Raw genomic sequence first — 144,179 nt, 5'->3', positions numbered from 1 at the left:
TAACTTTGTATTAGATGGTCTTGCTGAAACAAAACAAAACACACAACAAAAGAACAAGAAGAACTACTGCTGCTAGCTATGACCTTTCAGCCTTAGGCTTGCCTGAACCCCTTCAGCCTGGTGTGAAGATGCTGGAATCTATTTATTCTTGCCAGGTCTTAATTTGCTCTTACTTGTCTCTCCAAATGTGAGCAGAAAGCTGTCTACTGGAAACTTTGAGGATTCCAAATGTATTAAGGTAAGAAGAGTAAGAGAGGTCTCCTGAATCAATCAGATGATGGGAGGAAACTGTGGGAAGACACAGGGTGATTATGAACAATTAAGTGACTGAACTTTTATCTTTCCTGGGAGAAGGATTTGTTAATGTGAGCAAATACAATCACTGAGGTCCAAAGCATACAATTCCAGGTTTGACAGCTACCCTGGGCTCACAGTGCAGCCAGGCACAGAGAGCCCTCTCTATGAACTCAAGTAAGGAGTGAGGCAATATTGGAACTAACAACACCAGAAACAGACAGAACAAAAGCCAGTATACCAACAGGATCAATCCTTCTCCAAGATGAAATGGTACAGTAGTAATGAGCTCTAAATTATTCTATTTCTTCAACTCTGTAAGAAAATTCCCCTGAAATAGATGACAGTGCTGCAACTGAAAATTGATGTGTTGACAGAAGGGTGCATCATGAAAAAGACAGGGTCAAGGGAAGACCATTTGAGTAAGCCTTTTTTTACATACACTTCTATTTCTCCACATCTCACACTGTTGCCTTACACTGTCTATTTTTTTCCCAGCAGCACAAAATTGCCATTGGCATTATGAACCTATTCTCAGACTAAGTATTAACTGATGTGCTAATAATTAATTCTGTGAAGCATTTCAGTTAAAATTAGCTGTAATCTGTGCTGTGAGCTGCCACAAAAGTATGCAAATTCTACTGTTATTTTATTATTTTCTACTACTTTGTTTCCTTATGCTTTGGGAAACTTCAAACATCAAGCTGTATCTTAACTAGGTACTTACTGGGAAAGTAATCCGGGGCTTTCACTTAATGGTGAGACTTAATCACTAATGACTCTGTACTGACACTTCTCTTTATATTTGCAAGTATTTAATTGCTTCTGAAAGAATTAATTCCTCTAACAGGTCAATAAATGATGCACAATGAAGTAATCTCTCAATTTTAATTCTAGTAATCAAAGAGAAGCAGTCTTGGACAAGATTTTTATCCCACATCTAACTTATCTTTTTATATGCAAAATACAAGCCAGCATTCAAGATACTGTTCTGTACCATTAGTATGATTTTCCATTCCAGAATGGTAGGTAATTTTCTTGACAGATTGTCTATCTGGAAGAATTTGAATCAGGAAAGTCATTGCCCAGGTATTAAGGCCTAATATTCAAACTGCTATCTAAATCCTAAATACAATTACTTATTTTCATTGAAACAAACTAATCTGTTTTTTAACCTATAAAAAGAACATATAAACTTGTTCTATAAAAAGAACAAGTTCAGGCTAAGAAAAGATGTTTTTGTCAAAAATATCATAATATTGTACTTTGTTAGGAAAATTATATTAATTTATCTGATGATATCAAAATTTTTAGTGAAATCACATAGGAAAAAGCACAGAAATATAAACAATTTGTGATAATCCCAGGAATCTTCAATCCTAATTAGTTTATAAGTGCAATGCTTTTAATCTCCAATTGAGCAACTGTTTAAAGAGGTTGAAAGCTTTCTCAGAATTATAGCATTAATATTCTTTCATCCCAATTAGTTCTCATGGTTCATTTTTATTAGACTAGACTAAGGCACTGGGTTTTTTAAAGCGCATTCTTTTCTTAACAAAGAGTCTCAGTGGTACAAGTAACAAAATTCTTAAGTTAAAAAAAATTACCAGAAGTATATAGAAGTAAAAAGTATAAAAGAAGGAAAAAACAGTTGAATTACCATGAACTCCTTTGTCTTTTTTTTTAATTCAATTAATGTAACCAGACACCATCATCATTTTACAGTTGGTTTTTTTTTTCCTATTAAGGGCAATGTCTTTGCTCCTAAGAGCAATTCAAATTATATGTGTTCATCTGAGAAGAAATATGTGTTAATATGGTTGGTGAATGTGTCAAAACCTCACTCTCCGAAGAGCAAATAAATCTAGTATCTCTTACGACTGCCATTTAAAATTAAACTAGCACATGTAACACACCTATTGAAATCTATTCTTGAATAGAGCTATTCTTTCCATCCTTGTTAAAATGCAAAAGCTGTTTGGACATAGTGCTGGGAAATCTGCTACAGGTGAGACTGCTTGAGCAAGGTGGGATTAGGACCAAATGACACCCAGACATCCCTTCCAACATCAGCCATTCTGTGATTCTATGAAATTAGGCTCAAATGCATTTATTTGTTTACTCAATAGCTCATCTAGTATCACAAATCAATAATATGGTCCATTTTCTGTGGAAGTGATATTTTATGTTTCATTTTAATTTTTGAAGAGGGAACATTTCCAACATTTATTTCAGACTGAAATTGGTGAGGACAGATTAAATAAACTATTACTGTGATCACCCGATTCTCCTCATTGATTATAAAGAGTTCTGATAGGTGTCTTAGTCTTCAAGGTATTTTCTAGATTACTAAAGCTAGATAATAGGAATCATAACCTGATTTAATGTTGTTTGGGGCAGAAAGTTTCCCATGTTAAACAATTGAGTAGTAGATACCCTTTATCAAAGAATGTCTCATTTCTCCTGCCACAATGTGAGTACTAAGAGATGTTCATATACTGTAAACTTCTCCAGCTGAGTGAAATACATATGAGTCTTGTATTTCTACAGATAAATCTTGCAGTCAAATTCCAAAAATGTCTGCCTACTTTCTGATACCTGGTTTCATCAATGCTAAAGATATGACTCTGAATTTGCCACAGAATGAACTGGGATAATGACATAACAAGGTCTGGAATTCCCAAGAAACACATGCTTTGGAACTGATGGGCTGTCTCACATGAACTCGTAGGAGAAGGGATTTCCTGAAATGTTTTGGATGTCTTGGGCACTTGGACCTCTGAGCTCAGTACATGTGTGAGATTGTAGTCTACATCATGGAACTGCCTGTTTGACAAGGGCTTTCTTCTGCATGGGGGTGATAGGGAATGTGTGCTAATGTATTTACAAACAATTCTATGGGTGAAGGCACAGGTTCTAACATCTTGGAAATGGGTCTCACTGTCTCTACTAACTTTGAGCAGCAGGTTGGTGACAAAGCCTGGACAGATTAGCCCCTGAAACTGACAAGGTTCTGCACAAGCTTGAGTTTCTGAATGTCGGGGTAAAATGACAGGTTCAAGGGGGGAATAAGAGGGGAATATGTGGTAGGTGGTTCAGGAAGGCTGTACCTTCCTAGTGCCTCAGCAATGGGGAAAGGAAACGTGTGGCTGGGAGTTTGGGATAAAAGGAGGCTGCACCCTCTAAAATGTTGAGAGAGAAAACCCCATGGGCATGTGCCCCAGTGGACTCTCTCCCTTTATTCGAATAAAGTTGTGGGACTCCTGTGTCTTCTTTATGGACATTGGCTTTCCATAGTGTGATTATTGGTACAGAGGTATATGGCTTTCCCTTTGTAAAGTCAGATTTTCTGCAGCCTCTCAGCTCCAGGTGATTTTACCAGTATCCCAACAGCTCTTTAGTTTACACAACTAAATCTCATCTAAAACATTTGACCAAACTTCTCATCTATATTCCTTTAGGCAAAGGATGATCTATTTCCATTAAGTATCAAAAGTATCTCAGCAGGATAGTGGGAATTTCAACCTTCATGTTCCTAAGATTTTTTAAAACAAGACAACAAAATTTTAATAAATTATTGGGGTTTGACAAAACTTTCCTGGCTATGAATTTGCATGGATGATTGTAGTTTGTTTTAATTTTTAATAAAAGGACTGAAATAAAGAAACATAAAATCTCTCAGAATTCCAGATATTAATTCAGAATATCACTTATGTCACATTCCATGCAAAAGAGTGTGTCAGAAAATGTCAGAAACATGCCATATGTTTTCTGTTCCAATTAACAGAAAATACCTCACAATCCTGCAGTCACCAAAGTGAGATTTATTGCAATTGAAAGGCAGACATAATTATTCATACCAGTTAATACTGTTGTGCTAGTGTTCTAGGGTAGAACATGGCACCATGCTTCTAAATATGAAAGTATGTGAAAACATTTTTAAGACCAGAGATGTAAATTGATGCTTTTGTAGACCATTAATTCAATATGGCACTTGGGGACATGGTTCAATGGTGAACGTGGTGGTGCCAGGCTTATGGTTCGACTCAATGAGCTTATATAGGTTTTCTTCAACTTATGTTATTCTATAATTTTGTTACTATTTTTAAATGTGGCTAAGAGAATATATGTCCTTAAATAATTCAGGCACAAATTGTCCTGGTCTCAGACAGGGCAGGTTAATTTTTGCAGTACCTGGGAGAGGGCACAGCCAGGAGATGGAGGTTATTTTATACCACCTCACATCATGGCCAGGAGTTGGGGGAAGAGAGTCTCCTTCCAGTCAAGAAAATATACAGGAGGGAGTTGTTGGTGTTGTTTATTGTAGGAGGATTATTTCATGAATCCTTCCTTTCTGCACCTTCTCTCATTACTGTTGCTGTTACTCTTTGTTTTCTTATCTCCTTGTGGTTTTCAGCAAATTGTCCTTATCTCAACCTGTGATCTTTGTCCTTTGTGCCTCCAGTTCTCCTCTCCAGCCCAAGGAAGGGTGGAGGAACAACAGGGGACCGCGAGGTGCATGTGTTTAAACGGGAGCGTTAAACTGGACAATATCATTCCTAAACCACTACACAACCCCTACTGAATTTTATCGGGGCTTGGGCTGGCACTACAGTGTGCCTGTAAGTTGCAAACTTACTATATCTGACACTAAAAACCCTTGTGGTTTTAAAAGAGTTTTAATAAAATAGAAACATATTGTCAAGCACACAGGAACATGCTGAGAATCAAACATTATGAAAGCTTTCATCCTGCAAATGTTCTTAAACGTCAGTTTCACTTTCAGTTTTCAGACATAGGGACTCAGTGCCTGTTTCTTCTCTACAATTAATGTTTCTATAAGACAGGAATCTTACACTTTCTGAGACTTTCTGAATCCTATACTTTCATCCCCTGTGAGTACAACACTAAGGGAAGAAAAAAAGAACAGAAGAGGGTAATATTTACCAACACCTGAGTTTTCTTCAAGTTAGTAGGCGTATCGTGCTTGTTCAAACACTTATATGGTATCGGTACTATCTTAACATGAACATGCTTCAAGAGAAATCTTGCCTGTTTTCCATCTTCAAAAGTCTCACTCACTGAAATGTAAGCCAAGGTTGGCTCAAAATCTGGTGATTCTTTGCTTCCAGAATGTTTGTATGGTGCAAATTCTATATTCTGTGTTTCTATACTTGGGAAAGCATATTCTGTGAATTATTAGCAGTTCCAAAGGTAAAAGAACAATTTGTGGTTCAAATAAATTTGCAGTAGAAGGACCTGTAGTTTCACATAATTTTGTTATTTAAAAGACCCATGAAACATTTCTCCTCAAAGTCAACCTTGCATACTGAAAGTATTTAAATATCAAATTTATCTTCCTCGATGTGCCACTTTTCCCCAGTAAAATTACATAGTTAAAACTTTGACCTCCTTAGACTTTTTGACAATTGCTAGATGTAATTTCAAATAATTAACAAAATCACTTTGTTAGTTTAAGCTTAACACAAAAATTCAATACCACTCTTCCCAAATATTCTGTGAAGTAAAAATTAAGGAAAAGAAAAGCTATGGAGTGGGAGAGACAGTAAGGAAAATGTGAGGGACTTGTGATTTTGCTGGTGTCTGGAGTTATATTTTGGTATAAGAAGTGAAGAAAATGTTCTGGGAGACAGATGGATATAATAGGCATAAAGTTTTTACCTTTCTGTGAGTCTTTCAGCTCTGAGGTGAGGCAATATTCTCTTTCACTCTGAAGTGTTTTGTAGTAAAAAACTAAAAAACTTGGAAATTTATCCTCGGGATCTGTAGACAAGAACAAGCATGATGGCAGCCTGAGTATTTAAACAGCTAAACCTTTAAATGTCATTTTAGGCACCTTCTGAGCACTGGCTTTTTGTTGTCTTTCCTTAGAAATACCACAGAGAAGCCACAGTCCTGTTTTGCTGGCAGTGCATGAAAACCTGCCAAAGTGACAGGCCCCACAACAGAAATCTACTGTCCACAAAGTGCTGCCTGCGCTTTTCAAATCTGCAGTCACCCATGCTCAAGGACCAGATCCTTATCTGATCAAATAAACTTAATGCTTCCACAGTAAATGCATTATTTCATTTATATCAGAAGGAAGGACTTCTGTGGATAAAGAAAACTAGAAAATAGTGTGAGAAAAATACAGAATTTGAGAAATTGCAAATGTGGTTACAGATTTCCTTGCAGTGGAACTTAGGGATTTGCAAGGCATGCTTGAATATAACATTTTGAGAAAATGAGAGAGGAAATCAGTTAGAGACACAAAACATAACTTCGCATTATTCTTTGTCAGAAAAACGCAGACCTGATCTCTTTCTGAAGATCTTACATTGAGAAGCTGCACTGTTAGCAAAAGCCTCTCTCTCAGCAGCAGTAGTTTTAAGTAGCAATTCAGACAATAGATTTTCTTTTCATTCCTTGTACATTACCTTAAGTAGAGATTTATCTAAAAGCCATTTTTGGACACTGTCCCAGAGCACAGACTTCCTTTTACTTTATTGGTACTACTAAAAAAGTAGTACCAATAGCTTCACTACACACCTCATATATTAAATACATTCAGCATTCCCCAAATTTTAATGGTGATAAGTGAAACTAATGATCACAAATGGATTTGCTTGACTTGATTGCAAAAGTTAATTTTAGAGGTTGAAAACATTAATGTCTTATTTCAATGAGCTTTTAAAAGCATGGAACATAATGACTTTCCTGTGCATTGCTTTTAGGATGTTGCTGAATATTAAAAATTTTTTTTTTATAATAATATGTCTCTGCTATCAAGAAAAGTGACTCAGACTGGAAATGTTTCTACTTAACATAATAGATTTTCTGTAATAGTACTTTCTTCAAAAATCATCACCAAAGAAGTGGTGTTTCTCACACTAGACTACTTCTAGTACATAACTGAACCAAACTTGCAGGAAATAAAGCATAATTTTCTTGTGCATAATTTTCAAAAAACAGGATTAACTGGTGCAGATTAAATTATTTCTTTTAGAGATCCACTGTGCAGGGGGAAAAAATTACTTTTTAAATTACTCCTGTTTCCTCAAGCTGTTTCCTGCTGAGCTACCAGACCAACAGTCACATCTCACATCAGGGAACACCCAGTTTGGCAGTAGCTGCTACATCTGCTTTTACAGACAAGAATGCAGCAATATTTGATATTAAAATTAAACTGCTGCAGTTGGGCCACAAAGAAAGATGCTTGTTTACTAATGCAATTCATATAGAAGTCTGTATTCACTCTCTCATTTTCATAAGGTCTATGAACCAATAATATTAGTTAAATCAGGATAGTTAGGTAAATTAGTTAAATAAGCAGTGGAATAAATATTTAAGGAGAAATCAAAGAACTGTTTTGAGCTTTGATGAGACCTTTATCATCCTATTGAGTTCTATTACTTGAAGCTGCTGCTGGCCAGCTGTGACACCAGATTCTCATGCAAATTTCAAATGTAATCTCAGGCAAATTTGTTTGCATGCACCAACCACAGTTCCAAACTATTTGATCAAGCAACAAATAGACATTTTCCGCTGATAGTTCAGATCAGCTTTAGTATTCCATGCCTACAGAAAAATTATTTCTCAAGAATTGTCTGTGCTCAGAAACCAAAACAGAATTTAATTTATTGCCCATTAAAGTATTTCAAATAGTAGAAAAAATACAAATATTACAACATACTGCTTCTCCCCACTTGCCTACATTCAATTTCACACCTTCACTCTGCATATGAGCTCTGGAAAATTTAAAACAACTCAGTTCAAAGAAAGAATTCTTCTTCTATAATGCTTATAACTTACCTTGTTTCTTGCATACCTTCTAGAAACTTAGTCTCTATCACATGACCTTGGTAGAATCACAAATTCTTAGGATAAGCTTATGTGGAAGGGACCAACAAGGAACATCAAGTCCAGTACCTGCCCTTGCACGGAAGAGCCTGAAGAATCACACCATGTGCCTGAAAGCATTGTTGCAACACTTCTTGAACCTCATTTCTCTCTGTGATAAGTTATGCTATAAAATAATCAGTACTCTCATCTAAGGAATACATCTACTTTTTTCCCCCATTCCAGGGTGATTTTTCCCAGATTTGATCAGATTTGATCAAACTTTAAAGAGCTTCTTAAATTAATGTGATCTTTGAAATTCAAGTGCATAACTGCAACTGCAGTAAATGGACACCATTTGTAGCACTGTAAATAAAGTTTCCAAGAAAGCAGAACTATTGAGCCACAGACAGATAGTATCTGAAATTCTCTATTCATTTTGCAGGTTACCAGCAATTTTATAGGGTTTTTTCCCTGGCTATAATAACAGCTATATGTTAATAAAATGGTAGATTTGTCATTTGCCTTGACATTGACATTACTTAGCAGATTTTGGACTTTTTAACTCTCTAGCACTTAGCATCTGTGCTACCTTGGAGCCTCAGGTTTCACAGCACAAAAAGTAAGGAACTTTTCCTCATTAATTCAGGAAAAAACTTTGGAGTACAATCGATAAAAGGTAAGTTAAAAAAAATAAACTATGATGGAACCCCATGTGGTACCCAAACTCTTCTGTAAGACAATTCAGCAGCTTTAGAAAGCTTTGGGGACTGGCAATACTAGATGCAAGCTTTCACAGTACAGCTGTTTTGTCTCTTTTAAAATGTTGTGTGTTTATTTTTCATTTGTGGAAGAAATTATTATTTAATCGGATTTAAGACATATTACATAGAAAAGAGCACTTCTGAAACTTGAATAAGACTTCAAGACTCTTAAATAATAACTCTCTGAAATAATGATGCTGACAGAGCAGAAATTGAGAAGGTTGAAGGCTTGAAAAGAGGACTAAGAGATTTATATCTGGAACAGCTATACTTTGAGAAGGTTCAGCAGGTAATGTCAGACAGAAAAGAATTTTTTTTTCCCAAAGAAGACAATAAAACCCCTAGAATTCCAAAGAAATTGTTTGTTGTTACAAAATAGGACAAATTATGCATCATATATTTTCTCTGACTATTTTTGTATAATAAAACATGCTATGTTTTAATATACAAAAACATTTTTTGTATATGTAGTTTCAATATATCAGTAATGTTTAATCAGTTTGGTGACTTATATAATTCATAACTTTTTTGACCAAAATAGTGCTGAAAATGTATATAAGAATAGAGTCAAAGTACTAGTTAAATGTTACATCAAATTTACTGAAGAGTCGGCTAGATTGTTCAACAAGCACCTGCCAACATAAGCTGGCACAGATACTACAAAAAGCATTCCTTGCCACCACTAAAAACATGCTCCTATTCTCATTCCTCCCATCCTTATACCAGCACAAATGATTGGGTGTGCTTATACAGTGTGCAGCAAGGGAGCTGCACAGATAAAAATGGAAAGAAGGAGAAGAGGCAAAGAAATCATTTTCTGTCAGATCAGATCCTGCATCCAATTCACTACTTTGACACATGAACAAATTTTGGACACATCTGAGCCTTGAGAGCAGGGACCATACAGGTAAGGAGTGAGAAGGATTTCTCTGGTGGAAGTGGTGACCTGTAATTGCTGAAATGGCTGCTGAGAAATTTCCTTGTGAGAAGTGGCAGAATCAGATTGTGGTATAAGCTTACTGTGCTGGTTCAAATATTTTTTAAAATGACAGTTTGAGATTTTATTAGCAGCATTTATTTGTTGCAGGATTATATTGGCAAGTAAATCTGACAAATATGCAGTAAAGATCAGAATGAATAACCTACAATAATCCTACTTTTCTCTTACAGTTAGATTTATTTTCTGCTGTGTTACAGGTTTCCTTGTACTTTAGCCTGGGTTCCATGACTTTCATCTATTCAATGATACTCCCATCTTAGGATCTACACCTGGTAATACAGAGAAAGGAGTAAGTGAGGTGTTGTCTTAGGCCATTTACACTGAGATGTGGGTTAGTCTAGACTCATTATAGTTCATTCTGCTATATGAGGAATGCTCTTTGCTGTGGGACTTACCAGAGCTGAAGTACTTCTTTAAGTCTATTTTTTACTGCTGGTAGAATGGCTGAGACTTTTTAGGAGAATTTAAAAGAGGATTTAAAATAAAAACTTGGCTTCAGTTTCCTATTCTTAAGAAGTCACAGAGGACATACTATTCTGTTTTTCATAGAGGCTGTGTTTTAAGAGACATAAAGCCTTTTTTCAGATACTTGAAAATACAAAATGCTTCCATACTGTTGGAGCCTCCTTTCAATATCTTTCAGGCTTAGGCTAAAAATAGAATTACCTTCTTTCTGAAGCACAAGACCTCCTCATATAAAATACTGTCCATGCATATATTTAGAGGTAAAGATGCATCGTAGCCCTTTAAGAAGGGTGGTGAACTTCTCCCTGTACAGCTTGTTCTCCCATAATGTATGAAGCTGGGAAAGAGAATGATATCTGCTCCTTTTGGCAGTAAAGCACCATGTTTTAATATCGTCATATTTCAAGACTATCATGCCTACAACTGAATATCCATAGTATATAAGTCTGCAAGTGAGTGGGTGAGGAGTGATTTTGTGTCCTGTGCTGTAATGTTGACACAAGGACAGCTACAGCCTGGCCCCCCAGGAGTTCTGGAGATTAACTGTGCACTGGTCTTAGAGACAGTTGTGTCAGCTGCAGTATAAATTTTACTAGTTTGAAGCTTGAATATATAGAGAATAAAAGTACTGGGGAATAGATATGTTAAAGCAGAGCAGGAGTAGTTTTCAAGGTATGAAACAGAAAATTTGGTACTTGCAATTAAAAAAAAATGCAAACAAAAGACAGAGTATCTAGGGTTTGGAAATGCAATTTCCAATCTATCATAGGAATTTCATTTCATATTGTGGAAAATTAAAGCCCTAATAATTTTTATTAATCATATCTTAATAGAAAGAAATAATGATAGCTTCATGAAATTTCACTGTGTTTGTGTATATTTTTTCTGGTTCATGTATATTTTAGTTCTTCCAGGGCTGATAAATGCTTGTATTTTTTATGAGCAAAGGGTAGCTGCTGGAATGGGTACTGACACTGATACCAGAACAACTAACCTGTTCATCCACATGTCTGCTTTCCAGTGAGGGAAGGAACCATTCACCTCATTTCTCTGACTACTGTCATTTGGCCATTTCTCACACCAAATCAGCCTCTAGTTGAAAGGCACTTCCATCAGCATTTATCCCTACCCCCCTTCTCATTTTACCATGTTTCTCCAGGCTAGGTGCAGCCCTGAACGCCTTGCAGACTGGGGAGTCTGCAACATCTGGGGCCAACCTGATCCTCTTGGTAAAAGGGTTTCTTTATTTCTAGATGGAGTTTTTCCTGTTCCAGCCTGTTCCTGTTGCCTCTCTTCTCACTGTTGTGCACCACCAAGAAGAGTCTGACTGCTTCTTCTCTCTACCATCCCATAAGGTATCTGTAGGCAGCAGTAGGGTCTCCCCAGAGGCTTTCTCTTCTCCAGGCTGGATAAACCCAGATATTTCTGTTGCCCCCAGTAGAGTCCATTCCTCAGCCACACAGCCACCCTGCAGGAGCCAGCCCTGGGAGCACCAGCCTGACAGCTGTGCTCGTCCTGCCTCTGGTGATCAGATAAAGAAGATGGTTGAATGCACAGAGAGGAGAGGAAATCGGATTTATGGCCCTTTGCTAGATCAGCCTCCTCTCACAAAAAAAAAAAAAAACAAACCCAAAACCCAAAAAAACCAAAAAAAAGCTCCACAAAAACAAAAACAAACAAACTAAAACAAACTGAGAGCCTTGAAATTTTATATCAAGGCTTGCATTTATTTTTGGTGAGAATAATGAAAACTTGTTCCCCTGGAAGTTAGACAACAGTAAGTGAAATTACAGTATTAAATGAACTGACTAAACTTTTTGAGTTTAAAAAAAAGGTGGGGTCAAAATGGAAGAATTGTGCATATTTGCAGAATTCTAGCTGTTTGTCAGATGCTTTTGCTAAACACCAGTAATTTTGGGCTGATCTTACAGTGATAGATGAGCTGTAACTAGAGAAAATAAAGCTTGACTTTTTTATTCAGTAAAAATATAAGTTATAGGAAAAAGATTTCAAAATATGAGCCATATATTACACTAGGTGAAGGGCATTTCTGTGTATATGAGGAAGGTAGATTAGTTATAAAACTATTTTTAAAATTGTGCTGACTCAATTTAAATTTATAATGTCTCTTGGAATTAAACTATAAATATTTATGAATTATGTTATTAATTTCTGTAACAAGTCAGATTTTATTTCATATATTTCTGAAGTAAAACTATTTCCTCGGATAATAGAATCCAAATCATTAAATAAAAATTTTCATTTATAATAAATACCTAACATGAGAGTTTGCAAATAGTTGTTTCCTTTGGTTTTTATCCTTTCTTAATATCTATCATAATAAGCTGTGAGCAGAAAAAGGTAATTTGTAGTATGACAAAGCTGTTCAAGTGGTGAATTGAGCCCTTATATTATATGGAATATTAGAATAATTTTTTATCTGAACAAATCAAGTTTAATCCCCCCAAGAGGGCTGACTTTCTAGACATTAAATAAAACCAAAGGAAATATCTTTAGAGCTTGAATGTCTTTTAATCTATTGTACTGAAACTAATGGCAAATAATTTCTTAAAATGTCCTTTTTATGAACTATTTTTGTCTGTGTAATAGGCTAAATGCTATGGAAGAAATCTGCAGAGAACTATTACCAAGCACCAGAAATTTACAACTGATTCATTACTAAATTACAGCTTAATAGAAGTTAGCTAATACTACATGAATCCTTGTTCAGAGAAGATATGGAATTACATATAACTGAAAGCTGTTCATAACCATGATAAAGAGAGTTGATATAATATTAGAGGACAAAATGCAATTGGTTTCAGAGTCTTTCTAGTTCACTTACCTGTGATGCATACATTATATATTAGTGACAAAGTTAAAAATATAAAGCAGCAGTTTTAGACAGCAGCCAATTTTCCAAAATTTCTGTTTGAGGCCTCTTCTCTTCTGCATACAAAGTAGACTCAGAAAATAGGCTTAAAAACCAAAATCTATGGACAACATTTTGAGGGTGTGAGGGTGTTAAAAAAAAGCTAAATATACAAATGTAGCTTTTCTCCAGGAAAAAAGAAAAAAAAAGAGGAAAATTACAAAAATACATAACGAAAAAAATCTTCTGGTGTTGGAAAAACAAAACATGTTGATTTTTTTTTTCTGTTTTACCTGAAGGTTTTTTTTTGGTTATTCGGTTGGTTTTGTTTTTTTTTTTTTTTTTGGTGGTTTGCTTTTTTTTTTTTTTTTTTTCATGAATCCATGTTCCTAGGAAAAAAAGCTTTTCTCCTATATGAAGTAATTTTAATAGAAATATTTCTATTAAAATATTTCTATTAAAGTAGAAGTAGCAAAAGCTTCCATTTATACATTTATAGACAAATATTGGTAGATCATGAGAAAACATTCCTTACCTTTTTTTTTTTTTTTTTTTTTTTTTACAAAACCACCCAATATGTGTGGATCATCCCGTGGTGGTTCAGAAGGTGGCACTGTTCTCCCTGTTGAGTTTAAATGTTTCAATGCTTGTGTGGCATTTTGGAACCGGGAACAGCTGTCATTTAATGAAGTTGTATGAATTCCTTCCCCATCCATCAGCGCATATGTCAAGCAAATGGAAAAATAAAATGTATTTTAACACTTTTCTTATTATTCACTGATATGAGTCAAATAATATCCTTTTACAATTCCAGTTATGTCTCTTACCTGCCTCTCTGTGTTTATAGTATGTAAATAATTCCTGTTCACACAATGGAATTACAGACTGCAGAATTTAATTATGAATATTTTTCCTAATTGTTTTTCTCATTGTCAGACATTTGTTATGTGGTCTATTATGTTCATTCTGCCCACAAGTATATGCCAAATATAGTAAAAACAGTAGGCCCTGATTACCTCTCAACTTACCCATGTAAATTATTTTGTTTTCTCTAATAAAGAAAAGAATATTTACAGTTTTCAGAAAGGAAAAATAATCCACTTTCTAGCTGCATTACATTAACTGAAAAACTGTAAAATAACAGATGTCAGTGCAGATTGGATTTATTTTTCCAATATGCTTTCAAATGAATGAATATGAAACTGTTTAATACTTGTTGTATCTCCAAAAGTTGGTTATATTTACATGATTTTAATGTCTGTTTTTTTAATGTTAGAACTGCAGTTACATATGTGGGAGGTAACTGGCACTTTCCCAAAAAAGGCTAGCTCTATGAGCTTGTCATTTAGGATGACAGACGTCTTTTCTTTCCTATTTATTTGTTTTCATAAATCAGATCTTTTGTTGTTGTTGTTGTTGGAGTTTTTTTCACAGTTAGATACTGAATGTGTGTTTCTACTCACAGGAGATCTCAATAATCAGATTGAGTCTAAGAATGCTTTATGGGCAATCAGCTCTAACAATGCTCTATGGGCAATGAAAAAGGCCATCCTTTTCCAGGAAGAAAGACATTGTAGTCTCCCACAGTGGTGTTTCTTGTATTGTTGTTGAAGCTGTACAGAGCTGTTTTCTTCTTGATGCAGATAAAGGAATAAATTCATTCAAGGTTCATTACTTGTCAGCATCTTGATAATGTGATAAAACGGGATACAATAATTAACCAATCTTCAGAGCTTATGGTCAGGAAAGCAAACACTATAATGTTATTGTCCTGTTACTTTAATCTACACCCTTGGATGCTGTGGAGTCACATGTACTTCCATTAATGACAAAGACTTTTTTTCACTTCTATATTATAGTATCAATAGAGCTATGGAAGAATGAGCTGAGCTTTCCTTCTACATCATCCACACTGTCAGCTTAGCTCTGTCTGCAGACTCTTCATTAGAAAGGGGAGTGGAAAGAACGAACAGATTGCTTTTTCCAGATTCCAGATGGAGTTTGTAAATCTGACAGGTGAAGAAGAAAAATGAGTTGGAAAGAAAAATTTTCATGCTTGTGAAATTACAAAAATCTGTCTAGAAATTATTGAGAAAATGAATATTGGACAAATTGGGGTTGTAAATTATACCCTCCCTGAGTATAACAGTATCTGAGGGGTTAATCATTCAAAAAATGCTTGAAACTGACACCAAGATAATCTGCAATTGCAAATATGTCAGATGAATACCAGCTGAGATCCTTGTCTATGAACAGATTACTTAGCATTAAGACTTGTGCTATTAGGTGTTTCTCAATATTTTACACAACTTAATATGCTGAATTTCTTTGTGACCTTGTAAGCATGAGGCTGTAATTTTCCAGATATGTGTATTGAACTACACTGCACAGGTGTCTCACCAGGTAGCTCTCTAGCTTCAGGTCACTACTTATTTGCTTCCTTGCTTCATAGCTGACTGTGCTGCTTATTTGAAATGAACCAGACTTAAATAAATACAGCAGTTAGTTTATATGGAATCATACTTGCCATACTTCCATACATCCATTTATATGGAATCATTTTGCACATTTGCAAATATTTCAGGCAATGGAAAAGAACTCAGCTTGAAAGCTTAAAAGCTAAGGCTTATACTACAAGCCTCTAAATGTCTATGTTTCCCCAAAAGGTAAGGAAAGAGCAGGGGGAAAACCAATTAGCATGTGATAATGAAATATATAAGAGTGAAATACAAATTTTCTTTATCAGTGTGAATAGGTATGTGTATATATCTGACTGGTCTCTGCAAATCCAAGCTAAGCATCTATGCAACACTACTGGCAGCAGCAGGTTGAGATGAGATATAAACTATTAAATATAAATATAAACAAAAACATATTATACATACTTCCAAATTACAGTGTCTCATGATAGAGCCTTTAGCTGGCTTGTAAGCCTCTCTAGAGCACAGAGAGTTGAAACAAATGCTAGGTAAAATAAAATAGCTATATGTCACTGTGTTGAGCACTCCAGTACTTTACAGCATCTAAAGACTAACACTACAAGTAACTCACAGAAAGTCTTTCGTATCAATTATGATCCAAACATGGATCATTAAATATGTTCAGAATATGATGATAAGAATTAAGCAACTTAATTGGGCGCAATAATATATGCTTTTATAGAATTACTTCAAGATATTAAGAAAGCTTACTTTCTGTTAGCCTCTCACTTTTGTATTACAACATTAATTTGAATTTTAAAAAATATTAAAAAAATAAATCTAATTTTCTTTTTATTTTTTCATTATTTTTCCAGGTTTTGTACACCATTATTCTTGAAATAATTTATTAGTTTTGCATTTTCTTATTGTGAGTGTTCTTATTTTATGTTTCTCTTGACTTTTCATGCAAGAACTGAAAACTGCAATAAAAGGAATATCCCATAGGGTACAAATGTTTATCTAATCCTTGCAGCGGCTGGGTGTGTGCAGAAAAGTTCAAGAACCAGGGTATTTATATGATCTTTTCTCTTTTCAATTCTGGAATATCAATAAAACTGGAGGTTTAAAAGAAAAATTTTATGTTTATCAGCTATAAGTAGAACCATCTTCCAAAAGTTATTTTTCCCTATTGTCTTTTAGTACAAGAAAAAAAAAAAATTGTGTTTATTTTTCACTTACAGTGCTTTACCCTCCAGCCTTTATAGTAGAGACTGAATCAAGAGAACTGTACTTTCTCCTGAAAGAGCAGCCCCAGAAGCTGTGAATCCATCAAGCGATGTCAAAGCACCTAGAAAAAACTGATATGTAAAAAGCTATTTCTATTGTCGGAAATGGGTTATTGTCAGGGCTTCAAAATCTGGATATAAATTTCTTCTGACCACAGAAGGCCTGCATATGGGTCAGAGTAGAGCAAGTGCTCTCAAGGAATATGAGATTCATGATTTTGCTCTCAGTGGAGTGTAAACTGCTAAAGGCTGCATGCCTGCAGTCTGCATTCAGAAAGAACTCTGGCTCCTTTGTATTCACTGAGGGATATCAGACTTCTAGATGTCCTCTGGGGAAAAAAAAAAAGAAATATATATATATGCTGGGGAAATAAAGGTCTTGTCTCTGCCTCAGGAAAGTGTTACACTGATGCTTTTATAAACTGTGGAAGTATATTTGTGACCGGCTATGCTGTCATGTACACCACAAATTCTTCAGGCTTTTGTTAGAAGATGTTATTTTTGTTTAGTTTGATTTAGAAAGAAAACCTACCTTTTAGGCCAGTATTTCAGACCTCTACTGTCTGCAAAGTATGCAGAAAAAAAGGATTATTTAGTCATTGAGTCAAAGAATTCTAATTTCTCTTCCCATCTTTTATCTTTATGCCGTAATCTAAGCTCTTTAGGAAACAGACATATTATCTATTCTCACAAAGGCTCTGGGTAGAGATTTGTTAGCAACATACTTCTGAATTTTTCAGATCAATATATGACTGAAATGCAAAGTGCCCCTACTGATTATAGAAAATGCAGCTTATATTGCCAGAATACAGCTTTTTTCATTGACTTAAGATAGAATCAAATTCTGCTGCATTTGTATCCAGTGTGTATTAGAGTTAGGTAGTAAGAACTACCAGAGTCTCATTTATTTTGTTTCCGACCAAAAAAACATGCATTCTAAAAATATACTTAAAATATTACTTGGGCAGCCTCTGACAGTACTTGGCTTCGAATTAGTCACCAAGTATTGAGACATAATTATAGCACTTAGAGTGAGTGTGAGGAATTGTGGTTCTAGTTGCTGAAGCAAAGATAATTGCTGTGAACAGACTCCCCACCCATGCCATTCTATAAACTCTCATATAGTGTTTGGGAGAGTGGTGAAGAGATTGCTGAATGTCCACGAGTTCATAGCCTGGAGCATTCAGAGGAAATTTGTTTCAGCGAAATCAGTGGTAATTTTTTTCTTCCATAGCTATGTCTATCTTCTATAACTATCCAAGGCTCAAATGTGTTTATCAGTCCATCTCCCCAGTGTTAGTAGCATCCATCTAATAACAATACCTGCTTTCTGAAGAAGTATCCCCAAAGGCTCATGACCTCCTTATCCCCCTCTCTTTGCATTTCAGTCCCAGATGTCCTTACAAGCACCAGAAAAGCCACACAGGAGCTGAATGAAAAACAGTCCTCTCCTTGCTGAAGCAAACCCCCTGTTTCTGGTATCTAGCAACTCACTGGCATGCACAGGCCTTTTTTTTCCCCTCAGGATATGAATGCCTCTGTCTCATTTACATGTAATAAGTCTTTAGGTGGTCCCCACAGATGCCTTGATTACTACCACACCTTTTTTCTCCAACTTTCACCAAAACTGGAACTGTACACAATAGCAATCTGCTCTATGTAGACTGTAGCTAAAAATCCATCCAAGGACTCTAAGATTTGATGAAGATATTGCCTAGGCTGGTGCCAGAACATGTTCTAGAGAACTTGCTGTTGTTTCTCTGTCCCCTTGTCAATCCCACAAGCCTTTTCACATTAATCTCAAGATCTCTCTTCTCTTTTTCCCACTTTCAGACTGGCCAAAACACAACTCTGAATTTGGCAGCAATTCCCTAAGGAAAGAATTCATCCAGATTTTTCTCCAAATGCAGCAGAGTGTGTGGGGATATTCTGAAAGAATATGGAAAGGGATTTCACATGGAAGGAACTATGAAAAAATGCATAACAACTGAAAAAAATCCCAAGTAGTAAGTCATACATATGATAACTAAGCTGGCCTAAGGAGCTGAAACACTCAAAGCCCCTCTGTTTCAGGTACAGACACTTGGACACTGATGTCAGATGTCCTTTCCACAATGGCAAGAGAGCAAGGAGTTTGTGAAGAGCTCACTATCCGTTCTCACCAGGACAAACACAACAAATTAGTAGATTTTCTGAGACCAAGAATAGAAAATGAAGGCCCTTCCTTTCCTCTTTTCCTATACTTACATTTCTCAGCCTTTCCTACCTACCTAATGGAATATTTAGCATAACCGTGCTTGTTCTTCAGAAACCTGAATCTACAATGTGGACTTCTGCTACCTGGAAGACCAGCATCTAAACTTCCTTCTGGAAATAAAAATAAACCCCCATAGTCCCCTATTATAATCAAAGAAAACATAAGAAACATTTTCAACGTATGACCACATTCTGAAATTACTTCTGTGTCAGACACAATAGCCTATGAAGATGTTTTAAAAGTACACTTCTGATTCAAAGTGCTCTTCATTATGTGAGTATGTAATTTTAACTTTTTGTTTTGTGATTTTAGTATCATGTAAAAGATTCTATTATTAGACTTGTTTCACCCCGAAAACCAAGTCTGTGTCCCATCCTCCATTTGATCAGGAGAGTGTACGTTCTTTATTATAGGCACAGTGTGTTTTTAAGGCATTTGCATCTTATTCACAGATTTCCACATTTTGGAAAAAAAACCCAAAAAAACTTAGTGCTCTTGTATGCCCATTAAACAAAGCATATTTTAAATATCTGAGAAAGAGTTTTCATATATGATGTAATATCAGGAAGTGGTTTTTTCAGCCCAGTCAGCATATTTAGGTTCTAATGGAATTAATTATACCCCACATGAGAAGCAAGTGTGGGCAATGTGGTATCTTAAGAAGCAGAAGCATAAGTTTAAATATTATTTTTATATGTTTTTAAATTAAAGATCACATTACATGATAATAGTGATTGTCTATATACATTTTTTATCCTAGACAAGTTGTTGTAACACAAAGTGTCAATTCCCAGCTGTTAAAAACATGAATTCTTTGTTTGCATTTTAATTTGTTTCCCCTTGAAATGACATTGCTAAAAATATGTTTTTGGGAGTAGTTTTCAGTGTTTTTCAATATTATGTGCTTCTTCTGTGGGATTTTTACCTAAAAATGACTACCTACCTTGATATCTGCACACTCTTCACTCTATTTTAAATATTTTGTGCGCACTACAAAGTAGCAGTGTATTTTTAAGGAAATATGCTTATGGTCCTTTGCTGCTATATTGTTTCTAAAGATCTGTAAATGAAAACTACATAAAACTCAAGTTTGGATTTCTTTTCTTATTTCTTCTAGCAATTATCCAAAAGTACTGACATCAGTATCTGTACTACTACCTGTAAAGTACTTCAACAATTTTGACTTTAGGGAACAAGCTCATTCTAACATAAAGGTCAATTCAAAACAGACTCTTTGTTCATCTTGCTTTGAATTTTCAACAATTAGTTGATCAGTTGTGATTATTGAAAAATCTAATTACAGTCTCAGAGCTGTAGAACATCTTGGATTTTTTAAACCAATCCTTATGTATTGAAAATCTCTTTACTTGTCATGAAATATAAATAAATATTAAATAAAAATTTTATTTTATTATAGAGTCATAGAAAAAATTACTGAGTCACCTTAACTAACATCTTGAAAATAGAAAGTGCAATAAATATTGACTGATTTTAATGTCGCATTGCTTTGGACTGTCAGGATGACTAGCTCTTTAAAAGAATTCCTTCATGAGAGCTTGGTGCATCTATAAAAAACACCAGAACATCTGGGTTAGACCAGTTATAGTCTGACTAAATTGTTGGGTTTTGAGTAAGTGATTCTTCTTCTTCTGGGTGCTGATTGGTGAAGAATTGAGAATTAAAAAGAACAGACATGACAGGCAGCATCATGTTCGTAACCCAGATACAACTGGGGTGAGAAAGCACAAAGATGATCCCTTCTGTACCTGTCACTCACAAAGATGATGGGCGAGAGCTTTTGAACTGGTGAATGCCACCTCTTGAAGTACCTTGTCAGATGATACTCAACAGAAGGCTTTCTGATTGCCAGAAATGTCACCTGTCTACTTCCTCAGCTGAACGGGGAACTCAGCACAGATTTATGTGCATGGGCATCGACTCTCTCATCTGGAAGCTGCCCCTTCACTGATGGCCACACTACAATGCTCTGTCAGTATTGTCCCCAGGCTCCAGACACTATTTGGTGCTGGTGTCTGGGTGTTTCTGAGAGACATCTGGCAGTCAGATGCATCAGCTGCACTGCCAGCTCTGTTCCCTGCCTACCACTCTGCAGTTTTTGGAGAGCTGGGAGCTGTTCCGTGGCTGCACAGCTCCATTCCCAAAGCCCAGCTGCTCTCAGGTTGCAGACCAGAAAGGTTTCTAAAGGGTACGCTGGAAATCACTGGGCTGAAAGGTAATGCTGTCCTGATAGTGATGTTTCTTTATCAGGGGCTATTTTTGCAGGGCAGAGCTAAGAAACAGGAGAGCCTAGGAACCAGCTGCCAAAAGCCTCCTCAGTGTGCCATGCAGATAAGCAGAGGAAAAACACCAGGCAATCTGGAATGGCTCCCACATGCCCACAGAGCATGCAGATGTAAATGCCATAGTATGAGCTTTTCTGCACTCCTACCTACTCCTATTCAAATCTGCACTACTAAGTGACCTGAGGGCATAGGGATCCCTTTTAAATCAACATGAACGTATGGCCCTAGGTACTCACAGAATCCTTTCTCTCCTAAAAGTTTTTCCCTAGATTAATTTAGGTTTTTTGTTATGTTAAACACTCCTTCTAGCTAAAGTCCCCTGACTCAGAGTTCTCAGTATTAACACCTGAGAACAAAATCACAGATCAGTATTTTGAAATCAAATGTGTCTTGAAAACTGTCAAGAGACCCATGATGTTTTCAATTTATTTAGTTTAAACTGCATTAACCGCTAAAAGGACACAGTGCAGTTCTTTGTATATCATTCTATGTATTACTGCAGTGTACTTGGTAATCTTGGGGAGAAGGCTTTGCCATTTTAAGTACTTCTATCTGCACTGTTGCACAGAAGAATATTAAACATATGCAAACAAAAGATTGCAGCTGAAAAGAAAAAATGTCTTGTGAATTTGGTTTACTGACTGTAAGCAGTAGAAGAATGTTGGGGGTTTTAAAATCATATGTATATGTGTGTGTGTGTGTGTGTGTGTGTGTGTGTGTGTGTGTGTGTGCGTGTGTGTGTATGAAAAACAACAGTTGGAAAAAAAGTGTTTTTCCAGTCATAGAAACATGTTTTACTTGTACACAAGTATTTGCTTTCATGAGAGCAAAATGGAGAAAAAAAAGTTTGAGAAGATTACAAGATTACAAGATGAAACAAGAAGTAACTCCATTGAAATTAGGGAGCTACAAAAACAGAGCAAAGTCAAAGTGCACATTTCAGAGTAGGGCCAGCACATCCCTATTATCAACACTGATATGCAATGGAAAAACACAAGTTAGCTGCAGTAACATTCTCATTCATAGAACACTAAAAACCAGCATTTGGACATTAAGAAGAGTGTATAATTTCACAGTTTTCTCTTCCTCAACTGTCCTTTTTATTTTAGGTATTTTTAGCCTGACTACTTTCTTCACTTCCCTTTAAAAGGAATCAAGCCTCAGGAGGCAGAAGTTGCACAACATGGATATTTCATTTATTTTTCTTTCACCTTAAAAAACCCAAAACTTGACGTTTAGATATAGAAGCAAAAAAATACAACAGATATCCACGCATTTTTCACTTTTTTTTCACTTAGATAGGATGGGTGCAATGAAAGCTCATTTTAGAGCTGCTTATTTAGACACTAAAGTGCCCATGAAAGAAAGAATTCATCCCAACTGTTTGCCAAAGATATGCAAGTTAAAAATAGTATGGCATTGAAGCAAAATACGTGATGACACTGCCAGATGACAAGAAAATGGCTTAACAATGGAAAAGAAATTAATTCTATATACAGTAAGTTTTTCTCAAATGCTCTTATTCTCTACACAGATTTTCTCTTCTCAGTCATCCTGTATTATAGTATGACTCAAAAGCAGAATAGGTAACAAAATGAAGTATTAACTACAAGTTAGAAATATGCTACTAGATCTTGGTGTTTGGGGAGGTGGGAAGGATTATTTTGTAGGAAACAAATTCTAGATTTTATCCATTAAATGTCTTCATCATCATTTCTGTTAAGTAACAACAGAATTAAAAAATTATCAAACAAAAGGCAATTCTAATATTTTGTATATAATTAATTTAAATGCCTCACAGGAAATATTTCTGGTAACAGTACTCAATGTGCTTTGAGAACTGAATTTATTCAAGAGTTTGTTTGGTTTTCATATTAAGTTCTCTCTTTCTTTTATAGACAGAGGATGTTTTACTATTCTTTTTCTTCTCTTAGTTTGCAGAAAATAAAAGTTAGAGAAGAGATATAATTTAGATTCAAATTTTTTAAAAAATTAGGTCATTATTAGAAATGTTAAACATAAAGCCTAATCAAGACAAAGTTTAAAGTGCAAAGAGGTTCTTCCTAACTCATGCTAAGAAATGTTTACATCAATAATTAAATGAAAGGAAATTAGTCTATTGTTACTCTTATACAGAGAATGAAAGCTTTTCAGAACAAACCATACTTCAAAATTACCTGAATATCTAGAAGAGCAAATTTCAAGCACTTGGAAAGTTTATGATCCTTCTTGGGAAGTTAACATTACTGGCCATAAATGGGTGCGCAATTAAACTAATTTTTTAATACTAAGGAAAAGTATTCTTTTTTAAATCTTCAAGACTATAAATTTTTTAAGTACCTATCCATTACATGCGCTCAAATCCCTCAAATGCAGTATTGCCAATACAGTAAACTCTCCCCAAATTGATTGTCTCTGTATATTGGCTACAGATATTGAATCAATATTTTTAGTATTTAAAGAAACCTGATCGTGTTATCATCAGGTTGTATTATTTGGTAAGTGATTTAGGGTCAAAACCACAGTATTGATCAGGCTCCATCTCCAAAAGAAATAAACAGACTAAACATCTACTGCTTTACCTTTCTGTGCACGTATATGTGTGTGTCTGCACACATGCCTGGCTGTTTATTTTGACAAGCATGGTTTTATCTGTGCCATTAATGGTGCCATTAATCAGCTAATTATGAGTACAAAACTATCCATTGGGCATTTAATTAATTGTCAGAGTACACAAAGCCATTTGACCAAACTGATTTTTTCAATGGTTAAAGAAGCTGAGTATTATGTTACGTATGGGCTGAAAATTGATTATCTTAAACACAAAGTGAAACTCAAAAGTTATTAAGTATTCATGCTTGCTGCTTTCCTTTTTTTCTATGCAGTGAAGCCTGTTTAAAGTTGGAGATGGAGTTGACTGAACTCCAAGGCTCTTCGCTCTGAAGCAAGGATTGTGATCGCTATTGCTCCCCCAGGGTTGGTGGGACACAGAGAGGAAGCACTGCCTTTGCACTGCTGAGGCCTTCCTGCGAGTGGCTTTTTCACCTCTGTTGCAGAAAGTCTCAGGGCATTTGTACTTAATCTTCAAGAACTGGGGTTATTTCAGAAAGGTGACAATCTTAAACAGTATTCCCACAGAAATACATGCATACGTAGGATATAGATACATACTTAAAAATTTTTAAAAAATTATTTAATAACTTATTGGTTTCCTTCTTAAGACCTCTGATGTGACTCTTTCTGCCTCTGAAGACAAGACTTAATTTACTGTCAGTAATTGGGCAATGTATCTTACAGATTTCAGATTGTAAGTGGGTTTCTACACAACAATCCTTACTATTTCAAAAAACATTCTCCGACATTCTCCTACTTTCATAAATCCCTATCCAAGCAACCTGTCCACACAAATTATTTCTGACCTCATTTCAGTATAACCTCTGGAACTGGCAAACAGTGAACATCTTTTAGTGTTAAATGCCTTAACAGACCCTATAGCTGGTTTTACCACAAGCAGACCCAAATCTACCCCTGAATTTAACACTATTTCATATATTAAGTCTGTGACAATTTTGAAACTATTTTCAATTTAATATGTCCTCACAAAGGCAGACATAAAGATAAAACCCCAGGAAATCTATTTCAATGTTACAAATCTATGCTAGAAAAAAATTGTCATCACAATTCAAAGAGCAATGACTCATAATTATTTCTGGAACAATTTTTTGTATCTGCTTTCTTGTGTTTTATTCAGACTGGTTGCAGGAAGTAAACTCATTAGAACAACAAATCTGAGGTCCAGAGAATAAAGCCTGGCAAGATCTCGAAGCTTCTCAAAGATTTATGTTCTTCCACTTTTTGACCGATGCTGAATCCACTGCTCTGCAGATATTGATTTTCTGATTTTTTATGGTTTAATTTGGTGATTCTTAAAAAAAAAAAAAAACATAAGGAGAGACATTGGTGAGTGAAAATTTTTGCAGTTCAGTGTGTAGTTCAAAAGCATGCCTTTTCATTGTGTTTTGCTTATGATGAGTATTTATAAGCAGAGGTTTCACTTTTATTTTTACAAGTAAGTGAGTCCTTGAAATTTTTCTTATGCCTTACTCCTTCTTTGAAGATTCAGAAATACACAGTTTGGAAGTCCTTGAAGGATTTTATGTGGAATGTTACAAGAAATATAAGAAACTTTCTCAGTCTCTGAGAAAGACATCTGACTACCATGATGACAGAGCACAGCTTTTCAGAATGTATCGCAGTCCAGGTCCATCTCCTCGTGTCCCCCCCAGTGCTGTGTCTGGATTAAACCTTCTCAGACAGGTTTTAAATGCCTATGCTGGCCTCAGACATATCCTACTCCCAGTTCCTCAAGTGGACACTGGAATCTAACTCAGTCATGGAATGACAGGAAAATATTATTAGGTTGAGACCTTCAGAGGTAATTTTGCCCAAACTCAAAGCAGGGCTCACTTGAAAGACAGATTTGCCCACTCTAGTGATGGCAATTCCACTGCTCCTCTGAGCAACATCTCCCTTGGTTCTGAGAGTGTATCATCCCTCTCATGCCCAAAAATTTAGTTGCGATGTGTCTATGTACAATACTGTAGATGAGGCAAAATTATCATAGTTATATCAGTAAATCTCATTAAGAAAACAAGCCCCCCTTAACCACAAAGTTACCGAACAAAATGTACTGTTTCAAACCTAGCAGCTGCTTTGAAATCATGGCCACATTTTTAAAAGACACTTCTAACTCTACACTTCTTATTCTTGTATATTGTTTTATGCATTTAAAATGGTTCTTCATGTCTAAGATGAAGTTTTTTTGCATATCTGGCCTTTACTTGAAAATGGTAAAATATCCTTTATAGACTATTATGCATGCAATTTGTCAAAAATTGGAGTAACTCTGTTTATTGGTGTAGAATGGTGAATTTAACCTGTCATTACCTGTGGATTTTCACTAAAAACACTCTTTTCACCTTCAAAATATCTACAGCTGCTCTGGAGCATATGTTATCCACACCTCTCATCCATGGCTCCACTTATATCAGAAAGTCTGTTAATCTCACAACTAGAAAGTACAGGGTACACTTCTAATTCTGAGTTGTAATCACACATGAGATATGAGATGCTTGTTTTTTAGGTACAATGCATTATTAAATATGGATTCCTTTGTATTGACAATTTTATGTAAATATTTGTGTTTATAGCTTTGACTGTCTCATAGAATTACACTTAAAATGGAATGTAAGACTCTGCCTAAATTTTTTCCTTTAATTGGAATTCAGAGTGTTTGTGTATATATATATGTATGTGTGTATGTATGTATGTATGTATGTATTAGCTGTGAATCCAGGCAGTTGCACACACAAGCAAAAGCATTCAGATAGCTTTCAAAGTTAACTGAAATTCAAGGTGGTTTGACCTTAATTTTGTCACTTGCATATGCAAAAATAAAAGTCAGATTGAGGAGGCTTTGAAAACTTTGCATCTTCATAAACAGTTGGGAAACCAACAATATGATATTGATAAAAAGACTACAGTTTCCAGAAATCTATTTTCAATGCCTTCTCTACCTTCTCTAGCATATAGTGGCACATATCTTCAGTTACCTACCTATATGGTCTTTAAAACTATCTCTCATTATCATCAAGCTATTTCAAATATACTATTTAAAAAAACAATACCCATCTGAAGAAAATATGTTCCATGTCCATTTTATATTTCAAATATAAACCATATAATGGTTTACACATTAAACAAAATTAGGATTCATAATCACTGAAATAACACAGAGTAATGGTTTTCTAGAAGAACAAAACTTTCCCAAAGCAATCAGATTTTTCTCTTTTTTTTATTCACAGCTGCGAGTTGAATAGCAAAATAAACTTGTTTCTTTCATTTGTATGATCTAGTCTGGGACATAATTTAGGAAAGAATACTATGGAGCTGATAAAACATTACACAAGTGCTTTGTACAGGCATCACAGTAAATTATGCAGTGCTATTTGCTTTTTCTCCCCTTTACCATGAAGGGCATTTTTGCAAATAATTGCTGTAAACTTTCTATGAACTCTTGACTCCAAAGAAAATAGTAAAATGTAAAAATTTTTAAATTAACTGTCATGAAAGCATATTTCTAACCTTTCCAAAGTCCTTGGATGTCATACTCAGACCCATGATATTTAACACCACTGTCCACATGGCTATGATACTAACCATTAAGTGATGATAAATAGTAAGGCATGCTGTGCAAATGATAGATAATTTTATGTTGCATTCCCCATACCCTATTACAAATCACAGTAGAATTTCTGTGGTTAGGTCATATACTGTGCTAGGCCAGGCAGCACATGATGTCACTCCCCTGATAATCATAAACATTATGCACAGATTTTATCTGCTGGTCAAAAGAAACCTGTAATTAGTGACTAAGCCAACCAGATCTAATAAAATGACAGGGTCTTTCCAGTCCTATAAGCATGGAAAAATCAACTCCCTTAAAAGCTCCCACTGCTGCCTAACACACCGTACATCTTTTCAGAAAAGTGCACATTCCAAAAAAAAAAATTAGGAAAATATCACAAACATTTCCAAGATGCCTGAGGCTTACTTGTGCCCCTTCACCCTGCTCTGCCTTGCTGTGCCTGTGAGTTTTCTGAGCTATCACTGGTCAATGAAGGCAATTACTCATCTCATTTTCACACAGTTATTTTTAAACTGGTCCAAGCATGTTCTGACAACACGATCTAGTACCTTCATTGCAGGAACTAGGACAATTTTAATGTATCCCAGTAATTAGGGATTTGGATATTCCACATATAGATACACAGATATCTATCTATGTCTCTGCATATCTTGATGTTATCTTAATTAATTTGAATTCAGGGTTATTTATTTTAGACAGTGCTCCTACTTAATTAAACATTTTCATTTTCAATTGGCAGGCTTAGAGAAGATCTGAGTTTGTAGTTAGAGATAGGGCTTTTAGTGTAAACAGGAAATTAATAAACATCAGAAGATACCAGTGAATAAAGAGTGAACAGAAAAATGGTGAAACTTTTGTTTCTTGCCTCATTTTGTCTGCCTTAAAGAAAGATAAAACCATCTTTTGAATGTAGAACAGTATTCTCCACATGCTACTGATTTATTGACATATTGGAGTACTAAAACTTCCTGCTCTTGTTTTATGGTGGCATAAGATGTAAGGCCCACAGTGAGCCTTCTTTGCTTTACATGTCCCATAGATCCTGCTGTGGAATATCCCATATCCTGACGTGGTATTTTGCTCAGCCTGTCTTGCTCCCTATGCTCAATCCTTGTGACTGTTCTTTCAGCTGCATAGAAGGAATACTTTCAGGAAGGTGCTTGAGGGGAGATACATTTTTATTATATGGGAAAGGAACAGTCCTGAAGATAAGAGAGACGGAATGCCTCCTTTGCTACCTGCCAATGCATTCTGCTGCTGAAAGAAGTGCAGAGTTCCTGAATGCTCCCTCCATGCATAAGAAAGGGCTAGAAGCAATTTGTCAAATGACCCTACTATCACCAAAAAGTCTGTGTCTATTAATATAAACATCAATTTTGCAGTGCATAGATATATCATGCTTTTTTTGCAAACAGTAGTAAATCATATTAATTCTCTGGATCAGGTTGTATTAAATTTCTTTTTGTTAAGCAATACTTGCTAATACTGAGGACTTCTACAAGAAAATATGACTCAGCAAGGATCATGGGAAGTATCCTTTTATGTTAAAATTTTATTTGTATCTTTCACAAAAATACAGAAGCAAATCTGTCCACTTGCTTTTGTACATATGGACGCATTCTTTCATCATTGGAAGAAACATTACAACTTATTCATTCTGAAACAAAAACAAAGAAGTGGAGGTCCTTCAGAAGACACACTGGGGATGTGCTGTAGTTCTGCAGTATGAATGCATTCATCACAGATGAGTCGCTTCTGCTTTTATCTATGCTGCACAAGGTTTTACCCCTCCTGCCATCAGCTCTTCTAAGGGCCCACCTCTTGCTCTTTGAGACTGGTGCTTTCCCAGTAGGCAACAGGAACACTGGCTGCCCTAGAGATGGCCCCTGCCACCACCCAGTCCCTGACTCTCTTTACTTTTAGCCACAGACTTGGTGGATTTGCCATGAGGGGTTTTATGATCTGAGGACTAGAACAATTAGCTAGGGGGGCAGTGTATGCACATGACTCAGAACCCAGTGCTGGCTCCTACAGCACTGGAGCCTGAGAAATCCTAAAGTCCAGGACACAGCTCCCCTCCCTATATAGTTCATCAGTAAATTGTATCACACACTTCCTTATGATCCATTTTCTCTGTCTTGCAACTGTAAAGCACTTAAATTGCTCAATGACTTTAGCTATGCACTAAGCATGAGGTCCAGCACTTTTCATTAGCAGCCTTGCACATTCAGTTTATGCCACATATCTTTAAATAATATGTTTAAAAATTATTTCCTATATAAGACTTCATGTGTTCTTTACTGTTAGTGCTGTGAGGAATTGTAGATATCTTGCTTGTTAGTCCTTTACCAAGCTGCTTATCAGTGACATTCTGGTAGTTCAACTGCATAACTAGCAGTCAGACTTCTGCTCTCCAGGCCTGCAAAACACTTCTTTACTCTTAATTCTGAGGTCATGTTTCTCAGAAACAGTTTATTATCTAAATGCAATTTTTAAGTATCTTGTACACAAACCATTTCAACAGCCTCATGTGTTCCTGGAGCAAAGGCTAAGGTTTGCTTTTGAATACGCAGATGAATCTTACACACAGATAACCACCCATATCTCTATTTCATCTCTATTCCAATGGAACTGATGAAAAGGGAACCTTTCTGAATCTGGACCTCTCTCCTGATCCCACAGGAGACATACAGGCAAGCTCCGACTTTGTTTCTTAGATCTCACTCCTGCAAACACTATGCTTCTTGGAGATGTGCTTTTGTAAAATCATTTAAAATTATTTAAAAAACTATCACTTCCTCGGTTTAAGCTCTGCCTCCTGGCCAGAGTGCTGCAAGGAATGTTTACGTTAGAGGTGAGGTTTGTTTGTTCTGAGATAACAGACTATGAATTGGGGTAGGAGAGGCACAAACATGCCCTGTTCTACTACGAAGATGGTAAGCTCTGCGAAGAAGTCTGGAATGCTGCAGTGGGCATTAACCTTTCAAATTCATTCATCTAACTGGACCCCTTGGGCACTCAAATAATTTTACGTGGTTGACTGACACATTTTTTTGTGTTGTTTACAACTATTTCCATGTGGAAACCCACTTGCTTTCCTAGACCTGTTTGGCATGAAGGTTGAAATCTGCTGGACAGTTTTTGTATGCTAAATCTGTCTAACTAATAAATTTATCCAGCCGTAGGAGGAGAACAATGGCTGAGGCCAAGCATGCCACTCAGCCTGACAAGCCTGAGGACACCGAAGAAAACATTTTACAAGCGTACATATCACCGGAAATGACAGGCTACATGCTTAAATATAACCTCAAGAGCATCAATACAATACAATACAATTTAGCATTTCTAGCAGCACCAATCCAGTAGCCCAAATTAAATGCTATCAGTTCAAAATACAATGGAAGCAAAAATTAAGACAAATTTGAAAAGTCTGAGTAGCTGCAAGAATAAAAGCTGGACTTCAATTTCTACTCACCTAAAACACATTGCCTGCAAGAACCTGCAAGAGGGAAAAAAAACCAAAAACAACAGAAAACAAAAGAAGAGGAAAAAATGAAAAACAAACCCACAAGAAACCAACTAAACAAAAAAATTCCCAAAAAACCCGAAGCTTGCCAAAATACACTAAAAATAGAAGAAAAAAGGAGTGAAAGGCTGAAGGGCTGAAAAGTGCCATTATTACTGTTCACGAAGGCATATTCAGCTTTTCTCTTGGTTTCTGTAATCAGGCAATTAAATACCCATCGTAACTTCAGCATTACTAGTCTGTACGGCTGCAGAAAAATTAAAAAAATAACATTTTAAATTACTCAGTATTTAGAAAGTAGATAAAAATGGATCACTTATCTGGATGTTCCCAAGTTTATCTTTCTAAAAAAAGTCATAATGAACTCTTTGAAGGTTTCAATGCCCAGATTCACCAGAAAAAAAAGAATAAATAAACTTGTTTCCAACTTTGTTTTTCATAACTGGCCTGTTCTCTCTGTTTTCTGTTCATAGCTGTTCATCTGGCCTGAAATTCACGGATGCTGGAGACACTGAACTCTACTGGCAATCACACAGAGAAAAAGGGATCTATATTTTGAAAAATCGGTTTTAATACAAAGGGGCAGCTGAAGGCCACTGGGGGTTGAACTTCTACTATATAAGATAGGAAGACATTTGTAGGAGGCTGTTGCCTACAACAAAAGTAGATTGACCTATTTCCATGATATCCATGCAAAATTTATTGGAATTAATATGAGTCACTGAATGGATTTCACAGCATTTCTAAGAGAGATCTAAAGGAACAGCAATACAACTGAGTGTAATGGTCTGAAAAACCGAGGCTGTAGGGAACTGCCACTATGTAGCATCAACAACCAATAGATTAAATGACAGGATCAAAATACACACCCCCTGAGGAAACAGTCAACTTACATTTCCATTCACTAACGGAAGTTGTACCAACTACAATTCACATTGACAATCATACAACTCAGCGTTAAACATTGTAAAATAAAGTACAAAAATATTTTGCTATGTTGTGAATGTTTATTTTCTAACTAACCAGCTTATTATTTCCAAGCATTACATTCCCAGCATTGCCACAGTGGACACACAGCAATGTGTGTGGCCCAGGATGGACACGTCACTGACACCCAATGTAGAAAATACAATAGCAGAATTTGTTTCCAGCCCTATCCTCTGAGTGTGGAAGAACAGCTCTCTGTTATTTGTGTGACGCTTTAGCAGGAGACAATGCCTTTCCGAACGTCGCTGGGGGCCTGAGCAGCGATCGCACACCTGACCGATCCCAGGATCTCCGCGGGCCGCTGGGAAGAGCCGAACCCGAATCCCGCCCCGCGGGCTTTCTGTGCCAAGGTGAGAACGTGTTTCTGTTCCCAGCACGTTTAGGGCTGCAAAACTCGTCAGAGAGCTGAAAGGGCGCTTTATACGTTAATGTTGGAGGTTTGCCCGTCTAAACTCTCAATCCCGGCGCCGGGCGCCTCCCCCTGCCCCAGCGGCTCGGGCGGGACTCCGGCCGCGGCGGAACCCGGCCCGCGGGAGGCTTCCCGGCCGCGGCGGGCGCACGCCTCTCCTGCGGAGCGCTCTCGCGGAGCGGCGCTGCCGCCAGCCCGGCTCCACGGCGGCCCCGCGGGCGCGGAAGCGGCGCGCAGCTCCCGAGCAGCACCGTTTGGGGTTCCCTCCCATCAGCAACCCCTAACTCCGCTCCAACGCGCTAATTTCCTCCTGCCTCCCAAGCCGGCTTCCTGCCCGCGCTGCCACCGTTTTCCCCCGGCATCCCGCCCGCCCCGCCGCGCCGCCGGTTCGCGGGCGGCCCGGGACGGTGGCGGCGGGGGCGGTGGGCGGCCCGCGGGCGGCCCCGATTGGCGCAGCCGGCGCACGTGGGGCCGCCCTCACGCCTCGGCGCTGGCAGCGCGGCCGCCGCCGCGGGGCACGGCAGGGCAGGGCGGGGGAGCGCACCGGGCTCCGCTCCGCGCGGGTCTCCGCGCACCGCACGCGGCGCCTGCGGCGGGGAGGGGAGGGGAGAGGAGAGAGAGGAGTCAAGCCGAGCCCGCGGAAAGGTGGGTGTGGGGGCGGCAGACGCTGCGCTGCGGGTCGCGGGGGCCGTGGGGTGGGCGGGGGCGATGTGCCCATCGGCTCCCTCGGTGGCGCGCCGCGCTCGCCCCGTTGGGGCTGCCGGCTGCGCGGCGCCCGCGGGCGGAGCTCTCGAAGGGAGCGGGCCAGCGAGTTAGCGATCAACTCCGCAGCGGCGTTCCCTGCCCCGGCACGGCGCCGGGACCCCCTGGGCGCGCCGAGGGTGCCGGGCCGAGGCAGCCGGGTGGGCGCCCCGGGGAGAGGCGGCCGTTCCCGCGGGCGGGGGCGGCCGGAGCCGCGGGGCTCCGCCGAGCGCCGTCTGCGGCGCGGCTGGGGCGAGGCGGGCGGTGCGTCCGGCAGCGCAGCCCTTCAGCCCTCGCCGTCGGAGGCTGTGGGAGCGGCGGGGCCCGGCCCTGCAGCCCCGGCACGGGAGGCTTTGCTCTGACACCGGCCCCGAAGTCTGCGCTGTCTGGAGCCGCTGGTGCAGCCCGGCGGTGGTCGGTCCCTGTCGATCGTCCTCGGGAGGTTCTGCGGGTGGCGTGGAGCAGCACAGAACCGGCCAGTAAATATTAAGCTGATGTACTGCTCCCTCCCCTTCCAACATGATGTTTCAAGAGTAACCTTGACAGTCCAGTGAAACGACGACCACCACCTTCCCTGCTTTCTGTTTGAGCCAGCTAATGGAAAAGTAAAATCTACAATAGCTGTTGTCATTATCCACTTGTGATGGGTAATCCACAGCTGATGAAATCTGAAGTTCAAGAAAATATTTACCATTATTTAGAGAAATGTGTTATTCTTTTTTCATCATATTTTTGCCCCCTGTCAAACAGAGGAGCTTATGTTTAAGGAATTACATCACTTTGCAAATCCCTCTATCTTCTCTAAATATAAGCTGTCTTTTAGGATGTCTTCAAATTGGCTGTTTTCCTTTTGTGAGTCAGAGCTAGTGTTAATGCTTTTCATTGCTTGAACGGGCTCCACATACCCATGACACCTCTCTTAAGAGTTTTAAGAGTTGTTGCTCATGTGATGGGGATCATCTGGCAACTCTGCTTAACGTTACCGAGGCAGACAAGACCTTCTCCAGCCTAAAATACTGGAAGATGACGATAAGGTATCTAGATTTTCTTTTGATTATGACATCTAATCAGTGCTGCAGTGACTAACTGTAGGGGAGGTCTGTAACGTGTCATCTCTTGTAAGGGAGGAGTAAGCAGAGGGTAGGGAAGTTGTATCTTGCTGGTGATGCATTGCATTAGCAACTCAGGCATTTCTTTCTCACATCTGTAGTTTCCAAGCACACTTTACCCCTGATTTTTTTCTGTAATTCTAGTAAGTTATTTTAATGAGGCCCTAAGATCTCAAAACATAATGAACACAGAATACTTGTGGTAGTTTGAGTGCGACTAATCATAATGGGAAGTTGGGCTTTTTTTTTTTTTCCCCATGCTCTGTGAATAGGAATTTACAGCTTCTTGCCCCTAGGAAGAATGTTCCCCGTGGGGCTGATGTTAGTCCGCTTGGTAAATACTTGAAAAAGTCACTTTCAGTGAAATGTTTAAGGCCTTTCTGCTTGAGGAAATGCAGTTACATTGTAATCATGCCACCCTAATTTCCCATCTATTACTCTTGATTTTCCTCAGGACTATGCCTTAAAAGTTGCATGGCACCTTTAAAAATGCACTAAGGTAAAACAGTGAAAATAAAAAGTACTCTAACATTTTGAGTGTAGAGTGAAAGCACCATTTTGGAAGTTAGCCCAATCACCATTTTGTGATAGCTTCCTCAGGTGGAGGAATTTCCAGGTGGAAAAAAAAGTAAGAGTGAGAGTAAGAGTGTTTGCTGTGGTGACTGAGATTTCTGTTAACTTGCACATGTTGATTTCTCATCTCCGTTTCATTTATTCTCAAGTTTCTGAGTGTCTCCTAGACGTGGTCTGGATAGGAACATGTAAAGTCAGGGAAGTGTGATGATAACATGGTGTTATGAGCTATAGAAGGGTCAAAGATAAGTACTTTGTTGTTTTGTTTTTATTTTCTTTGAGATTTGTGTTCAGATCACCTCAGTCCTGTGTGGATGTGGGATATTTAGACAGTGAAGATAATATAAGCTGTTTATAAAGTTCTCAGTATGAAGAGGTTTTTTTTTTCCTCCTAGTTGAATATTTTTTTCTTTGTACTATTTAAGGCTACTTTTACTAGAAATTGACTTCTTAAGTAAGATGAAGTCATGAATAGTTACTTCTTGTGTTTGTAGTGTTGTTATTAGATTAAAGCATATATTTTATAAAACTTAAACATACCTTTTTTAAAAAAATGCAGCTTATAAGACTATATGGGACATCTTTTGGTTTTTTTAATGAATAAAATTCCATGAAATGCTGACTCTGCAAAATAGTAGCTGTTAGTTTCCTTTGGGGAGAAGCATGCTGTCTAAGTAATAGTGCATTTGTTCTTTCTTTCTTCTTTCCTTGTAACTTAATGTCTACTTCCAGTGTCCAGCTCGTAAGCTAACATTGCCAAGGTTGTACAAAAGTGTTTTAATCACAGGTGTTCGGATAATATGGTGGTAAGACAAACTTGTCTCCTGTTTTTAACCAAGCAGGAATGCCATAGCTAACATGTGTGCAGAGAAAAATCAAGTTCTTCAAGGGAACATTTAATTTTCCTAGTCCTGGGTTGATGATCTGGTGATGTTGGGGATTTGAAAAATGGATGAATTAAAAAGCCTTGACATTAATTTATATTGTATCCAGACATGCCAGTGAATTCATTAATACACTTTTGCGTATGACTGCAGCAGTTAGTGCTGGTTTAACTGTATAGAAGCATGTTTAAATTTTGGCTTTTGGTTTGCCTGTTTCTTGTTCTGAGTCAGGAAATGCAAACTAGGATCTATCTAGTATTTTATCAGTGCTAATAAACATTGTGTGATTGTTTACAATTTCTTGTTGTGTAGCATTCCTTGGTTATACAGATCTTTAATCTTATCCCAAATAAATATCTTAAGCTTGGAGAAAAGGAGAGGAAGATAGTTCTTGTTTTGAATTATTATTACTATGTTAACAAGAGAAGGGACTATTGGTTTCCCTGCCTAAATGATGTCATAGAACATTTAGGCTGCGGTATGCAGGGAGAAACTGATTTTGGGGAAGTGGGAGGAAGGACATTGACTCTTACTACTTTTTTTCCCTCCTCTGGGTAATCTGCTATCACAGAAAGGAATGATGATTTTTCAAAAAGCAAATGCATTTCTGAAGCTATATATAGCAGAAATAAACTCATGAAATATATTCACTGGGTAACTGAGGGCCAAAAAGATATCAGCCATTTAAGAAAATCATTGCATTCAAACTCTTTCAAAATTGCCAGTATCCTCTTCCATCTTGAAAAACCTTTTCCCAGTAGTCCATTTTCTTTTCCAGCATACATGTGTTGGAGGTCCAGTTGACTTCTGGCATGTGTTATTCATTGTGGTGTTCTAGAGCTCATAGTTGAAGCTGCCTTTTTTTTCTGTCTTAGGCTTAGGCAGACATCCTCTTCGCCTGAGGTTTTTGACAGACAGTGCTGTGGGGCTTCTTTGTCATAAGTATAAAAGATTCCTTTGTAAATGGGATTGCAGGACTGTGAGTTAGCTTGATATATTGCATATTCCTACTTTCCCTTTAATAATTTTTCTTTGCAGATAGTTTTGGGAAAGGATTTCTGCTGTGCTGAAGTGCTGCAGGTCTGGGAGCAGTTTGGAGTTTAATGTTCCTGTGTTCTTCACAAGACAGCACTTGTACTGGATTGCTGATGCTTGGAAGACCCAGGTTTCTATATGTGTGTGTTGTCAGTTTCAGACTTTTATATGTAGATAACAGTGGTAATCTGCTGTCAACAGCCCCAAGGGAAAAAAACCCAGACACTTCTGTTCTGTAGCATTTTGATTTCCGTAGTAAAACAGGAGCATTGTGGGAGTTCAAGGTTGCTCAGTGGTCCAGAATTCTTACCAGTGCCCATGAATACAAGTTACTGAAGGTTTTACGGTCATGAACTGTGGGTTAAAGTCCAGCACTAAAAGATGAACTTGGGGTTTTTTTGTCCTTTAAACTTGGTTCTTGTCTTGCTGTCGACGTGAAAATGGTGCCAGCTCCAGGAATCTTTTGTTTGTTTGTTTGTTTTTTACTTTTGCCTTTACCGTCTTGTGTGGTTTTCAACTTTAGACACTTTCACTTCATTATCTCTTCCTAGAGATTGCACATGTGTTTTATATATGTGAAGTTTCTAAGTAGTGTCAACACACTGTGTAATTACAGAGAGATCCATTAATAACAGGGCAAACCCCAAGATTACGTGTATCTGTATGAAACATTTAGGAAAACAGGTTTCTGGGGTAGGTTGAGTTTTTCTTGTCTGTGCATAAAACAGTACAATTAAACGTATAACAGTAATAAATAATAAACTTGTTTTGGAGTAGATTTCAATATAAGAAATTAACATACTCCTACTTGAGTTAAACTAAGCCATGGTTAAATTATTAAGATTCTGCTGCTGTGGAAACAATTCCTTTTTCTTGATGCATCACCGTAAGATGAAACTGGAAATGTAACTTCTGTAAAATTTGGTGCTTGCCTGCAATTCATCTGCAAAAAAATAAATACTTATAATTTCTTCTTGCTAACTGTGCTGGCCAACAAGTTTTTTATTTTGGGTTTGGGTCTCCTTTTCACAAGCCCTTCTGTGCTATGTTTGCAGACTATTTTAGAAAACACTCTTTGTCTCTTGCAAATACTTGCTTGGAGAGCCAAAACAGTAATTCCTTAACTTTACTTGCAGGTTTTTTCAGGGTTGTTGAGGTGCAAAATTGAGATGTAATCTAATGTTTTTCCTACCTTTCCACTTGCTAGTGTATTTAGGAGGAGGGGAAGAGCAAACAACTGCCATATGCAGTATACACTTGGAAAACTCCCTCTTGGTAATTAATAGAAATTCTAGGATGTTCATGAGCTTCCTCTTGAATTGTTTGCCTTTAATGGGCCATTATCTGAGCATATAAACTTTCTGTATTCATTTAAAGGGACGCAGTGCTCAGTTCAACATTGTTAATCATATATAGAAAGAAAGAAGGAAAGAACATGATCAGTTATTGACAGATTTGAATTACACAGAGTGAGTTCCTGTTAGTTCATTTATTTCCTTGAGCTTGTATGGCAGGTTCCTGAAAGTGTAATAGAGTGTCCAAGTGCTTTGATATACTCAGAAGTTAGTGACTAACCTGTTAGCACCTCTGTGACTTTATAATAAATATGGCAAATAGCTTTTTGAAGTGGAAATTTGTTCAGTGTAGGTTAACAATCAACTCTACCCTCTTAACAGCAAACACTTCTAAGTCTGTAGGATGCTGTGCTGGGGCCTTAGGCTTTCAGGCAGCGTGGAGAAAGGAGTGATGGATGCTCAGAGATGTGCTCTGCTCATGTGTAACAATACAAGGGGGCTTCTTTCTGGCTTCCTGCTGGCTGTCAGTTCATTGCTGGTAGGCGTCCACTGCAGGTGGGCTCTGCACCTGGGCCTTTGCCACATTTTTCATTGCATGAAAGTTACAAGATTCAGAGAGACAAAAAAGTGTCTGGTGTCATTCCACAGGAAGGGGCCAACAAAAAATTTATATTCAGGTACCTTTAGTGTCTTAAGGACAGATTTAAAGGTAGGTGTTTAAACTCCAAAATTACAACTTAGTTTTGTCATTTTAAAATCTAGATCTATGCTGAATGGGTTGCCTTAAAGAAGCAGTCTGACTTTGAAAAACAAAAACACCTAGAAGATCACAAAACTGTAGAACAGCTGAATTTGGATGGGCCCTCTGGAAGTTCCTTTTTACAGTTTTATTATACCATTCTCTTTAGGAGAAGAGCTGTGTTAAGCTTAACTTTTTTTGCACAGTGCTCTCAGGTCTATGGTGTGATTCTTGGGCTTGTCTGTGCAAGGCCAGGAGTTTGTCTTCATGATCTTTGAGGGTCCGTTCCAGCTCAGGATGCTCTGTGATTTGTTTTGGAAGATATAGAAAGGAAGTTGCAGCTTGTAAGTATAGAGGTTCACTAGTATGAGGGGATATCAAACAAAGAAGACTTTGTTTTGTAAGCAGACAACTGAGTGAAGTCAGAGGCATGTTCCCAGATGGAATGGAGTTCTTGGTTACTGGAACTGAAATTTTCCTAACTTACATTTTTTTGAGCCTTAAATGGGAACTGTTTAAGAATCATCTTACATTGTGCCCAAGCTATTAATTTTTGTCTCGATCAGTACAGAATTTCAGTTTCCGTATAAACACACTTTCAATGTGTTCTTTGAAAAAGCATTATTCTTGACTGATTTTAGTTAAACTCACAGCTTAATAAAATTAATGTGTCAATTGTTTATTTAAAACATTGGTTTTATTGTAGCCTGTGTGCATTTGCAGCTGATCAGAAGTGACTGTCAGAGGAGCAAAGAATGATTCAACAGCATCTGAGGTTCTGGATGCTTCCCACATCATTGGTAATGTATGATCTGTATTTGAAAAATGTAACCAAGACTGAATATTTACATGTTTTAATGTTTTTTTTTTTTTCCTGGGCAATTGACTGGTTTGACTATAACATCAGACTGCATTTGCTCTAAGTTAGGGTACTTGGATCACTTTCAGTTTACCAGGGCCTGAAATATACAGAAATTCACAATGGAAGTGCTTGTTGTGAAGATTCTGATTTAATTAACTGTGGAAGCTAAAGGCTGTAGCTGACTTCACTGGGACTTGAACAGAGCAGGTAGGCAAGCTTTGTCCCATAGAGTTCCTTTAATGTTTCTGTTTCCTATTATATTGTAAGGCTTCAGATGTTCCTTCAGTATGTAACTATAGGGCTAGGTAATGTGTTTCTGAGATGCTGAGATGCAGTTACAGTGTATAATCTGTTGTTTAAATATCCAAATACTAGATAAAGGATTTGCCATAGGTGATCAGTTGTACCTTGCAGAGTAGTTAATTAACCTGCACTTAGACACAGATTGCATTTGTGATTGAGTCTGGGCTTAAAACGAGAGTCTTTTATGTCAGTTATGCATTGACTTGTGAGTTAATGCTGTCTACTTAGGCACCTGATTGTCTTCTGACCTGAGGTGTCCACATTTCCTGTCAAGTCAGTGGAAGGAGTTGAAAGCCTTGGGGGCATGAATCACAGCATTGGAGTGTTTCACAAAATAGTAATGACATTACTTCAGTAAGCAGTATTAAAAAGCGTGAACAGAAATAGCTTTTATGTGCGTTGGGAGTAAGGCAATACAATTTTGTCACTGCTGTGTTAGCTGAAGATAGCTGTGTCTGTTGGGTTACACCTCATTTACACATCTTGACACGCCACTGTACCTGCTTGCCCCAGTTTGCCAAGGTCATACTGAATTGTGGATGGTTCTTGTCCCCAGCCCAGGAAATCAGGTGCATGGGGGTGTCTCTTGAGAAAGCTTTGGGAAGGTAAGCTAATTGGTTATCTGTGAAATTTTTCAGGCGGAGGCTAGGACTTCGAACCTCTAACTTACTTTAATGATTTGATGGGATCTGAAATAAAGCATTTAGTATCTTAAAAGTAAATTCCTTGTGTCCAATATCATATTGTAACTTGGAGCCCTTATCTGACCAAAGGCTAATATGACAGCCTTTAAAGGATTAAGAAACCAGTGTGCCTATACCTTGATAAAGGAATTTAGTAGATAGGAGCCATGTATAGGGCACCTTCAGATCCTTGTAAGAATTACATTTAAGACTAGATTCAGGTTCTGTTTGGTTGCTAGACAATGTTTCATTTTATGGGACAAGAAGTATGCAATTAAAAAATATTAGACTTCAGTAACTTCTAATTTTTTTGGGGGGTAAACATTATGCATTTTAACCTCCTAAAAAGAAAACTTCGAAGATAAGCTCTGTAAGCTGAGAAATATACTGGATTTAGCTATGTCATGTAAAACAACAGTGCATTAAACTGCTCATCTTTTTAGTTCGGTGGTGGTTATTGTGAAAGATACAGCAGTGTTTTGTAGTGGGAGTATAAGGGCTTAGGATGGTTCCAGATGCCTGTGGGTCCAGTTCTACTCCTATTACTTCTGTATAAATCTTCTCATTTACGCTTGTAAATATGACTGCTTATTTATGAAAGTGGGCAAATCTGGGCTGAGGCAAGGCTTGATCCTGTTGTCCTTGGAGTGCAATAACAGTGCTTCTGCATTCCTCTTATGGGGGTGATAAGACCATGTTTGCAATGCTGCTTTCTGTTCCTCTCCAGTAGTTTATTAGGGAGCTGATTTAGTTTTCTGGATGCTTGGGTAAAGAAACTTGTTTATTTCATGTTTGTCCCTATGGAAACTTGTGAAGCAGTATATAGTCAAGATGCTGACATAGCTTGTGATTAGTTGCTTGTTTCAAACAGTAATAGCTGATGTCTTCAAATCTTAATTTGAGAATACTGCAAAAATTGGCAGTTGTGTTTTTGTTTTTTTCTATTCCGTTTGGTTACAGTGGAAAGTGCAGGAATGGATTGTCTTTGACAGTAACCCAGGTACCACTTTGGGTGCTGAGTGAGGCTTCCTTACAGCTCTCTCTGAGCAGTGATTTAGCTGAAGAGTGCATTTGTACAGCCCTGTAACACTGACCTGGTGGTCCCCTAAGTGTCGCAGATGCCATACATTATACATACAACATACATACAACTCTCAACATTATACATACAAGATACATACAACTCTCCCATACATTCATGAGCTGGGTGTGGTGACCCCTCATTTTCTGCAGAAGGAAATGATCTTAAAGGAGTTGTTCAAGGTGATATCTGTGGTAAAACTGTGATAATAATACATCTTTCTAGTTCTGTTTTTTATAGATTACCAGCATATCAGACTTTAAGCAATTCAGTAAGAAACTTGTAATCAACTCAGTGTGCATTTGATGGCCTCTTAAAAATTTGTGAATTCATCCCGTGGAGAATCTTGCCCAATGTATAACACAAACATCTTCCCTTTCCAGGTTATAACAAACCTGTTACTTAGGTTTCTAGAGTAAAATAGGCAGTGATGTATATGGACTGTTTTTCTGTCTCTTTCATTGTGCATCTGTTGTGTCTTCCTCTGTGTCTGACGTAGTTTGTGCATGTACCCCACACATAGTCTGTGCATGTCTCTGCACAGAAGGAAATGAGTTTTCACAGGTGGAGCAATGAAAGCCACCCTTGTGAAGGTGTAGTGTCTGGATGTTTCGTAGGGAGCTGGTTTGGTGGCTATGAGCATTTTCTCACTTCCTGCTGGTGACAAAGCAGTAAATCCCAGGTTGTTTTTCTTTATGTTCCCCCCACTGTGTGGATTTATTTCATGTTCTTACTGCACAGGCTTATCTGAACTTCAGGATGTTCCCAGTTTTGGCATGAGTGCTCATACTTATTTTTGCTTTTTCATTTAAATAAACATTTCTTCTCCCTTCCTTTTCAAAAGGGTGGCGTGAGGTGGGGTTGACAATTGATGTCTGTTGTGACTAAAAGGGAACCTTGCTTTTCTGATAGAGGGGTAAATACATAATTTAGTTTGCAGTAAGAGGAAAATGCTTTTTATTTCACTCAGTGAGCTATGCTGAGGAGGGGACAGTAGGGATCAGAAAAGTGAAATCCAGTTTGTGATAGAATGTATTGTAGTATGTTATGCTGAATAAAATTTCCTGAAAATAGAAAAGAGATATTAGAGGTCTTCCAGGAAATGCAGCAATTCCCCTAAAAACATGTCTGAGATGGGAGGAATTGAGAGTTCAGTACCACTGAAACACAGAGAGGTGCAATGAGTTGTCTTCTGAGGTGTGGGAGCTATGGGAGGTATTTATCTGATTAATGAACCAGTAGCACTGGTTCATCTGTCTTCCATGGACAAGGATTATTCCTGTAGCATGGTCTCAGCTGTGTCTAATCTCCTTCTAATGTCACTCTTTGTTTTCTGCCTTTATAATTTTGTCTGTTTCTTCCTAATTTCTCATTATTTTTTGTCTTAGCAACCTTTGTACATGATTTTAATCATGAGGCTGTTGTCTTTCAAACCTTATTTAGCAGTCCCCAGGGATCCTTAAGGGCCTTAATAGGTGTGTATTTTCCTGTCATGTGTCAGTTTAAACATTAACTTTGGCATCTTTGGTCAAAGAATGTTGACTAGAGATTGATTTCCTCTATTTATAGGTGAGTTCTCAACTTTATTCATGATTTATAGGTGAGTTGTCACCTTTCTTCATGTTCTTATTTCCTCGTTTAAATAATTATACTTCTCTAGTTTATCTTAGAAACAAATTAACTTTGGGAAGAGTAAGATATGACCCAGATGACTGGAAAAGGGGAAGGATTGTGCCCATCTTGAAAAAGGATAGAAAGGAGGATCCTGGAAGTTACTAACTTGCCAACCTCACCTCCGTGCCTGAGAAGGTCATGGAACAGATGCTCCTAGAAGCCATGCTAGGGCACATTGAGAACAGGAAGGTGACTTGTGACAGCCAGCATGACCGCAGCCAGGGCAGGTCCTGTCTGATCAAGTGGCCTTCTGTGTTGGAGTGACTCCGTCAGTGGTCAAGGGAAGCTACAGATGTCATTTATCTGGACCTTTGACATGGTCCTCCCCAACATCCTTCTCTTTAAATTGGAGAGAGAAGGATTTTCTGGGTGGACTGTTAAATGGATAAGGAATTGGTTGGATGGTCACATCCAGAGGGTAGCAGTCAAGGGCTCAGGGATGAGGGACCTCAGTGACAAGTAAACTGTATTATTTAGTATCTTCTTCATTGATACAGACAGAGGGATTGAGTGCACCCTCAGCAAGTTTGCAGATGACACCAAGCTGAGTGGTGTGGATGGCAAACCTGAAGAGGTGGATACCCTTCAGGGGGATGAACAAGGTTGAGAAGTGGGATTCTCCTGAGTTTTAACAAGACCAGGTGCTGGTGCTACACTTGGGTTGGGGCAAGCCCCAATATCAGCACAGGCTGGGGATGAACAGACCCAGAGCAGCCCTGCCCAGGACTTGGGGGTGCTGCTGGCTGAGAGGCTGGACATGAGCCAACCATGTGTGCTGGAACCGGATAATCTTTAAGGTCCCTTCCAAGCCAAGACATTCCGTAGTTCTGCAGTTTTGTTTTGTGACTTACTTTGTAGTTTCCATTTCCCTCTGCTTTCAATTCTACTCCCCTTTCACAATGTTTCTTCTGAGTTGAATACTTTAAATGAAACAGCAAAGTGATTGATGATAAGGCATGAAAGGTAAGTGTTCTATGAATGCCACTGTGGTATGTTCTGGATCTTTCCAGATATGTTTATTACACTCTGTGACAGGATGTGAAATATTCCACACACATTGAATAAATAATAGCTGTTAGGAATAAATGCTTTTAAATTAGCAGAGCTGGATAACTAGTTTCTGAACATCTTAAAATGAAAAGCCTGAAGAAGTATAGATAGAATAAAGAAGTACCTGGAATTATGTTAGATCTCTAATTAAATGGTTGCTTCTTATTCTGTTGTGGAACAAAAGAAGCCAATGCTTTGCCAGTGCTGAAGGGTCACTGAAAAGAAAAAGACAAATATGAAGTTGTGGGTGGTTGTTTGCCTCAGTATGGTGCTGGCAAGTCTAATATACTTTATTATGTGCAGAGTATTCTGTATTTAATTAAGCTTAAAATGTGAGTAATGTACATTCATAGGCAGGATAAATGCATCTGTTATCTTTTAGTCTTTCATTGAATGGGACAATTGATTTCAGTGTAGGATTATCTGTATTACAAGTTACAGGACACTGAAGGCCTGCTTCCACTTCTGGTTGGCATTTTTCATTGTTCTAAAATGTCTGAGCACTTTAGGTATGGGCAGTATATATATAATACTTTGAATTTTCTACTGTACTTCTTTCAAATTATTGGTTAAAGGTTATCTTTAGTATACATAATTTGTAAATTAATTGCATATTCATGTGTACCTGAGATCTTTGCTTTTTAAGAGATGAATTTGTATCTCTGCATAACGACAATATTTTGGTTTTTTTTGTTTCGGTCTTTGGCCCAAATGGACATCTGAGGGAAAAAGAATTTTGGAACGTTTATTAGCAGTAGATCCTTGCTTGATTCCAAATGGAAATCTCTCAGTTCTCTTGGGGGTCCTATGAAATTGTTCTTTTCTACAGTAATAAAACAGTCTCTCAAGTATAAATGATGCTAGAATTGTCAAGCTGAGCGAGCAACTAAAACCAATGAGTTGCAAAGAATTCCAAGTATGCATCTGGTTATTAGGGCTATACCCATAGTTTTGTGATATCTTTATTTGGGAAAACATCTCTTGCTTTCTTTACTTGCTGTGCAGATGGCTGTACAAAAGATCGCTCTTTGAAGAAAGACTGAAACATCAGTAGGCATAGTAGATAAAAGCACAGAATGCACTTAATACTCTCTTTCTTAATTTCAAAATCTTTCTCATGAGGATTTAGAAGCAGCTCGTATAATGATGTAGCTTTTGAGAAATTAGTATCCTTGTAAAAGCTAGATGAAAGCCTTTTAAGCAGTTGTAAGAAGAATATTTGTACCATGTGCTATGTGCTTACATTCATGGCTCCTTTATTATAGATCTTTTTACAGAGTTGCCTGTCCTTGCAAACCTTTCTGTATGAAATTTTCTTGGAGAGACAGAAAGTTCTAAAATACTGATAGATCTTGCAGTCAAGTAACACTTGTGTACTTTGCAAATGAAATGGTTCTTTCTTTTTTCAGCAAATGGAGTAATGTGAATATTTTTTTGAAGAAAGAAACAAAACCCTAAGCTTCCCCTTCCCTCTTTTTCTCTCTGACCAAAGTATTTTGGGATATGAACTTTTAAAATGTAGTTGACTCTTCTTTTCATTTTTGAAAACTTTCTAACATGTAGACAGGAATAGTAAAAATTTGTAATTACTGCAATCCTGATAATATCCCACTTTTTAAAAAGTGATTAGTTCTATTGGACTCTAGAAAGTATATTAACTTGTGGAAGACTAAGTTTAGCTACCTTAGTGATAAATGACCAGAAGAAAGCCCATGTAAATTCCATTTAGGGTGCACTAAGACCCTAATAAGGATATTGCTTAGTGGGTCTCTTTTTTTTGAAACTTCCTATCTATATAGAGTGTGTTTCACTGGTGGCCTTGCTGTACTTGTCAGGCTGAATAAGGGCTGTTAGTTCATATTCTGACTCAGCATTACCCCTGAAATGTATACTGTACATCTGCATTGCATGTAAACTCACTATTAAAAAACCCCAATCAACTTTTTTAGTATTTCTTGTATCTACCAAGGCTTGGATTCAGACCTTTGAGTTTCTGGGTGGGTTGTTTTGCTTGAAGACTGGAACTTTCATAGGCAACCCTGAGAAACTGTTGTGATGGTAACATGATAGCTGATACTTACTGGGTAAGGATGAAAATGTTATTTGCAAAGTGAATGTGTGCAAAATCAAACGGGTCTGCCTTATCTCTGTGGGGTATGGAAAATCTTTGGTTCATTTGGATTTTTTTGCTTTTGTCTTTTTTTTATACTGTGTTTAATGTATTCTATTAGTGATAACATCTATGATAAAATGCATGCCTGAATCCTTGCATGATAGGAAAGCTACTGAAAGAGCTCTTGAATATTAGTAATTATCTGTGAGGCTTTACCTACTTGTCCTGAAGATCTCTCTCAGGGATTTCTCCAGTGGTTGAACATACTGAACACAGAACATCATTAAAGATACTTGTGTGCCTCACAGGATTCTGGGTTTCTGTTGAATGGGTGACACTTACTGATTTTCTTCTTCATCTTGGAGGAAGACATTTCTCCTTTCTGTTAAGTCTGTCCTGTCACTGTTGCACATTTGTCTTTATATAAAAATTAGTAGGGATTCCCTTCCTTTTCTTGTTTTCTTCTTTCTTAAGTTTCTTTCTCATTGTTCTGGTGTTACATATTTGGGTTGCCTTTCTTTTATCTTCTGTTCCATTCCTTTGCCAAATTTCACACAGGTATGGGTGGTTAAAAAGATTCTAGTTGCATCAGGTTGCCTATTCAGGTTACAGCATGATTAGTGTGAAAGCTTAATATTGAAAGGAGAAGATTTCAAAGGAAAGTGTTAAGCTACCAGCAAAAATCAAAAACAAAAACCTTGATATTTAACAAGGTGTAGAATGCCGTGCATACTTCAGTGAAGAGTACTGATCACAGAAGTGTATTAATAACAATAATCTGGATAAGATTTTAACAGTTGTAGGACAAGATCCTAGTTGATGCAGATTTGCTTAAAAATATTTTCCTTCTGACTTCAGTGTGCATTCTCACATTTCTCTAACCTTGCCATTGTGTTGTTGTGTTGTAACAGGGCTTGCACCCCCTGAGTTAAGATATTTTTGATTCCTTCCAGGAATGAAAAGAGGAGGGAATTGTGTTTCTGGTGAAGCCAGAGCTGTGTAGAAGGAAGTACTAGATCTGAATCGTTCTTATTACAGTTGTGAAAAGGCATCAGAGCGGTAAATAGTTCTGTTGTATAGCAGGAAAGACAAAAGACAGTAAACATTTGCATTTGATCTTGAATCCGATTTACATAGTTTATTTAACAAGGCTATCTGCTTTGATTGTAGAAGAGCAGGAACTTTTGGTGATAGGTGAGAAGCAATTTGAGTTTCCATTTATGCCTTTCCTCTGGTGTTTGCAACTTGGGCTTACTGGGTGTTAGATACCTTGAAGCAGTTAATAGATCTGCAAAAACTAGAAGGAATACTGCGCACATTTGAACACTCAGCAAACATATGTACGTTATTTTAGGAAACCTGACAGGTCTTAGAGTAAACTTAAAAGTCACCAAATGTACTGGTACATTGAAAACACATCTCCTCAGTGTGATTACAGCTGTACTGCCCTCCTGACTACTGGGAGATAAGATCCTGGGAAGGGTGAGTTCTCCTAACAGAAGGCAGAGAAAACCTGGTGATGTTTGAAGAACCTAGTTCTTTCTGTGTGTGAAGCGCAGTTAGCATCGTCTTCGCAGCACAAGGGAAGAGAGAATGAGGTAATCTTCTTGTGAGAGCTTCAGAGGCCACGCTGACTGGGTTTGAAAGCACTGTAGGAAAACATTCCGTAGTTTTTGGTCCCAGCAATAGTATAGCGTGGGAATAGGGCTGAAGACTGGTTAATATCTTTGGGGTGTAGATAAATTGCAAATGAAAAAAGATTACACGGGCTTGAAGGGAAGATGAAATTAATCTTTCATTGTCAATTACAGCAGAGATAGCCAGAATAACATGTTAATTTCAAGTAGACTGTTCGGTGTAGATTTAAAAGCCCTGAAATATGACTCACATTTGTTCATGAAACTTGGGTAACTTGAAGCAAGTTGGGAATGTTGTTCTCCCTTTCACCTACACCCCTGTATTCATATTTTGAAATTATATTGGGATTGTACCACCAGTTTCTGTCATGTGTGGTTGCAGTGTTGTAGGTTTCTGCCTCTTCTTAAATAAAGGTAAGAAAAATTACATAATTGCTATTGTCATTGAAAGCATGTTGTTGAGTAATAATAATGAGGGCATTTTATTAAAGCTATAAAACTGTCCTAGATCTCTTTCTCATCAAAACATTGTTCTTCAAACTGAAATACTCCAAAGTGTAGTTTCCCAGTATATGTGAACTTGAGGACACAGGCTCAAAGATCAGACACAAAGTAGTGTAAGCACTTACTGAAACCAAGTTTATGTAAAAAGTGGTAGTAGGTAATTTCTTTTTAGTTCTTCTTTGGGAAACACACTCAAAAAGCTAATAAAAGCAGACTTGTGTGGATCAGAACTGGTAATATTCCACAGGTATGGCATTCGGATCCAACACTTTGCTCCTAATTCCTTTTCTTCTGTATCACCTGCATAGTACTGCCCACTCCTTCCCCTCCAAAAAATTACATACTGGAGATCCATAAATTGGGAAAATATTTCATCTCTTGTAACCAGCTAAGTTCATTATCACTTCTGCGTATTCAGGTTGTGGTATGAAATTTGCATGAAATAATCATGTGCCTGGATTATCATAATAATTTTAAAGGATATTGGGGCTGATTTAGCATAGAGACAAACCTTTTTTTCTTAAACTGCATAATGAGAGGCAACATTGCAGTAAGAGACAGACTGTTCCTTCCAGACACTAGAATTATGACTATATTGATAAAGTTAGTTGGGATGATTTTTTTTTTCCTTTCTAAGGTGGAGGTGGCAATTCCTCTTTTATCATTTATGAAATATGATTTCTGAGATCTTCTGTTAATTTGTGCAACAGTGAAGCTGCCAGAAAATGATTTTCTAAAAATGCAATCTCTTAAGTCAACCAAATGCTTCATTGCAAGCAGTTTCTTTTAATCCATAAGTCAGTAAGTATCAATCCTGTTTGGTGGTTTGAGTTTTAAAAGAAGAACACTGATGTCACACTGAAGCTTGCATAATGCTAGTGGTGGCTGCCTAATACATAGTATTTCTATGAGCTGTTCTAAATTCTAGACTTCACTAGTAGTGCAGATACTATGTATCATTTTAGGGAAATAGAATGGATGCTCTTCTGGATACTCTTTTCTGCATTATTTTCCATGTTCAAGATTCAGAATGACTGAAGAAGATCCTTTTGCCTACCATTTTCCACCAGTGGGCACAGCAATGTTCGTAGATATTTCCAATTTAGCAAAACAAGTTTATGAAGGTAATCAAAGAAAGGTCATTTTGAAATAGAGCAGGAAGAGAAAGGAAACCTTCCCCTGTAGATACTGTCCCTGTACTCAGGTGAGAATGGCTTGGAAATCTGACCTTTGCATATGGGTTTGCTTCTTTTTTTTCCTGTTGGTTATTAAAAGAGTGGGTATACTGGAGATAAACCCATGTTAACCCCTCTGTTATAGTGTGGGGAGTGCTGTTTCTGAACTAAAATGGGAAGAGAGAACCTTGTGTGGGACAGCAGGATACAAGATATGAATGTGAAGTTTTCAAATCTAGTGTTTTATTTCAGTATACTTTCAGTTTGCCTCTGTTTATGGACTTGGCACAGTATTACTACTCATTACTTTAGGATTGACCATTCAATTTTTTTTTTTTTATTTTGCATTTTGGAGCATTTTGTAATATTAGACTACTTAAAATGTTACAGTTTGTCAGTGAAGTTGATAATATCTTTTGCTGCTCTGGCTTGAAGGAAGAGTTGTGCTCTCTGCTGATTGATAACCTCTTTGTTTTGTATTGTGCTAGAAGGTGGTAACTGGCACCTTGCTTTTTCGTACTATTTGAGGATGCATTGTAGTTAATATCATTTGCTGTTCTTCAAGGTAACTAATTCATATGAGCAGTAATTCAAAGAAAACCGAAAGGAAGTTGCATGGAATTTCTCTTTTGACAGTGCTTGGTAAGCATGTTTCATCATTCCAGAAATTCTGTTCAGTCAAAGCCTAATTTTGGAAAAGAAGAAAAACTGTCTGTTTCTGTCTGGAACTTGCTTGATACAAAGCAAGCAATTAAGCTTTCTGCCTAGCCTAAAGACTTGTAATTTGTATTAAAAAAAAAATTATTAACTGTAAGGGAAAACTCAATAGGAGTTGGAATCTTAGGTTTTTCATTTGATTTCAGCTGTCACTAAAGACTTGACTGGTTTCATTTCTTCACCTAACCTCTTTTTATGAATATGCTCTATGTTTCTAGTTTCCTTCTCCTTTGGGAATGCTTGATGGCTGTCATTGTGAATTTTTATTGGAGTGAAAATGACAACTTCAGTATAAGTGACAGTTTTCAAATCCCACTTTTAAATAGATATGAATTTTCCAAATTCTTTGTAGATTATATCAAACCCCTTGCAGTGCCTTTAATGAATCTGTGGGATCTCTTCAGCAGGTGGGAAGGAGTCAGTCTTAAAACACTTGTCAGGTTCACCATTTATCCTTTGCCCATTGCACTATCTGTGGTTTTCTGCAAAAGTGCTGAGCCATCCCAGCATGGATACACGTGACTTATGAGTCTATTGCATACCCTTGTCTTATGCATAAGCCCTGCAGTTAGCTCATGCTTATGTGTCACAAGCACAGGCATGAACCTGGTGTGTAACAAGGAATGCTCAGGTAAGAGAGGAATGCTTGGCAGAGCACAGTAATTAAGCATGGCGCAAACAGGACATGTCCGTCTGTCAAATATGAGCTGTATATTCTGCAACAAAAATGTCCAAGTAAGTGCTCATCCTTTGCACGGACAGATATTTAACATTTTTGATACGTTAGTTGCTAAATGGCAGGATTATAGTGTGCTAAGTAGAAAGCTCTTACTTTTTTCAGTTTTAAATTTGAATTTTGAAGATATAAATCTGTATTTCTTCTAATGTTGTTCAAACTAATTTTATCCATCAAGACAGGGACAATAGTTTCTGATTTTGAAATGTCAGATTACTAATTTCATTACTACTTTTTAATGCATTTATGCACCCTGGCAGTGTTTGTGAGTTTGAAGTATTATGCAGGTGAAGCTGAGGATAAGTTGTATAAATGACATTAGTAGTAGGTTAGACTAGAAGATATTAAAACAAGCCAAGGCCAAGCAATTACTTGTTCCATTTATTTATTTATTTATATATTGTATGCTTAAAGGGGGTTTCCTTTGGTTTAGACTAATGTAGCAATGACATTTCCTGATTTCATGTCCTGGGGCAAAAAAATACCATTACAGTACTATATACCTACTACTACCTGCAGCTAATTCTCTGTTCTTTCTGTTTCTAAGGCCTACTTTCCCAGCTTTCTGAAAATCTTCTTAGCTTTTCTGTTTCCCACTGGAGGTTACCTTGCGTTGGTGTTAACTGCTTAGAGAAATATCAGTTGTAAATAATGTATGTTTGAGTTACCTCCAGTAGGGAATGGATCTTTTGAAATGCTTTCAAAATCTATTTTTTAAGTTTCAGTAGAGTTAAACTTCTTTCTGAACAAAAACTTCCTAATTCTCCTGTCACCAGAAATAAGTTGATCCATTGTTTTTGGTGTTCTGCTATGAGTAAGTCTTAACTGAAATTTTTCTTGTCATTAGTACCTGTTTATTTTGGTTTTATTGATATTTTCTGCTTTGAATTTCAAAATGTTGCATCCTTATGCAACAGAGAATGCTGTAAAGAATCTGTTTTATCTATAAGTGGGTATAAGAGTGCTTGTTTACAATGGGCAGTTGTGCTTGTCATTTTATATATTCACTGACCAAACAGGGAGCAAACCTGTGGAAAATCCTGTGGAAAATAAGCCTTTGAAATTCAGCAAGGTTTATTTTGAAATAGTACCTCAAAATTTCTCATAGCTGTTCAGGGAGAAGTTGCAGTCTTATTTTTTATATACCTAGCATTTTGAAAGATAGAATTAATTTATTGAGGCTTATAGCCTAGTGTCTTACTAGTGTCTTACATGTTCTAGTATCTGTGAAACTGCTTTTCTTTTTTTTGAACCACTGCACAAATTGCTCAAAAATCTGATTTTGAGTGTTAATTCCACTGTTAGGTGTACACAATAGCAATGCTAACTATTTGAACTTTTTTTCTTTCTGTTCATATGTTTTTATAGGTTCAAGGATTTGTTTTCTGTTTTAATTTCAAGTTTAAGACTTTCTTAAATTCAGATGACTGCCTTCTGGTGGCCCTTATGGAACAAGAACCATTCTTAACTGTGAGCGAGACCGTTTTGTGCATAATTCTCCTTTTTGACCTGCTCTGTTTATCATATTACTAGATTGGGATTATGCTCCCAGGATGTTGATAAATGTTGATGAGTTGTAGTCTGAGCACTATTATGCATGAACTGTTGTATTTGAATAACCAGGAATTTTTATTGACACATAAAGGATGTGTTTGTCTCTCTAATTATCATACTGTTGTTGAAGTCGTTATCTTTTTATCTTGACTTAGAGTGGAAGAACTAGCAAGGCTTGGCAGCTCCTTTGCCTCCTATCAAGTTTGGGTTTCTTGCCAGTGTCACTGAAGCAATTTTTAATGTGCTCTTATTAGACTAGAATTGCTGGTATCATTTTTCTTTTCTACTAAGTCTCATCTCAGAGCTTGTCAGCAGGATTATGTATGTCCTTGTGATGCTGTGTTTCGAAGAACATCATTAGTTACTTTGGCCTTGTGCATTGAGGCTTGCCTGCAGGAGGTGTGGTGACTGAGGGAGATGCTACAGCCTTTTTAGGTCATTGTCAAATCAGGCAGAAGTTTGCAGCCCTCCCTCAGAAGATCTCCATCTGCGGTTTTGAAGTCCTTGCTGCCCTTGCTAACCACATATGAGCAGAAAGTTTTTGCTTCAGTGTTACAGCTTTTCAGAGGCACATTGTCTTCTTTCCCGCTGCTGAGCTGGGCAGTATCTTGCGTAATTACTTTTTATTTGAAGAAGAAATAGCTCCAGCTGGCTACTGCTGCTGCGTTACTGTGTGCAGGCAATGATTAGGTGTTCTGCCTTTCCTTCCTTCTCTACTCTCACCGCTTTGCCTGTCCTTTGCTGGTACCCTGTGAAGTATCCTCTCTCATGGTCTGCTATCCCTTACTTAAAACCTTCTAAAAACGAGTAAAAATGAGTTTTGTTTGCTTGATTTCTTTGTTTTCCCTTCCCTGTCCTTATGAACTTGGAATAACTGCAAAAGGCTTGAGTAAGCACAGGCTTTGGATCCTGTTAGTGCGTTTACTCAAGCTGTTGCTGGTGTTCCTTGTGCAAACAGCTGCTGGTGGTTTTAAGTTGATCTTTTGTTTCTCACGTTGGTTAAACCTGCCCAGGTGCCCTGTGAGCTGGAGGTTCCCTGTGGTTGTGGCATCAGGAGTGGTGAGGGCTTCCTGGGGTCCAGGCTGTTGGGTGGCCTCAGCCTGTTGGGGGGCATGGGACACCTCCCTGGGATGAAATCAAGCCCAGGCTGGGTATCAGCCCACCAGCAGCTGAGGGGACTGGATCAGGCCTGCTGAGCAGAACTGTGGTCTCACAGGGCTGTAGGGATGGCCTGAGGCTAGGCTGGGATGTGGTCCCGCAGGTGGGACTGGCTTGGTAGGGCTCGTGGCCACCTGGGGGGAGCTGGAGAGGAGCCCTTTAGAAAAGAGTAATGCAGGAATATGATGGTCATGCTTTATCTTTTGCATACAAAGTAAAGTCTGATTGTTTTTTATTATGAGCAGAACGTACTGAAGGAATTAATTCATAAACAAAACATCTGTCTCTCCAGCAGTTTTTTTTGCTGGGATTGGAATGAGTCATGGGTTTGGGAACTGTGCTGGTCTCAGCGCAATGAGATCACCAGAAGACTTAAGGATTTGCACTGCACTTCCAGGAAGAGAAAAGTGAAGTTAGTAAAACTTACCCTCCTTTTACACTTGCACACGGCCACCTACTTTTATGCCATTATGATATTGGGAACTGTCTTCCAGGAGAGCAGTTTCCTTTTTTTTCTCCAATAAAAGCATTGCAGAGACTTGGACAAGACTTTCTATACTAGTAAAAGTTAACAATCTGAATGTGATGAGAGAGAGTTAAAAATGTCAGGAGTGGTAAGGGGTAGTATGTTGTTGCCAATTCAGTTTTGGTCTAAACTTATATATGGATAAATACCATTATTGAGGGGAAAAACAGTGAGATGACTGACTAAAAGTAGTCCAGAAATGTTTCAAAGAAAATAAGATTTTAACTGTAAATTACTTGAAAAGCAGTATTATGGCACTAGGAGATGGAAAATGGTGATTGAAAATGAAGCTGTGTTCTTCTGCACTTGCCTTTTCTGAGGTTTTATTTTTGAAATGTTAGTGTATCTAGCTTAGCTTGTTTACTTAAAAGAAGAAATTGAAGTGACTCAGTGCTTTGACTGCTGCTCAGTCAAATTGAGTTGACTCACTTAATTCCTTCTAACTTTTATAGAAGTTGTAGCAGGTTTTTTAATACTGTCTAGCAAGGCAGTTATATCTGTATTCTCTAGATCTGGTGCTGTAGTTCTTAAGGTGAGAACAATCAGTAATTTTGTTGGCAGAAATGCATGCAGTCATGTTAGCACAATCACTTTTGCACTTGATCTTTCCTTCCTGACACTTCATACAGTTTTATAAATTTGATTTGTTATAGAAACTGATCCAGTCTCAGGCCCTTAAAAGAATCTAATATTTGTACCTTAGCTGCTGGATCCAGCGTTTGAGATATTTTGTTACCGTGGTGGTCAGTGGCGCTGTCTCCAAGTCTCTTGCATATATTCTCACTCTGTGGTTCTCTGTCTGACAATCTCATTAAGCAGTGGGCTCCTGTGCTCCATTTATTAGGCCCTTATATAGTTTTATTTCCTCTTTAGAGTGGATTTTCTATGGGAGTTTTAATTTTCAAAGTTTATTTTATACATGTTAATATGTCTTAGATGCATGGAAGTTGAAGAGGAAGACTTATCCTAAGACTTTTGGAGCATGAACCATTACTTTTGTCTTTGGCAAGGCTATTAGGGCACAAGAGTGAACTGCTTCCCATGTCTTTCTGTCATTCCCTTATCTAGCCAGCCCCTGGCATAGCTGTAGTCCAGTGTGGTAAAGCCCAGTCCTGGACTTCACCGCACATAGTACTCCATAGTACGGCCTCTGAGAACCATCTTCAGTGCTTCTGAGTAGGAGAGGCTTTGTGGTATTCACATGCCCTCTGAACAGAGAGAAGCTGTGAGACAAGCAGAGAAGAAGGGAAAGCACAATTCTTATCTTGCTTGCTGTGCCTGTGTTGTGCCAAAGTAGAATGCAATATGGAGATTGTTTACCCAAAGTGAGGATGCTTTGCTTCCTTGGCCTATCAGGGCCAAGAGTGTGAGTGTGTCGGGACTGTCTGCTGACAGTCACGAGACAGTCAGAAGATGAGTGCAGTTCTGTGCAGTTGTGAGCAAGAGTGAGTGCATGGCAGATTCAGTTTAGCTGAAATGTACATAGTATAGTATAGTAAAGTAATTATTTAGCCTTCTGATAAGACGGAGTCCTCCTCATCATTCTCTCCCCTCGTCGGGGCCATCACAGCATTGCTACAAGGCTTGGCTTCCACTAGCACAGGAGTTTATGCAGTAAAAGAAACATCTTCCTCAGTGCATGAGAGGAAACTTGTGGAGGCTGAATAAAATGACAAGATATGTACTCCCAGTAAAATGTACTTCTTTTCTGATGTCATTGTAGCATTTTGAGAAGTGGGGCTTTGTCCCTTCCCTTTTTATCATAACCTATGTTATTTCTGTTATTTCTTAAGTTCTTTATAATAACTTATTTATGTTATTAGTTTGTTTTTTCTGGTAGAGTTTGGGCTCTCTCTGCTAGGACATGGTTATGTTATCTGAGTAAAAGAAGTTTTACGCTTTTGTCTGGAATGCAGAGACATCTTTGTTAATCTCTTGTGGTAAAGTAGTTTGTTACTGTGTCACTTGCCAAATGCTTTTAAATCAAGGGCCTCTTGTGCTTGGAGTTATACTTGATATTTACTGGTATTTCAGATATTCTCTGTGTCCCATCCCTTCTTCACTGGAAGCTGGGATTGCTCTGAAGTTTTTTGGCTGTATCCGTACTGTTTTTACAAACATATATTTGTTTCACCTACATCTTATCTTCCTTGTACCTGTGCTTGTGGTGCCTGTCTGGATAGCTAGTGCTTTAAGGCAGATGTAGTCAGCTTTTTGTTTATTATGTACTTAATGTTGGCAAAGTGCTGTTTTCACTGTGGATCAACAAGCCACAGAAATGAGCCTTAATGTCAGTTTCTCAAAGTACATTGTTTGTCTTAATAAGTTCCTTTATACCTTAAACATGCAAGCATATTTTAGGTGTTGGAAGTTGTAAATGTGTATTGTGAATTTAAAGCCACCCGTGTAAGTTCTTAAGCTTCTTTGCCTGTTGTGTTGGCCATTATGAAATAAATATGTTTGAAGTAAATTGTTTGAGTTATTAAGTCTAATGAATGGCCAAGTATCAGGTTATAAAGTCATGTTTATTTACCTACTGACTGTGTGAAATGAAAAGTAAAGGGTAAAGTGAAGCTTGATTAAATAATTCATGTTATTAGATTAACCATTCTCTTTTAATGTAGCTGATTTCAAGATCGGTGATTTTGAGGAGTAACAAGTCTAGAGACAATGCTACTGATACCTTTTTTGAATTTTATGTGTTTTGTTGTTACTATGTCTGCAAAATATATGAAAGGAAAAACGTATAGCAAAAACACCTCTTGATTTACATAAGATGTAATTTTAAAATTTTCTGGGTGCTGTATGTAAATTATTTAAGTTAATTATTGAATTATGGAGTTGCTTTTAACTACTTATGTTGATTGCTGGATTATAAGTCAAAGTAGTTTAATAGCTTTTAATAAAATCTGGTGTCAGGATTAGTAGAGGTTGTGCATCCTATTGAGTAAAGAAAGAAAGCTATAGAAACTGTGCAGAGGAATCTATAAGTTCATTGTAACAGGACATATCATTTTCTCTGAAATGGGTTCAGGATTCAAAAATAATGAATTTTAAGAATGTAATTTTAGGGCTTGGTTCTAAAGGAATGTGCAGAGATGAGGGTAAGTTTTGAAGAATGAATTAACCCAGTGAACTGTAGATTACTGCCAAGAGTAGTGCATATTCCTCCCACAGTCTCACTGTTTTGATACTAATGTGCAGCTGCAAATTTTAGTATAGGTTGAGTGTTCTAATGAATCAGGACAATACTGGGAGATGAAGGATGTTGACCCCCTGATTTGGTAACATCCCACAGTTTATCTGGCATAAGCTGCTACTGAAAAGCTTCTTTTGGTTGAGGACAGGACTAGTTTTATTTCTGTGAAACAGTATTCCTATCTGTAACTGGAAATTTCTGTCCTTGAGCAATTGTATGAGTTGCTATTATTGTGTAGTGGTGGTTAGGTTTTGCACAGGAGGAGGATTTTCATAAGGCTGTTTATAGTAGAAAAAGAATGATTTGAGATTAACACATCTGTATCTGCATGAATTTGTTTTCTAGGCTGCCTACCACAGCCAGGGCTGTGTGGCTGTCAGTTGTTTTCCCTTACCTTGTATTCAGATGTCTTTGTTAAAGATGGAATATATTTCTTCCTGTTGTTGGTGCAGAATGTATTTGTGGAATAAAAATCATAATTCTGTATGGAATATGTGCTTATTCTTTTGGTTGGATGCCATTTTATCTAGGGGTGTGGTCATGTAAAATATGATGTGGAGTGTCTGAAGTCGATCTTGGCACAGAATTGTTGCAGAGGATTTGTGGACCTTGTCGGTTACTATACATACAAATCTGATAGGGGAAAATTGAAAATGCCACTCAATTTTAAAATGTTGATTTATCAATCAAGTGTGCATTTGGTGCTAAAATTACCTTTTTATAAGCCTGTAGATAAAATTACCTTTTTATAAGCCTGAAGATATATTGAGAGATCATATTATTTCAGGGTCCATAGCTGTGCCTGCTCTTTAGAGACAGCATAAATTATTCATTGCAAAGTTTCAGCAGTTGACATTTAAGTTGGAAGGGTGTCTGATACATTGATTGAGCTGGTGTCTTCTAGGATTTGTCTGAAGGAAGACATACATTGTATATTTTGTCATGTTTTTTGTTTGTTGTTTGGTTTGTTTTCTTTTTAAACAGCCCTCTTACTTTGACATGTGAAATTGGTCCATGCCTGGTGCCTGTAAGTCTAAGTTCTGTGTGCAATAAGCAGGGAACCACTCCTAAATGTATGAAGTGAATGATACAGGGGATTTGTGTAGTATGGTCTGCTGTGTCCCGGCTCCCTGGACAGGATACTTCTTAACAAATGTAGGTGTTACTCCTTTGTCCACCTTCTCATGCCCTCATGTTGTATTGTCTTAGTTTCAGGCATGCAAAACAGACATGATTCTCCCAATGTTTTCACTTCAAATGAAAGCATTCCAGTCTCTTCCTTGGCAAGATGTAAAGAGACAGAATAGAAATAGAGAAGGATGTTTTTTGTTTGCTTGGGCTCTCTAGGTTACCATAATTCTTTCATCCTTCTCTGAGCTGTTATACTGTTGTTCTCAGAATTTAATGTGGAACTGCATATTGTCACTATGATTTACAGGTATCCCATACATTGATTAATACCACACTGATCTGTAAGAGATGCTAATCTAAAACTTAATGGTTTTTGCTCATCCATAACCTTATGAAATCTTCCACTACCTCAAGAAGTTCCTACTTGTTCCCTGCAATGAGTGCAGAGGGGCAAGTGGTATTTTATTTACATTTTTATTTTGAAGGAAGACTGTCTTCTTCCCAAGAGGCTATCACTTGACAAAATTTCTGCATTACTATGTTGGATGGAAACTTTCTGGCTATTAAAATAAAATCTGTCACCGATTGCAAATTACTATGAAAATAATTAAGGAGGACTTACTTCAGAGGAGAGGAGAAATTTCTAGGTTTCTCTCAGCTTTCTCTGAGATTGAACAGGTTAGTCCTTAAAAAAAAACTCAACCAACCAACCAAAAATAAAAACCCCCACAAAACCCCATAAATTTCAACGTACGAGGTCTGTTTGCAGTCATGTTTGTTTTTTTTTTTTAATGGATTCTGTCAGGAGAGCAGAGCTAAACTATCAAAAATAGTGGGGGCTAGAAGCTGTGTATGACATTTTTAATCATTTCTGAGATGATAACATCCCTTGAACAAAACACTGGATCACACCATTTTATTTTTGTTGGTAATTTCTTAAGTTTGCAGAACACTCTGCAATTTTGCAAGCTTTGTTGAACTCACCCATTTTGAAGTGAGTGTTGCTTGTAACTGCTGGAAGATTCTTGGAAAGAAGTATGCAGCATGTCAGAAATACTGTGTTATTTGCCAAAAAGAAAACTATTTATTTAACTGCTGCAAAGTATCAGCACACTGCCAACAGATGGTTTGCTACTTTTGCGTAGTGCTTGTTTTCCCTCAAGAAAAACATTCATATAGTAGTTCATAGAGGTGTGTCTGCCCTTACAGAATTTTAATATCCCCAGAACTGCGTATGCTTTTTCATTCTTAAAAGCATTATGCATTTTGCTTGTAAGTTATACATCTTAGGCATTTGGAGCGATTTAAAAAAAAACAACCCTTTTTATATTTACTGAGGAATGTTGATTCACCTTAGATGGATGAACTAAAATGCTTTAATACCTTGATGTTATGTTTTATTGTCTTGTCCCAATGTATTACTATGCTTTCGTACTTTTCTCCAGCATTAAAGTAATATAAAGGAACTTTTTTTTTCTGGTGTGGGTGTTGCAGGTTGCAGTTTGGAAAATTAAAAATATTTAGCCTGAGAGGCTTGACTTTGTTCCCTCCTTCTCTTTTGGGTTATTTAATTTAATGGATGACTGCAACTTGTACCAATATCAGTTATGTGAGGAGGAATGGAAGTGGAGCTGGGAGGATTTGTAAAACCTGATTTCAGAGTGTACTGAATTACACTAGTTGGAGAAGGCAAGTGGTAAGAGTACTATGTGCCAGCTGTCAGTTCAAACAGTTTTGTGGATTTTTATATTTTCTTTCTTTAAAACACTTTCAGCTGATGCTGTAGGAATAACCTGTCTCTCTGGCAACCTGTACACTAAATTACGAATCCATTTAATGTGTTTTTTTCAATTATCAGTACTTAATAAGTCGGAATCTGGTTACTGTGAGATGTCTTGACAGAGTAGGTGGTGTGAGTTAGTGTGTTGTAGTTATGGGTGCTATACTGCAGTAATAGCATTGCATAATTTGTTTTGTATATTCCTGTAGGCAACACTTCTGATAGCTGTGTAACAGAGACAGACTTTTAACCTGACTTTTTGCTACCTGTCTGTTTAGGCTAACCAATAATGGAGTCAGTATACCAAGAAATTTTATACTATCTTGAGCCCCATTTTTTCTTATCAGGGAGAAGCCCCATATGAACTCCTGTTTTTGCACTTTTTAGTAAGTCTGGGTCTTTGTAGCAAGTTTTGATTTTGAAAAATTTTGTCTAGGTTGGCTCCATGCCATGTCTTCAGTCAGTGATTTCAATATTTGATGAAAGTACATGACATTTTGGGTTGTCTCTTTAAAGTACAGTTTAAAGATCCTTGTAAACTAACATTGCTGGGAGCCCAAGGGAGCCCTAATCTTATCACCTGCACTTCATTCCCATGTGCTGACACACAGCTGTGGAGTGCACTAGATGAGGGAGCTTGATCTGAGTAAAACCAAAAGTAATCACTATTTTTTTAAGATAGCTTAAAATTGGATTAATTCTCCTCTAGTTCACTGCACTACCACAGAAGCATTTATGCTGTCAAAAGGAAGAGGAGTACAAAATGAAATCAATAATTTCTGCCAGTACGAATGCTCAAGGGGTGGTCATAAGTTAAATGAGAAACAACACAAACTCCTGAAAGAAACTGTGCATGTTCTAAACTACAGCCCTTTCAACTAGTTCCCCTTTCTTTGAGGAACATGGCTGCTCCTTCTCACCAGTATCCTTTAATTTCATATTTTTTAGTGATTTTTCTTTGCCAAAATATGGACAAACAATTGAACAAGCAATCATAACTCATATGCAACTTCAGATCAGTTGATTTGGGTTTGTGATAAAGTATTAGGCCATGTGAATAAGTTGGAACTGCTTTAATGGTACCTCTGATGCTGTCTCATGTGATATTAGTCATGTTGGATTAACTAAGGAAATTAGGTTCACGTGAAAATAGCATAAGATGTAGAAGCGCAAATTATTTAGGAGTGTATTCTAAGGAGTTGCTGTCTTTCTGGTTCTTACTGGAGGAGTGAAAGGAAGCTGTGTTACATCTCAAACAATTTTAACAGTCCAAAGTGATGGCACACAAGAATATGCCTCCTGACTTTTGGTGGGTGTCAACCTAGAGAACTGCAAGGGTTAAAAGACAGAATTGGACTATAAAACTGTACTATACTATAGTATATATATACTATATATACTATAAAACTGTACTCTAGTATAGTACAGTAGGAGAAATAGCCTTAAAGCAGTAAATAGAAAAATTCCTTGTTAAGTTGGAATAATTAGTTATTCAGATGTCAAATGTCTTTTTTTTTTGTTTCCCACAAAAAGATTGAAGAACTTAGTAGATGTTGAAATGAAGCTCATGTGTTTTGACTGTTTTTGACTACTTATGGCAGTAGCTGTATAAGGAGTATTCACTCCTTACAGGAGTCTGTAGATCTTGAGTTGGTAGGGGCCCATAAGGGCCACTAAGTTCAACTCCTTGCTCCTCACAGGGCTACCTAAAACTAAACCATGTGATAAGGGCATTGTCTAGATGCTGCTTGAACTCTGATAGGCTTGGTGAGGTGACCACTTACCTGGGGAGCCTGTTCCAAAGACCAGACAAATAGTTCTTTCAGTTGGCTCTGGTGCCATCAATGAAGCTGTGAGTCCAGACTTGAGGACTGCATTTCAAAAAAGATGTAGGCTAATGTGAAAATGTCTAGAGAGGTGAGGTGTTTGGAGGAAGAAATCTGTGTGGAATGGTGGAAGAAACTGTGACAGTCCCTCCTGAAAGTCTAAGGTTGAGTGTAATAACTGGTCTTAAGATCTAAACACTGCTGAAAGGTCGTAAGAATTAAGCTAACCTCTTAAGACTATGATTTTCAATGTTGTTATGTAAAAGCAGTAGTTCTTGCTGTTGTGAATGTCCCAGTATCCTGAGGGCAAATTTCTACAAATGCAAATCTGGTCTCTCTGTGGTTTTGTTTTAAAACCTGGTAGTTCCTAAATTTCTTGGTGAATCTGTGTGATTCAAAATGTTCCTGTTTCAAAAGGATTACTCCAACACAGTCTTCCCAAGAAGTTCTTGATGGACTTTTGTAAACAATTCTGTAGATTGGCGGTGCTGTTTAATGTGGTGTTGTCCATCTTTATTTTCAAATTCTTACATTCTTGAAATAATAATGACTTTCAGATTGTGGGATTCTTACAAGGAGATTTTAAGTGGGTCTCCAGCTGTTGCTCTTAACTCAGAAAGACCTGGAGAGGGCTGTACCACCTCTACTGAGATGTCTTTGCCTCCCTGGGGCAACTCGCAGAAACACCTCCAGCTTTTCATACCGGTTAGAGGGCAGGGCACATTTAGGAAACGTGGGAACACTGCTGCTTTTGGCAGTTAAGAAATCCTGAAAGAATCAGTGTCCACTGATTCTTGCATTATTATTTTATTAATTTCTTGTGAATATAGTCTTGATCCAAAATGCTGTGAAAACATAAGCAGAAATTATTTTAATTTGCTGCAGTTCTTGAATATATATTTGTTTTCTTGCACACCTGTTTAAAATAATCTGCTGACTGTCTGCAGCTATTCACACACAGAATCACAGTACAGAAATGTTATGTCTTACATTTGAGTTGGATTTTCCCAGATTGCAGTATTTTATATTCATTTCAGTATTACATTCTTTTTGTGAGCTGGGATCTGTGATACTGTTTACTAGGACATTGGCTTCTAGGTCTGGAATTGCTGTTTTCTTTTCAGAAGATGAAATATGTCCTGGAATATATAGTAACCCATCCCTCAATATGTTTCTGGTGCCTTCTTATTCCACCTCCTACTTAATTTTCTGTACCATTTGGAGACAGTTTAGGGCCACAATCTCAAAAGAAGCAAGTGATACTGCATCTTCTGCTTTTGCTGCATGTGCATTGAGGAAGTACAGGTATTACTTACCATTATGTTCTGTGTATGTATTTCACTCAGCAGAGCAGAGTGCAGAAATGAAAGAAAATGAACACAGCTGCTCTGTGTTCCGCATGAAAGTGGGACTGGTTCTCACTTGCCCATTTATGGGATTTCTGTGATGTTCCTGATAATCTGTCTTTGTAAGGAGATGTTTGGGGTTTTTTTGCAGGGTGATGGAGGAAGGTGTACCAAACTTTTAGGTGTATTTTTTTTTTAAGAGTGTGTTACAGATGAATTAAAGTCAAAAGTACCTTCCTTTTTTTTTTTTTACTGTCTCTTTATAAATACATATTCCATTCAGAGCTCTTTATCTCTTTAAATCTGTAGGTCCATACTGCTTGCACAGAATTCAAACCACCTCCCCTTGTAGTGAAAGGTTATAGGAAATGCCCAGGGCCTCAGGCTGCCTGCCTCAGGTGAAGAAATGTGTCAAGCATTGAGGTATTTATTTACTGCTTCTGTCTGACTATAAGATTCTATTACTGTGCCCTTCTCTCTGATTTTTTTTCCTTGACTGAAAGCATCACATATTCTCAGGCCACACAGTATGGTAGCCAATATAGTCTTTCATGTTTCTTTTGCTTGTTCTAGGAGCTTTTGAGAAATTCAGTGACTTAAACAAGGCTTCTTGAAGGTTTCAGTAAACAATGGTGCAAAATTCTCATAATCAAACAATGTCTTGATTAAAAACAAAGTTAAGGCTTGTATTTCAAATTCACAGTAAATTCTGCCATGTGTTGGTCTTGGATTAGGTGGACTACAATATAAACCTTCACTTAAAGGACAGAAAGAAGTTACTACTTTAGCATGTAAGATTCAATTTTTGTGTTTAGGAGCTGCTGCTCTCTGAAGACTGCTTGTGTCCTATTCAGCTTGATTGGGCAGTTTATTTTGTAATTACATATGTAAGTAAAAACACATTTCTTGTTTCTAATTTGAACTGCTACAAATATAGTTCCAATTTCATAATTTTCATATTTTAGAATTATTACATTATTCAAATGAACCAGTCTTAGCTGAGAAGTTATTTGAAAAAATAAAGTGGGAATGTGATAGCCTACAAATAACTCTGGAGAATGATTGAGGGTTTTTTCAGTAAATACTTCTAAAAGTCATAAACCTGTGTTAATAGGAAGTAATGGAATTTTTCTGGCTGCTGCAGTAGCTGCTGCTATTGTCCTAATTTAAATAAATATTTCACACAAATTTAGATTTGATAATAGGATGACAGAAGATGATCTGATTTATTTTTTTCAAGTTCAAGCATTTTAAAGGTTTTACCTTGACTGTTTCAGAATAAGGTTGATCAACTGATTTGATCCCTGTTTGCAGAGTTAATTAAACTTGGTATTATTCCTCTAGGATAAAGTTATGCTTAATAAATGTGTTGCAAACCAACTTTTAAAACTTGTATGTTTTGATATTTATTCTTTAAAGATTTATAAATTAGTTGCCTTGGGTTTTAAATGTTTGGGTTTTTTTTTTTTTTTCTTTTTTCAGAATTGTGCTAGCTGTTTGTTTGAGATGATAGCAAATACAGGATTTTGATGACCTGTAATATTCAAAGTAGTTTAAACACTTCGAGCAAGTAAATACCAGGCAACTATCACGATAGCAAAAGCTGTTTTTTTGGCAACAGTGTCTTGCAATGATTTCCTTAAGTAGATGTCATCTTTCAGGATAGTGGCTTTATTAAAAGCAGATTTGAGTGCTTGCTAGAGTTACTATTCCAAGAATAGTTGGTTGCTCAGATGATTTCACACTGCAGGCAGCATTTCAGTGATTAGTCTGTCCTGTGAGCCCATCCCTGTTTGTGATTAAACTAAAGATCCTTGAAAACAGCCAGGTTTAGCATACTGAACATTTTTCCCTTTTTTTTTGGAAACCTTTACGTCCTTTTTCAGCTCTTGCTTTGTATTGTAATTTACTTCTATTTGAATTCTGCATACTGAGGATTAGTTTCCTTTCTGCATACCTATACCCTCAACAAAGATACTGTAAATCCCCTTTTTTCCACTTATTTGCATAAAGTCCTATGAAACATGTGGGTGTAAAGATAAATTAGCCATTTGCTGGCTGTGTGCCTGAAAACAGTCTGAGATTCTGGCTGACCAGAAAACTGTCCAGTTTTTGGGGTTTTTTTGTTATTTAACATGTGGGATGCATTAAGAATCCAGCTTAATTATCTTGGTTTTATTTAATCTTCTTTTTAAGAAATTGCCTTTAATTGCTGCCCCCTCATATACTTCTAGAGGAATAGTCAGCTGTTCACAGAGGGAGTTTTTAGTGATAGAAATATAATGGAGAAGAACTGTAGTAGAGAAGGATGTAAAAAGATGCAAATGAGCAGCGCATTGCAGGCACTTTTTCAAATCCACACTGGAATCTTTCCTCTCTTTCTTTTGTGTGCTGGGGGCACAGTGTAAATGCTGACATCCTGTTTCATAATGCTATAGTATATGGAATGAAAAATTGCAGAAGAAAAATGGGGTCTTTGCTGAGCCAAAAGCATCAGTATAATCATTTGAGTGGAAGTAAATATGTGGAACAAAGCATGTGAGGTAGGAAATGTGGTCTCTTTCTGAACTCTTAGGTTTACTGGAACTTTTAAATCCCCCTTACCTCAAAGGGGTTAATGTTGCAAGCAGTAATGCACTGTCTGAGAGTGCTCAGAGGTCCTCCAACAAAGTTTCTTTAAGGATTTTTTTTTGTATTTGAGTACAAATGGGAGGAAAAAGTTTCTGTTCCAGTGCATGAGTTCATACGGGCCTTGAGTGGAAACTGCTGATGGTTTGTCCTGGAATGTGCACCAAGAGAAAATATAATTGTGCAAAGAAATATGCATATACAACATGAAGTTGTGCATGTACAGGCAGGGGTTTGGATTTTTTTTAATGAAAAGAGAGTTTTATTTGAGAATAGGAAAAAATTAAACTTACGTTCCTTGAGGAAGTGTGTGTGTGTGTGTATATATATATATATGTATGTATGTATTTTTTTTTAAGTAAAACTTTAAAAAAACTGCCAGAGATTGTATTATCTCCACTTGTGAAAACAGGGAACATTGGAAGGCTTTACTTATTTAAACAAAGGTCTTCTGCATACATCTACTAGTGCATAGAAGGTTGCTTATTTGAATTCAGCTGCTGAGTTTTTGACCTATGAAAAACAACTTCATCTAAACCATATTGACATCTCAGTCTCAGAAGTCTGTTTGTACACAGGCACAGTTAGTTATTTTCTTCTTTAAATAAATGAGCTTCTGTGGTTTGTGTTAGTGTCAGTTTTCACATCAGATTTGGCAGTTGTGTCAAGTACACACTGTGCCAGGTTAATTGTTTGAATATGGCTTCTGAAGCTGTTGTCAGTGCAGGTTCTAGGAACAGAAGGATCACAATCTCTGAAGCCAGGAGTCCACACTTTGATTGGAAGTTCCAGTCACAGTCCAGGTATCTACTGTGTCTGTGTACAGCTTCTGGTAAATGTATACAAACTAGCTTAATGCCAAAGCCAGTAGCAGCATGCAGCAATAAACCACTAACATTTTGTGATACTGTAGGTAAGAAAAATTTGCATCTTCTCTTAATCCAGGAAGCCTTTACATCCCTGAGTAATCTTTGAAGTCATATTTTATTTCACAGTCCGTGACCAATCAGAAAATGTCTGAAAACATCTATTCATCAACTCAGTTGCAGAATTAACAGCATCAGATCATTGCAATCTGGAAAGCACTTTTTCAATTGAATGTCACTTGAGTGTCTCTTAACCTGACAGCAGTTCCATGTGTTTTCCCAAAAAGCTATTCATTGAAAATTCTTTAGGCACATGAAGGTCTGAGTTTTGCAAAGATTATCAGTCCCTAGCTCAATCAGGAGGAGGTCTGTGTGTTTAAATCTATTGTTGTTAACAGTGGCCTTGAATTAAAAAAAAGAAAAAAAAAATAACCGAAAAGCTAGTTGCACTGTCCCAACAGTTTAAATACTGGTATGATGTACTCTGCAAATATTTCTATAACACAGAAGAAGAGAGAAGTATGTGATGAATGTGAAAACAACACATTTTCTTTCACAACTTTTTTCTAAGTAACTGCCATGTAAGTTTATTCTTTTGATTATGTTTTCATGTAAATATGTTCATTGTTAAAGGATAGGTAACTAAGATGTTGGGACTTAAGGGATCACAGCTTGTCAGGAGCTATGCATTCTTTGATTCCTTGAAATTGGTCTGGATTTTCTTTTGATGGAGATAATTTTTTAATCGAATTCACTTTTTTAAAGGTTCATGTAAAATGATCTGATGCTAAAACATGTCAGAATTCAAATAACTCAGTGTTGCTAACTGATGTATGCTGTTACAGATTGTTTTGGCACAGTTTTTGCACTGTTTTCATCCCAAAATTAGCAGGTGGTGAATTCAGTGTGGACTAAGTTGTGCTGTCTCATGTGTAGTTTTTTTTTAAGATAAGGGAATGTCAAAAATAGTGACAAAACATTGAGACTGAAAGTGTTAAGACCTTGCTGGTAGTGTGCACACAAAAAAATAATGGATAAGTAATCCTCTTGGTTTCATAATCTAATTTGACTGTAGTTTATTTACATTTATTTTATATTATGGCAAATATCAAGTGATCCCAGGCAGAATTATCATGTAGTTCAGGCCTGAGTATAATCGTCTTCATACTAAGAAAGTTAAGGATGTCAAAAAAATCTGTCAGCTTGAAAGTCTTACTAATACAGGAATGTGTAAATTAATGTGTGTGTATTGGAGTGTCATTACATTGGAACAATTAAAGGTGTCATTCAGCAGTTTCCATGAATGGGGGCCTGTGTATGTGTTACAAGACCTCAGTGCAGAACTAATTGGGGTTACAGCTTCCACAAAACTTGTTAATGTACCTTCTGAGTTCTCCCTCCTTTAGTTAGGCTCTTCTCCAAGCTTCGGTGAGGTTTGTTTTTTGGGATGTGCGCGACTAAGCAGCTTCCCTTCTCCCTCCCTGTTCTCTACAATAATTTTTTCCTCTATGAATGTGTATGTCTCTCCCGAGACAAATGTCTCTCCTAAGTCAACTGTGCTGTTACGAAACACATTGAGGAACTGACCTGGGTCAAAATTACACAGCCCAAAAGTAGAGGTGTGGTTTTGTCTGCATTGACCCCGATGGTGTCTCTGACACTGTTTCCTGTGCAGTTGCCCAGTCAGTAATTCCAGGGTTGAGGTGATGAGATGGTAAAGCTGCCAAGAGGTGCAAGAGCTGTGCAATCGAGTGCTGTCACTAGGAGCAGTGCTCCTGAAGGTACAGTCTCACCAAGTCTGAAGCTGTTTCTGTCCTCTGTGAACGTGACTTCTTGTGTGCCAGCACAACCACGGTCCTCCTTCCCTGTGCCCTTGCAGTGCTTTCCCTGTGTATGTGGGACACAGATCTGAGTTTCCCTCAGTTATCAGAGGGGAATTAATGAAGCTTTTATGCTGCATGAAGTTAAACAGGGTGTTTCTCTGAGAAGATTTTGCAACATACTGAAGTGCTAGTGCTTCTGCCCAAAATAAGCTAAGCTTGTATAAGCAAATTTAAGAAGTGTGGAGAACACCTTCAGTGAAGACACTTAAATACTTTGGAAATTCTGCCTTTACAAATATGAAATTATTTTCTAAATTCTTTGAGGCATTAGAAACTTTCTTTGAAGGTCAGAGTTTTTAATGCCTGAGTAAGTGAACTTTGACACTTTAGAGTTTCTAATATTGTTTTATATTTATGATTTTATTTTTAGAGAGCACCAGTCTGCTATACCTGTGATCTACAATGAATGCCAAATCTGCAATCAGCAAAGAGATTTTTGCCCCACATGATGAAAGGATGCTGGGAGCTATTCAAGTGAAAAGAAGAACAAAAAAAAAGATTCCTTTTCTAGCTACTGGGGGTCAGGGTGAATATTTAACATACATCTGCCTGTCAGGTAAGTTTAATGACCTTTGACATCCAGTTATTTGTTTAGATTTATCTTTGATTAACTGATTAGCTGTTGTCTGTAGCCATAAAGGGCTGTGTGATTCCAATCTTCATGGTGTAATGAGAGAATTATAGCACTTATACCTTTTGTCTTGAGGAGCCACGTGCTCTAGGCTATTTATATTTATATACTATAATAAAATGAACAGGTCTTTTCATTGTTTAAAAACCCTTAGGTGTTCTCTCACAGCACAGCTGCAGAGTATGAACAAATAGAATATTTGGCTACAGTTTTTCCTTAGTCAGATTAAGATATTTCTTAGAAGGATTAACTTTTCAGGACATTAAAGTGATACACAATGTTATTTTTATGCCATGTTTCAATGACTGCCAGCTGAGTGTGTGTGAATACCTTTGGTGTTTAGGGTGATTTAGTCATGTTTTCTGGGGTATCAGTTGCTCCCTTTGAGTGTGTGCATCTTGCTGGAAGGTACAGCTCGTGGCTAGAAGAAATGTGCTGTTACTCTCAGAAAAGTATTATTATTTTTGGACTAAATGAGAGTTTCATGACTCTTTCAAATTGTGATGTTATTTTTTTTAATTAAAAAAAAACTTTCAAAGCATAGGAGGTAAAACTCAGTGACTCTATTACTGTTCTAGCACATCACACATCTGCCCACATGTTATTATAAATAACATGTTATTTCTTCAGTAAATAACATTTACTGAATGTTATTGGATGAGATGCTATTCAGATACATATGTACAAATACTTCTGTTAAAATGCAAGCTGCAGAGGAATTGCACATGCTTACTGAGGTCAGTGAGAGAAAACAGAAGACCTTTCATTTACAGCTGAGTATTTTGCTTGTCATTTGCTTGTAGGATCATAAAATATCCCGAGTTGGAAGTGACCCACAAGGATCATCGAGGCCAACTCCTTGCCCTGCATTTTGGTAAACGCAAAAATGGCACTATGTGTCTGAAAGCATTTCCAAATGCTTTGTGAACTGTGCTGGGCATGGTGCTGTGACCGGTTCCCTGGAGAGCCTGTTCAAGGGCTTGAACACCCTCTGAATAAAGAACCTTTTTCTGATACCCAGCCAAAGCCTTCCCTTATAGAGTTCTGTGATATTTCCTCAGGTCCTGTCAGTGGTCATGAGAGTGAAGAGATCAATGTGTGACCCTCTGCTTCCTCTCCTGAGGAAGCTGTAGACTACAGTGAGACCTTCTCTCAGTCTCTTATTTTCTAGGCTGAGCAAGCCAAGTGACCTCAGCCATTCTCTCCGCACAGAGAGCTTCAAGGAAGGATTTAAAAATTTATTCCCCTAGGCTGTTCCATAGACTTGTGGTTAGAAAACTCTTGTGTTGATGTAAGAATTGCATGCTTCAGTCTTCTCAAGGTGTAGAGGAAACTAATCTAGGCCTCTCAACTCTTAAAGGAATGTTCAAATCACTAATGTTTTTAAGCAAAGCTAACTTTTGGCAGTCATATTTTTCAAATGTCAATCCAGTTTTTTTTCCTAAGTCTTCTTGTAAGAGCAATTGTGTTCTAGGTCTGTGCAGTAAATTTTGGGATACACAGGTGTTTGAAACCCATGTTCATGATTAAAGGCTAGAGATGTGCTCTATGCTTACAATTTTCTGTAGGCTAAATACTCTATAGGTAGATTTTTTTTTGTCTTTTTTTTATGTTCTCTAAAACTTAGCCCTCCTTCTGCTCCCCCACCCCATATTCATATGTATCAGATAACATGGATTTAAAGACGGTGAATAGTCTTAAATGCATTTATTGTTTTAGTGCCACAGCATATTATGAGTAAGGATGAAATAGTGGATGTCCTGACTTAAGCAGACTTTGCCACTTATGATAAGGAGAAGCATTCAGGATCTAAATATAATTTGTGGCAGACACTGAAAGGCTGCATACTGATATTGCAAGAACGCTCACATGTGGCTCACTATTCATGGTGTTTTGCACAGATCTGAGACCAGGTTTTCTCATATACATTTATAGTTTATATTATGAGAGTACAGTATGATTGGTAATATCAGTAGGCAACAAAGTGACTAGGGAGAGGACTGCCTGGCTGTGTTTGATGTTACATTCCAAACAGCCTGCTCAGCAAGATTATGCAATTCAGTAGGGTCAAGTGTAATTAGTTGTGTAGTCAGGAATCATCAAAGGCACAAAACCATGCATTGGGGAGCAAGTGTTTCTGCCACTGTTTAAAAGAAATTGTGATGAGGATAAACTGTGATTTTTGCCTCCTATTCCTAATGGCTGTGAAGCAATAATGGTTTTAGTTGCAGCACATTGTTACAGAAAAGGTTTCTGTTTAGTAGGGCTAAGTTAATGAGGTCATGGCAATTTAGCTGTGCCCCAAACAATCCAAGATGGATTGTATCTTGGCACAGCAGAATATACTTGATTACTTTCCTTTTTTGATATAATGTGTACAGCGAAGCAGTCACAATGGTGGCTAGCTTTGAATTTGTATTTACATTTCAGGCAACATTTCATGTGCTTTAGTGCTGAGTGTTGCAACCTCTTCCCTGGGAATGCCTTCATCAGCCTTTGACTCTTGTCCCAGGTTTGCTATGTATTAGGTAAACAAAGTGACTGGAATATCTCTGTGTTCATAGTTTTCTTGGACTAATTCAGTTTGGGCTTTGCTGAAAGGAATTTGATAATTTACTATTTAGAACAGAATTTGTCAGTTGAAAGAATAGAAACTGACTCCTTATTTCCTTAGGGGATATAAATATATAACATCTTGTCTAGTTGTACTTCCATCCAAGATGGAGTACAGAAAATGAAACATCAGCCACTGTGACAGCTATTTCTATTTACTGCTCACTTTGAAACTGAGAAATTACACAAATTGTTATAACCAGAGTTAAATGTTTTCTTTTCAGTGTTGAATTGAATTTTGGTGTTGAAAAGACATTTTATCATAGTTGTATATTTGAATTTTTGGAAGTGTGGATAGAGATACTGAGCAGGGAGAATGCCCTTAGCTCCAGAGATGGGACAGTGAACCATTAAAAGAATCAAATATTGAGCAGAGCGAGATGGGAGAGTAAGGAAGTATCATCTTTAGTATTGGTATTTGGAGTATGTGCTGGGTTTTTTGATTGTGCAATATTGAATACTGAGATGGTCAGAAGTAAACATTAATGCTTGAAAGAGGTATAGCTAAAGCCTGCAATCTGAAAACTGGACACAGATTAAGCTAAGAAAGCTGTAGCAAGACTGCTTGATAGCCTGGTGGAAACCAAGCAGCTGGGTTACCTGCAGCTTTCTAGCCTAGTGTTGGAGCTAGCCAAGTTAAACTGGCAAACAGAGCCAACACAGATCTTTAAGGAGTTATTTAGCTGAAGAAGAAAAAGAAAGGAGTAGACAGATGGAAAACACAGAGGTGGGGTGGCTGTAGGCAGAACAGAGAAAATGAACACTGGGGTTTTTGTAATGTAAAAAAGGATTTAACACAGAGAAAAGACAAGAAATTCAAAGCTGAAAGTGGATATTTATCACCTCCTCCACACTAGCAGACCTAGTGAGAGTTATTGGATCAGGTCTAAGTTTTAATTTTGTCACCATTGTCTTATGTAATTGAAACATAATTGTTTAAAATATTTCTTAGCCTTATTTAGAATTCTGAATTAAATATAAAATACTTAAACAGTCACTTCAGAAATTTAGGTCATTGGGCTACTTGCCAGTGGGTGGTATTTTCCCCTCTGTTTAAAGGTTGTGAGAATGTTACTTCAGTGTTCATCATATTCACTTTCAATCTGATCCATTTAGATGTCAGACTCTATTGAATATTTGATTATTTATATAAAAAAGGTCATGACTGACATAAGAAATTTGGTCAGCCCAAAAGAGCACACTAGCCAAATGATGGTCTGGTCTTCTGCAAGCTCTGACTTGGACAGCTGTTTGCAGACAGCTGCAGGCCAGTTGTGGTGCTTTGCCCAGCCCCATGGACCCAGACTGGATCATGGATGAACATCTGGGCATAGGCTGGAATGTTCAGCAAGAACTGAACAGAGTCCAATGCAAGTTTCATATTATGTTTTGTTGTGAAAATTCAAATTCCTTTTTTCAGAACAGAGTAAAAAACAAACAAGCTTCTTTCTTCACTATCTTATCTTGGTAATGGCTTCTTTAAGGTGAAGGTTTAATAGTTCAGGTATCTGTAGGGCAAATAATGTCTAGCTCGTCTTGCTGTGTGCTGTGACCAATATTTACTGCTTTCAACTGGCCATAAGCTGGATAATGGAAAGCACTGATGTTTTTCTAATTGTCGCACAGCGTGGTTAATTCATGTAGTGTATTATGTGTGTCTAAATAAATATATATTAAATGTACACATACAACACATAGCTTCTAGTGCTAATATTAAGCTGTCAAAACATAATTGCCTTCATCTACTTATAATAAATTATTATGATACTGAATATAGTTCTTAACCAAGACTCTTCTTCTTCCTTTGTCAGAACATACTTTGTCTTTGTTAGGTACTTCTGGCATTTTAACTCCAGGGTTCCCATAAGGAGTTTTATAAATCAAATATCAGTTGTTCATAATGATAATAAATTTCAAATTCCATTTTATAAAAGAAATATTGAAATCTTTTCTTAAGGGTCTTTGAAAAACAAAATTGGTGCATTTTGAGTGGAAGCCAGATAAGCTTTCTCTTCTTCATTATTGATTCTTCTGTATATATTGAAATAGAAGGGAAAATGATGAATTACTTTGGAGGGTAGAATGCTTTTATTGATTGTATCCTTCATCTATGTCTTGATGCTCTGATCCCTCCTGATTCTGAGTCCAGTGTAATATAAGCAGTCCTTTTCCACAAGAATTTTGTGTAGGAGGGCAGCTTTTTACAGCAAAGCTACAGAATTACGTATTTGAAAGCATTTAGTCTTAAGATTGATGTGTTTTGGTTTGCTTTTTTTTTTCCTCTTCTTAAGGTGGAGGAGGAATGTATCTGTGCTCCTGTGCATCCTCCCAGTGTCCTACTTGGTCTTATTCACGTGCAGGAAATATTTTCAAAATTGCAAGCTGAAGGTGTGCAGTTATGTGTCTGCTATGTAGTACTTTTTTTTTTTTCCCAAATCTTTCAGAATAGAATTGTAAGCAGATTGATTAACAGTTTACTGTGCATCAGTGGTGTTCCCCAGAGCTCAGTATTGCACCCAGTCCTGATTAATACCGTTATTTATCATCTGGATGAGGGGATCAGGTGCATCCTGAGACAGATTACAGACTACACCAAGTTGGGCAGAAGTGCTGATCATCTGGAGGACAGGAAGGCTCTGCATAGGGATCTGGGCAGGCTGGATCGATGGGCCAAAGCCTATGAGATAAGATTCAACAAGGTCAAGTTCCAGATCCTGTACTGGGAGCACAAGAACCTCAGGCAGCACTACAGGCTGGAGACAGAGCAGCTGGTAAGATGTCAGGTGGAAAAGGATCTAGGACTGCTGGTCAACAGCTGGATGAGCATGTTCTGGTCTGTGCCCAGGTGGCCAAGAAGGCCAATGGCACCCAGATCAGTATCAGCAATAGTGTGGGCAGCAGGACCAGGGCAGTCCTCTGTACTCGGCATTTGTGAGGCTGCGCCTGAAGTCCTGCATTCAGTTCTGGGCCTGTCACTGCAAGGAAGACATTGAGGTGCTGGAGCATGTCCAGAGAGGGGTAACGAAGCTGGTGAAGGTTCTAGAGGGTAATTCCTTTGAGAAGCAGCTGAGGGAATTTGGGTTGTTTAACCTGGAGAAAAGGATGCTCAGGCAAGATGTTACTGTTCTCTACGCCTGCCTGAAAGGAGGTTGTAACAAGGTGGGGGTCAGCCTTTTCTCCCAGGTAACCAGAGATGAGACAAGAAAATGGCCTCAAGCTGTGCTAGAGAGGTTCAGGCTGGACATCAGGAGGAACTTCTTCACAGAGGGGGTTCTTAAACACTGGAATGAACTGCTCAAGGTGGTGGTGGAGTTACCATCCCTGGAGGTGTTCAAGAGAAATGACTGGGTATGGCACTTAGTGCCATGGCATATCTGACATGGTGATGTTCAGTCAAAGGTTGGACTTAAAGGTCTGAGGTGTTCTCCAATCTAAATGATTCTATGATTCTCTGAGCAGTTTTTTAAAAATGTGTCAATACACAGAATTTCTGTTACTAATGTTGCTTTCAATTCCATTCAGACTTGATCTCTTGAAATTGCTTTTCCTTCCACCTCAACCAGACATAAGGTCCTTGGAAAGATTCCCAAAATCTCAAATGAGAAATTTTGGAAAAATGAGAATGGAAAAAATGTGAGCAAAACAAAGTCATTGAAAACTTGATGGGAAATGTGAGGCATCAGATCTGTTTATTTACTTGTATGTAAATTTGCAGTAATTAAAAGGAATACATTCAATATTCATAAGTAAAAAGCCAGTTTTGATGCAGCAAGATTTATGCATAAAACAAATTGGTTGTAAAACTGTAGACTGGAAGTTGTACACTGGGAGCTGCTTGTTGCCTCATTCATTATAAAGGAAGCTTGATGAGATTATTAGTTGAACTTTGTGGCCTTTTTCCTGGAGGTGTGCAAAAATTACTGTGAAAATAAAATACTGTGAAAATACTACATGATGTAGTTATGTTGCAGACCCCCCTCACTCCCCTCAGAAGAGAATGGGGGCGCTGTAGAACTTTATCCATTTTTTGTAGTTACTTGTGCTGGGTAGGTTTGTATTCCTCAAGAGCTGGCAGCACCTTACTTCAGTGGTGATGATGTATTTCAGTGCCATGTTTTGCCCAGAACGTGGCAGATGTTTGCATCAAGTTTAATGCCAGATTAAAATGTTTGAATGTCACGTCATCTTTGGAAACAGTTTGTTCATTCTTGGTCCAAGTGAGGCTTTTGGCAGGGTTTGGTGCTATCTTGTATGTGATAAAAATGCAGAGCTGTAAAGTAAGGCTCTAATTAACCAATGTCCATGATAGCTCTCCCTTCAAGTTGGAGTACAGCAGCCATGCACATAAGACCTGTGTGAGTATCCCCTAATTGCTAGCTTTGGCAGAAGCTATTCTTGTGGTACCATAACACTTAAAACTGCTGTGTTTTGCTTTGCAATAGGATTCATTCTGAACAGTTTTCTTAGATTTTGTAGTTCTGGAGTGTAGTATGTATATGTGTACCCTGACTCACTGCATTATGGATTGTTAAATCATACTGGGCAGAAAACATCTGGAATGTTCCCTTGATGTTGCATTTCAGAAAGCATTTCTGTAGACTGCTGTATAGTTCTGCTCTTAGAAGTAATATCTTGTGAACAAAATCGGAAGTTCTCTTTCTCCCTGACCAATGCTTATGGTATTAAACTCTTTTAGTAGATAAACATCAGATTAAAATCTTATCCTTTTATAGTACTCCAAGCTGTATGAGTCAAAGCCTGTAAGTTTTCACCATACATCTCACCTTAAGATACTATACTATGGAATAATTTTCACTGTGGAGCAGCACGTAGGAGGTACTTAACAAAGGAACTTCTAAGCTGATTAGAATACTACATCAAGCTTCTCTATCACTAGGTAGATTTTATTGTTGCCTTGACAAAGAAAAAGATGAATAATGCAGTTCTGATGTCTGCATATTTTCTGTTTGGGACTTTAATCTGTAAATAATCCTTTTAAAGCAAATAAAATTGAAAAAGAACCGATCAGAACTGATGATTGATTTTCTGTTATGTTAAGCCTGTGTCCCCCAGTTTATGCAAACTGCTGCCACAGGAGCTCATATACCAACCAAGTAGGAAGACACACCTGAAAAACACAGTAGGGGTGAATGAGTTAATGAACTAAGTCTGTCCAATCGTCCCTCACTGTTATAATATCTGAACATTTCAGACTGTTGCAATAAAAACAGGCTCATGTTCTCATATATGCATGTATATGTGCTACTGTGAACAAGGGCTCTGCATTTACAGCAGGCATTGTTTTTCCTCCAGCCTACTTACATTTAGATTTTTAGTAACTTGTTTTTGTTCTCTGATTATGCATATCCTAACAAGAAGGAAAAAACAACATGTGAAGGGTGGGGAGGCTGAGAGAATATAAACTATGCAAAGTTTTGTTGGCCTTGTATCAGGGAGGAGCCTACCCATTAGTCCAAGTTAAAACAATCTCTAGTCACTGTTTAGCTGGAACAGCTTCATAGAGAAAGTCTGGCACACCCAGTCAGCTGCTTTTCTGTTCATTAGAGCTCAGCAGCACACAGTAACTCTCAGTAGCCTCAGGGAATGACTAAGTTAAACGACTACAAATTCTCTAATGTTACAGTTTTAAACAAAACTTCATTTGGCTGAAATTTTTGGGGGCTGAGTCTGAGAAAACTTTGTAATGTTGTGGAACATACTTGTTAGACATTGAAGTTCCTTGGGCATTTTTAGCCCCAAATTCTAAATAGTTATTGGAAAATCACTTTAAGCATTTCATTCTCCTTTCATACTGTCTACTTAGGCCTGTCTTGAGAGGACAGGCTCAGCTGGAAGGGAAGCTGCAACATAAATGTCTTGCTGGATGAAATAACTGGTAAATGCTTTTCCTGGATAATATGATATCAGCCCCTGCTGTGTTAGTTTTCTTAAACCTGTGCCTCATGTCACACTGTGGAACACACATAGTAATGGCAAGAGCAATTTAGCAATTTTCTGTGACTGGATCAATGACTTGGAAGGGAATAGAATGTTAAAAGAACATTTTCTTACTTCTAGCAAGAGAAGTGTTTACAACGTGTGTTTAAAGCAGTTACACAAAGTATGTTTTTTCTGAGTGAGGCAAAAAATTGGAAGTTGAAGTAAACAAAAGCTTTAAACCTCCAGACATTATATTTATTCACTTGCCTTAATGACAGGTTGATAAAGAAAACTTGACTGTTAAGTGTCTGGAAATATCTAAAGTTGTCTAGAATTCTATCTGAGAAGATTTTAGGCAGCTGAAATTTGTTGAATTTGCTTCAAAAGAGAACAACATCTAGGTAGAGAGCTCTTAAAAGTTCTGGAATAATTTCTGTTCTCCTTTGTTTTTGTACTCACATATCATGATTTCTTTTAAGAATAGTTTTCTTAGGCTTAGCACACATAACTTTGCCATACAAATATGCAAACAGTCCTTCAGCTGTACCAGTTCAAGGAATGCTGCATTTTTTCCCAGTGTTCAGTCTGTAATGAAAGATAGTTGGGAAACAAAAGAACAAAAATTGTCTTTAACTATGGGGAACAGAAAATGGGTTGAGGAGATGCTTTGAAATTTTTTAGGAACTGGGAAAAGGAAGGGTTTTTACAGAAGAGTTAGGCATTAGGAAGAGTCTAAACTCATAAACCACTGTATGTATTGACTAATAAAGCAATTAATATTCATTTGGACTCCTAATTTTTTTTTAATTTAAATTTAAAAATATGTTTTCCTTTTGTCTCCTGTTTTCCCCTGACCACCCAGAGATAAAAAAAAAGTAAGCAAGTTTGCCTTTGGATTTTGTGTTGTACTTTGGAAGTATTGTGAAGCACATAATCATTTAGGCTGGAAAAGATCTCTAAGGTCATTGAGTCCAGCTTTGACCAGTCATCGCCTTGTCAGCTAAATTGTAGCACTAAGTACCATGTCTTTTCACTTTTTCACACCTCCAGGGATATGTTCTGTGATCTGTGTTCATATAATTTTTAACTAAAAGTGAGGTTTGTTTGTGTTCCAGCTAGAACCTGATGTATCCTAATAAAATATTTTTGTGCTTAGGTCAAATAGCTTTTGTTCTAGCCAGGGAGAAGGGTGAGGAGGAGAAGAGCAGAACAGAAAGAATCATCACGTGCAACTACACTAGCTGGTTGAACCACATAGTTCTCTTGCCTCTAATGATGTGTTGGAGCATGAGGTTGCCATTTTGCAAGTTAGGGCTTTCTGTCTGTACTGAGATACTGTGAGGACTAAAGTATGTCATGGTTGTGAGGGTTTATGATCCATGTGATGAGAAACAACGTTGCACTAAAGGCTCTAATTGTCTTTTAAATATGATAAAAACGTTTCCTCATTTAATCATTTTTCAATCCTTATGTTACACTAATCAGAGAAGGCAGAACAGCCCGGGTTGAGAGGAGCCTTAAAATAATAATTTGGTCCAGTGTTTATTTTTTTAAATAATATACTAAAAAAAAAAGTGTATAGTGAGGCACTGGTGTTGTTCAGACTGTCTGCTGGAATTATCCAGAGCAGCAGCCTAAACAAGTAGAAATGGTGTCAAGAATAGTTTTAACCATTCATTTAGGTAGGTAGCACAGTCTCAAAGACTTGAATGGCCAGAGGTGTACTACTGCTTTGGACTGAAAATTTAACAATGTGTAGAAAATGTTGTAAAATTACGTGTATCTGTGACTATCTACTGCTCTGCTTTTTCTATTGTGTTTATCCATAACCTGTGGTTTCTCACTGTTTCAGCTCAGTCACTTCTTTAAAGAATTTTAATATAGTTCTCAGGTCTGCTTAATGTGGACCTGTTCAAACAGTATTTTTTTCCATTTGCTGTTCTCTCTCTTTATAAAACACCTGCATAATTTAGGGCAGTCAACTTGGTTTCATGGTGTCTTTCCCCTTTTTGCATATCTGTAATGCCTTTAGAAGATGGGAAAAATATTTGAAATTCCCTCTTTCTGTGAGTAGCTACTATTCTAAAACAAATCAGTTGTGGACTACTTCTTTTAGTCTTCTGATTTGTGGAAGTTTTACTTTGGCAAGGTTTCTGTTTGTTACTTCCACTTCTAAAACATGCCTTTTTCTTTATGATTAATTAATTGCCTTATTTAGCCATGGCTATTGCTTCTAGGAGACGTTTCAGTCACTAAACTTAGTTGTTTCACTTCAAGTTAATTCTTGTTTTAATTTTGCGCACTTCCTTCCTGAATGTGAATATTCACTAGTAACGAGCCATTGTCCGCTTGGTGCTGTTTCTGCTTAACTCAATCTCCAGCTGTCCATATCTGTGCAAGAATCTATCCTTTCTTGAAACAAGACATAACACTAATCCTTCTCTGCTTCTGCCAACTTCTTCTGTTCCTAACACTAGTAACGTTGCTGATTGTTACCCTCATGTGATTATTCCACCCTCTTTTATCTTCCTGCTCTTTTTAAAGAATCCACTTTCTGGCTTTTCCATCTTGCAGTCAAGCTCTTAATTTTCAATACCTCATCTGCTCTTTTGGATCATATTTTTGTTTTTCTTTGTTTTTCCTTTTGTTTCTAGAATCCTGCTGCAGCTGTAAACCCAGGTTTCCGCTATGCCATTTCCGTGAGAATTTGATATGCTATCACTTGGCTTCATTCCAGGTTCAGGAGGAATCACTTGGAGTGCATAATTTCTATTTCCTATTTTCCCTGAACACTTTGTCTGCACTTCAGTTGTATGTTTGATGTTTCTGGCAGGTTTTGTGAACTCCATGCTTTATTAGTGATTATCTAATAGGAGATAAAAAGGTATTCAGTTGATTTGTGTAATATTTGATTAAAGCAGTCCTAGCAGTTGCTTGTCAGTTCTGTGCAGGAAGCTTCTGCACATAACTGAAGGACAGAGAAACTGATCCTAAAAAATGGTTGGATTTTTTTGGGCCATAGACCTAGATTTTAAAACAATTTGAAAAAAGTAAGAAGCTCACAAAATAGTGAAGAAATAATGATTACTAGAGCAGCCTTGTATAGCTGTATTTTTGTCAGTTAATGAGTATCCATTAGGACACATTTGCAGGGATGGAGTATGGGAAACAACTGTGTTGCATTCTTTTAAATGTTTGACATTCAGCTGTAAACTCCTGTGATTGCGCTCTGGCTTCCTTTCCACCTGTTCAAGTGTATTACTTCTTCCCTCCAGGAAAGGTTTTTTGTTTTATCATTCATGCTTTATTCTCCTTCATCTGTTAATCTCAATGATAAGAGAATTTACAGCCTCTTCAGCTTTTTTTGTCCTCCACAAATACTGTCACATATAACAAATAGTCTATTACATTGTCCATGTGTTGATGCTTAAGTAAACGTGGAAGAGAGGGGTGCAAATTGAATTCAACACATACACCTTCATATGTTTTAAAATTAGCTTTAGACGTAGTTCCTCTATTTGTTATGAGTTTTCTCACAGCATTTCTTGCAAAAGAATACAGATAAAAAATCTGTAATATGGTGACTTCATTTTTTCTCATAAAATACTTTATCTCTAATAGTATGACATGTTAATATCACAGTTTGTCAAACATCTGCATGTGTATAGAAAACAGAAGAGAAGAAGTGAAAATTCTTTCCGCTTTAAAGTGCTGCCTAAGCAGACAATTTAATTTAAATCATAACAGGAATGCATCAATTTGAGGGCCGATACTAAAATTGTTTTCCTAACTATAGAAATTTTTTTTAAAGCATGGGGTTTGTTTCATTTTGAGCATATTACAAACATCTCAAGAACTGGATGGAATTGATATTCAGAAAATTCTGAAAATTTAATATAGGCAAAATGCAACTTTGTCAAGCTATTTCGTGACTGTGTGCTTTATCTGTCAAAGCAATCTGACTCAGAGTACACATAGAATTTCCTAGAATAGGAGTAACTTGACTGACATGTCCTTTATTTTAAGATGTTATTTTTACTGAATCAGTAGTTTCATAATCTCGTTATCAATATTCTTGAAACAAAGGTAGTTACCACCAAGTTGCTAAGTGACTATAAGCTTTCATAAGGGGTAATTAGTACTGTAAAGAAAAGGGGTAGACTGCTCACTTCTGATGTTTCCAGTATAAATCTAAAAATTCTTGTCTAATCTTTCAGGCTAATTCTTTTACACTGGTGTGGCTGCGATTTGTACAGAATTTAGTTTTATCTTATTGGATAGTGAGTACCAAAAGATATCTTACAAGAACCCTCAAATCACAATGTAGTTGATTGTAGGATTGCCTTTCCACAGGGTGTGGTACTCCTTATTACCCTAAGTGTTGGCTAGTGCTTAGTTTCATTTTTTAAAGCAAGTGGACGCAGGATCTTTGAGTGGTACAGGTGTCTTGAAGTGTGAGGACTAGCTGATGCCATACTGTGCAAGGTGTGCTCAGTAGAATGTGCAGCCTGCATCTTAAGGTGCAGCTGTGTAACTCCTCTGCTCCTACCTGCTCTCTGGCCACATCTTTTTAAGTAGAATGATCAGCCACAGGTGAATGAGGCTCAGAACTTCTGAGGGTTCTGAGCACATGTTCATAGGGCACATGTTCATAGATTTGGTATTTTAGCTTTTGGTAGTCATTGTATTGAAATGGAATCTGGATTAAGGGACTAACCAGCATAAATTGGAAAGAATATCATTCACTGAATAATATGCCACAAAGAATATTATTCACTAGAAATTATGATGGCTGCAGAACATCCAAAATGTGATTTAACAAGGTGTCAAGATACTATTTCTGGATATTTCAAATGCCATGAGGATCTGCAGGAGTTTCTTCACCAGTATAATACAGTATCAAAGAGTGAACAGTAGAAGTAGTAGCAGTAATAAATGAGCTTGCATTCCTTTCAGTGTTGACAGTAATGAATTGAAAAAGCAAACTGAGGCCTATAAAAGGAGGTTGATGTACTAAACTGATGTTTACCAATAGATGCAAACCATGTGTTGGTAAGGCTTAGAATCTGGAAGGGGTCACTATAATATATAAGTGGGAAAAGGTGTTTCTTATGGACATCTCTAAAGAACTGAGTGTACTTTCAAAGGAAATGCAGAGTGATGTTGTGTTAGCCCTTTCCGTATGTGCACCTTTGGGATTGTTTTGTTGCTCTGAAGTGTAGAGAATGTTTCAAAATTACTTTGTTGTCTTTTCCATCTTTTGGATGGTACGGGTAAATGAGTGATGTACAGATGATTACATTTGTGTAATCTGTAAAACCTCAGTCTGTGGATTAGCAGTAATTATGGAATGCAGTAATAAAATTTAATGCTTTTCTTCTTATGAATTGCTGGGGTTTTTTTAACTCTGCAGGATTATTCATATGATAATCAGTCTTGGCTGTATCTTGTTTGTATTACATATTGTATAGGACCTCTGTGGGTGGCATTTGTGTAACCTTTCAAGATGCAGCTGCTGTTTATGTCATTGAATCCTTTTCATTATGTATTCATTACAGAAGCATAAATAAAAATAGGTTTAATAACAATGACAAGAGAAATCTACTGCAATCTAGGATATACAGAGTCTTGTTCTTCATTTTGTGTTCAGTTCTAAAGTTCATAATCATTAGTACAGCAAGAATCCACAATGAATTTGCTGTATAGTCTCTTAAATTTAAAGGCTGGCCTTCATAGGATCAAAGAATGGGTTAATAAAGTCTGGGATTCCTATTAAAGCTAACTGATTAGTATACTGTATTGGTAAAGGAAATATCTGAAAGATATATTAATCTGAGAGCAATTGTAGTATGTACAGTATAAGATTCTGATTTGAAAATAATCTGTTTAAAAAAATCGCATTCTCTTCCATACTTAGGGTATCAGAATTTCTTGCTTGCTCATAGAAAATCTTAAAAATAGAAGAGTTACCCTCCTGCAGAACACTTCCTGTAATACTGTACATTTTATAACTTCTCAAGATGCAACCCCTTCTGAGACTGATTCAACACAGGAGTTGGTCTGAACTATGTGTGTGGAAGGGTAAGGAATTACAGGAACTTGAAGTAGATGTTGAGATGGCTGATTTTTCTCAAACAGCTACAAGCAGAAATGGAGAATAGCTCAGCCAAGTATCAATATGTTTCTACTCCAGGGACTTGAACTAGCTAATGTTATTCCAGGCTTTTGAATCCATGTTTACTTGCTTCTTTGAGAGAAGTACATGCAACTTTGATAGCTCTTTATCTTTCTCAGTGAAGTATTACTTGAGGGAGATTTTTGTGGTATTGGGGAGGACTCCAGGCATTCTTGAACAGAATTTATGTGTTTATACATGAAATTTCTAGACAAATAGGTATGAAAGAGCACACACTTGTGTTTCTCAGGATCCTGGTATGTAGCTCAAACCCCTAGTCTCACCCCTAGTGCAGCAAATTGTGTGGGGAAACCTGCAAATGTTGAAAGTCTTGATCTTGCGTGTAGGGAAGACTTTGAAGTGGAAAAAGGGAAGATGCATCTGAGGCTGAACACAGGGCGGGTCTGTTGCTTACATCAGTTTTATTTTCAGCTTTCTGGCAATTGACTTGGTTCATGAAGAAAATCCTGAAATAATAGCCTTGTTTGATAATGTTAAAATAATTGATCTGCAATAGGTCAATTATTAGATACTTAAGTAGAATTTTTTAAAAGTATACTCATATATTGTATGTTAGGATTTGGTTATCCTGAGAAGTTGTGGGTGCCCCATCACTGGAAGGGTTCAAAACCAGGTTGGATGGGACTTTGGGCAACCTGCCCGTAGCAGAGGGAAATAGAACTAGATGATCTTTATGGTCTCTTACAATCCAAACCATTCTAAACTTATATGAAGTGAGTGTGAATGTATGTATGTTTTAATTTGATTTTCCATATTAGAGTGCTTTATCTTCTTACCCTGAACTGTAATTAAATGCATCTGGTGGATCCCCTTCAGGCATATATGAAACACGGTATCTTAAGCAGCTTCATAAAGCCATGTGTTTGCATTCCTGTCTGAACAGCAGCATCTCTAGCAATAATCCAGAGGACTTGTCTCAGTATTAAGATAAGTACATTGGGTGAATTTAGTAATGTATGCAGTGGTGCTTATTGTGCTGGTAGTTGTAAGGTTTATATTATCTATTTAATGCTATCTTTCTTTTGTAACTCTTACAACCAAGTCTAATTGGCAGTGCTGCCATGGGAGAGTGTACTTAGTGTTCTATTGTCAATGGTTTTATTAAGGAGAGAAGTGTCTGGCTAATCTAGCAGTAAAAGATAGGTTAGATGTGAAACATGGACAAAATTTGCATGCTATTTTTTAATGGTATCACATTGTGCTACGTTGTTTGGTGAATTGGAAAGTGGATAGGGTTCTAAGGCAAGAAGAGTTATTCTGCAATTGCATTTATAAAAATGAAGGAATTGAGTTGCTTGATGATAGCTTCATATTTAACTGTTTGCTGAAAGATATAGACCCCTTCTTTTAATCTCGTATGTTAAACTGTCATAATTTCAGATAAAGTTACTAGGTAAATATTTAAATTCATTAAATGTCAGAAGGTAGAGGTCAAGTCATATGTGGTATCTTGAAAAATGTTATAGGAAACACAGGTCAAGAAACTGTTTTAAATTACTTTATGAAAGTGATTTAATGTGGTATCACTTTTGACAGCTACATAACTTCTTACTCAAGCTGCTAAGTATTGGTTGTTTTTACTTTTTGACTCTTGAAATAGTTTTAAGCAAGTGTTAAATCAACAGGTAGATGACAGCTTGAACCAGAACTTACAAAACATTAGATTAGGAAAAAGTCTGTCCACCAAATTGATGTTTAACTGATATTTAGTCAGCTCTTATCTAACCTCGTGGGGACTGGCATAGTCCAAGTCATGAAAGACAAGGAATTAGCTCAATAATCTACCAGGGAATGAGTCAGAATGAAAAAAAAATAACTAAATAAAATAAATAAATAAATAAATCAGCCACATACAGGGAAAAAAAATAAACCAAACCAAAGCAAAAAAAAACAAAAACAACGAAAAAATCCAGAACAAGAAATACAAGTCTGAAAGGAATCTGCAAAGCAGATCCTTTAGCATAACTCTTTACTTTTGTTTCTTTGGTGGCACTTTAGGGAGTTGCCATTCTCTCCCTCTCCAATGGCACTGCAGTTTGTGCAGTCATATCACTGATCCAGGTCAGGAGCTGATTCAACTGAAAAATATTTTTCTTTTCCTGTGTTCTTTTTCATCCTGCTCACTCTGCAGTCTGGTTCCACCTGTGACTGAAAGCCAAGGCAATGGGAGGAGGCACCTGACAGCAGCACCTGATTTATGCCATAGAGGTACCAAACTTCTGACCATGACCTCTGCTGCCTCTGCACTGTCGCTCTTGTTTGGTGCTGGTACAAATCCTGAACAAATTGATTCCATGCATTTGTCCAAAGCTGTATTTGATTTTATTGAGACCAAATAGTGTCTTCATAAATAAGTTATGCATTTATTAAAAGTAAAAAATAAAAATATTGTGTGTTAATAATCAAAACAGGAACAATGTGAAATTCACAAGGCTGATTTACTATGCAAGGGCTTCCTAAGCAGCAACTGATGGTGTTACCCAGCTGCTTACTTCAAATGTGCTTCCCCCTTTATACTAAAATAGTAATTTCCCTAGGCCCCCCTTGATAAATCAGTTATATATACTAGGATATACATTTAGAAGAACTGAGTGACATAACAGCCCATTATATGAATGAATATATTCACAAGCAGCAGAGCATTCTCAGCAACAGAATTAACAGCTCACAACCTAAGTAAGTGTTCTGGTTCAGTCACCTAAGCCTCGCAGATGGCTAGCCCATTGTAAAGAGGATATCTGTCTTAAAGCATTTATTTCTACCAGATTTATGTGAAATATATGATTTATTTCCTCAAACTATTATATTTTATTTGTACTGATGAAGACTTACTAAGTATCAACATTGTTGATAGTCTCAAATATTGATTTTTATATGCATTGGAATTAATTAACATGTCATGTGTTGCAAAAAAACATGTATAATATATCCTTATCCTTCTGAGGGGAAATGTTGATTCTGATTGGTAGCATCAGGTGAGTTGGGGAGAACATAGGCAATTATTTTTCTTGTCACTTTCGAATCCTTGCAAGTATCTTATGCTGGGGTATCAGTAAAGGACTGCTTCTCTCTAAAGCAGAGCTATTGCATCAGATAGCACCCTTTTTCATAGGAGTACAATACTAATGGGTGTGTTCCCTTGGCTGGGCACTTACATGGATGACCTTTCTGCAAGGTCTTTTTAAAATTAAATTAATAACTTATGTCTGGGTAATTTGACCAACACAGAAGTGTTGGTCAAATTACCACAGAAGTGTGGAAATGTTTCTGCCTCTTTTTTAGAAATGCTTCCTAAATGCTTGGTATGTAGGGGTGTTGTAGTTGTGAAACATCACTTGGCTGATTATCCATTTCTCCTTAAGATAAATTGATGTGGTTTATTTATTTGCCTTAAAGTAGTCTGATACTGGTTGTATTCTTATACTTTTGCAAGTAATATTCAATACCTGTTAATCAGGGAATGTTCCAGCATAACTTGGCACATAAAATACAACTGAAGCAGATATCCCTTTAAAATGTAATTAAAACCCAGAGACCTTACTATTCCTATGTTATTGTCCAGTAATCCTTGAGCATTTGTAAGCTATTGAGATGCTTCTTTTAAAAGTCTGTTCATCATTACTGTATTTCTTGTGCATCATGCTGCTGAGTTTTACTAGGGAGAGCAAGACATTAAGATGGAAACCTTCAAATGGGATAAGGCTGCTCTGCTCCCTTCCCCTGTAATTTTAGTTCTTGTATCCTTTTAGTCAAAATGCCTTTGCTTTCTTTCCATGATGTAGTTTCTATAGCTATATTCTGGATCACATTCAACTTCTTGTTGGCAGTCTTTGCAATTATACCACATTCAGTAAATCTCTGAAAAGGCTAAATTGACTTCTAAAGAGCTTTTTGAAGGCCTTATTACTGTCATTTTTTGTCCTGACATGCTAATAGGGGCACACCCCTGCACTTTCAGCAGTACCAAATTATTAAGTACTTGAATACCTGTCCCTGTAGCATCTAAATTTTCTAGGGTATTGCTCATTTCTTTTAGTGTGAAATAGCATATTTGTATAGCTGTGATAGAGTCAGTCTGTGGAAAACCAAGAACTGGGATGCAGATGTGTTCCTTTAAGAACTGTTAAACCAGCTGATGCTGCAATGTACTGCTTGTACATAGCTGTCTCCAACAGACAAAACCTTTTTTAGATTCATAGGTAATCTTGTGGATTTAAGATTTTTAGTTCACGTAAGACAAAACCATTGCAGTTTTCTCAAGCTTGAGAGTACAGAAGGGTTCAGTGAGCATCTCTTGCTGATGCCATGGGAGATTTTGCAGCAAGTGTTATGAACAAACACCTCTTGCAGTAGTTAGACAAATCAAATGATAGGTACTAATTACTGTGTCCCAGTGGTTCTCAGGTATTCTCATGTCCCATTTACTGTTTCATTAACAGAGACTTAAGTTTTGAAAGACAAGTTGTTGCTTCTTGAAAAGCCAGTGACAGAAAGTGCCAAGTAAGGAGGAACTCAAATAGGAATGGTGTAATGATTTCTATATGTAATTTTAATTAATTTTTTTAAGTTCTCAAATGATCATGTGAAAAGATGGAATGGGGAATTAAACCCCTTATAGTGAGGGGTCCTATTCTTGATCTTTTATGTATTTTGGGGTAAAGCACAAGTTTGGTTTTAGTAGAGCATCTTACCTAGCAGCAGAATGCTGTTCTGAGTGTAAGCTGAAATGGCTATATTTGCAACAGGTCACTAACTAGGAATAACTACCAGATGGAAAAGGTAGTGGAAATTAATATTTGTAAAACAATGTAATTTCTCATTAGGAGAATTACCCTGTAGGGTGGGCTGAGGGGTTTTTCCCTCCCTTCCCTTCCCCCCTTTATAAGGTGCTACGTCTGACTGCTGCTTAGATAAGTAAGCTATTGAATGCTGATGATTTTTAAAAATTTGTGTTTCTAGGAAATTTCTCTTAAAATTTCACTGCAGAGCAACTTGCATGATATGATAACTGTATTGCTGCAGTCTTGGGATTTGGAAATAACCAGCTGATTTTATGACCTTCACTAGGAGACAGGGTCAGACCTGCAGAAGTTATGACAGCTGTTGACAATATGCTCGTATTGTAAATTCTTCAAAGCTGTGAAATCAAGTCTTTAGCGTGTGAAGCAAACCCTGTGTGTTTTTTAAGTACACAGATTTTTGCATTTTTGTTTCAAGCACTTTTTAAATTTCAATTCTCTTTCCAACCTGTAACTCTAATCGGAAATTTATTCATTCAGTAAGGCTCTAGTATGCAAAAGAAAGCAAAATAAAGGTTTGTTTAATAGGTTTGTCTTTGAAGGGACTAATTTGTGATTTTTATTGCTCCTATGGGAAAATAGTATATGCTTTTCCCCTCTCAAACAGAAGTTCTTCAGCAACCATTCTGTTTAATTTTTTTAGTTTCTAAGGAATTCAATAAATACTCTGAGCTTTCTGGAAGGAAAAGGTCTGGAAATGCACTGTATTTTCTTGATGGGTAGAGGACAGGGAAACCAGCTATAAAGGCACCACATTTGGCTTGCTTTGAATTACCTTTGTCTCCTTAAGCTTAAGGTGTGTGCTTATCTGAAAGAAACAAAACATTAAAGTGATTCATTGTTTACAGCTTATTTGTACAAAAAATTGATTCCTAGCATTGAGAGAGTCAACCACAAAATATAGATGTGAATAATAAAACAGGTTTTGGTGCTATGTAGCGAGTTCTTCCAGGCTGAACAAATCAAAGCAGTTATTTATTACTGAAGCAGAACACAATTTGGCACTGCATGGATGAAATTGTCCTGAATTTATACAAACAAAAAATAGTAGCCTTAGGCCGCGTGTATGAGACAGTGGTCTGAAGTTGTTTTCTCCTGAAATGCTGGGCAGAGACATGAAGCTCTGATCCAGTTCTCTCTTGGTGTCTGGGCCAGGCTGGCTGGGAATGGTGCGGAGGAGAACCATTAGGAGAAAATAGATTGTGACAAAGCTCCTTGTCTGTTCTCCTTTTATCTTGACTTAGGAAGATTGTCATACTGTTGTTGCAGTGGTCTGATAGGAAAGGGAAGTGTTACGAGTCTGAACTGTGCAGACAGGAGTGGTGTGTAATACAAATGTGTGACTCTAAGCATTGAGAAACAGTGATAGATGGGCTGCAGTCCTGGATCTCCCAGCCCCACTTCCTGAAACTGCATAGAGCTGAGCCCAGTAAAGTAAATAACCTTTGATTTGAAATGAGACTTTCACTAGCTCATACCCGTATGCTTTAGACTTCTACAGTGTTCTTTTCACTGCTCAGCATTTTCCTTTAGCCACCTTGAGTCTGTCTTTGTCAGATAATGATTAAATAATCTTCTCTCGGTTTTATATTTCTTTCCTTTTTAGTATTGGATAATATATTTTGTTGAAATGGTAATTGATTCCTTTTTAAATTGATGATAGCACAGTCTTTACAAACCTTTTGATTCATCTGTTTGGTTTCATATTTCTGGTTTTGCTTCTAAGCTTGAATTTTTTAAGTGGAATTATATGGATTTGTTGCTGTGGTACCAATAATGCCTTGTTCATAAAAGATTCAGCAGTATAGCTGGCTTCCAGGCTAGGTTACTCACTCTTGAATATGTAAAATTGTCTCTGCATGAGAAAATGGTATTATACAGGAATATTGGTTAAAGGGGTTTTTTTTCTTATGTAGATGAGAGTGGTCTTAATAGAGTTGCACTGAGAAAAGAAGCCTCTGATCGTGGCTGTGCAGTACTAGTAAGTTCTTTAACCATGGCAAGGGGAGGAGAGGAGCACGGGGCAAAAAAAGCACAGATAATTCGGTGTTAAATTCTCTATATTTAGAAAGAATGTAAAAGGGTGTTAGAGTATAGAAGATGATGTGTTTCAAGATAAGATACACATTTTTCTTAATTTTTGGCATAACTTCAAAAATATGTATCCTGGCCAAAAATGCAAAAATAATCAAACTCATCTAAATCGAGATGGTCATAGTAAGGGGCAGAGGAGAGCAGTCTAAAACCTGTTTACTAGAAATAGCCATTCTTTGGCCTTTACATAAGTCATTATTCTCTGAAGTAAGTTCTGGTTCAACTTTTTAAGTGGCATTTAGGCATTAAAAGCTAGAAATAAATTGCTTGTAATGCTTACATTTATTTACTAACTGTCCTGTTACACTGTTCTCCAGGACTTTTTTTTTATAAATTTGAGGATTCCAAATAAATCTTAAACAACATTCAGTGGTACTGCTAATGACACTGAAGTTATTTCTCTTCTTGCTTTGGCTGAACATTGTTGTTCTTTTGCTTCTTTAAGCCATAAAACATTCAATCTTAAGTCTTCAGTATAGACAGTCAGGAAAGGATTGGTATTGATTGCATCAGTTGATGAGTGGGTATAAAGGCCATGTGTGTAAATTAGGATTGGACTGGGACTTACACCTCTTGACAGCCTGTCGACCAGCTGGACAGTTCGCAGAATATATCATAGTCTGTGGAGAGGGACTTCATGTCTTTGGTCTTCAGTAAATGCTGAAGTTTTCAGTAAAAATAGAATATCTTTAGTTAAGTCAGTTTTACTTTTAATATATTGATAGTGATACACTAGAAACTTACAATTTCACAGTATTTAATTTTTTTTAATCTGAGTCAACGCTGTCATTTTTTTTCTGTGGAATTATAAAAGTGTTATTCACTAAAATGAATACTTTTGAGGGATCAATATTGTAATTTAAATCTCTGGACTAAGTTGTTGAAGCTTAACCTAATAGACAAAATCTGCAACTTTAAAGGAAAACTATTTTCTTCAGGAAGTTTTGACCCTTTTTTGTTGGTCAGCTCTCATCATATGGCTTTTGAATTTTAAGTTTAAAAAGTAGCTGTATGTGCCATTGATCTATACCTTTCTCTTTCTTAATGCTTTTAAGCTCAGAAGTCAATACATGTAAATTACATTCTGAATGTTATGGCTTCAGTTCTTAGTTGATTGTTTGATCACATGGCAAAGGTAATTTCAAAGGACATGAGGCAGTAAACTTTTTTTCTTACATTGACTTAACATCTGTATCATTAATTGATTTACCAGAGAATTACTAATATTCAGTGAAAATACATAGCATTACTGACACTGCTCTAGTATAGAGATTGACACCAGAGAGGTATAAAATGCAGTAAAATTTCAAAGTATCCTCTAAAATATGTCCTTAATTCATGTAGAATAAGCAGAAATAGTTCATGGAGTATCTTAGGGAAAGTGCTTTGATGTAACTTCTGATCAGGCTTCAGAATTTACTTTCTTAAATTGCCATAGCTGAGTATGAGTGCATGTGTTGCAGTGATACTGACTTGCTTTGTGAATGTATTACTCAGGACAGTCACGTGCTTTTGTCTGCAGCTATTAATAATTTCAGTAATGCAACTGTATTTTCATTTAAATTTTTATAATATAATTTTATATTGGACTTTTTTATTTTGGAAAGTTCAGTTATTGTCTTTTGAGGAGAGCATGGCTAGATGCTGGTCTCAGTAGCTACCACTATAAAGGTTTTATATGTTCAAGAATTTCTGCAAGCTTAGAAATAATTTTATTTCACAAGGAGGAATGGCTTAAGGAAACTGAAAAACCTATGGAGGCATTATTGCTACTCCTGTAGCTCAAGTTAAATCCATTCTGTTCATGTCTTAAACAGCAAATTTTAGTGTAGTTCCAAGCCCTTGAAAAACATATTGATACATTTAAACTAAGCAATTTACAGTCAAAATGACAGATTTTCTTCTTTGCTGCACCATTTGTCTGGTTTTATCAAAGAGTATTTATGGATGACTCCAACAGGTTAATTACAGGACAGCCTTCATGGATTAGGCAGCAGACAAGCCAACAGTCATGGTGATTCTTGACTGTAACTGTGCAGTGGGAAGAAGCTGTTAACAGCAAATTTACAAGCTATGAGGCTTAGAATAATAGATTATATTAATACTGTGTATAAGAGGACAGAAAAAATTAAGCAAATTATCTAATATAGATAAAACTCAGAAGAGACAGAGGAGCTATTCTTTGAGGATGGGAATTTTCTGTATTAGAGGTATATGAAGCAGAGAATAAAGAAAAACCTCGCAAGAAGTCAACCAACTGACAAAAAATACCTTTTTACAAAGACAACTGCAAATACAAAAATGTGTGTATTACTATGTGTTGCGTGGTAATAAATTTCATACAAAAAAATAGCAATTGTTTTGCATATGTTGAAAATCCAGTTGTTAGTCCTGGTGTTTGGAGATTCTTCTGTTTCTTTATATGTTTAATTTTGAATGGAGGGAACAGAAAAAATTTATAGTCTGGTAGAAATACTGTGCATTTTTTCTTTTACTTTATTCCCCTACCTTAAAGTGCTTGCAGTTTTTACAGAGTGGTCGGCACAGTAAACATGACTGACATAAATGTTAAGAATATAGAACTTGATCCAGAAGTAAATGCTGACAGCAAGAGGGCAGTTAAGTTGAATAACAGAGTTATTTCTAAATAGTGTGTCATTTCTGTGTATTTTTAGAATTCATTCAAGCTCTCACTATAAGCTTATGGAAAAATTACTTAAATTGAAAATTGCAAATCAAATTTAATTTGCAAATCTGCTCAGTGCTAGGCCTTTAAACACTATGTTTGGTCTGATTTTAAGTGTTAGACCCTGAGCTTTCAATAACTAAGTAATGCTAAAGTAAAATATTGGTGCGGATAAAAGTTATGTGTTACATAAAACTGACACTAAAAGACAAAATATCTATATCTCATAACATTAATGTTATACATTACAGCAGTAAATTGATGCTTGTAAAGGAATTTATGAATACCTGAGTAGATCTAATATCACTCCCTTAGATGGGAATAGAGTCATGTAACACAGCTTTCACTGTCCTCGTAGGCAGACGGGGTAATTTGTATAGGAGAGGTGGAGCTATGAGGTGAGAGGAAGAGCTGAGAGGAGCTCGGGGCTCGAAGGTGTGATTCTGTCTACGCAGCGGCTCAGTGTAGTAACAGGATGGTTGCTGATGGCATGGTGGGTGTGGAAGCTGATCCTGAAGCCAGTCCTGGTTCATTTCCTTTTCCATTACTAGCATAATAGGATGTGCTGTCTCCCTCAGGTTTGCAGGTGATACCAAATTGGAGGGGAGGGAGGTAGGACTTTCCATAATGTGGCTCTACATATGGGAATGGGGCAAGAGAAAGGGACTTCCTGATGTTTGGCCAAGACAAGTGTGAAATTCTGCATTGAGGCTGGAATAATCACTGCCTGGGGTGGAGGGCTGCCTGTCAAGTCTGGAGAGGAGAAGGAAAAAACACCATAAGAAAGTGAAGTTCTTCATTTGGTTTACTGTCTTTTGCAATTAAGTAACCTCACTGAATGATTATGTTTGTGCCACTTTGAGCAGAGGTTTGACTAGGGGACCTTGAGAAGTCAGATTCACTTTTGTGACTAAGTTGCATAAATGAGCAGGCAGCTATGAAGGAGCTCTGGCATGTTTTGACAAAGTAATTCCAGTCTGTCATGAAATCAGGAATGTTTTGGTAATCTGAGTGCTGTGTACAGGCTTCTTAGAGTCATGATGGAATTGGTACAAGCAGCATAAACTTTTCTGCAGAAAGAGCAGAACATTAGAATCATATTAAATCTCTGTCAACAAGCTGGATGCTTTCCAAGACTGGCACGTAGAAGTGGACATTTTTTCCCTGAAGATTGAGTTTGGATATCTCTGTTAGTCCTGAACTGACTTTGCTTTGAATGACAAGTACAATACGTAAGAATGAGGATGCTGGTAAATGCAAGACATCTTGTGAGAGATGAGTGTTGCTTGTAGGATCAGTTCTCTGTATGTTCAGATTGTTGGCAATTTTTCACCGCTTCATCATACCCAGGCTGTGTTCTTATGGCCTTTTTCTTTCTTTTTTTTTTTTTTTCATTACCCCTCCCCTCTTTAAAGTGATTCTACTGTATTTCTCCTAGTTTGGAGAATTATCTGTCCTCCAGATGCTAATATGGTTTAGGGCTTTTTTGCAATATTGTAACATTTTATTTTTCCTCTCGTGATATATGGAGAAGCTTTTTTTAAATTTGACTGCAGTACTACTAATGTTCTCTGTAGAACCACCCACCAAGACAGCAGGCAGCTCCATCCATTATAGATCTTGTACCAACATTCACAGCATGGCTGGAAGTTAAGGGGGCATGTTTGGTGTCTCAAGTTCAAACTGCTTAGTGTCCCAGTTAGTGAAACCACTTTAAATATTTGAGATTATAGATCTCTCTGATCCAGACTTTTTATATGTTTCATGCCTGTTCTTTGGGCATTTTTTTCTCTTTTCACAGTCTTTCAAAGTGTTGCATTTATCTGCTTCAGAATATCTTTAGTCTTAACCTTTTGAATGTAGCAGGAATCCAGATCTGAGGAGCAACTCTTCTTTTTTCCTTCCACCTGTTTTTAATTTGGCTATAAATATAAATGTATTACTAATACAGAAGATCTGCAAAAGAGAAAAATTGGATTTTCCCCTCTCAAGGGCTGTTATTAGTGTACTGTGTCTAGGAACACTATGGGTATTGCTTTAAAAAATGTATACTTCCCTCAGTGTAAGTTTCCTTTACCTTATCCTTTGCGAACTGTCAACTAATTTATACTTTCCCTGGCTGTTTTCTGGTAGGAAATAGGTCCAATACAGTCAGGCAAAACACATACCTTCCAATAATTCATACTTACCTACTTGGGCAGATAAAATCCTGTTCAGGTACTTGAAAACAAAAAAACCAAGCAGTAGTGCTTTTAACAGACATGGGTTTACTTCTGGCTTCATGGCAGTTTTTTGTTTCAGATTGGGTTTTTTTGATAATTGCTACTTGGTAGAGTGAAATTGGAATGTACATCTGTAGTAGTAGCTTGTATTGTTGCCACTTACCGTTTGTGGACAAAATTAGTTCAGTCCACACAGACTTGTTGATGTCTTCAGTATTGACCTGGAGCCCAAAATAGAACTTTAAAATGTTTCCAAACTGAAATTTATTTTTTCTTTTGGCTTTATATCACATTTCAGCTGTACCTTTAGGTACCTCCCTAATGATATATTTCTGGGGTGTATTTTGGTTTGGGGATGTGTGTATGTGTGTGTTTCAATTTCTTCATAGCTTTAAGTGGTTGAAGTCAGACAGACTTTTTTAGTTGCTTATATTGAGATTTAGATGTTTTCATACCACATGTGTATGTGAAGGGTTCTCTAGAATTCTCTGGGACAGTCCAAGTTACATGTGTATGGAATAATTCGCCCACTGCTGTTCTGACTGAGGCCATTGTATAGCAAAAGCTGTGGATTTTGTCTTGACTGGCTGTAATAGTCCTTAAATCTGCTCATGGAACGTTGGTTTTTTTTAGTAGCACTCTCATCTGCTGTATTTTAGGTCATTGATTCAGTGCAAAATCAAGAAAAACACAGTTTTCTAAGTACCTTTAAAAGCTCCAGTAAACCCTCTTTCCTGTTATATCAGGATTTTCTTAGAATGTATGATCTTAAAAGTTGTTGGCCAGTTTGTTTCAGAACCTGAAGCCTCTCAAGTTATCTGAGCAAGCTTAGAAATGGAGCGCTATTTGTTAAATACCAGGCTCCTTGTATGAGTTACTGAGTAAAAAAATCAGGCTTTAATTTTCCTGAGCCTCTTCCTGCCTGTCAGGGTACTTGCTGTGAAGTTCAAACATTGTTTTCAGGCTGGTGAGGTAATTCCGAGTGTACTCTCTGCTAAGGATGCACATCTGTTAGCTTGCACGGGAATTATGCCAAATTCCACTTAAGCTGACAAGTACTTTTGTGGTATTGATTTTAATTGGTTCCTCACAGTTTCAGGTGCTGAAGTGACCAAAATGTGATAAAAGGACAACCCACACATGTATTCACTATGGTTTGTGTCTTAAGCCTTGATTTCTAAGCTAAATTGAAGTGAGATTTTCTGCAGTGTGCATACATGCTTACAAGGTGATTTTAAAGTATGTTTGCTGTTCAGCAAAGTCTGTGTAGAATGCTGCCTTCCTTTTAAGGAAAGGAGAGCAAAGAAGATTGAAGGTATAAGTGATCCAGAAAAATAGAGTGAACTGAAATTCTCAATCACCAAATATTCTCCAATTAAGAGACGAGGTTCTATCATGCCAGTACAGGGTGAACTACTAAAATGAAATGCCCTAGGTCAGGATCAGCCGGAACTCTATTCTAATTGTGAGGTCCGTGATGAAGATTTTGGTGTCTAGGTTGTAAGAAATTAATCATTCTTCCCTGGGACCTGCCTGGAATATCTGTTATTTTCCCTATAGTGACCCTGCTTTGGTAGATCTGCCTGAGCACCATGCTGTCCTCTCAACAAGGTTTTAACTAAAAACACACACAATAAATCTGCTGGTTTTGACTAGAAATATCTTGAGTCCTCAAATGCAGCTGACTGTGCGCAGGAAAAAGGAGGTGGGAAAAGTTTGAAAGTTGGCTGCTTTGCAATATAAAGTAGTAAAAGGCAATTCAAACAAAACCTGGAAGTTCAGTCATCATTCTGGAAGTGAAAATGTGTTTAATAAGATTCCTTTGCAGATATTTGCAGTTAAGCAGAAGCTTTCTCTCTGGCAACAAAATGAAGTCTGCCATTCTTGCCACTGTTACCTACATTTGTCTATGTAACTGTCACTATGAAAGGCAGTTGCCTTGATATCAGTAACTTAAACTATATTGCTGTAGTATTTGAAGAATAATTTTAGAAAGAATAATATATTGAAGAATAATTTTAGCAAGTTATTAATTTAAAACTGAAAGATTTTGATATTTATAGCTTTAAAATTTTGATAGAAATGAAGGATGAGTCTTCTGCAATGGATATGGATGATGGGGGGTTCAGGTGTTTGAATAGTCATACAATCTGTTTTTAAGGACAAGTATTTACATGGATCTGTGAAAAAATAAATATTTCCAGGGGAGGAAACCAAAGGCAAGGCATTCTGCCTCTAAGCAGCAGTTTTTTATTAATACAGTCATGTTGGAAGACTCTCACTTCAGGCTTATAACGCTTCATGGTGTCATACGCATGAACAAAAAAAATATTTTCTCATTGCTACTCAAAACAATAATTTTTTATTTTTCATTTTAAGTCATCAGAACACTTTATCTAGTCCTTTATCTTGGGAAGATAGAGCACATATCTTAACCTGAATTTCCAGTTCAACCAATTTTTAGTACTTGATTTTTCTTTTACTAGTCAACAGATAACTTCCATGTAGAAAGAAAATGTATTACTTACATAAAACTTCATTTTAAATGATGTATGAATATACATTAATTAAGAGAAAGGCATTTCATGCATTTTTATCCTGAAGCATTAGGCTGGTAGCTTGTTATGGGCAGTGATGCAATAGAGCTGATTTAAGCAGAGAGATGATGCATATTTTTATCTGAACTACTGGGAAGGGCTGTGGGAAAGCCAGTATGTGTTTAGACTTAGGAGTAGTTTGCCTCTTTTGTATCTGAAAGCTTCTTTTTCTTCCAATTTGATGTCAAAACATTATGCTGTGCCTAAAGAAACAGAAGGAAATAATGTTTGGTTACACTGTTGTGTATTTAGGGCCATTTACATCCTCATGTCCTATTTGGCAAGTGGAGAAGGTGGGACTGTGCTGCTTGTCCCTGCTTTCAGCTCCTTAGGTCCCAGATGGTGAGAAAGCAGCACTGTCAAAGGAAGGAAAGAAGAAATATGGGCAAAAATAGGAGATGTCATTCTGAGAAGTCAGGCCTCAACTTGTGAACATTTTGTCGCCTGGCAAGACTTGACCAGCAAATGGGAATTTAAACCTGCCCCAGTTTTAGCTGGTTTTGTTTATTTTCAGTGAGACGAGCTGTCTTTTGCTGCAAACAAATCCTTTCTTTTCTCTGTACCTAAAAAAAAAGATTAATCCTGAAAGTGGCAACTTAAGTGTAAATTCTTTTTGCCGCAGTCTTCTCAGAGCATCCCTTTGTATTATATATAGATCATTTTACATTTATATATATATATATATATATACACACACACATATATAGAAATATATAATATATATATTATATATAGATCGTTGTATTATATATAGATTGTGTGGTGGGTGTGCAAGAAATAATAGTTGGACAATCACAGTGGGAAGGCTCAAAGTTCTAGAATTAATTTAGACTGCACATCAAATCAGTATTAGTTGAAACTGTTCTGAGAAAGCATGAAACACTAAAAGTTTTGGTGCTCAAACTCAGAGCTGGAATTGATAGGTAGCAAAGCTCACAACCATCATGCAAAGCAGCCTGGAAACAGTTTCCTAAAATTCTCATGGTATACTCAGACATTTTCATGTATATCTGGCTTTTCTCAGACCTAAATAAGTCAGAATGCACCTGTTTGCTCCATCTTAATTTCCACCTTGATTTTTCTGATTGTCAGAAAGGTATTGTAGGAAAATATGGAAGTTCCTTGCCAGGACCATACTTTGGGGACCATGTCACCTCAACAGTAGTAGCTTGAACTATCTTGTAGCCTTGCAGAACAAAGTAATACAAACTTCTACTGTCATAAGGGTTAAGGGGATGTGTGTGTGCGTGTCCTTTCCTCTGCCTAGTCTTCATTTCCTTGCTTTGGGAAGAAAAAAGGGAGGGTAATATTTTGAAATGGGGGAAAACAGTTGTAAAGTTGTCTTAGTGACAGAAGGAAGACCTTATTCTGAAGGAATAGAGGTAGATCATCTTTTCTTTCCTTTTGCTTTGGAGTTACATAGGTAAGAATAGCAAATGGGGGCCAGCCCTCATAGATATCTTAATGTCTTTTCTTTGAGCCTTTGTACTTTGACATTTGAAAGAAGACCCAAGAAATTTTTCTTTCTCAAACTTCTGGGGCATTTCTACAAGTTTCTTGTGCTTTATCCTCTGAGACAACATTGCAGAATTGAGTAGGAACTGAACAAAGACACAAAAAATCACCAACCTCACAAAGTCTTCCAACATAAATTGCTGTAGCTGATTTCTCACATTTTCTTACTTCACTGATAACTGTATGTTGCTTAAAGAGAAGAAATCTTATTTCCATCTATGATATGCAGAAATGCTGTATCAACCTACCATTTTTGATGGGTTCCAAATAAATGTATTTTGTCCACACTGCTACAGCTTGTTATTTTGAAGTCATAGTGTTACAGATTTATAAAAAGGCAAAGCAAACAAAAAACCGTCTTAAAATTGAAGCATAACTTAAATATTAGCTTTTATTAAGATAGATGATGATTATGTAAGATCTTAGCAAAAAATGCATAAATTATTTGTCGGAGAGGGAATGTGTCTAGGTATATGGAATTGCTTCCACATTTTTTCATTTTTAGAAAATCCTTTTTACATGTTTGTGGGATAACTCCCACTCAGTGGCTGGTGAAGTGCTCTAGGTTTTTAAGCAATATAATGAGCAGCTAGTGAGGATGGTTTTCCCAGCTGCCAAAGGGTTTCTCAGAGTTACGGTGACTGCCATATTACTGTCAAGCTGTCATGGACTAAGTGATGGTTTTAAAGCATGTTTGGTGGGTTTGTGAGTAGCTGGTTTTTTGAATGCTATAGAAATGCTGTTTCCTAAAATACTGCCACATGAAAGGTGAAATGCAACTAGATCTGTTTGGCTGTGCACAGTAATCATGAGTGTGAGATGCTGTTTTCCCAATAGGATTGCACCATTTAGTTTAAGACTGAATTTCTGCCTAAGGTGATGACATATACCCAAGGTCCTTGTAGGTTCCTCCGCAGAGGAGTAGCCCTCTTGGCCTCTCCCAGAGTTATGTGGTGGATGATACAGAAACAATCACCTAATCAAGATGCTTTTATAGTTCATCACTAATAGGCATTTTTGGGAGATGATGAAGTTTGGAAATGTAATGTGAATTTTTCACTGCAGTACAGAGCACTAATGGCTCCAAATAAAGACAAAGCTGCTGTTTATTGATTTTTAAAAATGCTATATAGAGAAGTTTGGAGAAATAGATTTTGGGTATGTCAAACGAACTAAGTTTCTGGAGATGCTGATATTAGACATTTAGTGTTTAAATATAATCTGTAAAATTTTATATTCTCACTTTGAAAGATTAATGTACCCTGTTTTCAAAAGCACTTGAATGTATGTCATGTATAAGCCTCCAGAACAATAGGAAGTTTGCTGTATTAAAGTTTAAGGCTGTACATTTTGTGATTGGTTATCCATGAGACTCTTGAGGGAGAAAAACGTCTAGTGCTTCCTGGTGTCAAACCCTTTGTTTTGCAGAGCTGCTAGTGTTAATTATATGTGTCACTTACATATAGTATGCACAATTTTTTCTTTTTAATACATAGATCATTTAGCAGTAGATTATTGCCCATTTTTCATGGAAAGAGAAAAATCCACAGGCCATAAAAGTTGAGCCACTGTTAGATAGCCTTCAATTAGTACTGATTTGTAGAAGATATGTGAAACTTGGTCTAGTAGAATGCTGTAAAATGTTTGAATACATACAAAGAGTAAATTTAGGGAAGATAGGCATATAAACTTGTACAGCTTTTGGGTTCATTTTGCACTCACAACTGTGTAGGATTGAAGTAGAAACAGAACCTGTATATACCCTGTAGGTATAGAAAGGTTTCCTGACACCCCTGCTTTATTGGGACTGCTACATCTGGATGCATGGGCCATGGAGCGAGCAATGAATCTTTAACAGTAATCTCACTTCTTAGTAATAGCAGTCTTCGCATTTCAGTTTCTAGTCTAAATTTTGCTGCTACCTTTGTGATACTACGTTAATCTTCTGTGTTCTGTACCATTTGATGTAAGATTCTAAAAACCTTCTTCACCACGTATCAGTTTGGCACTCAGTGCTTCCACTGTCAATGAGATTTCTGGCAACTTGTTTGCTACATTCTTGTCAATAGGTTGATCAATATACTGAGTCCAGCTGTGCTTTGTATTCCAAGGTAGCTTCTTAAAAACAATTATTTCCCTCGTGGAATGCTAGTATCTTTTTTTTTTTTTTCCTACTAAAATTTCCTTGGAATAAATTTTCTGTTTATCAAGTTTAGTTCTCATAAGGGTGTTTGGACTTTCACAGACACACTCAGAGCTGGAAACATCTAAATCTGAGATACTGAAAAGAGCTTTTCATATTAATCTGCTTTTTGCTAATGTATTCCAAAGTACATTTAACAACAAGACACTGATCTGTATGTTTTAAAATTTTCATCCTAAGAACTAATATTAACTTTTTAACTTCATGGAATGATAAGGTATTACATCAGTATTTACTTAGTGTTAACTGTGTCCCTGGGTGCAGAAGTGCATGCAGCATGCCTTTTCAGAGTGGGAAGCCTGTTACTTTTCCTGGTTATTTGGGCAAATTGGGTGCACAAAAATAAGCAATCTTCCTGTTTAAGTCTTGATTATTTTAGAAGCTCTCTTTGACTGCCAGCATCTAAAAGCAGAGAAAAGCAACTTTTCCAATAATACTCTTATTTGGTGGACCATATGGGTAAAATTATTTTTGGAAAGAGTTTAGGTAGAAAAAAAATAGATGACACACCAGCTTTAGTAGATCATGCAATACAATGATTATACAAATTATCTCTTCACAGAAAGTGGAAATATGTTTGGGAGTGACTTAATGTACGGGAACAGATAAGTGACATGTAAATAAAATGCACATTTGACTGCAGAAAGTGTCTAAAGCTGCTTATAGAACTCCCGTGGAGTTACCCTGATTAAAAGAGTATTTGTTTAGAGAAAACGTCTAATGCAGGAAGTCAATTTTCCTGCTGTTGGAAAGTTAGCCTTATTAAGTACTCTTTGAAAACACAATTCTGACTTAATGATGCAGTAATTTGAGCATGGTATTGCCTTTTTTATTCTTTTCCAAAATCAGAAGAGTCTTCTGTTTTGTGGTTTTTAACATGCATTTTGTTTAAAATAAGTAATACATGGTTGTTGTTTGTGGTACCTAATATTTGGAAGGGAAGGTGTCAAAAAAGCTTTAGTTCCTTAATTTTTATACCTGTGTTTTTTACAGACTGTTGTCTGACTTGGTGGATTTACTGTGTAATGAGTACATATACCTATGTCTCTTGGCTGGCAGTAAAATGTCACAAATGTTGGTGGTGTTACACAAGCTATGACCTACATGTACCATGTTGTGAGAAGACTAGAACAACACTTTTTTTTTTTTTTCAATCAGCAATATGAAATTCAGTCTAAAGTAACAGGTTTTTGTAATAAGGTCCATATACTTGTGTGGTCATGTGGTTGGGTTTTTTTTCCTTCTCTGTTTTCCAAAATTGAGAAGATGAGAAAGAAATTATTAGTACACAGTGCTGAATATGAGAAACTTAAGCAAATTAGCATGGGGGAAAGAGAACAGTAAGGTAATTGATGGTGCACCTCTCCTATGGAGAAAGTCTGAGAGAATTGGGTTTTTTTCATCCTGGGGAATGCTTTGAAATGACCTAATTGCAGCCTTCCAGTACCTGAGAGCCTCAAGAAATCTGGAGGGGGACTTTTTACAAGAGCATATTGTGATAGGACAAAGGAAAGTGACTTCACACTGAAAGAGAATAGATTTAGGTTAGATATTAGGAAAAAAAGTCTTTACTGGGGGGATGGTGAGGCACTGGGACTGGCTGCCCAGAAAGGTGGTCAGTGCCCTGTCACTGGAGATGTTTAGAACAGACTGATGGAGCTCTGAGCAGCCTGGTCTAGTGACAGGTGTCCCTGACCATGGTACAGAGATAGGAACTGGATATTCTTTAAGGTCCCTTCAAACCCAGGCCATTCTGTGATTCTGTGATTGTGAGAATGAAATGGAAAGACCTTTGTTGTAGTGCTGGGGTTTTTTACAGGATGTTGGTTACTTAAGTTGATAATGGCTAAAATATATCCAATTTTGAGTACTAAACAGCTTGTTTGGCATCATACCACCATTCTGTGAATAAGGAATATGCTTCTCAGTATGTTATCCTGGAAAGATAATGCATTCTGCTGTCAGAATCAGCAACATGTATTTGCTTTGTGAGACACTGTAAAAAATACACCAGCAAAACAGCTACTGATAAGTGAAGTAAACAGCATGTTCCTGAATCACAAAGCCTATTTCAGTTATATGTTTTTCTATATGTTCAGTGACAAACAAGAAACCAGCTCAAGCATCTATTACAAAAGTGAAGCAATTTGAAGGCTCCACATCGTTTGTCAGGAGAACGCAGTGGATGCTCGAGCAGCTTCGCCAGGTCAATGGTATAGACCCTAATCGGGTGAGTTTGAACAGTTTTCTAGAAAATTAAAATTGAGCTGTTATGTAACTGATTTGGGAACCAGACATTCTTTCTATTCAAAAGGTATCTGGAAATATAAGATACCGGTTTAAGTGCAAATTCTCAAAAAAGAAATAGCTAAGTAGAATATGTGAAGTAAATTTTAATGGCAAACATGGGAGGAGACTAAAAGTCATGTGGAGTTTTTCTTCTTGTTCTTCCATACTTACTGCTTTCTCTTTTCTTTGTAAAGAGCAGAGTAAGAGCCTTGTTTGCTTCAGCTTTAAGCCTCTTAGGGTCTACTTTGGCATGCTGCTGTGCTGTGAGATAGAGCAATAGGTAGAAGTAAGTAGAGAGGAGGTTGCTGAGATTCAAGCTTGTGAAATCTTGTGATCCTGCATTTTTTCTAGGACAGTCCTTTCCTCAGATGTTTCAGCATTCCTTATCTTATGCTAGAAAATGTGGTAGTGTCCTTTAGCTGCAAATGGCAAGTGAACACCGATTTAAACAAAAAACTACCAAAAATAAATAAAACAAATTAACCCTATATTAAATAGCTGTGGAATTATTCCTTTAATTTGGGCTATGCAGCTCACCTTGAGCTATCTCAAGACAAGGTTGTGTGAATGTGTTAGGCTTATGAATGCAATTCTCCAGTACTAAAACAACATAATTAGAAGTTTAAAATGTGGCTCATATTATGTGCTCACAAAGTGATTTTGTATTTGTTTTATAGCAAAATATTTTTGTGACTAGCTCCCTTGTTTCTTCAAAATTGTGCTCTGATCAGCCACCTAAGCATCTTAACTATGGGGCACCAAATTCTGTCACTGCCCAAGTCTTGGTTAGTACCTAAGTCCCTAGTACCAAGTCTAGTTACTACTTAAAGACTTGGTACAAAAAAGAAGCCCTTGGCCTGTGCTGCCCCATGAAATGCAAGGAGTGGAATTATATTTTCTGTGGGTAACAGAACTATGAAAACAAGCAAAATAACAAAGAGTTAAGGGATAAGAGTTTTTACAAGATGTCTTTTTACAACATCTTCTATGCAGCTATGTACATAATAGATTGAAAGTCCTACCAAGCTCTTAAGCTTAGAAATGCTTCCTTCAAACTCATCTCCCTGTGAATTCCCAGTGTCATCAGTTGGAAAAGAACATTTACTAGATTAGGTTGCAAAACACTGTTTCACAAATATTAATGTATAGCATTACTTTTTGCATAAAATGGTTTTATTTTGGCAGCTGAATCTGGTATACAGCTGCACTGTGATTTGTTCTAGGAGACGCCTTTTGCTCCTGTTATCCTGAGTCCTTTGCATCGCTTTATGAAAATGCATTAAATACAATAACCAGGACTTGTTATTTGCTAAGGACTTAGGTTATTTGTTTGGTTGAACATGGAGAGCAGATCCACATCTTCTATAACATAGTGTGACCATAGATTTTGTGTTGAGAGACATAAATATTTAAATGTTTGCATAATATAGAGGACACAAATAAATATATATTTGAAGATAGCAATGGTTTCTTATGAGAATTTGGCTTTTAATGTTTTGATCTAAAATGTTTTTGTTTTCAGATATTTTAGCCATAGCTGACTATTCCTCATTAAAAATAACAGTAAAAAAACCTTCCTGCCTGTTTGGTCTTTTTCATTCAAAAATATGCTGTAATACCAGGATGGTTATTAGTTGCATGACGTTTCTGGTTTTTGCAACACAGTACATTTTTTAAAAAAAAAATCTTTCTTTAAGTCATTTTAAAAACTGAAATAATAACAATCTACTTTTTTTTTTCTTCTAGGATTCTCCAGAATTCGATTTACTATTTGAAAATGCATTTGACCAATGGGTAGCAAACACAGCTTCAGAAAAATGCACATTCTTTCAGGTTCTACATCACACTTGTCAGCGATACCTTACAGACAAGAAGCCAGAATTTATCAACTGCCAATCTAAAATTATGGGAGGTAAGTGAATCATAGCTTAATACTTTGCAGCTGGACATGAAATTATTTGCATGTGATTTATTCTGTGTTCAGATAAGCTTGCAGCCTAATGACGTCTTGAAGTCATGGGTCTGAACGTCCTAACTTAGCGGTAAACTTTTAGGCTTCAGCATTTCTCCAAGCACCACTTCACACTTTTCTGTTACCTTTTCATTCCTTTCATTTTTGCTACTGAAACTGATAACAGATACAGATAACTTTGTCAATCAATAGTTTTCTTTTAGTGTCTTCTCAAACAAGAAAAAATGTGCAGAATTTCTTGTGTCTTCCTCATTCTTTCTTTTTCCGCGTTAATAGGATTTCCTTTGTTTTCTTCTTGGTGTGGTGGTGAGGAGGGAGCTGCATTAGTGGGTGAAGATATGCTCTACAATTTTTCTATTTCAAATGTGAAGTCTTATGTTGGTTATCTGTTTCCTAATGTTTGTCACTTCCATCCTTCCTGCAAATAAGTTGTTATTATTAAACCACAACACATTTTGCCTTTGAACTTGTATTATTCTTCTAAGCTTGACCTGTCCAAAATCGAGTTCCTGATCCAACTGACCCAGTATTAACTTCATCCTAAACAAATGTCATCAGAGTGGAAAAAAATTGCCACTGAGGTTCACAAATATATGCTAGCTTCTACATTTTCAACACACACTAGAACCTACAGTGTCCCATGAAGCGCACTCACATTCTCCCTTTCATAACTTCCTAGATAAAGTGGGAGTATTGAGTAATCCTCTGATAGCAGGTGGTGACCATTTCCATATTCCTTACATGTCATTCTGACTGGATACAAGTCTGGTCTGTATATGTACACACAGTGCTGCATAGAGACATTGTATAGGAACTAATAAATCTGCTCATGGATACAGTGCTTCTCCTGTTCTTCACACTATCAGCTTTTTCCTCACACTGGGTGATACACTCCCTGTGGGTAGGTTAAAATTTGACAGAACCTGTACAACTGTAAACCGAGTAAATTTCAGTGACTTGCTGTGTGTCAGCCTCACTGAGCCAGCTGTTTGTATCAAAACCCATTTAGTCCAAAACCTGAAATACCAAGAGGTATTTTCTGGAATATATGTTGAAATGTGTGGTCCAGCTCAAATTCATCCCAGCTAGAGAAAGTAAGGTCCAAATGTAGCCAAGCAAACCAAAGAACATAGACCTGAGGATATAGTTTGAACATATTCTCCAGCTGAGAATTTACAACTTGGGGTTTTTTGTTGTTGCTGTGATGTTGGTGTTTTTTGCTAACTAGCCAAAGCAGTTATTCAAATCATACTTAAATCTTAGTGCGGTCAGATTTCAAGGCTTCTCACTCCATCCCCTCAGCCAAAGCAGCATAACATTTAAAGTGATATTCTTGTGAACTTTCTGGGGATGTGAAATTAATACTTTTTGGTTTTGATGATTTGACAGTTTAACTTCTAATACTCTACAAAAATTTTTTTAAAATAAATTATTAGAATACACATGCATGCACCCACATGTTTTTTAAGTCATTTTATATATATATATATATGCCCATCATATATGTAACGTGTATCTTGTCACTAATGCATATTTTCAAAAATAAAAAAAATGCCACCAAAGAACAGTTTTTCCTAAGGGGAACTGAAGTTGAAAGAACTTGAAGGGCTTGTTTACAAACCTACTTATCTTATTGAACCTTATTCCTTCCTAATGGATAAGAGTGGAGAAAGTGAAATTCATGCTGCTCCTGTTTCTGCAGGAAGTGCTTAGGAGCTTAGCTTTAAGTAAATAAGGAACTCCAGACCCTCTTCAAGGCCTTCCTCCTTTTACCTCCTTTTTCTCTCACACACAGACACACATGCACTTCCCCCTGTAGACCAGAGCCCTGCCACTGACTCTCCTTCTGCAGAATCATTTTTTGCCTTATTTTCATTTGTGTGTCATGTAATTATAGTTTGCAGAGTTAAATAGACTAGACTATTTTCTGTAACTTGATTAATGACGTCAGTACTTGCAGCAATAATGATAACTGACTGAAGGTATGGATGCTAATTCTGAGAACAGAGAAAAAATTCAAGTATAGGCAGACTGTAACAAGATTGCTCCTACTAGTGTGTTAAACTAAATAGTTCAGGTTTATCTTTTGTTTACAATTTAGGTGAGCCCTCTCTGTAGCTTACATGCATTCTGGATGTTATGGTGGAGAAGAAAGGCAGGCTTTGGGGCTAGAGGCCTTATTTGAACTGATTTTCCCCCTTGTGTAAATTTACAACATACAGGTTCAGATACTGGAATGTGTGTAATTTGGAGTATCTTTGTGTTGTGTTGTGGCCATGTTAGTCAGGTTGTATTGCTTTTGCAAAGCAAAGTTGGAGATGGCTGGTTTGCAGAAATTTCATCCCTTAGAGGTTATGTTCATTGGAACAACTTGATTCTTGACATAGCATTAAACTGACATTGAGGATGCATTTGACTCTCATTTCTGGATAGAACCTTGAGATATGACAATTGAAGCTCTTTAGAGATTAACTCTGGCCCTATAATGAAGAACAAACATTTGCTGCCACCTTTAGATGCATATTAGAAATGCATTTGGTTTTAAGCTTTGTCTTACCTATATGCATTGGTATTTAACAATTGTTCTGCTGAATTAATCAAAATATTCTTGGAAACCCAAAATGATGACATATTTACCTTTGTGACCTTTTCTGTAGGACACCCTGCAGGAGTTCTTAATGAATCACTATTTTTCCTCCAAGAATAAAATGCCAGTGTGAGAATGGTAATGAGTACTTTTTCTGTACTGTATTACTCATCTTGGCTTGCCACATTTGAAACCTGCTAGGCACATAGCTGTGTTTACCATACACAGCAAGATTAATGACTGACCAAAGGACGTGAACGAAAACTTGTGTTAGAAATTGCCCCGAGCATCCTGATCTAGTGAGTGGCATCCCTGTCCATGGTAGGGGTTTGGAAATAGATCATCTTTAATGTCCCTTCCAACCCAGGCTGTTATATGGTTCTGTGAATTAGGATGGGAAAAAAGACAATTGTTGCCCTCCCTCCTGTCAAATACCTGGTAGTTGGTTGTTTGTTTCAGTTCTCGCCTGAAAGACATTGAAAAAAGTGTGTATTTGAACATTGTACTCTCGCAGACGCTCACATGTAAATTAATTCTGATAGAAATGAATTTGACCCCCAAAAAATTAAAAAAACAAACAAAAAGCAGCATCAACGAAGGTGAATTATCTGAAATATCTGTTATTTTGATGGTTTGCTGGTTTGAAATGACCAATCAAATTTAGCCATGTTCCAATACAGATACATTTTTTTTCAGTTTATTTATTTATTTATTTATTTAGTATAAATCTTAGTATAGCTAGTATATATCTATATAGATATATCTTAGTATAGATATTATATAAATCTTATATAAATCCAGTATAAATATAATTATTATTGAAAATACTGCTTAAGTTAGAATTAATTTTATAAATGTTTTAGATTAGAATTTAACGTTTTACAAGTTCAAATATATTTTTCTGTTTGGAAAGGAGGTAGAGTTTCTGTTAATATGAAATTGATCCTAGTTAGGTATTTCCTTAATGTATAACTTATACAAATCATTCAGTAACAACCTGTCCTGGCATCAAGGCCAGTAATGAAGAACATTAATGAAAGAAGATAAGATTTTCTGTAAGGAATTTATGACCTATCCATTCAGTTCTTAATCCTTGTTCTTTATATTCTCCAGAACTGTTAGAAATGTAAAACATAATTGCTTTTCTGTTTCTTTTAAGGAAAGAAAAAAGCAGTCCTGGGTGACATACAAATGAAATCTGTAAAAGGGAAAATTAGTTCCTAATTTCAGTAATTTGATTAAACTTTAATACTGTATTGATGTAGAAAGGCAGAGACTTCAAATGCTATGATGGTGTTGAACCCTAGAAGAATCCCAAAGTGTGTGAATGTAATTGGCTTGGAAAACTATAAATAACAGCCTTCTTTTTTTTTTTTTTTTAATTTGAACATTTATTAGCACTAAGACCAGATTATGACAAAAAAAAAAAAAAAGTATAAAGAAAATAAGAAAGCCCTAACCTATGAAAACCCTATGACAAGGAAAACTAGCTTTGCTCCATGTTGCGTTACGGGGAATGAACACTGGAGATCACATCCTCCAGCTATATAGTTAAGATGAAATACAACTGCCTGGACTCATAAACTAATTATGATATTGATAAAAAGGTTGCAACATGTTTCAAATGCTCTCTGAAGGTAGCTAGTATTTGCTGTTTTTTCCTATAGAAAGTTGATGATAAGTAAGCTGAAGGCTGATGTTTTTCTTCTGTGCTCATCAATTCGTCTTAGCACAACAGAGTTATGACACACTCAGTTTGTCAGTCCTGTCAGCCCACCTCAAGGACTTCTTGAGGCACTTCTTACCCAGAGGTGGAATTTATCTTGAGTGTTATTTATGATCATAGTGGCAGAGCTGTTCACTGCCAGTTTTACCCTGATTTCTTTTACTAAGATGTCTTTCACTGTTTCACCTCACCTAGCTTCATTAATTTAGTGTTTTTGATAGACTTTGAAGGTACGAGTCTGATTTACACATATTATATTTGTACTTACACATGTACATTTTTGTATGGATAAAACATAGGCTTAGGTTTGAATATATATTTTACAGCATTTTGAAATTCATCAGTTTTTGCCTAAAATGAGATGGATGTCAGTTCTGTTTTGTGCTGCTGAGCATTAGTTGATTGGTGAAAGCTATTTTCTGGTCACCTTTATGAGTAACCAAGCAAGACCAGACAGAATTTTTTCATCCTATATAAAACTTCCTTTGATCTAGCTGACCTGTGATGTGGAAAGGTGATTGTCCATTTTCATAATGACTTCAGAACTATTAGAAATGTAAAATAGAATTGCTTTTCTATGTCTTATAAAGAAGGAAAAAAACCAGCCTAGGTTGATAGGCACATTGGTAAAAGGGAAAAATCCACCATTTGAATGCCCAGCTGTTTCAAAAACTAAAATCTTCTTTTTCTGTTCCTGCAACCTGGTATTTCCTATGTTTCCATGTTAGTTCACTGTTACATCATTTAATGCAGCATTTTTTCCAGACTGGAAAGTGAGTGCAAGTAGTGCATAGTAATAACTATTCAAAATACCTCTATGGAATATACTTTATTGAATGAACCCAGATCCATTTCTCAATATTTCTGGACTTCTTAGACCCTTGAGAATAAATTTTGCATAAATTCTCAAGTTACTTGAGTCCAGAAAACTCAAATGAATCATTAAATAACAGTTTTTTCTTAATGACATCGCTGTGAATATTTGACCTTGTCTTGTTTGTAAACCATACAGCCACTAGCTCATTTGAAATAAGCAGACATATGTTGTGCTTAATCAATTACTGTATAGTTGCTGCAGAGTTATCCTTTTCTTACCTTTTTGAATTTTAATTCTTTCCAGTCTGTCAGAAAGGATCTGTCTAAAGAACCACTTCTTGATCTTCTCTATGAAAATCCTGTATACCATGTTTTTCATTATCAGTCCCTATGAAAGTCGTAAGGCAATGGCATTACTAGGTATCAGAACCAAGTCAGCAGGAAGTGTGAATTAACTTGTACTTGTCCACCTTGTCTTCATTCACTCTGAACTTCAGCTCACAGTTAGTTGGCTGTTAAGTACCTGGATACTGTGATTGCTCTACATTTTTTTTTCCCCCATCTTTAAATGTACCTTGCAAATCCAAGGAGCTGACATGGCTAATGAGAGCAGAGGAAGAAATTTATCTCTGTTGTCAATAAGGCTTATCTTGTTTTGTTGCTTGCTAATGAAGGTGCTGAACAGTCAGGATGATAATTTTGCCTTGCACATCCTCTGTAGTTGGTAGGACCTTTTTAAAAGTATAATGTTGTGATGCACAAGGTGTTCTTTGTTATTGTTAGAAATAACTTGCAAGCATCTGTTTAACTCCCAGAGTTATAGGTATTATATAACTACTAGCAGGAATAAAATATGCTTTTTCTTCATATAAGAGTTGAGATAAATTTGCTCTCTTTTGGTGCTAAAAGTACAAGATTTCAGATACACAAAAATAAACCTTGTGCAGATGTAAATAATGTTCAGAAGCAGTGAAATGACAAACTAGGGTTGTATTAGAACATGCTGCAATATAAAATATTCTATGTTACTATGTCTGATATTATAGGCTTTATTTCATGTGTTGCAAATCAGGAAGACTGAAAAGTATGGTGTTAAATCTGAATAGTTTTACTGAGGTTTAAAAATCAATTATAGTATGCTGGGTTTGGCGGTTTTTTTCCTTTTTCTGTCTTAAATGCTTTGAACAAAATACCAGATATTAGATGAATTTTCAAGTCTCTTTGCATCAACATAATACACAATATTTGCCCACCTTTTTATATTTAAATCTGTTCCTGGCCAGTTCTTGGATATTAAAAGATCCAAATGTGTCAGAAGAAATTGCCTAGCCCGCATGGCAACAGGAAAAAGTACTGTAACCAGTTTAAATTTGAGATCACTTCTTACTCTGAAACTTATATTATTTTTCAGGGTAGAATAGGATTTTACAAAGTTGGAACCATTGATTGTGTCCCTTGGGAGTGCAATGACTCTTAATGTTTCATGATTGGTAAAGGCAAAATTAAGTGCAGAATATGTACCACTTACATCAAAGTAGTTACCAGACTCGGTAACATATGTTTTTTGAATGCCATAAACTTTCCAGATTCAGGTGCAAAGACTTACAGAAGTGTTTTGTTTACTTTCAAAGAATGTGAAAGTCTATGGTAATCCTGCTGTCCAGGCTGTGAGACTTCTAGATTTTATAGATCAAATATAAGTTGGGAAGTAAGTTATCTTTGAAAGATAAATTGAGAAGTTGATGTTCAGATTTAAGTTTAGATTCAAGTTTTCAAAGCTGGAAATCCAGTGAAGAGTTTACTTTTTATAAAAGTTCTGTCTTTCAGATCACTTGGGCATCCTTTCTGGATGATAATTTAAATATTGAAATAATCTAGAGAACATTCCATTTGTGTGGAATTCATTAAGTTGTAAGAGTGAATCATCTTACAGGAATACAATCAAAGAAGTACTGTTTCTATAATCTTCAGCGTATTATCTCAAGGTGATTAATAAGGTTTTCACATGGCTGTTTAAGAGAGGTCAGAGAGAGATGTTTTTTTCTGTTTGGGTCTTTTTAGTAGCTCTTTCCTCTTTTATTCAAGAGAGCTCTTAACCAAGGCTGTCAGCGTAGCACTAATATGCATGAAAGGATGCGTAACAGTTGGCAGGGAGGTGACAGGGATGAAGAAGGAGGGAAATAATGTGTTTGTCCTGTGGACCTTTATAATCAGCTGTTGTGTTACAGATGTGATGGAAAGCCTTGGATTAATGTTAGTCTAGGAAATGTAGCTCTGTGGTAATGATGACTTCAACAAAACAAATGTGCTCAGCAAGGAGAGGCAGCTAATGGATGTGTAAAGCGCCACCATCGGTTGAAGCTTCATCAGTCTAAATATGTTCATGTTGAAATACTTTATCATCCTGAGTTAGATGCTTAGAGTTCACTTAATCCTTTATAATTATTGTGTTGTTTCTTGGATATCATTCCAGATTAAGTTGTGTCTTATTGTGAAGCAGTTTCATGACGGCCTTAGCAGTAGAAGAGGTTTGCCTTCATGTCTTCAGTGCTGTGTTGCAGTAATGAGCAGCTCTTATTTTTTTTTATGGCATAATTCATTCTTCCAACAAAATGTATGATTTTGATTGTGAATATAGCTAATATATGGGAGTCACCTGAACCTTGGCAGATTTAGGAGAAACTTTCAGATCAGCAAAACCTGTAATTGCCTCTTGAGCTTTCTGTGGTCACTTGCTTCATTCTAAGGTGTTGTTTTCAGTGACTCAGTATAGTTTGGAGGTGGAAAAAGAGATTGGGTTTTTGTAAAATGCTGTGTAAAAGAGCAATATTCAAGCTGTTTTTTATTGACAGTGGTTGATTGAAACTGATGAGAGTAATGTGCATAATTAGCAGAAAAAACTATTCAGGCATAAACGTATGTCAGTCATACCAATCTTAGGTGATTGGGATAGTGCTAAAATATTGCCCATAAGTGTATAGCTCCTGGATTACCCTGAGGAAGGGCTGGCACAGTCAGTCACTCTCAGGTCAGATGCTGCATTTTTCATTTGATGTTTTCCAGCCATTGCTCTTGACTGATTTCATCCTGGCCTTGACCAGTTCTTACTCAGTCTTCATTCTTACTCATGAGCCATAACTTTGTTTTCAGTTTATGTGGTAATAGAAGTTGGTGATTTTGAATATGCTGCTTAAGTAGCAAACACAGAATTTTCAAAGTCACTTACCTGATGAAGAAATAGGAATCTGTTGACAAATACACTGTGTTCCATGCCTCCATTGTAGCAAGTTAATGCATTATGTTTCTCAGTAATAATTAACACTACTTAAGCAGAAGCTCAATCAATAGTATTGACACAATGTCTGCAAGAACTACGTTTTTTAGAAGAATCCTGTGGTTCATTTTCAGGGCATGTTGCTGTCTAAATCTCCTACCCACCCTAAAAGAAATGTCAATACTTTGGTGAAATCAATTTGAAACAAAACAACAAAATTGTATCAGGAGATGTGTTAACACTTTGGACTGCCTTGACGGGGAAAAGTGTGTTAGGCTTTCTATTGGTTTTGGCTGGGATGGAGTTTGTTTTTCTTCATAACAGCCAGTACAGTGTTGTATTTTAGATTTGTGACCAAAACTGTGTTGGTAATAACACCAGTGTTTTAGGTGAGGTGTGCTTACAGTGTCAAGACCTTCATGGTCTCTTCCATCTGCCTTGTCCCCCAGCAAATGTCCTGAGAGTGGACACAAACAGGGAAGCTTACCAAAACTGGCCAAGGAGATGCTCCATGCCATGTAACAGCATGCTCAGCAATAAAACTGGAGGGGAGACTGCCTTTTCCCAAGGTAGACATTGCTCAGGGACTAGCTGAGCATTAGGCCAGTGCTGAGTGTTGGTTGGTGACTGATTCTTTTTGCATCATTTGTACCATAGGCTTTCATTAAAAATAGATTTTTTTTTTATTTTAAATATTAAATGTAACTCTTCATAGTAGTCGCTGGTTGGGGGATTTTCTTATTCTGTGTGAAGTCTGTCCCATCATTCTGAATATTCCATATGAAAAAAAATATTCTGCTTTTGAATCAAATTTGTTTGAATATTTGTGGTTGTGAAGAAATGTAGGAAGTACAGCATTTCATTAATGGCAGAAATGGCTGGAAAAATTTAACCAAAAAATCCTCATACTTTTCCTTTATAGGATGATGTCATTGACAGCAAAAATTGACATGGGATTTATCCATTTCCAATTATTTTCCTTGGCAGCTGATCAAAATCAGTAAAGCTTGCAAGTTTTTTCAGTGTTCACGACACTCACAGCTCTCACTTGTGACCCCAGGGGAGCAGCATTTAAGATTAATATTTAAATTTGTCAGCTCATTCTCAAAAGAAGCTTGCCATGGTGTGTAGCTGCTCTTCTTTGTTTTAATTACACATTCTGCTTCTTGTCAGGTTGGCTGTAATATGAAATCCTGCTGAATTCCAGAACTTTTCCAGAGTAAGCCTCTTTAACACAGAATTGTCGTAATGAGTAAATGTCACTGCACAGTAAGATTTTTGGACATTATTGATTGTATGCTCCCCAAGAAAATTACCTTTTCTAGAGAACAAATCAGACTTTCTTCCTGCAGGGTTTTCTAAGTTATTACATACAAAGTTTTTTCACATTTGGATCTTCAGAGATGAAGTTTTTCCCATTTTTTTCCCTCTGGACATCAGAGGTTCCTTATTGGGCTAGAAGCCAAATCCCCCCATTTAATATTAATTGTCATGATGGAATGTAATTTAATACTGATTTTAATTTGTTGGGACATATCTATAAGAATATATTTGCTTAAAAATAATAAATTTGCTGAAAATGCAGTAAAAGTAACAGCATAACCCACATACCTTGTCCCCACCCCAAGATTAACAACATTTCGACAAGAGTGATGATCAGAGACAAATTCTTATAATAGAATGATGCAAAGATAATGCTAAAGTAATTTTTCTGATTCTACTGCTTGAAATTTGACTCTGTAATTAGTTAAGCTGTTCAAAAGTATGAATAATTTACATTATATCGTTGCTGTGGAGTACTGAATAAAAGAAAATCTCAAGAGAGCAGGATATATTTTAGTTATCAAGATGCCTCATCAATGAAAAAAATCTTTTTCATTTTACTCTAATGGCCCCTATATCACTATTTAAAATAAAAAGGCACTAGCATCAGAGATTAAACTTCCTTTTTCTTACGACTGTAGCAGGAAAGCTTGTCCTACTTAACTGCCCATAGAAGAGATTTTTCTAGTGCCTTACAGAGCCATAATCAGGGTTGGTTTTTTTTTGTAATACAGCTGTTTCTAGATCTAACATTTTGCAAGCCACACTGAGAAATGAGAATATGCTGTGTTTGCTAAGCAATAAAAATACTGAACTGTTTAACCCTTAAAGTTGTTCAGGTAATTTATTTTGTCATGTTTTGAGGGGGGGTTGTTTGGTTTTTTTTAAGACCTCATCTACGCAACTTAATTAAATTTTATTTCCTATAGTCTGCGGAAGTCATTCTGTTTATGTGCTGCTTTCAGCTTTTTGTTAGCTAATTGTCTGCTGTGTTTCAGGCTGTTGATTTTCTTTAATTTTTGTGTTTCTGATTTGCATATATTTAAATATGGGAGTTAAAGCACCAGAAATCATCCAGATATATTTGATATGTTGGAGATGATACTGTTCAAGCTAAGAGTAGGGGTGGTTCTTTTTTTGGAGAAGTTTATGGAAATAATTTAGTCAAGATATATACAAAGATACTCTTTGACTCAAGAAAACCCCAAAGCCACAAATAGTATTGTAAAGTATCACTATATATTTATTTTGCTCTAAAAAGTTTATTGAAAAAGTCTGCTGATTCTTGCGTTTTCATAATTTTCATAATTGCCCATTGATTTTTCTTAACATCGTCAGACGTTTTCTTGAAACATAAATAACATTCAAATCAGATCAGTACAAAATGTGTTTAATCTTGTATTTCATAATGTGTATCAATCTTGTATTTTTGTTTATTCTTGTCTTTTATAGCAACATTGTGGTTTAGGAATGGTATTCCCTTCTCTAGTGCTCCAACCAAAACTTACAACAGCATTCACTTCCCCTCCCCCTCCAGGAGGAAGCACAAAAGGCAAAGATTAGGGGTTGAGATAAGAAAAATTTACTGAAAACATCAATAAGAAAATGAACAGCAACAGCAAGAATACTAATTACAAATAATCAAAGCTAACTGCATTTATTTCCTTCTCAGAAGTAGGTAGTTGCTAAATGTTTTATTAATGCATGTACAATTAAAATTGAATACTGGTGTTTGCAAATCAGTCACTGTAGAGTCTGATCACTAATCTAAAGATAAATCTCTGCATTGAGCTGAAATATATTTGATATGGCTAATAGAGAACGCGATGAACCTTTTATGAATGTGTGATAAAACAAATGATGCAATCTAAATAATGTTATCTCTAGAGACCAATTAGTTTCTTCACATACTTGATTATGACAGTATTCCTGTATCTTTCAGGTATTGGGTATGGTGGCCAAAGGGTGTATTTTTCACTGTGCATGATGAAAGTCCTAAAGCTGACTTCGTGGGGTGTAAGAGCCTCTTGATACAGCTTGAATTGTAAAATATCCTGAGTTGGAAGGGACCTACAAGGGTTATCAAAGTTCAGCTCCTGGCTCTGCACAGGACACCCCAGGAGTCACACCGTGTGCCTGAGAGCATTGTCCAAATGCTGCTTGAGCTCTTTCAGGCTGGTCCTGTGACCACTGCCCAGGGAAGCCTGTCCAGTGCCCACACACCCTCTGGGTAAAAAACCTTTTTCTAATATCCAAAATAAACTGAAGAGGTCAGTGCCTTCCCCTCAGGGGAAGTTGTAGACTGCTGCGAGTTCTGCCCTCAGTCTCCTTCAGGCTAAACAAGCCAGGTGACCTCAGCCACTCCTCGGGTGGCTTCTCCTCTAGATCCTTCACCGCCTTTGTAGTCTTTCTTTGGACACTCCAATAGCTTAACATCCTTTGAGTGTTGTGGTGCCGAAAACTGCACACAGGACTCGAGGTGAGTGGGACGATCCCCTCCCTTGCCCAGCTGGTGATGCTGTGCCTGATGCACCCCAGGACAGGGTTGGCCCTCCTGGCTGCCAGGGCTCTGCTGACTCGGATTCAACTTGACAGTGACCATGGCACTGCTCTCCAGCATCTTGTTCCTCAGTCTAAACATAAATCCAGGGTTGTTTCATCCCAAGTGCAGAATCCAGCACTTTCCTTTGTTGAACTTCGTGTAGCTGGTGATTGCATGGCGCTTTATTTGTCAAGGTCTTTTTGTAGAGCCTCTCTGCCCTAATGGGAGTCAACAATCCTCCCAATTTAGTATTGTCTGAAAACTTAGTATACATCTGATTCCTGCATCCAAGTCCTTTGTGAAGATATTGAAAATTGGGCCCTGCAGAATTCCAGTGACAGGTCACCAGGCTGATGTCACCCCATTCACTATAACCCTTTGCACCTGAGCCATGAGCCAGTTGCTCACCCATCACATGATGTGTTTATCCAGCTGTGTGCTGGACATTTTGTCTAGAAGGATACTGTGAAAGACAGTATGAGAAGCTTTACTGAAATCCTAAAGGAATCCATCAATATGGAAAACATCTCTCAGTATATTTTGAATCGGAGTAGTTACCTCCTGAAGAGCAGCTTTAAAGTTTTGCAGGTTGTAGATTATTTATTCATATGAATGATTTTCCAATTAAGTGTTGCTATTCCTGCAGTGATACTAATACAGAGATGAGGCATAGTCAGTCATACCAGCAACCACCTACACATGCTCTAGAAATACACTGATGAAATTCCATAGACTACTGACATGTGGGTTTCTGAGTTGCTCATGGATCAGTGCAGATTTTTTTTTATTGTTTTACTGACATTCCATTGCTAAGGATACTCCAGAAGTAGTTATTTAGGAACAGTCTCAGAATAGCAGCTTCTCTGCAAGTCACTGCCCATGAGAAAATACAGCAGATCTTACCTGGAGAGAACACAATAGTGTGTTAGCTAGAGGGAAAAACAGTTACTGTCACTGTGCCAAACATTCAAGTTCATTCTTCTTTGCTGAAAATAATGTGGAGTAATAGATACCAATCTTTGGCCACAAATCTACAAATAGTTTTAGGAGTCTAGAAAATAAGGAATATTTTTAGGAGTGTAGAAAATGAAAAATATCTTTGTCCTGTAGTTTCCTATTGACATGACAGAAGGTCAGCAATATGTTAAAGTCTGCTCCCCAACTTAAGGCTTCAGAAGATGTTTAGTTTTATACGTTTATCCATGTAGCCTGTTTTCCTTGAATTCAGCAGAGGTTTGTGATCTTGTAAAAAACAGATTTAAATCAGTGTTGGGAGCTTTTAAAACTCTTGTCCTAGAGAACTAACACTATACAAGAGGCCAAAGCCATTAGATCACACCACCAAAAAAGGAAAACTATTTCCACTGCGGTGTTGCTCAGTACATGTGTTTATTGGAAAAGCTGCCCGAACAGAAGCCAAAAATAATAATCTCATTTAAAAAATTATGAACAAAATAGCAATTGACTAAAAAGTTTCAAAGTAATAAAGTGTGCAGGATGTGAAGTTGTTTGATTTTACAATCAAACTCCTCAGTGTCTGAAGGGAGATCACTTGAAAAGATTAATTTCTGTCTCTGCAAAGTTCCAGCTCACAGTATTGTTAGATATTAATCTCTTCCACAAGAATGCCAGCTATTATATTCCTTTTCTAAATGCAACAATAGAAAAAAAAAATCCAAACCTGTAGCAGTTCCACATCTTTTTTTTTTTTTAACTCCTGATGTGCAATATGTAACAATATTGGTATTTAGGAGACCAAGATGTTCTTTTATGGCTATTTCTCATATTGACCCATCATCTGTGAGTCACTTTGTGTAAGTTCTTAGGTCTCTCCCTCACCTCCATAGTTGAATACTAGTTGAATTTTAGCTTAAAATTGTAAGGCAGTTTTCTTTATCTCAGGAATTCCTGAGTATGCAGCTTGTACTGTGTGTTTCACAGGCTACTCAAGGCAGCCTTTAGCTTCACTATTCATTGTTTGTTTGGCCTTTCTAAGGAAAGGATTACTATTTGAAAACGGAATTTGAAAGGATTATTTGTTCTTCTTTTTTCGAATGAAACTGTGAGCTAGTTTCAGCTGTGTTAATTTTTTCACAGTGGCTGGTACGGGGCAGTGTGATAGATTTGTGCTGAACATGGGGTTGATAATATGGAGATGTTTTTGTTATTGCTGAGCTGGGCTTGCAGAGAACCAAGGCCTTTTCTGCTTTTTGTACTGGCCATGCTGGCAAGGAAGTTTGGCCTGCATGGGAGGTGGGTAGGAGGAGACACAGCTTGGACAACTGACCAAAGGGATATTCGAGACCAGATGACATCACACTCAGTACATAAAATGAGAAGAAAAGGAGGAAAGGGAAGATGTTTGGGATTATCATGTTTGTTTTCATGAGGAACTGTTACTGTGTGATGGGTGCCTGCTTTCCTGGACATGGCTGAACCCCTGCCTGCCCATGGGAAAGAGTGAATTAATTCCTTGGTTTACTTTACTTTAGTGCTTAGCTTTTGCTTTCTCTATTTAACTGTCTGTATGTCACCCCATCAGTTTTCTAATTTTTACCTTTCTAGTTCTCTCCCTAGTCCTGCTGGTGAGAGAGTGAGCAAGGGGCTGTGTAGTGCTTGGTTGCTGGCTGGGGCTAAACCACAACAAACTAGTAGCAAAGTAGGCCTTTAAATTAATGTTTGGGCTTGATTTTTTTAACCTGAGAATATTTTTGAAGTAGGTACACTTCCTCAGACTAATGATAAAAGCAGTGTGTTTGTGTCTGTTTTCACTTGTCTTTGTATGCTAGTAAGAACTGCAGAGTTTAACAGCAGATTTGCTGTAGTGCTCACTTTGTGTTGAATCTGTTTCATACCTTTACCAGAATAAATAATTTAAGAGCATTATAATTTGGTTTTAATGCTGTGGAAAAAAATGAGGACAGCCAGGAGCCAGGACAACCAAGGGATCAAGCCCAACCAACATGGATTTATGAGTGGAAGGTGGTGTTTGACTCCCTTAATGTCCTTCTATGGCAAAGTGACCTGTTCAGTAGATGAGGGGAAAGCTGTGCATGTTTTTTATCTAGACTCAGTAAAGTGCTTGACACCATCTACCACAGCATCCTTCTAGATCAGCTGGCTGCTTGCAGCTTGGATGGGTGGACTCTTCAATGGATAAAAATGTGGCTGCATGTCCAGGCCCAGAGAGTTGTGGTGAATGGAACTTACTCCAGTTGGCAACCCGTCACTAGCAGTGCTCTCCAGGGCTCAGTTTTGACACTAGTTCTGTTTAACATCTTTATTGATGATATGGATGCGGGGATTGAGGGCACCCTCAGTAAATTTACGGGTGGGAATGTTGATCTCTCAAGGGAAGGAAGGCTCTGCAGAGGGATCTGCAGAGATCTACAGACTCAGTCAGTGGGCTAAGGACAACAGCATGAGGTTGACTAAGGCCAAGTGCCAGGTCCTGCACTTGGCTCGCAGCAATCCCAGGCAGTGCTACAGGCTAGGGAAGAGTGGCTTTCCAGCAGAAAGGGGCCTGGAAGCGCTGGTCAACAGCAGGCTCAATGTGAGCCAGCGCTGGGCCCAGGTGGCCAAGAAGGTCAGTGGCATCTTGGTCTGTATCAGCAATCGTGTGGCCAGCAGGACCAGGGAAGTGACCACCCCTCTGCACTCAGCACTGGTGAGGCCACACCTCTAGTGCCACGTTCAGTTTTGGGCCTCTCACTGTAAAAAGGGCATTGAAGTACTGGAGTATGTCCAGCGAAGGGCAGAAAGGCTCTGAGAGGTCTAGAGAACTTGTCTTTTGAGGAACAGCTGAGGGAGCTGGGCTTGTATAGTCTCAAGGAAGCTCAGGAGAGATTTCATCATTCTTTACAAGCACCTCAAGAGAGATTATAGTGAAGTGAGGCCAGTCCAGATGGCAAACCAGCTCTAGAACATTATAAATTAATTGTATTTATTACAAAGCATATATATACTTAAGTACTCTAATGTCTTCTTTTGGTGTTGCAGGGAACAGCATACTCCATTCAGCAGCAGACAGTGTGACAAGTGCAGTACAGAAAGCAAGTCAGGCCCTGAATGAGCGTGGTGAAAGGCTAGGTCGTGCAGAAGAAAAGACAGAGGAGCTGAAAAACAGTGCTCAGCAGTTTGCAGAAACTGCGCATAAGGTAAGATTTCAGTGGGATAAAGTCAGACATTTGGCAGTCAGAGTTTGTTGAATGAAAGCATGTATCTATGCTTCTTATATAAAGGCTTGAACTTAGTTCAGGGTATGTATCAAATCCTCTTTGTGACACCTTCTTCACCCTCTTTGCCTCTAAAAAATCCCTTTCATTTGTTGGTGACTGAACAGGATCTCAAAGTTATAGATTCTATAAAATAAAAACTTCTCAGAGTTGCCTGCCAAAGACACATTTAAAAAAAACTTTTTTGAGGAAGGAGAGTGTCGGTTTAGGTTCTTCCATGCTTAAATACAATTCTAGTATCTCACTACAAATATTAATTTCTTTAAAAAGTGTATTTGTAACCATATCCTTGAGTATCAAAGGTTTATGTCACTTTAGTTTGAGTCATTTACTGGTCATCATTTCACTGGTAGCAAATGAATGAATTTTAACTGCCACTACCAGTTCTGTTCTCTAGATGATTTCCCAGTGGGTTCACTCATCTCAGCTTTGTTAGCATGCTATTATCTACAGATAGCATTTTTTTATTATATGGAACCTAACCCTAAGCTGTCTGTTTGGTTTGCAAAGTCCGTTTGTCTACACATTTTAGACAGGTTTTAAGTTGCTTCATCTCTTTCTTCTCCCTCTCATTCCCAGTTAAGTGCATTTTTGAATTATTTGAAATGGAAATAATTGGTAATCACAGAGGTGGAAAGGCAATCAGTCCTTTATTTTTCATCATTATGTAGTGGCAGAGCTCCTGAATAGGTGTTTTAAATTACTTGTCTGCAATTTCTGATTGTAGTTAATAATCAAAATCATTGGGTCAAAATTACACGTTCTAAGCGTGTCTTTGTTTCTGGTGTCTTCCTCTAGCCTTCCTCACAGATAGCAAATAATGGAACATTGGGAAACAGAGATGGGAAAGCAGATAAATCCTGCCTTCTCAGCATGGCAGAGAGAGGCTTTGTCTGTGTGTTCCAGGAAGGGGAATGTTTGTATATCTGTAAGCAAAGAAGTTAAAGGATTTCAGGCATCTTTTGAAGAATTTGTCTTACAAACTCTTCTTATCCACACTAGCCACATTAGGTTGATACAGCTGTCGTTCTCTGTCATATCTATGTAATTAATTTTTTTCTTTCTTTTTCAGCTTGCCATGAAGCACAAATGCTGAGATACTGCCCAAAGCTGAAGTCTTCTCAAGAGAAGCTGAAAAGGCTACAATCAGCAACTTTTACAGGAGATTCTGTCTTCTGTGTGCTTTTTCCTTCCCGTTCAGTGGAGATGCATTCTTTCAGTTTCTGTGCAGGAAAAAGTGTTGCGTTTCTACTTTTCTGACTTCCTTCTGTTCCTCTTTTTTAATATTGCTACACAGTCCTGCGGTACTTTCTACCTGTATTTCAGTTGTTACAGGAGTGAAAGCAGACATTGAAAAAGGACCAAATGACGAGCTGATCAGGATTAAAATAGTCATATTCTTCCATGGTTGTACAAAAAGAAAGATTGAACTGATGGTGAACATGTGTGTGGAAATAAAATCCAAAGAAGGGGTATAATTTTCTTCATTTAATGTAGCATCAGCAGAATGTGAATGAATGTTAGAATTAAACATCTGGGGTTGTAGCTATAGTGGAGGACAAACTGCTTTGTCCTGGGAAACAGAAATTGTTTCTTTTAATGTAGGAAGGGTTGCATGTGCACCAGCATTCAGAAGTGCATATCTGAATTTCATTCATATCAGCATTTTACATGTTCCTATTTTCACTTTCAGACTGATGATTTGAATAGTATGCTGAAACCTAGAGAATGTATGCTTGAGGTTTCAAACAAGACGAAAAAAGTAATTTTTACGTCTGTACGCACATAGCTGTGCCTCAAACACAATCTGCAATTCAGCAATCTTGATATGAAATAGCATTTTTTTTACCTGTGATTGTGTGGCTAAAGGCCCATGAAAATGAGAATGCAAAGGCCTGGGAAGATGAGAGTGCACTATTTTCAAGACATCTGTTTTTCATAAATTCTACAGTTTTTGGAACACTTCAGAAATGTGTCTGATTTTAATGACTTCTCTGTTAGCAAGTTGTCTGATTTTTTAATATAGAGGCTTTCAAAAAAGCATGTCTTGGTATACTAGAATCAACTTCTAGTTTGAGTCTCAGCTTTCAATATGTTATCACTGGAAGGATGGCTCTACTTCATCTGTATTCATTATATGCAATATAGGCACTGTATTTCTCTTACAAAAATAAGTAGGTTACCTTTTTCCTTCATAGCTGTTTCCTTAAGATTTTTAAGATGGTCTAATCTGCTACAAGAATGAAAAGGAAAAAGAAGGAGAAAAGGATGTTGTTTTTTTCTTTTTTTAAACCAGTAAGCTAGAAAATAAATCCTTGCAAAAGGTACAGCCTTCATCTTCTGAAAATGCCTGCTCTTCATTTTTGCCCTCATCTTACCAGAGAAAAGCTGGCATTATGTGAATGTACTGTATTCATTGTAGAATATGATTTTTGCATTATTAATGACACAACAGTCTAAAATCCTCAGAGCAGTGCTTGTAAGAAAGATAAAAGCTACTGTAGTAATTGAGAATATTTTACTTACTGCAAGCTGAAATAACTGAAAATTTCATGGAAATGCCCATTTCATAAAAAGATGCTTGCCTTTAGGAAAGTATTCTCATTTGAACTAAGGACACTGTCTAGTTAGCTGATTGCATTCAAACTTAACATCTGTTTTGGTTTGGGTTTTTTTTTCCTGTAATTTAAACAGTTTTGTATGAAGCTTTTTTATTTAATTTCACATGAGGAGTTGAGAGAATGGGTCATTTGTGTAGTACCATAGGATCATTTAGCTCTATTTAGCACCAGCTCCAACAGTTACCAAATCTAGCACCTACTGAAAGGGAATTTGGCCACATCTGTTATAAATCAGAACAGGTTAATTAACAACGCATGTTCTGAACACTCTGTTGAGCTATGTGTAAGTAATGCTTGCCCCGGAAATGTCTGAATGCTATTGTAATGTCTGGGTATTTCTGCGATTAACCAGGGAAAAAGTCTCTGGTTTTTAAACCGAAATTACACTTCTGCTAGATACAAAATGTTAGGCTATTTTTTTTTGAAGATGGATTATAAATCAGTCAGGGAGAACCTTTTTGACCACAAAGCTATCTTGTCATATTTTCCATTCTTTTAAAACTATTTTCTGCTGCTAACCTCTCAAGGCTTTCTCTCGAGAGAAGGAAGTAGATTCTGAGCTGCTGTCATCAAGCCAGAATGTCCTCTATGCTTGCAAATAATTAGAAGAAATGTCTAAAACCCAGGTCTTATATACCTGAAAATAATAAGTTGTCTAAATTTAGATAAAAAGGCATATATGTTTACATAAATATCAGCTGGACAGGACAAGATCATAATTGCACTGCTAAGTTCCAGACCTCATGTGAGCTAAACTGTGCTAAAACATTGCTTTAGTCCCACCTGAGCTTTTCAGCATTTTGGGTTGTTTTGTATCTTCCAGTTAAGTGTATGATTTTTATCATAACTCAGGACTTTAATCCAACCATCAAAAGCCATTTACTATGGGAGCTTTAGATAACCTAAGTCTTCTGAATGAAGGAAAAGTGGTTTGTCTGTTTACTTTGTTCTTTCTGTTCATTAAACTACAAGTTTTGGTAGTTTTTAGGGAAAAAAATCAAGGTGTATAAATGTTTATCCAAAGGTAAATCTTAGAGCATTGCAGTTTCCTTCTGGAACTTCGCTTGTAGTGTATAGAACCTAGTATTATTAGATAGTTGTGTACATAACATATACTATGATTCAGGTTATTGTTTCATATGAAAGAATGTATTTGTAAATTGTAACAATATTATTAGTTTCTTTATCTTTTTAAAGTTCTGAACAGAATAAAAATAATGTATTGTTAGACTTGACTGCTGTACTGCAAACTCTGTCTTAAAAGGTTATTTTTGTGTCTAGCAAAAGTTGTGTATTATGTGAAATATTAACAAAAATGCGTGCTCTTAAAACTGATCTTAAAGGTAGGTAGGTTTTGCCATGATTTGCCAGAATTGTAATACTTGCTGATATCTATTGTAACCAATTCCTTGGAAGTTCTCAAAGATGTAGAAATTATTTTGTGCCATTCTGGGGAGAGAAAAAAAAAAAAAAGTGGGACCTGCTCTCTTGACTCACTACTGGAAACCCTGATTTTTGTCATTAAATACTTTACTGTGGTGAAAACTGTGTTTGGATTGTTTGAGTTCTCTATTCAAAATATGAATTTTTCTTGAGTTAGGTTTTTGTATTTCACTCTAGCAAAATTATATTGAATCTTAGCAAAACTGAATAAAAATTATTTTCCCCTATAGTGATTAAAATTTTCTCTGGAGTACAGTAATTAAAAGAGTAGTGGAAACTAGGTTAAAGCATTTCCTTTCTAAGCAGATTCAAAAAAATAATTGCTATAGGTTGAAGTTAGCACCCTACCTAAAGGCTGTGTATGTTAAAAAGAATCCTGGTAATTTACTTTGCATTCCTATGAAATGCTTATTCTCAAGTTGTTAAAATCTTCTTTTGGTTATCTAATTTTATTGATTTTTTTTTTCAAAGCACAAACAATTTTAATTACCCTATAAGAGTAAAACTAGAAAGGTAGAATTCTTCTACACACAGAGATGCAATCCCTTGGATTCAAATGACGTCTGCTTGCACAAGAGCCATATCCAATTCGAATTGCCTTTTCTGCCATCTCTTTTTTCAGGCCTAAATGTGATCCCTGTGATCGTAATCTCAAAAATTTCTTGTTGGCAAGTACTGTCAACTGTTCAATTACTCTAGTTACTAGGTGAGTTTTGCTTGAATTCATGTTATCCATAGATGCTGAATACCATACATACCCAATGCCCAACATGTATGAACCTTTTTAGTAAAAGAAAATAGATCTTTGGTGGATCAGAAGCTAAGTTGATCTGGACAGCATTTTGTTGTGGATTGAACATAACTATTTGTCAGTTCTTTTCTGTTGTTATTGTATGTGTATCCTATAGGATAGAAAGACAATGTTCAGTTCATTTTTGCACATTCTTTTAGATCAATTTCACCATGTCATTTTTTATGATGTTACTGCTTTCATAACTCATCAGCCTTGTGTATAAATTAAGGAAGAGATGATAGGGCTTTGTCATCTTCGATTCATGGAAGAAGCTCAAGCATGGATGTTTGCTGATTCAGTATGTTAGGTTTTCTAAGTAAAATATATGTTAGTATGTTCCTGAAGGGATAATATTTGACTGAGAAAATTGTTCGTCAGCTATGAGTTGTGGCATCTATAAAGATACAGATACACACTACTTCAGGTAGTGAACAGGAGTGCTGTCTACTACTCACAAAGGATTGCAATGTCTCAGATTAAAAATGGCTTTCTCTTGTTTCAAAGTTAGTCCCCCATGGAAGTGGTCAACTACCACTGAGGTAATGACATGAATTTATATAAATAGTAACTTCCCTAATCAACTTCTGCTTCATAGCACATCATTACATCCTGTTTTGTGCATCATCTGGAAGTGCTGAATGGTATTTAATGTCTGTTTCATTTATACCTTTTCTATTTGAGCTGTTGCTGTCTTTTTGTCTGCTGTCAAAAGCAGCAGACTAGTTTAGTGTTTTCTCACAAATGGGTAAAGAACCATTTGCAATTTTAGCAGCAGTCTTCTTCAGGACAGTTCTGAGGTGTTTTAAACCTACATAGAGAGAAATGTGAGTGCTCTTGGTCTTTTATCTTACCTGTTCTTTTCTGGTGCTTCCCCATGTGCACTTGTTCAGTATTTGAGACAAGCTGAAAACAGGTCTGTTAAAAGTCAGAGCAATGAAACTGCATGACAGGTATTATTCTTCACTGAGGCCATGAACAATTGCAGAGCTTCCAGTGTCTGAGGGTAATAATAGCTGTATATATAGGATCATTTGTAAGACAGATGGCTGAGAAAGGTACCGTTTATCTACCAGGCAAGGTTTCACAACTTTTTGCATCCATTCTTCTCAAAAGCATCATTAATGGGTTAGCTGTTTGCTGATTACCTAAACTTAGAAGATTTTAGATTAATTTTTTTTTTAAGTCTATTCTAGGTGGCAATCTCTGCAATGGCCCTGAAAAAGGAAAGGGAGGTGGAAAGAAAGAGGTTATGTGTTTATATTCATTGACTGGGTAGGCTTCATAGAATCTTGCAGAGTGCATGTTCAAGGTTATCTATGGCTTCCTTTAATACCCCAACTGTTCTTCCTAGTTCCACTTTTGAACAATATTCAGTGTCGTGTTTTTGTCATTTTGCTCACTTGAAAGTATCTCATCCTAAAGGGTGGCTCCACAGCTGAACTATCAGGATTTCTAAGGCCAGCATGAAGTACGATCTTTAGTGTTTGTTCTTTGTTGTTTGAATAGCTCTTCTTGCATTATTTATTAACTGCAGATTGTTGCTGTTTGTTGGTGAAGATGTAGGCATGTACTGCACATGAAAATGAGGATACTTCAGGTCACAAGGGCAAATTTGAAGTGAAGGTGTTTCAGCATGCCTGAAAAATTTAGGATAAGATTTCGCAGTCAGAAATTCAGAGTGCTGGATCACCAGCTGCAGTGTTTCTTCCTTATTCTTGTGAAAGGCTTTTTTTCAAAAGTCTGTGATAAGCTGTAATAAGCGATACAAGGTATTTCTCTTAAATGTAGTGGGTTTCACCCTACAAGAACTCAAAAATCAAATTTGTTTCATGCAAAATAAGCCCTGGAAGTAAGTAATTTACGGTAAATTAATGGACCAGAGTAGAATTGAGATCTGAGAACATAAACCCCAGTTTCTCCAGCCCTAATAGAAAATTTCAGGATTATAATGGAAATACTTCTAGTTTCTTGATCTGTTAAAAAAATCAGATACAAAAGTATGCTTCTCTCTGTCTTGCTTTAACCCCTCTTAGCAACCAAGCACTATGCAGCCACTCAATCCTCCTCCGGTGAGATTGGGAGAGAACCTGAAGAATGAAAGTTAGAAAACTGTGGGTTGAGATAGAGGCGGTTTAATAGATGAAAAACCACGCACACAAGCGAAGCAAGACAAGGAATTAATACAGCATCCCTCCAAATCTCCCTGCCCCCTCCTTCTTCCCCTGGCTTTATATGCTGAGTGTGGCACCATATGGTGTGGAATATCCCTGTGGTCAGTTGGGGTCACCTGTCCCAGCTGTGTCTCCTCCCAGCCTCCCATGGACCCCCAGCCCCTTCACCAGCCTGGCAGCATGAGAAACAGAAAAGGCCTTGACTCTAAGCCCTGCTCAGCAATAAAAAAAAAACACCCCGAAATTATCAACCCTGTGTTTAGCACAAATCCAAAACACAGCCATATACTAACCATTGTCAAGGAAATCAACTCTACCCCAGCCAAAACCAACACACTCACGGACATTTTTATTTCCTGCTCTAGCAGTATAGTATTTTTCATGGCATTCAGTATATGCTGTTTGCAAGGATCAATCTGTTGTTGCAAAACATATCTGGAGAAAGAGAGGCACCAAAGGAAAGCTGAGAAAAAGCAGCAATAAAATCTCATTGCTGCTCTGCTTGGATTTTGCTCTGCAAGAGCAAACAGACAGCTTTGAGGCTGAATGCTGCCTTTGCATCAATGAAAGAACCCATTTAAGGTATTTTGGGGAATGCTGTGTCTGTATGCCTCTTCTCACAGGCTTCAGCAGCTGTGAGGAAAAAATGTCTGTTGCCTTGCGCTCAAACAGTTCTCTGACATTCTCTGATTTAGTCTAAGGACAAAAGGATCTCTGTGTCAGAGACACACAGTGCTTAGTCAGTGTCAGCTTCCATTAAACTGCCATTTTGAAACACATCAGACCTCCCTCCTAAAAGAATGGGGAAAGTAATTCAAGGAATAGGAAATACATCGTAATAAAGCATCAGAAACACTCATTCTACAATGGTATTTGCTATAGAAATTCATACTGCAGAAAGTATTTCAGGTAGCCAAACTTGAGCAGTTTTCCTCATCTCAGAAGAATGTAATTAAGAAATGCTTCTCAGTATTTTCTGTCCCTTCATTTTGAATTTAGAAATCAGGCATTGTGATTCTCAGTTGAAAGGTATATTACAAAAGAACAATTTGGTACAAATAGGATGAGAGTACTCATAAAATCAAGACTTACCACTCCCCAAGGATGGGACCCATAGGGGAGTCATGTGGTGAACACTGGAGGCAAGAGAAACACCAGTCATGCTAAAGAAATGAAGATAGACTGGGCCACCTTGAACCTAAGTGAGAAACATAACTCAGCATTTCAGGATGTGAAAAATATGTTGTTTGTGGCTGTCATGAAGGGAATGATCAAGGCATTAATGTAGAATGCATGATCTTACAGAATTAAAGAGAAGTTATGAATAGAAAAGTAGGGAGACTTTGTTTCTTGATTAGAGACAGTTTACCTGTCTCTAATTACCAGTATAGGTAACTTCATTTTAAGACATGCTCATAATGGCTTTAACTCAAGCATTTTCAAGTGTAATGTTCAAAGCAGTAAGCAACTTTTCCATTTCTAATCAAATGCTAATGTAATAGAGCTTAGTTTAACCCAAATGAAAAGGAAACAGATGCCCTTATTTTCCCTGTAAATAGTCAGAAAATACAAGAAGCTGTTACTTGGTCATCTTTTCAACATGAAAGATCTTTGCAGTGTTGACAGTTTAATATTTCACCAGCTCTGCTATGATTTCTTGTCCTGTAGTGGGGTTAAATGAAAGTTTCTAGTATCTGCTGTCTTCACATCTGGAATTTTTCAGTTCTGAGATTTTTTTAATATTACTACTGAAATAGCACAAAGTCTGTGCCTCAATTTTGTTATTATATAGCATAGTTTCTATCTGAAATACACCATCGTGGATTTGGTGACTGACAGCTTATGCTATGAACTGCAATGACTTGTCAAACCAATGTAATGTTATCAAGGTCTAATCAAACCCTTATATTGGTAAATATTAATTCCTCTCTTAGTAGAACTTAATAGACAGAATAAAATCTATCATACCTTTGACATTCCAAGGATTGTAAATCAACAGAGTAGCATTTTGCCAGACTGTCAGTGATTCCCCAAGACTGCAAAGGCAGCTACTTGTGCCAGGGGAACCTAGGAATCTCTCCAAATAAAATAGCTTCAGGAGTTTTATTGCTAAATAAATGTAAAACAATGATAGAAATGCTTAGGGGATGGTAGTAATAAGGAGTTTTATTTTTTTAAATTGAAGAGAAGGGTTGGCTGGAATCTCTAGAGAGCACAGGGCAGGGGCTTTCTAGGAGGTGATGATAGGTAAGGGTTGTTTGTATAGTCATAAACTCCCTAGGCAATTTCTGTGCCCCAGCTTCAGCTCTGAGATTTTTGTGAGCTGCAGCACAATACATTAAGACACTTCTGAATAGGATGTACAGAAAACAGCATGCTGTCCAGAAAAACTTTCAAAGATTTCATATGATATGTCTAAAACAAAGAAGACATGCAAATATAGTGTCTTTTTATGCAGTCGCATTCATTTACGGCGAAATTCTGAGAATATTTTTTTATTTATTGCAGTGTGAGGTTAATTGGTTGGTTTTGCTGCTGCTCTTCTCTGTGTACTAAGCATATTTTGTCAATCTTCCCTGTACTTCTTAGTAATTAAAACATAAATGTGGTGCATTTAACACTACGTCTGCTTTGAAGGACTATTTTGCTGAAGTACATGGAATTTTGTGATGGTCTTTTTTGTAGTGTTGCAATTTCATTCAATGATATAAAAAAACCCTTTCAATTTATTGATTTGGCCTCTTAAATGTTGCAAACTACAAATACAGTACGGATTCTATAGTAAAATTTATTATAGCTGTAGGTGTTCTTAGCATGATAGTTAAAACTGACTTGTCAAGGATACACTTGGACACCTTTGGACTGGAGATTTTTGGTGTGGAACTTTAGCCTGGATACAATCCTTGAGTTAGGTAACAAATGGTCCTTCTCCTCTTTTGCCTTCCCTTTGTTTCCCTTTGAAAGAGTGGAGCCTGGCCACACAGGATGCACTGAGCCTTTTGAGATGTCCAAAGAAAAGAGCAAATGGGATAAGTGGCACAGCACATTTTTCTTCAGTGTTGATAAAGCAGAGAGATTGAGACTACCCTGTCCAATATGATAAACTGTGTTATTTAGAACTTCTTTGAAAACAAAAAGCATTTGTTTGTGTTTCAAAAATGTGAGTTACAGGAAGCAGCACCCAACAAATAGATTACTTCTGAGATCACCATAGAATACTTGTAAAGCATACGCAAGGAATGCAAGAAGGAATAAAGAAAAAAAGAAAAAGCAGGTCCTTCTGTTCTAGGATTAAGATCTGAAAAGTGAGGGGTTTCCAAGTTGTAATTCTTATGAGAAATAAAAAGGGGTTTGCCAGACTTTCTGGAGCATCTGAGGAAGAGATATGGAGACATCTACTTTCTTAACTGCAATGGTTGTTAAAGTTAGATTCCAATGTCCATTTAAAATCAGAGGAATTAAAATTTAAATGTTTTGGTCAACATAGCTTTGGGTCACAATAGAGTTAGACATGGCAATGCGTTCACTGGATCAACTTATCATGATCATTAGCCTCTGCAGGCACAGCACTTAGTTTCAGTTTCTAATAAATTACATCTTTACTGGTTTGCAAACAGAACAATGCTGCAACAGCACTGTCATGAGAGAGCCTCTCTTTGGATGTTCAGTGGTTTTTCTGTTTGGTGAGGTTTCTTTCCCCATGTCCCTGGTTGTCTATTCACTTTTTTCAATCAAAATTACGTCAGTTTTTAATGTAAATGACTATCTTTTATCTCTCAAGCACTGTCCCTGGAGTTTGGAATTGGCTGCAAACTTGTAAAAGTTTTGTTCACACCCAGCTAGTACTTCTTCATGGGTTTTTATGGAAAGGAAAACAATTCATAAATGCACAGAATGAGTTTGTAGGATTTCCATTACATATGCATGTGCAACATCAAAATCATACTCCAATACATTAATTCTCTAATTTGTAATATGACCACAATGTGACTCATTTTGCACATACAAATCTTTTAAATTCCTGCAGAGTTTTTTAACCTGTATCCCAGTTTTTCATTTGCATCTCAGTAAGATAAATGATGAGGTCATTTGAACCAGGAAACTCAAAAATTTAAAGACTGTCTAAGAAAATTATTTCTGAAACTGTAGGTATTTGTCTATGCGACAATATGTCTTTAGCAGTCAGCTGTGTTATTGATGCACTCATCTATTAAGTCATTCTTGTTTGCTTATTATAGCAATATTAATTTTAATTGAAAAAGCTCTAAAATCTTTAAATCATTAGGATTAATTGTCTCAGTCTTTATGTACAATATAGGAAGTATTCACATACAGTTAATGCATTACCAAAAAAAAAAAAAGTAATTTTCCCATCAGAATTTAATTTCAGATGTGTTTCTGAAATACAATGTTTTATTAATTGATCTTTAACCTGAGATAGCTGGTTATTGGAGATAATTCACTCTTTTTCCTTAAACATCCTTCACAAATAATGTGCCTTCTCACCTTGCCACAGTACATAACTGCTATTGATTACCTGCTCTCTGTTGAATTCAGCTTCTGTTCAGCACTGAAGGGCACATACAGGAGTTCTGACAGATTGATCAGGACATGCAGAATGAAGTTTAAGGAGATGATATCTCTGACCTTCAACTAAGAAGCCAATCCAAGCTGATGTGTGAAGCGTGTCCTTTAACTACCCAAGTCTTTGCACTGATATTTTCTCTGACTTTAGAAATATATATTTACTGTATTTATGAATGTTTCTATAGAAACACACTAAACAAAGGTACACAAAAGGGTCTTAATTATGCGTGGACAAAAAGAAAAACCAAAAAACCATCCAACCACCACCACCACCAACAACAAAAAAACAAACCCAAAACTAAAAACCAAACATCAAAAAAACCCAATCAAACAAAAAAACAAGCCCAAACAAGCCCCCTTCCCTCCCAAAAAAAAACTAACCTTAATTTTGAATATAGTAATACAATGCTATTATGTTTTAACCCCAGGTGGCAGCTGAATATCATGCAGCCTCTTGCTCACTTCCCCTTCCCTGACACACTTGGTGGGGTGGGGAGGAGAATGCAAAGCTTAGCAGCAAGAAACCTCTGTGGTTTGATCTATTATTAGATGCCAATTACTGGCTGGTGCTGTATTGTTGGGAAAGATCATTCCAGCAAATTGGAAGGACAGCAGCTTGTTAAATGTACAAGAGGAGGCAGGAATATTGCTGCAATAACTGTTATCTTTATCCAAAGAAGCCTTCATGTGCACTCAGGTTGTCTGATTAGCCCAAAAAACAAAAGGCTGGTGAAGCTGTTCAGCTTTTACAGTTTTATTGTAGACAATGGAAGGACCTGGGACACTGTACAGGGAATTTTGCTCAAGATCTGGTAAACACATCAATTCTTTAAAATAACATCTTTCTAACACGCATCCAGACATCCATGTTCTCTGCATCAAATATATTTTTAAGGAGCTTGCCATGAAATTTTGTTTTTTAAGAAAGCAGACGTAAGATTTCTGTGTCAAAATGCTGTCTTATGTATTTGACCAGCAGAAGAACACATGGCTAGAAAATACCATAGTTAATGCCTCACCATGACAAGAAATATGAAATAAAAACCATCTGGGGTATTAATTCCATGTGAATTTTTTTTCCTGCATAAAGTAACAAATTTGTTCAAATAGATGCAATTTTCTCTCAAAGTAGTTTTGTTGGCAATTTTTTAACCTCTTTTGCTTGTTATTTTTTCTGATATCTTACCTGAGCAATAATTTAGTTTTCTGGGACAGTTCCTTTCACCCGCGTGTATGCAACATTCAAACTATCAGTGCTGGAATATACTGCTATTATCCTTATTACCATCTCTTTTGCCTAGCACCGTTTTGCTATCCTTTAATCCCCAGCATGCTCCTCTTCATCATTTCTCTTTCAGTACAAAAGAGACTGTAAAGTTCCCGTAGTTTGGAGTTTGGTTGGGTTTTTTTCCAGTTCTTTAGTTTTCCAGGTAAGAAACTCCAAACAACTTATTGTTCACAAAGTCACTAAACCTCTCTGTTACTTTTGTAATGTATAAGTAAAAATTTTCAATATTGCTTGTGCACTCATTCTCTCTTCCACAAAGAGAGGTCTGACATGAGCAAAAAGTAGCCTGGAACTGCAGAGCAAGAAAAATGATCTGTAAAATGTAAGCAATGAGGAAAGTCTGAATGTATTCAAGTCATTTATTTTAGCAAAGAAAATCAGAGAATATATGATGGCTTTCAAATACATGAAAAGACAGCATGAAGAACAAAAGCAATAAAGTGTTTCATAATAGATAGCTTTAGAAGCCGTGGTATTACAATTCAGGAAAGCAGATTTAAGTTAGACAATAGAAAATATTTCTTAATGGTGCAAATACAGTTGAATGGGCATTACTACATTACATTTCTGAAAACCAGAAATGATGGCGCTATGATTTATTTTCTCTCGGGGCAGATAACCTCAATATCCTTTTCATCCACATCATTAATGGTTCCATGACTTCTGATCTCTTTTCTATTAACTGTTCACTTAAATAGACTCAATCAAACTGGATTTCACATCATCATTATCCTTGTTCTGGCTCCCCAAATGTACTCATTACATCATGAATTAAATTAGATTGTAAGTGACCTTTCCTTGAGGACTGCTATAAAGTGTCAGTTCGGTACATGGCACTGTAGAAAAATCTATTGAAGTTACTCTGAACTACATCTCTCTCTTCAAGGCTTCTTGGAAATTAGGAGGAATGAAAAGTATGAAGATCAAGGATGAGGGGAAAAAAATAAAATTGATTGGCTTGTCACACTTCTGAATAGTCTTGGACTATGTCACTGAACACTGTAAGCAGGGGCTGAAGTCCACACTGGCCTTTAATCAAAACTGACTTGTTGGGATCTTTGTGAATGTAACTGAACAGCTAAATTGTAAGAGTACAAAACATGGATGTGTCTCCATGCCTAGCAGCATCAGGATGTTATTTTTCTCTACTTTCCTTATCTTATTAACACATAATAGTAAGCATGAATGTAAAAACATCTGTAAAGTTTTTTTCTGAATGTAAAAAAAAGTCAAAATTCTAAGTAAGGAAATGCTAGTCTGCTTTTTTGTTCACTTTCTATGGAGCATTAAGTGTTTTGGATTATATCTCCAGACGTCAAGAGCAGAAGAAAGATATGAGTGAAGTGTATACATTTCTGTTAAACACCTCTACCTTACCCTGTGTGCTGTTGAATGCATTACACAGTTTTAGAACTCGTGTTTGAATTAGATATTTCACATGCAATTTGTGCATGTCTGATGCAATGAGATATTAGATATTTCACATGCAATGTCTGATGCTGCCTAGTGGGTCAAAAGTAGTGACCTAGAGATTTTGATCTACAAGCTTTTCTGATGTTAATTTTTTCAGAAGCCAGGGATGGTAAGGAGCGTCTCAGTATGTCTCACTCCCAGCCATGTTTCATCCCTTAAATATGGGATAGTATCTCAGCTAACAGATAAGGTGAAAATCCCAGTAACATTGTCAGGCCTTCAGGAGCTAAGGTACATGGCAGGTAGGAAAAACTTCCATTGCTGTTGCTTCTTATGTATCTGCTCCTCAGCCAAAGAAACTAGCTTCCTTCTGAACCTCTGATACTGTATGATGAGCCTTAGTCACTTTTTGAAGTAAATAGACAAAAATCTAAATTTTGTTCATTAAAAATTGAAGAAAATACACAAAATTGCAAACAATACTAGCATTATTTCTTCAATTTTTTAATATACTTCAGATGACTTAAATCACAAATATAATTTTTTAATGAGTAATTGTTTGTTGATTATTTTTACTAAGTCTTACAGCCATCAATCTACATCTTGTGCATTTATTTCCTACATTGTTTAATATCAAGTTTCAGAACTCGTTGATGGTCAAATATATACGAGATTAACTTTGCAATGAAACATGTGATTGTGACCTGTTATCCAATGCACTGTATCTTTAACTCCTGTGAATGGAAGTAAGGGGAGTTAGTGAATGCCAAAAGATTAAATTCAATTGCTAATAGCTTTATTTTACAAAAACAAAAGTGTTCAGAAATGAGTGAATTAGTGGCTGTGATTGGTTTCTTTTCACTTTCCGAGTAAAACAAGATTCACTGTCTGATAAGATACTGCAATAAATAATAATTCTTAAGCCCAAATATTTGAACCCTATGCTCTTATTTTATGCATTTTTCTTAGCCATATTTTAACATAAGAATTACTTCATCATATTTTTCCATTTTAAATAGAAGGTCATGCTTGCTAAAGGTCTACTTTAAATCACATCCATTAAAATGACTCCTACTGTTTTGCAAGTGATTGGAACAGTGGGTACTTTTGCTGGAATCTATTTTTCCTCTTTCTGTTAGAATGTATCAAAGAATCAAGAGTAAAAAAAACTGTCCTTTTTACCAGTGGTGTTCAAATTTAACAGGATAACACTTCAAAGCTATTTTCAGAAATACGCTTAAGGGGTTACATTTCTACCTGATACAGCTCTATGCCTGATGGTGGGTGATTTTTGTCACATAATACTTACTGAGTTCAGGGTTTCTAGATTTTTACTTGTCATTAGTAACCTGCTTTTTTCATAAAGCAGATCCTGCTTTCTGGAAAAGGTGGTAATTCAAATCCGAAGGCATAAATCACCTTTGGATTTATAGGACTAAGCCCGCACATTTTAATTAACTTTGCTCATGATTAAAACCACTTCCATGTTATCTTTGGTGAGTGATATGTTTGCACTAATGTGCATGAAGGGAAAATTTGGCTTAAGATATCCTGATTAAAACTTTGTCCTCCTAGCTGGCTATGCAGAAGCAGAAGAGAACTCTACATTTTATTACATAAAATTGCAACTACTTGATATAGTATAGACCAAGAAGCAAATTCTGACAGAAATGAAAGAATATATCCCTTTAAGATATAGGTCAAAGGTTAGGCACAGAAAATATGACAGGTTTTCTTGCTAGCTCTCTCAGTTTCCTTTCGGCCTTTCCCATTCAATTTCCTAAATAATTTCACTGTAGTCTTGGATATTAATGGTGCGATATGTAGGTAGCATTTAGGCAGGAGATTCAAGCTAGATTCTGACTACATTTGGTTTTTTGGGATCCCATTATACATTTTGTAAAAGCAAGACTCATCTTCAACAGGCTTGATCATAATGTATAGCTACATCCTCTCTGATGAAATTCTCATTGCAATTTTAATTGGATGTGATATTCTTTATCACAGATGTCGACAGAGATGAAAGATGCTTATACCAGTAAAGAAATGGTCATCTTGTTAATACATTCACATCAGTGTTTTTGAGATGCTTTTGTGACTATGGAAGTTTGATATGAATATGCAGATAATGTGTACATGTGCATATCTATACGTGTACATAGACACTAAATTTGCAAGATCAGGATTTTGATAGTTAGAAAGAGGCAATCTGTTTATGTACGAGCAACTTGTAACTAACTTTCTTAGGTTTATGGTTCAGTATTCACAGTCACATCACCAACTTTTCTCCACAGATCTCTGGCTTAGTTTCAGGCATGATAGTATTGCAGACGTAACTCTGTGGAATTTTCATCCATCTTTTTGCCCTTTAGATACAGTGGCTGAAAAATGAGAAAAGATGACTGCAGGGTTCAGGCAGGTAATGATTTCCTTGGGGAATGGGTTTCTGTCCCTATTATTTCATCTGATTTGAGTGTGATTCTGTCCCTATTTCATCCAGTGCATTTCCTTCTAGTGCCTCAAGGTGCACTTTTCCGAGTATACACTGATACAGCTGTGCTTCAACCACAGTGGGTGTTATAAAATGTTATACTGCTCAAAAACTGAGGTCTCATAAATTTTCCAATTCATGAACCTAAAAGTAATAATGTTGGACTTTTTTTTAGTCTACAAATAAAGTGGGAAATAATGTTTCACACCCTAGTAAGTACTCTGAAAATCAATACTACTTGAGAAGGACTTGGACTATATTCAGGGATAAACACCACAGAGAAATCGTAGCCAAACTCATCATTCACTGTTCAGAATAGCGTTTGGATGATGGATCACATACAAAGTGGGGACTGACAGCCTAAACATTACATTAAAAACAAAACCAAAAATTGCTGCTTTGTTGCTTCCTGACATGCAACTAAATGCCAAATAGTAAATGTGCATTATTGAAAGCATAAAATACCACAGATCTGCAAGGAAATGCTTTTTGCAGTAATATGTGGTTTCTGGAAAGTTTAGTAGCAAAAAAAGTCATTTAGTTGATTCTTTTTTCTTTGGGGCTGGTTTTGGATGAAAACCTCAAGAAGATTTGGCAATGTGTGCTCACAGCCCAGAAAGCCAGCAGCATCCCGGGCTGCATTCAAAGCAGCGGGGCCAGCAATGTGAAGCAGGGGATTCTGCCCCTCTGTTCCACTCTTGTGAAATCCTACCTGGAGTGCTGCATCCAGCTCTGGAGCCTCCAACACAAGAAAGACATTGACGTATTGGAACAAGTCGAGAGAAGGGCCACTAAGTTGATTACCAGGCTGGACCACGAATTCCAATGAAGACAGGCTGAGGGAGCTGGGGCTCTTCAGCCTGGAGAAGAGAAGGTTCTGGGGAGACCTTACAGCAGCCTTTCAGCACCTAAAGGGGGCTACAAGAAGGCTGTAGAGGGACTTTTCACAAGGGCCTGTAGTGACAGGACAAGGGGAGATGGCCTAAAGATGAAGCAGGGTAGGTTTAGATTGGGGATTAGGGAAGAAATGCGCTTTTGTAAGGGTAGTGAAGCACTGGCACACATTGCCCAGAGAGATTGTTGACTCCCCATCCCTGGAAGTGTTCAAGACCAGGCTGGATGGCACTCTGAGTAACCTGTCTAGTGAGAGTTCTCGCTGCCCAAGACAGAGGGGTTGGAACTGGATGATCTTTAAGGGCCCTTCCAACCCAAACCATTCTATGTTTTTTTTTTTTCAGACTAGTGTTGAGTGGCCAGTATACAATGAAGTCATGTATACAAGCTTTCCTTCAACCTTGGACATTGCGAAAGGCCTGTTTCTTGAGGAAGAACAAAAGCATTTCATAATCACAGGTCTCTAGCAACTGGAATTTTTAGAAATATATCAAATATTTTGAAACCAATAGCATTATTTCAATAATTAATGACAATTCTTTTTCCAAAATGCTAGACTTCTATTAGATGCTGCAAGGAAATTGGTGTTGTCAGACCTGGGCAGCACAGCTGAATTCTGAAAAACACTTGTATACATGTACAGCTCTCATGACATTCACATGGATCAGCTTGCAGGAGCTAACAAAGCATTCTTGTATACAGACTAAAATCCATATTATTCTATTACTATTCTATTATACACTCTTATTGCGTTATCCGTTAGGAGACCAACTAAGACTGGGTCTGTGACAATAAGTATTAAAAATATTATTTATAATTTTCATTTTGCTTTTAGAAGTACTCACAGTGGCCAGTTAAATAAATGAATAATCAGAAATTTTCTAATTATTTTTTAATTTACTTTCATATGTTTTGGTTTTGCTAGTCTAAAAATAATGAATTTCTTAGTTTGGAGTCTGGTTAACATATTTTAAAAAGAAAGAAATATGTTTAAAAAAAATTAGAGCTGGGGGAAAAAAAAAGTGGTAACATTAAAATTCTAGTATTATAAAAAGATAGGCAGCTATTGGCTCTCACTGAAGCTGGTAGAGACACATCTGAGATTTCTCTATTCTGTTTTGGAGCTATAGTTCAGAAGCTCTGTATTATAATACTTTATCCAAATATAATGAGTAAAGCAAAAGGCCAGTGAATAAAGCTACTAAAATTTTTACTGTTTGGAGAACGAGACAACTTCTAACTGTACTTTTTATTATAAAATAAAGTCATAAGCCCTGAAGATTCTGAAATAAAGTCTGTTTTGACATCCTGCTAATAGCTGTTCAGATTGAACACTTTCTTGTGTCACCACACTGCAGCCCAGCTGGTGCAAGCGATAGATGCTTTCTATTTTCTTAAATTGGTTTCCAGCCTCTGGATGGTTTGCTATGCAAACACTGCCATCCTAGAAAGGTTCATGGCATCCTTTTAGAGACTTGATAAGCTCACATTAATTTCCTCCATGCCTTTTTTTTAAGCCTGGCACAATTTTGACTCTTTACTTTTGGTTAAACATAGGGGACAAGGACTGCAGTTCATTTACTACCTCTCAAGGAACCATGTTGGAAGTGCATTATAGAGCATGTCTGAGGAGGTGTTCCTGGAATCTGCACTAAGCAGGTACATTGGCAAATTCATGAGCTATTTTTGTAATTCATGAACCATTCTCTGCCCAGTTTTTCCTTTTTTTTTCTACAATAGAACATTCAGAAGATTTTTTTTTTTCTGAACATACATTACTGCATCTTTTAAAACATAAAAAATACTACAATAAAATGAAAATATGTGTATAATAAAAAGGTAAACCAAACATACATGACTTATGGTCTTCTTCTTTAGCCACATTCTTTTCTTCATTCAATGCATTTCCAGGTGAAATCATAGGATATATCCAATTTCCATCCATTTCATCATCTTTCATTCACCTGATTTTTTTTGGCTGTTCTATTTTTAAGAACAAATTATTGTTCTCTGTGATATGTTCCAATGACAAAGCATTTGTCTATGCTCATACATTAGCACTGGAATTGTACCTGATCATGAATATATGATCATGAATAAAGGTGTGTATTTTTGTTCAGTCCCATTCCAGTGTCTGGGCATCTCACCTGATAAATCCCATCAGGTTTCCACACTGGAGAGTTTTCCTGGTCGTGGGAGAAGGGTGTGTGGACAGCAGTAATCACCAGGTAATTTATTGGACCTTTCTAACTGTAGGACTCAGGTTTACATGGACATTCCATGGATATCACCAAAATGCTTTTTAACCAGAGTATTTCCTATGCTACTCACATGGTTAGGAGACAAAGTCAGAAGGGCAATTATTCCTCTCCCCTGTGCAGGGCAACGTTGATAACAAAATATACACCAGGAGCTGGATGGAATTCTTTGCAAATTGACACATTGCAAAATCTTTCTTTGTTGCTCGATAGTCTTTGTTAAACACAATAACAAATAATGAAGGAAATGAGTACTAACACTTGGAAACCGCGCTAATATTTTACATAGTGGTTATAACATAATGAGCTTCAATACAACATTTGATTTCTCTTTTTCGTTGTCACAGTTGACTGTCTTTAGTCTCACACTAAAATTGTTTTTCAGTTTCACCTAAACAGCAGTAAACTGAATAAATACAAGAGGTTATGGGAGAAACGCTAGGTGTTGCTCAGTTCTCTGTAACACTGCATTAAATAAGTACAGCTACAAAATATCAAAGAGAAAGAAAATAAGCAATGGGG

At 37.0% G+C, this 144,179-nt stretch overlaps 1 protein-coding gene and 1 long non-coding RNA gene across 9 annotated transcripts; one reads left to right on the top strand and one right to left on the bottom strand.

The window, feature by feature from the left end:
• The first annotated feature begins 32,461 nt into the window (after positions 1–32,461).
• Positions 32,462–127,864, top strand: STXBP6 (syntaxin binding protein 6). Of its 8 annotated transcripts, none has more exons than XM_038137534.1 (8): positions 32,705–33,275; positions 36,976–37,102; positions 39,730–39,806; positions 69,809–69,994; positions 105,034–105,164; positions 106,970–107,135; positions 123,463–123,620; positions 124,771–127,864. In XM_038137534.1, exons 4-8 carry the CDS (start codon positions 69,841–69,843, stop codon positions 124,792–124,794), a joined length of 633 nt encoding a protein of 210 aa, XP_037993462.1. In that variant the 5' UTR covers positions 32,705–33,275; positions 36,976–37,102; positions 39,730–39,806; positions 69,809–69,840; the 3' UTR covers positions 124,795–127,864. The 8 variants fall into 8 exon arrangements, with proteins under 8 accessions (XP_037993467.1, XP_037993462.1, XP_037993460.1 ...); XM_038137532.1 differs by having other exon boundaries at positions 36,976–37,112; XM_038137535.1 differs by lacking the exon at positions 36,976–37,102.
• On the bottom strand, positions 126,405–129,633 carry LOC119701214. Its single transcript, XR_005257040.1, has 2 exons — positions 129,496–129,633; positions 126,405–129,363 (listed from the first exon to the last, which is right to left on the bottom strand). It is a non-coding gene; the product is annotated as an uncharacterized LOC119701214 (long non-coding RNA).
• Positions 129,634–144,179: the final 14,546 nt, after the last annotated feature.

This window comes from Motacilla alba, chromosome 5 (assembly GCF_015832195.1).
Source record: "Motacilla alba alba isolate MOTALB_02 chromosome 5, Motacilla_alba_V1.0_pri, whole genome shotgun sequence".
Classification (NCBI taxonomy): Eukaryota; Metazoa; Chordata; class Aves; order Passeriformes; family Motacillidae; genus Motacilla; species Motacilla alba.
Note: the sequence above shows the minus strand (reverse complement) of the source record. Positions and strands in the feature narration are given on the sequence as shown.

What these genes read in the sequence shown, in the direction of transcription:
- STXBP6 (XM_038137539.1), top strand. Translation starts at nt 69,841, where the DNA reads ATGAATGCCAAATCTGCAATCAGCAAAGAGATTTTTGCCCCACATGAT. An exon ending in AACATACATCTGCCTGTCAG is followed by an intron (nt 69,995 to 105,033) that starts GTAAGTTTAATG and finishes CTATATGTTCAG; the next exon opens with TGACAAACAAGAAACCAGCT. An exon ending in ATGGTATAGACCCTAATCGG is followed by an intron (nt 105,165 to 106,969) that starts GTGAGTTTGAAC and finishes TTTTTCTTCTAG; the next exon opens with GATTCTCCAGAATTCGATTT.